Genomic DNA, 144,179 nt, shown 5'->3' on the forward strand with positions numbered 1-144,179 from the left:
CGTTTGCATAATATGTGGTCTATAAGTCTCTCTCCCCTATGCTCTTGTTTGTCTGCTTCTTTCGTTCCTCTCTTTATTACGTTCTTTTCGCGTTCCACCTTTGCGTCCAGATCGTTCTCCATCCCCATTCGTAACACCAACCAAAAGATTAATTGCTAATTCTTGCTACTGCAACCAGTTGCTACTAAACACGTACGGAGGCTTCGTAAAGGTCAAGGGACCGCCTTACGTATACGCGTTGAGTAAGAAATATACATGCGTTAATGAGATTCCTCTCGCGAACTGGCTTGATGATTAAAAGCATAATAGGGACAGACTATAAGGAATCATCTCGTTCATGCTATACAATCTGCTTGAAGAGTATACACTTAAAGAATAAACTATAATAAACTCCGTCTCCCTGTATTATAAGCGACGGAATCAAAACGTATATTTCTATACCTTTTTAAATCATTCCGATATGAGCACAAAATTACAGGAAGTTATTAAAAAAATACAGATGTTTTTGTTGTGTAGGTATAATTATTGTCTGCACAGCAAGTTAGAATTACAAATCAATAAAGTACAATAAAAAGTAGGTACAATATGGCTACTAATAGTATATAAAAACCGTCATTTTTTTCTAAGTATGTATAATATTATATAAATGTGGAAAACATAAACTGCAAGATTTTATTTAAAAAATACGCGTAATGACTACAAATTATAATATTACACAAGAGTACACTTCTCAAGTCATTAATACTTGCGTCTTTAAGCCTAATTAAATGATTTAATATCTAGTTACTTTTCAGTAGAATCTTTATATTCAAGATCATTTTACTTCGTAATCACGTCATTGTTTTTTGTAGTCGCCAATCGATTTGTTTTGCCATTTAATAGTCTATAATAAAATCTTAATTAGAGTGACTGTACCATTCATTAACTCTGCAAAAACTAGTTTAACGCAAGATACGATGCGCATCAACTATATAATTCCCCAGTCTAATAAAGTCTAACAAACGATTAAACGCTCCCTGACACAATCATCACGAGCACTGTAACGCGATATACATGTCCTCAAATTTGTAACTTTTATAAGTGGGTTATTAATCTTAATGCATAGTTATTCCCAGTATTTTATGCAATTATTGTGTGCTATGTCTTGAAAGTAACATATTCTTGTTTTTTATATAAGACTTAAATTATATATACTCTCTTTAACATCGCACGAATAAAAATATTTCTCAAGGTGTATGCGTTATCCTATACCCTTTCATTTGTGATTAACATAGAAAACCATAGCTAGCAATTTTGTTCCGTCACATTCTTCGAAGATGATTTTCATTTTTAGCATAACGAAGGGAGGAGAGTGGAGGTAAAGTGATTTGATTCATGGGGGGATAGAATAGATCGGTATGGTGTCTCTATATAGACACGAAGGTGGGAGGCAGAGGGAATCGTAGCGTGCAGGGCCGTGCTAAGGTAATATCCATAGGAACACCCCGTCAGAGGGAGAGACGTAGAGACGTGTAATCAATCACAAGGGACCCTGCTGCCATGCTCGTGGCCCTCATATCAGGCCGTAATACACAGTAAACATTTTTAACTTTGCCACGTTATTAATATTAGTTGCACGTCCCGTACGTCTTATAGCTTTTTTCTCGTATTATATACATATGTATATAATATTTTTTGTCACATATACGTTACGAGAAATTAACATAATATCGAGCATGATGTTAAAGTCTTGCTGAGTGTCGAGTTTAGCAAGAATTGTTTAAGTTCTCTCTCATGTATGGGCAAAATGCGATTGTAACATTAAAATGTCAGATGCAGTGTTAAGTACGAAGCAGTGTTCAAAATTATACCGTCGTTACGACCGCGAGTTTCATATGAATTGCAACCCGCAGTAAACATTTTTAACTATGCTAGGTTATTAATAGTGGCCGCCCTTCTCGCAGCTTGTTCTCTTTTTCGTATAAACATACAAAAAAGTGTATAAATTGTGAAATATCAACTAATACAGTTAACGAGCCTTCGGAGAAAATAGAATGTATGTCGCGCGGCATTATTTTATGATGGTATTACTAAATATTTAAAATTGCATCGTTATTGCGCTACTCACATTTACGGTAGAAGTCTGTAAATATTTTAATGTTTATGGTATTACGGATATCAGTTGCCATCTCTACATTGCGTTACATTTCGCAATTTTACTATGTCAGCGCAAACATTATAAAAATAAATATCGTATAGGATATTAGAATTGTTCATTTTCTTGATGATCCTCTACCAAAAACGTTAATTTAATATAACACTTTGTCATTTCACATTGATGCGAATATCATGGCGTCCCATTCTGTTCCCTATACGAACCAAATCTCGTTCCCTTCTGTGCGTAGCACGAATGAAATTCATCGTCAAGGAATGCGACTGGATTTATTTGTCTGCAGTAGCTTTGATATCCCCAGCAGGCAAAAGAGTATCGTGCATAAATTTTGTCTTGAACTGATCTTCCATTAATCATATCACATTTGCCACTATATATTTTGCCAGCACAACTCAATCATTCACTATTTTGGCTAATGTGCTTTAGTTAAACAAATATAAAAAGGATCATCAACATGTTAAAATAAATGAATCGTTTCATTTTCAATCAGAAAAGATGTTGTAAACGGTACAGTCCATAAGACAGTGTGTACAGTTATAGTATAAGAATATATGTAGATAATATATTAATGGTTAAAGTATAAAATATTTTTGTAAGAATGTTAACAATTAATAAAATTAAATTTTAATATTTATAGTAATACGACAAAAGAATGTTATATAAAATGTTTCCTTTTCTTAGATTATTTTTTGAAGAAAGCATACAGAATTTCATCATCTATCATTACATATACAGTAGAATATCATCTGATATTTCCCAAAAAAGTTTATAAAATAAATTGACGAATTTCTTTGTCCAAACAGTAAATTACAAACAGCAATTCTTCAATTTAAAAATATTCAAGATTATGGTATTAAAATTACATTTTAAATAGTTATCTATGTGTTATTCTTACACAATATAACATTTAATTTATTTGCATAACATGCCTTGGCAGATCGATGTATCATATAAAAATATAAATATTTCATTATTTAAATGTCATTAAAATATTATAGCAAAATATATGTTAAATGTACAATCGGATAGCAGTACAAATTTTCCACCGAGTAGAGCAGAAATAATTTCTAATTAACGGTTAAACTTTTATCTTTCAATAATACAAACCAAATAGAAAAAGAAAGTTAACGACATGATTTGAGTTACACAATATTCCAGTACTTTCGCTAAACGTTGATTAATGGATACGGAAGAAATGTAAGAAGATCGAGACACGAATATAAACGGATCAATCATGCGAGACCGATCCATTTAAACATCGCAGAAGAAGAGATTGTTCTTAACAAGAGGCAATAATGATCGTAGTATAAACAAGATTATTTCATGGAATTTTTACATCGTCAAAATATTTTTCGATATACTCGTTTCAATTGCTCATTAATACTTCAAAATTGCATAATTAATTATGACTATATATCTTGTAATTCAAATTAATTTTAATATTAGATATTCTAATTACGTTCATATTTTTGAAATCTTATTACTGTTTTAATTATAGATTAGATTTCATAAATGCAAAATATAATTTGCTGTAATTAATGTCAAGTGTTTTTTTAAATTTAATCATGTTTTAATTGCCTTTCTTTTAGAAAACTTATAATTTAATTATTTGAGATGCAGGGATTTTTAGCAAGAAATATGTGTGTGAGCAATGAAAATTTTCTTCGTGATGTTATGAGTATAATGTATATTTAAATCGCATATTTAAATTAATATCTATAGTAATTGAACCGGTCGCTTTCTAGAGAAATCGTTCTCCAAATGCTGTTGTGTCCCAGAGCTTGATACTTTTATAATTAGAAACACACGCAAATTGCAATTTAATTATATGCTATGTTTTCAGGTATTTCGTTAATTGCGGATGAGAACTACATCGTTTCCCTTTTACAGTTTACCCTACGACGGCTTCAATGGATTCAGATGCAAGATAATTCGATTCAGAAACTTTCAAAGTTTCTATCTCGATTTCACACTCGATCAAACCAGTTACCATTCTATGGTGCTTTTAGGGTTTCCGTGAGTCCAAAATTATTCCGTATAGCAAACATAAAGAGAGCAAAATTTTGAACGAATTTTATTTACGGATTTGAAATCTTTATTGTAACAATATTTCCACAGCGAGATTTTATTATTTAACAAAAATTGCAATAAAATGTGAACTTAAAATTATATTACCGAAAAAGATATTTATGGCTGTTTCTTATCGTGATATGATATAATACGCATGTAATATTTCCGTGCGACGGGAAACGTATTAGATATAAGAACATAAAAGAACTCGATCAATTTTCTTTTTGTTTTTTTCTAATCCGTTATAAAATTAGCATGATATCTCGATACACTACTATTTTTAAAAATCAAAATCTTCAAGGGAACGTAATGACAAGAATATATGCACAAAAATTTAAACATCAAACGAAGAGGGAGAAAGATATAAGATTGCCCATAAACCATGTTATCTGATCACATATCTGCGCACGTATGTATTTAGACACGCAACATTCCGCAAAATCGTAAAGCAGATTTCTGAAATATTCATTAGAGGTTCGTATAAAGCGAGAGTTACAATTGCTGAGATGCAATGCGTTTCTCACCTATAATACATCTATGAATAATAACTAATTCTACATTTTTTAACATTAATTTAGCGTTAGTAAAATATCGCGGATATAATGAAATTTATAAGATAAAATCGAAACTATTTATTTTTACATTTTAACGCAGCAAAATCTACCCAGGCGAAATCTGTTTCAATTTCATTTTAATATTAAACGTTATCGTTAATATTCTAATTTTTTTACATTATGCAACAATACATATATAATTTTTTTCAAACATGAACATTATTTATTTTCCAATTTCGCGCTTTGGCTATGAAATAACTTCATTACGCAAATATATATGAGATTTATTCAGTCAATATGGAGAACAATCTATCAACATTTATGAAAATAGGTTTTCGAATCTATATTGTAAAGTTCTATGAGATGTTAAAGGGTACTAATATCCATCATGTGGAATTGAGTTATATTTTAGCAGACAGTCATGCTTCAAAATGGTTCGTATAGTCATTAAGGTATCATCAATCTTGTGCTTTTCTTATGCGTACGACAATAAAGTCACTGTTAGAACAGGTGCTACATTTAGATATGCCAACATTATTAACTCAATTATAGAACAATAAAGTCCGATAATGCATATAAGAATTCATCCAGCATATCCAAAACAAAAATGAAATTATGCAGAATTGTGTCAAAGTGATATTACCAATTATTACGGCGAACAAAATAGTTTATTAAATTAATAATGAAAGATCTTTGATGTTTCTCAATCTTAACTAAATAATATTTTAAGAGATACCTTCTCGCTTATATAACCGCAAATAACGTAACCGTTCTTTCAGTTTGGAACTCGAAATCGCTTGAGCGTAAAAGAAACTTGCGTGTATCAGCACGACAACTATTTCACATCATTTTTATCGAGTATTTCGCGAAACACATCAGAATTGTGTGGTAAAAAAGCATTGAAAATTTACAAGAAATATTGCTTTCAGTAGCAGCAAAGTGACGCACACAATTTAAACATCGTTTGAAACAAAAGAAAAATATTCACGCCTAAAAATATTTGAAATACACGTACAAAATTTGTTTGAAAAGCTATTTCAATATCCCCCAAGTATTTTCCACATAGTTTACAGCGTAGCGCGATAGACAAATAAAAATTTATAATAGATATTTCTGAAATTCAATATATAAACTTGGTATCGTTTTGTTGAACATTCGAAATCGATCGACATAACTCGTAAGATTTTGGTAGCCTTGGCCTGTAAAAACTACCTGCGCATTTCGCAAGGTCAGTTTCGAGTCTTTTCAGCCTCGAACAACACTACCATATTTCGCGAAAGCATTTCTTCGCAATAAAGAAAATTTCCAATGTGCCTTCCACATGTGTAGGCACACGTGTTGCGGTTTTTCTTTCCAGAAACTAGAGCAATTTACGGCCTTTAAAATTCAACGCAATATTTGACCTAGTCGCATACGTCACTAACATTTCTTCGCAATGTAGCCCACGTCCGCTTGCACCAGATATTGTGTTACGTATTTTTAAGCAAAATTTATTGCTTTGCAAAAGATCCGTACAAAAGATAGCATATGGTGGTACCATGAAAAGAAGACTACAGCATGTACAAATCTTTACCATAAAATAACTTTACCATTTGGTAAAATCCGGCAATTGTATGTGTGACGAATCGTAAAATAATAGTGGAAGTATAACAGAATCTCCTGTAAATGAGGCTTTTCTAAGCCTCAACATTTCATAGATTTGCGGGTTGCATTTATTCATACAACATGTTTTGCTAATATATTGTTCTGTTAATATTACTTCCTTAAAAGCAATGTTCAATCGAATATAAAGCGGAAAGTTTCAAAGGAATAAATTCCGTTGAATTTTACAGGAAACACAACTAATATATTGTTCTACTTCGTACTTCAAAAAAAGTTCGTACTACGAAATCTATATTTTTGTCAATTTATTACAGTTATTTTATCATCATGCATTAGATTACTTACCGATTCCATAGCTCTTCTACATTTGCAACGTTACTAGCAACCTCACGATGGCGAACTGCATCCGATGGAAACAAACTGCAACAGCATACTCTAATTAAATAATAAAACCGACTTTGGCATCGTCAACCTTTTTGACAAATTTATAAGTAATTTTCAATTCCAATTCTTTCAAAATCATTGTATCATCCCAATATTTATTTCAGAAACAATCTACTCGTGACAATTCGAGGAATTTGTGTAATATTATATACTTTTATACTTATATATTTGTGCAATATTATACTTTTGTGAAACACAAGTTCTCACACAAGATCCAAGGTTTTAAAATCAAGTTTATGGCAGAGTTTTATATTTCAAATTTAGTTAATAGTTTCTAAAAGTCATTAATATAATTTCTCCTTACCCACTATTTATATCGTCTTCATGGTGAACTAGGCAATCAAATAGACGAAATTTTCGTTTCTGGCCGACGCGAACAGGTATGACCGCGAATTATAAAACTGTTGTGTAGAAGATATTAACCCTAGCAATACACCAACCATGAAATCGGACTACTAGTCAAAATGAGAGCGTGACAACGTTGCTTGCGAAGAAAAAAATCAATTTGACAACCGGTCAACTTCTCGATCGTACCAGTAAGGTGGCAGCACCTCGCCGCGATTTCTCTCGTCAGTGGCAACGTCGATGGCCGTATTTTTTTTTCTTCGTTCACGTTGCTGGCAGATTAGGCTAATGCGATGGACCAGATGAGATATGGCCCAGCGAATGGGAGTACAGTACTCGCATGGCAGGGGCGTGACTGTACCCTGGAAACGGCCGTGCCCGGGGCCGCAATCGCGACGTAAACTAAGTGCTGGGTGGAGCCCCGTCTAGGCACTACCTACTCGATGGAACCATCATACTCTACCTCGAATGTCACGGGGGCAGTCTAATGGTTGCCGGTATCCTTGAAGAGGCGCCAGTTTCAAATAGTAGTTTAAGTTAACAAACGTACGATTGTATTTTTTAATTATGATATTGCTTTACGTTTGGCTCTTGTCCTCGATTGGATCATCATCGATGTGCGCCGTACCTGTCGCATTATCCCATTCAACGTCTGAGTGATTCATCGGTTTGTTAAAAAAATATAGTTAGAGGCTTTGCATCTTTTTTTACTAATATTTTTATTTTATGTACACATTCGCTCCAATAATTTTTTGGACGAAATAAAAATATGTATCTTTCGTTTATAATTATAATGTATATTTTACTGATAATAGAAGTGGTTATCTTCTGTTGCATTTTTAATACAAGCACTTTTTATATTAAATGTTATATCTTCATCAATTTTGAATTATCGTCCGTTCACTTAGTAAATCACAGATAGTGTCACTCTAGATCTTCATTTCATCATTCGTATTTAATTGATTCATATAATACGATGAAACAGCATCCACATATCCATGTATCCATAATAAATTATTGTGTAATTGAATCTGAAAAAATAAGAAAAAATATTTTATTATTACAAGAAATATAATTTCTAATTATAATATAAAAAGTAATTTGAAAAAAATATGTAAAGGTAGATAGACACAGATAAGGTAAATGCCTCCATGCAATAAATTACTGCAAAAAATATAATAATTAAAAAAATAAAAAAGAAAAAGCTGCATGTGCACAATGAATAACTCATAATAGTATTGACATAAGAGAGAAAAAAAGTATAAATAGAATCTTTTCAATTTGTTCGACGTGGTACCCGGCAATACCACTTACGTCACCCTGGTCGTGAAAGTTTATTGAATCTACGAGGTCGCGATATTTTTAACGGGGAACAATGAAGCGAACGTATTTGCGCCAATCTCGCGTACAATGCATTCCAATGACCTCGGGTGAGAAAGGGCAGCAAAAGATTTTAAAAAAACGTCCGTCCGTCGAACAAACACTTTTCAGTCTATCAGCCCTCACACGGTAGTTTTTCATGCCCCGCTTACTCGTTTCAACCCCTTGCTCATTCCCACGCCATTCGTCTGTCTACCGATATTCGTCGGTAGGGCCATATCTCCCGGCTACTTTTCAATTTCATTCGACGAGAGCGCACCGCTCCCGCCGTGTGTGCGTGTGTGCGTGTGCGCGCCTCTTTCTCGCCGTCCGTGTCCAATTCTGGACGACATAAATCCGATAAGTTTTTATTATTTAGCATATCTGTAGCCGGTGAGCAACGGCTACAGTCGTCACCTAGAATCCCGTTGAGAGGCCGCGGACGGTCGCTTGGTAGGAGCAACACAACTGGCAGAGAGCGGTAGGGGACCGAAGTCGGCGTGGTGGCGCAGCGGCGAAATTTCTGTCGCGAGACTACGTAGCACGGTTGGCGGTCCCAGGGGATGCCCCGTTGATGTCATCGGGACATCCGGCTAATTGCGAGGATGTTTTGTTAGTTTCTCGGAGTACGCGAGTCTCTCCCCTTACAAGGTTTTGCATTTAGCCTTTCTATACATCGGCGACGTGGACCCAGACCCAAACTTCCTAAAACACCTGGAAATGCGCCCCACTCGAAATAAATTCGCATTAATTCAGCAAATGTCAGCTTGTATCTTATTACTAAAGCAGAAAAATAATATAAATCTAGCCAGACCGCATATATCTATCTATAAAATCCTAGATAGTCACACATTCCGCAATCAGCATTATTTAATATGCAAGAATGTTCATTCATATAAGATAACAGTATTATATTAATCAAGACTCAACGACGTTAAAGGATATGTAAAATGCTTTCAGATATTCAAATATATTTTACATAATTGATATTTTTACAAAACCATCGTACGATTTACGAGTCGTACGATTTACTAATTTACATAATGCAATTATTACTGTTGTATCACGTTAAGAAAGTATCGCGAGCAGGTGTTTTTCGAATAGTTATAAAATCTTTTACAAATATGCAATATTGATAAAAAATAAATGACTAATTTAATATAGCAAATTATAAAGTTTTTGATGAATATATCGTCGAATATTAGAGAACATATATTGCTTGTGATGTTTTAAATGTGAACATTGATTGCGGAAGAGACGCCTACTTCGCTTGGCGGTTTGCAGAGCAGTAACGATGTTCGGGGATAGAGTGAGGTATCCTAGGGAGGAAAGAAAGGAGAGGGGGTAGTGATATTATTGATTTATGTCCCGTTATACGTTATGTATCCAACGGCGTCCTCCGCAGCATACAATGATCCAACTAAAGCACAATATTGTTCACACCTGAGAATTGACTACGATAGAATTTTTTTCAAATTTTCTCTTTTACAAAAATAATAAGCATACCCATTAACATGTTTTTTTTTTTTTTCGTATAATCCTAGGATTTGAAATGTAAAAACTAACTGAGAAGATTAATGATACGATTATGTTTTATCTACACTTTGTTGGAAATTTCTTTGTAGGATTATGATCTATCTATTAATATAAATATTATTGTTAAATAAAGTGTATTAAATAAATAATTTTAAAAATTCAAGAAATTATTTCATCCAAAATTGTTTAAAATCTCAATATTGTTAAAGTCAGTTTAAATCTAATGTGTCCACAATGCGAACGCTCGAACCTCCATAAACTCCCGGTAATTGTCTATATTATCGGACATCTCCATCGCACAAATCGAAACTGATCATCATCAACGGAAACAAACGCCGCGGAAGCAGTCAGGACAGGCGAGCAACTATCGCGTACGGGCATTTCCAGGGAAGTAGGCGTTCGTGATATCAATTATCTTCGATACGATTTACATTGTACGAAATGCAGCGTGTACGAGGATTGTGCTGTTGTGTGATGCGCGACGGAAATTGAGTGGGGATAGCCAAGCGGGGCGCGGTGAGGAGACAAAATCGTCGAAGGTGGCAATAGTGGGGGGTCAGCGAGCGGGAAGCGCCGAAAATTGATGCATTCTCTATGCAAAATAGCAGAAGCACGAGGCTAATAGTAGCCGGGCAGCACGCAACCAGAATTCCTCTATGGCAACCGCTTACCATTCTCTCTTCTCCCCTCTGTCAAGCTTCTACCTACATCACCACCTCCGTCACCTACGTCCTGGACAGAATCGAGAGCGGCATAGAAGCCGTTAACACTCTATTAACACTAACGACGCTCATACATAACAACGGTGCCGCGGGGATAGAATTTATGGTCTATTAATGGGGGTTACTTTATGCGTTATGTAGTTGTAGTCGTCATGCCGACAGGTAGTATGACGTAAATTTTACGAGGCCCCGCGCGGAGCGTCCGTGTATGCAATAAGTTACACGTGAGACCCGTTATTAATGTGTTTACACTAGATATTCGTGGATTCGGTCGGCGCCACTTTTCCTGTTAACCGCCGGAACAATTCCCCCCGGGTTGGACCAAGTGAATTAAAATCCGACCGTTAAACGCCCATAAGTATAATGAAGCATGCGAGCAGCCAAAGAGTTAGCACGCACCAAGTATATAAAGACATAAATTTAGACCATGGACTTAGGGATAGCGGGCTTCTCAGATTAGAAGCCACAGAGTCTTATCTCCTTCTTCTTCCGTCTTCCCAAATCCGCGCGATTCTATATTAATTTACATGAGTCAAAAGTATTCATTATCTAGACGTTATGTTTCTACAACTTTAAGATATGATTATTTAATGGAAATTGATTAATAAAATTTTTGATTTTTTTTTTTCATATTAAGTTTATTATAAAATTTAATCTGTATAATATTCTTTGTTAACTGTATATTTTTCCCGAATATTTTGTATTATAGAAATACCCTTTTAAGTTAATATGTTTCAACTTACTATTGGCATCATTCAATCTAATTCAAGTACGTAATAATTAAATTTTTTAAAAGATAAAACTGACTTTCAGAAAATAAATCTTTTTTTCTTTGACACGTATTCTTCAGATAGTAAAACACATTTCATGTAATATGTTATTGCACTAAATTTGAAAAGCAAAGGAAAAAGAAGGGGGGAGGGAGAGAGAGAGAGAGAGAGAGAGAGAGAGAGAGAGAGAGAGAGAAAACAGGTGTACTTGTAATCTCTCGCGAAATGCGAGTAAACAAGAAAGTTAACGGGCTCACCGCTCGTCGAGTGCAGCGTAGTCGAGTGCCAAAGTTCATCGTGAGATCCTGCCCTCCTCACGGGCTAAAGGAGACGCGGCAAGGCCGGTAAAGTGATAAAGCGGCCATAAATTCTAACCGCCATCCTCCCACCGGCTCCTCTATCTTGCCGGGTCTCTACTCCGCCGACTCTTCGCTCTCTCCCATCCTCGGCTATCTCGCTCCCTCCCTTCGTTCTGCCTACGGATTCCCTCCTCGCCTCGAATGCATTTGCAACGTGGATGCACCTGCAACAACCGAATTGGCAAAGGTCATCGTGCGCTTCGTTGCTTTAAATCGTAAATACGCAATCCACTATACAGATATACTCACTTGACGATGAATTCTTCTGTTTCTCTATCTCACGTGACCCGGATTCGTTACCCAGTTCCGGAAGTGCGATAGCATTACGAGACTTCCGCCGATTATACTCACCTTTCGTCGCGTCAACAGATGCGGTAGATAGCTTCGCGTTAATTCATTGATCTCTTTATAGCAAGATTTAAATTGACGAATATATGAATATGTATTAATGTACTTGCTCGATTTATGTTTAACGTCGCTAATTATACATATACAACATTAACAGAATATCGCAAATTGATGTAAAAAATACACTTCGATCAATTATTGGTTGATTAATAAAGTGCGTAATGCAAATTAATATTAAATTAGATATTGCTTAGATTTTTTTGAAGTAAGAAACGTTCAGATTCGCTTGCTACGTAAATCATTTAAACATATATTTTAAAAATTAATATAAAATTCTTTTATATTAATTTTTTAAAATATTTTTATCAATTTTAATCATCTATTCTGATTACACTTATAAAGTGATTATTTACCCTAAACATTTTACCCTGATATTGCAATCAAAATCATTATGCATGTCGCGCAATGTAATTACAATATAACAGATACATGAATCTTTGCGCAAACTTGGACAAATGAAAAGATGTTTCTAATCCTTGCGGTATTAAAAATAAAAAAATAAAAAACCAAGCGTGAATAATCGGAAGGCGGCAAGATAAACCCCGCGATATCTGAAATTGAATCTGCTATTGACACTTGAGGCATGCCGGACTGCACGTGGACACGTGGAACGAAGACGTCTGTCCGTCGTGGAAGAATGGTTGCAGCTGCACTCGGTCGAGATGTCGAAATCCAATATCGCAAATCCGAGCATACCTACCGTCTAGGCGAGCTAGGCAGCGGTGTGTTCGTTGCAGCGCAGGGGCGAACAGACAGAAATCCCAATAAATCATCCCGTCACGAGCCGTGAGCCAAGGCGGGGCCTCTTGCTTCGTATTAGCCAATAATAATCCTCTCCGAGGTGGAGGCCATCTTGGATTATACAATGGTTCCTTCCGCTGCAATTCGTATAAACGCAACCTCCGGGTATGCTGGACTACTCTCTCGAAAGGAAGCCAGTGGCGTACTAATCGCGATATCCCCGCACGAGTATAGAAATCATGATTTCACGCTGAGAATCTGCGAATCCAACCGGGAATCTCGTCTACTCCGCCGATTGACCACCGCGAAAAGTAGATTCTCAAATCTGCATAGCGTCGTGATACGATGTAATGATAAGAGGGACACGACACACATCCGTTTTTTTTTTATACATACCACATCCTATTTCATATTCAACCACAATTTATTTCTCGTTTTCAAACACAGCTATTATAATTAATATAATAATAATTATTATTATTATTAATATGGACAGACTCTTATATAATATAATACAATACGGTTTAGACTCGTCGACATGATAGCATGTAATACTATTATCCATTGTCGTCGTCTTCATCATTATACATAATACATACTTCACTCGCGTAAGATATCGTTTACCATTGCAATCATCATCAACATCGTCACTGTCGTACTTTTTATGTATACATATAGTTTACATAATGCGAGACACTACAAAATAACTATATACGTTTGTTGTAGCTGTAATAATTATCGTATATTTATATTTAAATATATATATTTATATATATAATTTATATGTATATATATATTTATATATATAGATTCATTTATTTATATTTTTTTTCTTCGATTTATCGTTCGATTTAAAGTAGTGTTGCCCACGTTTATTTTCGGCTGCTAGGCACACCTGTACTTAAATATTTCTTCCGCACAATCGTTGGAACGAATGCATTGTACCCGGTCTTTTGTAAATAGGCAATGTGTATATACTGTATGTTGAATTTGTATTTATGTACGTGTGTATGTGTATACGTGTGCGTATATAATACGTAGAATATATGATACATGTACACTTTGTGTTTTCGGTCGGGGCAATGCGTAACCATGGTGACTCAAGTGTGTAGCTGAGAGATAGCAAACTTAATCGCAGATCGTACGTCATGTTTCAGGAAAACATGTTAACGCGAATTTTTATGGTACAAGCGACGTTCTACTTAAATAAATCGCGGCTTGTTTCCTAAACCGTTGCCTCACATGTAGCATATCCAGTACTCGCTCCTCGCACTTATATAGATCGATTCCTAGTGACCTTGGCACGGTTGTATTTCGTAAAAATCGCATAAACTTTCCATATGGACATTAAACGTTATTGTACAGAGATATCAAGATCTACTCAAATAGCCAAGCCTCTGTCGTTAAAAATCTAGCAGAATCTGCTGATATTGTCAGTAGATTGGCAGAAACCAAGCAGAATCTACTGTTTTCTAGCTATTTAAATTCTGACGTAATCGGTATTGAAAAATCTTTAAAATAAAATTCTATTCTTTTTAATCTTTATTTTAAAGAAATAACTTTATTCCTTTAATATTAGTAGGTAATATTAAAAGGTTCTGTTTGATTTCTTCTGCCTGATTATATGAACAAGGTCTATAATATTTTGATTATGGGATTCTCATAAGTCTAAAGCGTACGTCAAAAATTGTAATACTGCTTTTTTTCGATTCAAATGATTTTAAAATATTTGAGAACCAAGTTATTAACAATAACAGTAAAATAAAAATCTTCAAACAAAATTTTGATAAAGAGAATTCTTTTATAATCAAAATTCTCATAGAGTGCGACACACTGGAGAAACCGGAGGTTCATCAGCGGACGACAACGTGGCGGTTTTCGAAATATTGTCATCCTCTTACTCTAGTTATATTTCCGTCGAGTCGTTGAGTAATCAAGTTACCCGGGGAACTCAACCATGTGAATATCGTTACTATATCGTATCAATAAATAGTGATTAATTAGACCTCTGCTACCGTTACTTTGTAAGGTTTTTAATCTAATAAACAGGTACCTACTTTACCTACGCGGTATCGTATACAGGGGTCGCGGCTCGCGATTCGATACCGCGACGTCAGACGTCGCCTTTCACATTGCCCTGCCGATAATTTAAAAAAAGGAAAACTTTCATCCATATATACTTTTCACATGACTATAATTATATACAAATGCATCTTGTTTGTCTCCGTGTCCACCGGGACATCAGAATGAAAGTTATACATAGAGCAATTTCGGCAATTTTTTATTGCTTGTATTTGGATGTCAACTCGATTTGTACAAACGAAAAAAGTTTCACAAGTTCCGAAGTCGCTCCAAATTGAATTTCAATCTACGAAATTCTTTTGGAATAATTAATTAATTGAGAATATTAATAACGCACAGTTAAATAATTATTTCTATTGATAAATAATTATACCGGTCTTCTTGTTTTAGCGACTATTGTATACAATATTCTTGTCTCGTGTTACGGAGTCTATCAGTCTTCAAATGGCGGAACCTATGTATAATCGATGAGACCGCATGTATCTCACGAAACGTTTGAAATAGCAAAAAATCGGAAATTTTTTTATGTATAGTTATGGCAATCTCCTCTAACTGCATTACATAAACAATACATTTATAATGACTTAATCTTTTTTTCACATTTATGTCGAAGTATGATTTAGGAATTAAATGAAGCGAGTACAGTAAATGTATCAGGCAATTTAGTGCAGTACAAAATTTATAAAAAAGATGAACCCATTCCAATGTGTATTAATATTTTCCAAGTGATACCGAAATTTTATCTGTATCTTTGTCTCACATGTTATGGAAACAATATTAACTAAATATTTCACAACAATGTTCGATGGATGATGATGGAGCGAGGGACTTGCTTATTTATACATTTTACGTATATTTGGATAGAAATACGATATACCTGAAAGGTATACGAAACTAATGACACACTTTCCTGCGATAGGAAGTCAGGAACTCTTCGGCGCATACACGTATGAGACGTTTTGTTTAATTTGCTTAATCAATTTGCGCGTAATAAAAAAATGGATCAGATTAGAAAATAGCAATTTGCAAAAGGATAAGAGAGTGAAATATGAATACGCGGAAAAATGTTTTTGCGATTTCTTGTGCTTTAAACGTCGTTTCGTATCTACACGTACAATCCGATAAAAATGATTGGATATGCGAGAGTACAACATCAGCATAAGGATTTCGTATTCTCTACCGATCCACGTCATTTCGTAGAGATACTCAAGGAAGTGTTAGAATAATGGTACATATACAAATATCTCTACAACTTTATCTAGTACATTATAAAAAATATTTATTGTATAATCAATTAAACAAACAGAAAGATCCACTTTGCGGTATATATAACATGTATCAATAAATATTACCGGACTAAACAATATTACGGTCTGAAAGTTACTCGTTCATTGACAAGCGTTACTTCTTATATTTGTTTGTTTTCGTTTGTTCTACTTATCTGGTAGCGTTTCTTTTTTTTTGCGGATAGCCTAGTTAGAAAGATCGGACTTATGTACATTTTTTTTTGCAAGTGCCGCCGCTCTCTCGCGTATCGTGGACAATAATAAATAAAATTTTCATTGCGCGTTTCTCCCGTGGTGTACGCTTAATGGCGGATACGGTTCTTTTATTTAGACGAAAATCCAATTAAAAATTTACGACTCCACCGCCACCTCCGCTCACTGCGCGACCGACACATACCCGTTTACTTAACGCTATTTCTTTATTTTTACGAATTAGATTTTAGATGTTACTCTTATCGAATACGGACTATCTTAGTGACATACTTCGTACGTACACACTGTTGCATTTACGTTCAGTTTTTTTTTACGTTCTACTTTTGCATACACTCACGGTACTTGGTTTAATTTACGTATATCTTGTAATTTAATGCGCATATATACGAGTAAAGATAAAATATATATTTTGCATTTTATTCCTCCCAGTTAATACTATGAATTTCCCTTCTCGCGTTATATATAATATATGTATATACTTTTAATCTATAAGTAATAGGTTCGCTATATCCAATAGATACAAAAGTTCATTTTTTTCTTTAATTGCGTACGTTTTCGCGGCGATCGCTCACCACAATTACTTTTACAGCACCGAAATCCATCATATCTTTCTTTAAACGCATTTTTATTTAAACATTTTATTGCACTATTCAACTTTTGTACACATTACAATCGAATTAAATGTTTGCAAATAATCTTCGATTTGATAGATCGGTACTGTCGAATTTAATATACAATTTCGACGAATATTAATATCCAATCATAAGAATCTCATCTCTAGTTTATTATCATTCCCTCTTTAGCAACTTAGAAAGAAAATTAGATCGGTCTCCCGAAATTGGATACATGAAATTTTTTTGGTCATAGTATCATAACAATTGATATCAAAGAATAAGAAACTCTTCCCTACCAGAAATGATAAGAAGTCTTGTGTCTCGTGAATCGCACTCCCTTCTCTACCATTAAAAAATGTTCTTTGATTAATATAGTTAGAACTACATGCAATTTGATCGCAATAAAATATGTGAAAATCCATATAATATCGTGCAAAATTGCATATCGTATGTCTACATAAAATTACATAAATCATTCATCAATAATACAACTGTACAACTGTTGTACTTCAGAAGCTAAAAAAACGTAAAATTTGGTACAATTTATGGTTAAAAAAAAACTCAAAAATAACTTCTATATATCCAAATTACATAAAACCGAATAAACCGAGGAACGAAAATGTAAAAGATGAATTCTCTCATGAGACTCATGATTAGCTATAGATTACACGGGCGTTTAAAAAACACGCGCAATAGCGAGCGACCGCCGCGGATTTTCCGCTTCACACAGTTCGTTGCTCCTCAAGGACAAAGAGTTTTACATAAATAAATTTCTCGAGAAGGAAAGGCTGGTCACACATTGCTCGATCGATTAACGAGCGCAAGCTGGACCATACGTTACGTATATCGATTACACGATTTTTATGCCACTCTCTTCGCCTCTTTCTCCTATTTTTTTTTAGTAAAGAGATGGTAAGGAGCCGAATTCTGCAGTGAGTTAGAAGATTAAACCACCTCTATAGGCATTTTTTCGATCGCTGTTCATAATTAGCACGCGGTTATTAATATCGTTTATTACGTATATCATTAATTATGGTGTATACAAGATATACACTAAATAATTATGTCGAATCTAAGTTTACAACACAGCACAAGAATTCACCGCGGCGGAATATATGGGCTCGCCTGGCTACAACGTAGCCAGGCTTTCCTGGATCTCCCAATACGGCATAATCGAATCAATTCATCGAACCAGATCAGACGATCGAGTTGACGAGTGCTCTGATACCGCTTGCCACACTTAACACGCTTGTTCCAATACAAATGTAACAAATTGGATTCTTGCTGATCACACCGACATATTTATCATATATAGAGATATTTACATTATATTTCGTAACATGAAAACTAAATAGAAATAATTCTCATATATATATAAATAGTAAAAAAAAAAATTCACAAAAGAAGCACAATAACTTAATTAAGAAAACTAAAATAAAGATTATTTGAATTCGTTTCATATTATACCAAAAAAATTAAAAAAACAATATATTTATTTGGAATGATACTTGTAATACAATTAAATTATCGTACACAAATAATAAAAAATCTTCTTTTGGTTAAGATAGCACTGAGCCACTATTAAGGTGCCAAGCGGTTTCATGCCGAAAGCATCCTATTCCGAAAATACGCTATGTATTATAACACTTGGTAACTTGGCGTCATGTCGCGCGGAGCAAGAGCAAATTTTCGATAGCTACTAATGCAAATAAACTTTCGTTCCTTGAGTTATCTTCTTTTAATATTTACAGAAAGAAAGAAGAATTTGCAACGCTATTACGAGTATAACTATTGCATTTGCTCTTTAAAAAAAAAATTCTAAAGAAAATAATTTATTCGAGATCACATTACATGTCCGACATTGTAAAAGACGTTAAGCTATATACATTTATTTAATATCAAATTTCATTAAATATTATCAAATATCTTAATATCAAATAGTTGTTTTTTGAAATAATTTGAACTATTTCAAGTATAAACTAAAAGTGTTTTTTGATCCAAATAATAGGTAATAATATAAAGTACATTTTTCTAAATTATCGAAAATAATGTCAAAAATTTTGATTAATTTGAACGTCCTTTTCCAAGCGGGCACGCTTTTCAGCTAGGAAAGAACTGCTTATATACATTATATATTCGTTTTGAGCAATATGCGTGTTAGGAACAAATTTTTCCAACTATCGGTCATTAAACGGATAAGCTACAGTTTTTATGCATTATCAACTGCACAAAAATGTAAGCTTATTTATCCGTTGGAGTTCAAAACTTATTGTTCTTATTAAATGCACGATGATTCAACGAGAAACAAAGTAATGTAACCGATAATTGCATATTATTAGCAATCTTTATAAGACTAACCTTGCGATGACGCTGATGAAGAAATGCCAAGTCCATTTGACTCTGCTCCGCCGAAGGGCGCTGTTTTTTTTTTTTTTTCATATTCACTTTATCATTCAGCACTAGTCTGTCCCATTCACGGTCGCCTTTTCCGCATACAATATTTCAAAAACAACGCCATGACTTTTTATATTTATACATCCAAATTCACTGATCTTCCATGGAATTAGTTTTGCACACACTTGTATCACTGTTCTCAGGAAAAGACGTAAACTTCGCGATTTTCCTCTTCCGCTTCTGCACTTGCTCCTTGTGTCCACCTGCTGTATCCCGCCGTTACTCTCGAATCCTTTCTCGAATTTTATGAAAACACATTCTCAAAGATCACACTTGGCACGAATCATAAATATCCTCGTTAGAGCCACCGCTCGACGGTATTAAAGAAAAAAAAAATCTATCTAAACAATCCTCTAAGGACACTAAACCGCATATCTATCGCTAAATACAGATCGCGATGGACACCTTTCGTACGGCTATATTCTATTAATCGTCCTATAATTCTACTTTACGATGTAAGAGAATAAATAATAAAATGCTCTCCTAAGATTTCAACACGATCTTTTTTTCTATCATACTCGCATTCAGATTCGCGCATATCATTCTTTCTCAGCAGATTTAACTCTCGTAATACTCTAACATTCGAAACCACGTCTTTAACATGCGTTGGTACCAATCGGTCATCGGTCACTCGCTCCCACGATTTCACATTAAACTACATACATTTTCATCCATATATATATGTATATATACATGTATATATGTATGTATGTATGTGTATGTGTATATATATATATATATATATAGTGTATACATATGTAAGTGTGTGTATACATATATATATATATATAGACTTTAGTATACAATAATCGATTAAACGTAATAGAGGTTAACGCGGTTCTGATTAGCATGTGATCCAGTTTTTATTTACTCTTTTCGATCAATAATCTCGATCCACCTTATTCACGCGCATTCACGCAAATCCTCTGCTGACTCGTTTGTGCGTCTTTACTTTTCGTTTTGTTCTCTTCTTTTTGTTTTCACGTCTCTAGATTTATCGTGAGTTCCCTTCTTATCGTCTAATCGTCATCGAGCGCTCTTACGGGTCCTTTTACAACTTCCTCGTCTTCATCATTATCTGCTTCGTTTTTGGTACAAGCAACATGATTAACACGACAAAATAAGCGTCATTGCTTAGAGGGATCATTTGGAGGTCATCGATGGGGATTGGAGATTGGGTGGGGAGGAGGTAGTGCTGGAAACAAGGTATTAACGACCCTGAGAGAGGTGGAAAGGAAGTTCCACTCCTCGGAGCTCTTTTAACCCTGCGGCGACGTCTGCGGCGAGATTTCAGTGTCGCCATCGCCTGAGCCTGGCTCACCTTTCGTCTTGTTCTCTTTCTTCCACTTCATCCGTCTGTTTTGAAACCAGATCTTTATCTGCCGTTCCGTCAGACATAGCGCGTGTGCGATCTCGATGCGTCGCCGCCTAGTAAGATATCGGTTGAAGTGAAATTCTTTCTCCAATTCTAACGTTTGGTATCGTGTATAGGTCTGCCGACCCCGTTTCCTTTCTGAAACAGAAAAAGTGAAAATTTCTAATTAGTAATTAATATTAATTGTTACATGTTCTAAAATTATTATGTTACATCTAAATACATGCATAAGAAGAAAAGTCGAATTGTACACGATATGTTTCAAGTAGTAATGCATTATGCTTTGACGCGGTTGCGCTTGCATATAGACAAAGCACAGCCACAACACGGACAATCATCTTATCTTTAAATTACAAACGACCCGTTAACTAACACATTTAATAAGTCCTACAGCCTGTGATCGGCCGATAGAGGTTTCTGTAAACCTTAACGAAATGAAAATGCCGCCGCGATAATACATTAAAAAAAAAAAAAAAAAAAAACTCGGGATCGTAAATGCAGTTCCGCATATGATAGATATCTTAGCGATATCCGCGATATGATCTGCGGTCGGTGCGCAGTACACGAATCCCGAACAAGAATATTAATTATGGTTGCCAAGAGAGAGCGAGAGAGGTGGGAAAGACGGACGAAGATACTAAGGAGACAGAGCGAGTTGACTCTGTGTGAGAAGTCTCGCAACTTTACAAGGTATAAACCTCAAAGGGTTTGGTTCGGTTAACCCGCCATACGAGTGTGAGAGAGCAAAACGAGAATACTTCAGAATGGTATGAGGGAGGGAAGAAGGAAGAAGAGAGGCGTAGGGATGAGAACTGGAAAGTAAGAAGGGGAGAGGTGAAGAAGGAGAAGAAGAACAAGAAGAAGAAAACTCCTTGGCGAGCATTCGAGGCAAACGCCGCCCGTCGCGCTGTCGGCCGATGAAGATGGATGGCGGTTCTGCTCCGGAGAGAGAGACAGAGAGATCGCGTAGGTTCCTGAACCGTTCAAGTAGACGAAGAGGACGAGATACGGTGGAAGAGAAAAAACGCGCATTAGAGAAAGAGAGGGACCGAGAGGGGAGGATAGAGAAAGTTGGGAACATGCCCTCTTATTCCTTCCCTTGGGCTACGCTCTCAAATTAACAATATACCAATCTCTAGCGCTCTCTTATAAGCTTTAACGATTTAGGTAACTTCCTTGGCTCCCTTTCTTTCCGTTGTTTCAAGAAAATAGCCATTTACTATTCTACCAAAAATATAATAAATATTATGAAAAAGTAATTATATCCTTGATATATAAATAGATATGACTATGATAATAAAGTTTTCATAAATGATGCTTTTATGGAATCATGTATACTACTACGTACTAACATGTACTACGTGACCAAAATATTATTATAATTGACCGTCAAGCGTATACTGTCAACTGTTCTACGAAAGCTGCATCCTATTAATATTCATTTGTCACACCGTTAATGAAGATCATGTTCTAGATCTAAAGCTAGATCATCAAAGCGTCGGAGAAATACGTGGAATATGTTTAACTGCATCAACACTCAGGAAATTTTGATTTACCTATGAATTATTAATGTAATTTTATTTATAGTATTTTATTTTTTAAATAAGCAAATCGTATTCGGAATCAAAGTTTATATGTGACTGAAATTTTAAATAATTAGTCATCGTATCAAAATCTTTAGCGTAGCAACCGAAATCACGTACATCATTTTTAAGATGCTAAAAAAAAAACCGACACACACACACACACATTTTTTTTCTTAAAACTTATATATTTATCTGAAATACGTCTACCGCTTTAAATAAAGATAATCCTGATGCGGCGTAATAATCAGGTTTGTTTCAAAAGGTCACTTCGCCCATAAATCCTCTCATGCCACTAGATGTTGCAGAGCAAAGAAATGAATTATTAAACGCTGCATCGAGACGAGTCTGTATTATTTATGAGCTAAAACCTATAATGTTTCCGAGCCAATCGATTTGATTATTGAAGACTAAAATCTCGATTAGACGTATCCGGATATAAGAATTAGACAGACAATGATACGTGAGTTGAGTAGGGTTAATTAAAAAGATAGCAATATTTTGTATTTTCACTTCTCAGACGTAATGTACTAATAATTATATGTTTTTATAGAATGTCATAGAAAGAGTTAAATTAATATTGTACGTGTTAACTATAATATTATACATGTTAACATTTAAACAAATATTAACGGTTAAAATGTTAAATTAAAACTAGTTTCAATTAAAATGTTAAGAACTAATTTGTATTCTCGGAAACGAAAGTTATATTTTTTTACATTTGTGTATAACTTATTATAATGTTATTGTAATTTTAATGATATTTCTAAGCTACCGCGTGACGTACACATAGAAGTACGCGTATGCGCGTATGGAGAGAAGTCCTGTAATAAGAAAGTCATACCGATGGCCTAAGTTTGCGCCAAACCGGCGTACCAATGCTGCCACAGCTTTCGCGGACGGAGGTGACTTTAAACGCGGAGCAATAAATTAACGGCGTTGGGTTACGCAAGGATCAAATGTCCCCTGGAGTATGCCCGGGAGATTTATGGGTCTGCCTTCACTGGCGCAGCATGAAGGAACGAAACAGAACAGAACGTACACAACCGTGCGGCTTATTATAGGCTAGTTGCTCCGCATCTCCGCTTCCCCTCCTGCCTGGACTAGTCTTTCAGGCCCGCCGCAGGATACACGCAGGACTTTTCAGATTAACAGCTAGCCGGATGTTGTAACCCGCTAATAAGGTGCGGCCACCACTCGGTGCCCAATTAAGCTAAGCTTTACGTGGGCACTATAAGGCCAGGCCTTGAAATGCTCTTCGATTAGATATCCTAGATGTACCATTAATTTTATCATTCGCTTGCGGTATCAACTTTGAATTATATTTATACCGTTGATGGACATCAATACTAATTGCGCTAAATTGTTCGAATCGCTGCCAAATATTTTCTTCAATAAATTCCCAAATGCAATAAAGGCACTTAAATCCAACTTGTTATATGACAACTTTTAACAACAAATACAATTAAAAATTTTATTTCTAAAAATGTTACAGATTTGAATACAGTCCTCTCGAAAAGTATTCTTCGAAATAATTTCTATACAAAAATAAGCAGAGAAATAAATAGTAGTAATAAAAAATGATAAGAAATTGTTCTAATTTTGAAAAATTCACATATCTTAGATGAAACAATTTTTATTTTTTTATTAGCAATCTTTATAAGTTTGCAAACATATCCTTATAAAATGGATTTCTAAGTATTTTATTTTATAGTGTCTTTCAAAATGCAATTATTTATTTAGTAAAACTATAATTTCAACGTGAAAATAGAGCAATCTAATAAATGTTTTTATATAGTTAAACTATAAATTGTAAGAGTGGCTGAATTCCATAGAAGTTGTCAGAGAAAGAAGAAAGTATTTAAGTTTAACATTCATAGAGAGAATTTAGAAACTTCCAAAGAGACCAGAGTATCCTATATTAGGTAGTTTTTCCTCCTTGCTTTCGCTTTCCTTTTTTTGATCTTCCGGACAGACGAGCAGACAGACGGACAAGAAGATGGAGTCTGAAAGAGCCCCGAGGTAGAAGGTCGAGATAATGAGCTGCGAGAACGACTTGCCGCGACATATGCATCTTTACGGATATCACTCGGAGCATTAAAAATTACTTTTTCTTGCACCTGCTACTTTAGACAGTATATAATTGTTCTACAAAAACCTTAAAATTGAATCGTGATAAATAGAAATTTTTATTTCACGCAAGAATTTTATTTTATGCTTGAATTGATATTATTATAAATGTTAGGTAAAGAAATAAATCAAATCGCTATAAAATAGAGACAATTTTGTCTTTCGAACGTTGAATTTTAGCCAAATATCAAATAGAAAATCAAACCACGACCTCCATATCGTTCACAATTGCCTTCATGGCGGAGCTCCAAAAGAAAGCGGTCCCCAGGATTTCTGTGGATTCATTCATCATCATCATCCGTCCCTTCTATCTCTTCCTACCGCCACTATATCTCTCTTTCTCTTTCTATTTCTCTAACATATGTACACATGTGAGTGCATACATATACACGCACGTATCCACTCTTCTTTCACCTTTTTTAGCTCCTCCTTTCCTGCCCCTTTTGAACTCCATCGCTTTTCGAATATCTCACGAAGCCGCCATCATTATGGCCACCAATCTGTTGAGCGGCTAGTTGGATTATAATAAAATGCATATCGGATTTGGAATGCTGATCTTTCTGTTCTATCTGCTGATTCCTCGAATAACAACTCTAAATTTTAAATATATCTGACGCATCGAATACCGTTTTACCTTGAAACATTTTATAAAATTTTATTGTGTGATTCTGAACTTGTAACGTATCTGTAGTAAGTACATAAAATATTTTTATATGCTAGTTTTATATGCTTTTTCATGCGTATCTCATTTAATATTAATACATACACAATACTTTTTTTCTGAGAAAATAGAGAAGTATATAACAGGAAAAAGCGATACGTGCGTTTTACAGTATTACAATCTGTTCGTTTAATTGAATTGTTTTATTTTCTTTTGTCTTTTATATTTCGTATCGCGACAATTTATTTGCAGCATATACGTTCTGAACTTCTCAGGATACACATTACATAAGGAATGTAATATACGAGTGTGCACGCACGTATGCAATAACGGAAGCTTTGTAACTGTATCACGCCATGCTTATTTGTCGATTGAGAATATATGAGGGGGGAAGGAGTCGAGATGTCATAAATCTTTTCACACGGAGGGTCGCAATTATCTCATGCATTAAAAGCACGATGGCCGGTCTCCTTTTCTCGGATCAACACTTGAGATCGGAATGCCAAATGTTGCAATACGGCAAACACGTTGTGTTATCCAATATGAAAGATTATGTCGAGATTTTTTCGAATCCCATCAAACAGAAAACACTTTTCTTTGTTTTTACATATAAGAACTACTTAACATTTATTGAACCATATAATAATAATAAAATTTGCTTTGCACAATGATTTTGCGATAAAATCCTGATATAAAGACATCCTATTAAAAAACCGTGGAAAACTGAATAATTCATTTTATGCTATGTATATTCTATTTATAACTCTTATAACCTTTAGCATTAACTAAGGAATCTATGCGTACTTGCATGTCTTTACTTCATAGTGCAACTAACTATGTTGGAATTTCTCGTTTGTGTAACGCGTCCTACAAAAGATATCAAGAAATCTCAACAATTCCACTAAACAAATGCTTCAACGGTACCTAGCCATAAAATAGAACTAGATATACATAATTCACGAAAGTCTGGTTCTAGCATATTTAATTCAAATTGCATAGCACGATACGTAAGCAAAATACGTATAGAGTAATAAAATTTGAGAGTTTGAGCTAAGAAATTCTTTTGAACTTGTATGAATTTTAAAGGGTCACAAAATATAAAAATACAGATAAATGCAAAGTAAAAAAATCTTCCAAGTCGTAAAAATAATATAATACATTTCAAATAGAAATAAAATCAAATAAAATTATCAAAATAATTGATTAATTATAATTTTTTAAAAATAATACTTATTTCTCTATTAAAATCTTTTATTTTCTTATTAAAATGCGGTCTAAACCGATTTGTACGCATTTTTTATATGAAAAGATGTTACATATAATTCTTATAACAAAAATGGGCAAAATTATAACGTTTATAAGGGCAATTGAGATGCGCGAATAAGACGAAACATTCTTAAATGTGCCGACATCTGTGAGCACATTCAGGGACTTGAGCCATTTTCTTCGTTTAACAGACAGTAAACTACAAGCCCTGGCGTCGTCATAAGCGTAGTGTTTATCGGCCAATCCCGGAGCAGATACTTGGAATCTGCTTCTGAACTTAACCGAAAGATGGTATGAGTAATCGTTAATAGAAAAAAATATGTATAATCATGATTTAAAAATTTAATATTTCTTCTTTTAATGATTTTTAATATGTATTAGAATTGTAAAAATAATTTGAGATTTTTGTGCGTTTCAAAAACGCTTATCAAAAAATGTTGCAATTTTATATTCATAATATGTATTACAATTATATTGTAAAACAGAAGTAAAAAAGCACAATTATAAGAACGTAAAAACGAAGAAAGGTAATAGAAATATTTTAAAATATAATATCAATCATTCACGTTTAATATATACTCCGTTAATATTTTAATTAAAACGATTTTCTCAATACGCTTAAAAAATGTGTAGAGAAAAATCATCACTTATGAAAAAGAAAATATATAAGAATATTGCATTTTAAATATTTAAATGTATAGACATACCTTCGTCAGTTTTTTCTGCTGTTTTTTAAACATAATTTTATCAATATTGCTTCGTCAAAAAATTAATCGTATTTCTTATATTGTCCACTGATCAATCCACACTCGAAGAAAGATATGGAGAGAAACTACTTCTAAGAGAAACGACGAGCGACTGAAGAGTAAGAAAAGTGAGGCGGTAAGAGTGGTTCGCCAAAATTTTTTGTTTCAGACAGATACCTTGCAGAATTAGGTAATATAGGGATACCGTTCTTTTATCGAGGGTCGAACTGAGTCAATAAAGAAATGGAGAAGCAAACTGGTTCGCTTAACAGGATCCCATAACTTATTCAATTGTGCGCGATCACGATTTTTCTACCTAAATGACGGTCAAACCTTATTGTTACTCTTTTATGACTGTGCCACACAATACCATAAATATGCATACCATTCGAAAAGTGTTGAATACATGAGAAATGAGAGAAGATTTGTCAAACGCACAATCCTCCAAGAGTATTATTTAATTGTGCAGATATTAAAGCACTGAATAGACATAAGTATTTTTTAAACTAATTATATATTTAAAAAGAGATTAACTTCGTTTAACTTTGTCCGTGTATATATAAAAGAATGCAAAAAGACAAATTACAATATTACAAATTATGTTAATAAAAACAAATATATCGTTAAGATTTCGAGCGATAGCCTGATATGAAAAAAGAACAAGAGACAACGCTTATTGTGACCTGATAAACGAGCGGTGAAACTAACAGACAGGCTAACAGGTCAACGCAATAAATAACTCCGGTCGCGACGTATCTAGAGACATTGTGCCAATCCTGAGTCGACTACCGTACAGATTTGGTTTAGTTTTGTGCTCCGGTGCATAAATACAAAAGTTGGCTACTTGCTACCTGAGAAATTTACTAGAAACTTAACTTTCTACAAGAATTTTGGTCACGTCAGATAGAATGTTGATTTTATTCTAGAAAGCGATCTTTTTTACTACATTTTTATTCCATAATTTATAAGAAAAAGTGTTATGTGTAAAATAATTTTTAAATAAATTTTAATATGTTATACTGAATCTCTAAATTTATAGATATTATGTATGTAATTCTCAGAGAATTGAAGTTTTAAATTAATTTGCATTTAATTTACATAAAATTTTAATATAAAATTTTAATATATTAAACATGTTTATATATAATAAAATATTTTATCTTTTCTTAGTAGATCATTGCATATATTAATTGCTCATTCATAAACATTAGTTGTGATAATAATTTCAAGTTTGAGAAAAAAAGCTCATAATTGTATAAATTTTAAAAATGTATAAACTGCACTTACCAAACTGACTCCTCATCCAAGGATACAATGGGCTCGGTAAGTTCGCAGACGACGCACTTTGAGACGCGCCTTGCTGCTGTTGACTGAGCGATGATGCAACAACGCCTTGATGCTGCTGAGCTTGTTGCTGCTGTTGCGGATGCATTCCAGCTTGTCCCTGTTGCGGTGCAGCAGTTTGAGACTGTTGCTGCTGGTACATCATATGTTGTTGCTGTGTCTGCAGATGCTGATGCTGCGATTGTTGTGGATGCTGTGACTGCTGCGTCTGCATATGCGGATGCTGGCTGTGCATTTGGTGGTGCATCTGCGATTCGACGAGAGGCGGGCTATCCGGTCCGTCGAGAACGCTGCCTTGATGATCGACAGCAGCCGCCTGAAGTTTGCAACTGGCATAGACGATGGGGGTGGACGGATGTCCATTGGGGGTTGACGTGTGTCCCATGTGACCCATATTCCCGGTGCTCGGAGATGTCGACCTATAACCGGCCATGCCGTCCATACTTCCGTGTTCCTGCTGATGCTGATAGTAGGCCGCGTTCCGCATGTCGATCCGGTTGTACGGGGGAAACCTCGGATAAGGCATATCTTGCTGACCTCCTGTGGTTCCATAATGATGGGCGGATACTCCTTGACGTAACAAACTCGGGTCACAGGGATCGCCGGCTTGCTGGGACTGTTGCTGGACCGATTGCGTTTGCTGAGGTACCTGTACGGCCGCACCATAGTGCTGCTGATGCTGATGCGGGTGTTCCACCCCGCCATTTCGCAGGTCCGGGATATACGAATTCGCGAAGTACGAACTCATGCTACTGTCCCACCTGTCCTACCTGCTTATGTCACTTCTCTACGTTGCTGACTGACTTTCCTTTGGTTATCTTCAATTGATCTATTATTCTTCTCTCTAGCCCTTTATCTTCGTAAATTAATTTTGTTTTGTACTCTTCCTGTGCGGACACACTGGCACACGTCTTTACATAGATACAGATTTATCACTTCGGAATTGCATTTCTTCACGAATCTTTATTTTTTCTCACTCGACCCTTGTCATCTCACGCACTCTTGAGCAGCACAAGCACACACACATACATATATATATATATATATATGTATATATATATTTATCAAATTACCATCATTTTGGATCACATGTACATCATTTGACTTTTTATCACACTGAGCTCACTACCGAAAGAGGATAAAATTATAAACTGGAGCACTACAGAACCTTTTTAATTAGCAAGTGGAGAAAGGGGAGAGTATACCACGTATACACAAGGTGGTAACGGAAGATAGTAATCAAAGTCCTTCGTCTTCCCCGGTGTGACACCTTCGTTCAAAGCGCCAAGCCACTCCAGACCCGTTTCGTTCCTCTGTCCACCCTATAATCGAAATTACGCCGCACCTGTAACACAAAAAGAACCAACATGTTACATTGCGTTATACGTACAATATTACAAGTTACATTAACGTCTAACTCATATGTATCATAAATATCAAGCATAACGTATACTTTAGTATGAATAAAAGTTATGCCAAATTATACTAAATTTACGGTATAAAAATATTAATAACTTATTAAATAATAAAATAGCATTGGGGTGATAATTTGCAACTGCTAGGAATTTTGCAAACAGCAAGAAAACTAAATCAAATAAATACCATTATTTTTACCAAGAGTGTACGGTATTTTACAAGATTTTAAACATATAGCGTTGCAGAGACACAACCGAAACTTTGCATGATCCTTGTCAAGCGAACTGAATGAACTGAGCAGAGTTTAGCTCGTGAATGACAGAAGGCGAGTTACACATGTGCTCGTCACGGTGACGGCCATCGCACAGACGCCAAACTTATTACAGCGTTCAGTGTGGGCGGGCTAAGCGATCGTTAAATTTGGAAAAATTTCCATCCATTAGACCGCATGGCCACTTCCCACTAAAACCTTTCTCCCTCGTGTCAATCTCTTTTTCGGAAGTTTTCCAAAGATTCCGATGCACATAATACATAAATCTAATAGGACGTATGCAAATCAGTCATATCTAGTTCAATGTGCACGTCAATTTCAAATAAAATGATTAAATACAAAAGAGATATTTTTAAGAAACAAATAAAAATAGCAATTGATTTGATTAGTTTATCTAACTTATTTTCTTATATAAATATCTTTATTTTAATAAATCATAACACAACTAAATTTTGAAAAATTTGTTTTTTTATAGCTTCATATAATTCCATAATCATAAATAAATTTAACTTAATTTATTATTGCTTTTATACATACTACAAGTTATCTCAGTGCAGTTATTAAAAAAATTGTATTATAATCATTATTTAAAAATTGCATAAGTTATATTATTAACCTTATTTAATAATAAAACATAAAAGAAAATAATGAAAAAATAAATACAAACATTAGATTAAATACATTCCGCAAAAATGAAAATATTTAAAAAACTATCTAAATAATATTAAATTAATAATATCAAAATTCAACGATCACTAAATATAGTGATTAATAATGTATGATTAATTCTTTTTCTTCTACCTATGCATAATATAAAATAAATTTAGAAAATTAAATTAAAAATAATTTAAATAAAATTTAAAAAAACAGACCCGCATTAATTTTTTACATTCCGCAAAAATCAAAATAAAATTAATATTTTTAACAGTATGTAAGTAATATTTTCCCTTATTTTAATTTAAAGAGACATTATCTGCATATAACAGAAGTATCATTGTTAAATTGTTGTATAAAATTATTATATGAAACAATAATGCATTGCTTTCTTATCGACTGAAATGCGAAGGGTTTTTGCCTTTTACAAGACACATGTTGATCTGCCGATTCAAGATCAAAACCTTCTATACCGACCATTTCCGATATCCTAAAGTCATACAAATATATTATAAATCACTTCTATTTTCACAATTTTCTAATTCTTTAGTTTCTTATATTTCTTTTTTAAATTTCAATATTGGCTAAATAAAAATAAGGATAATTAATTAAAGTTTCTAGCTAAAAATAGTTTCTATAAAACATTATTGTGTTGCATATCATTCTCTTAAAGTCGAAAACTTCGTTATAATTCTTTAAATATAAAGCAAGATAAAATTTAAATTACACTGTTAAACGGTTAATAAAAAAAAACACAGTCCTTTAAAACCAATAATACATTTGGCTTTTACATTGCAAAAAATTTATCTCGTCGCATAGGAATAAATGAAAATATACATGTGAATGTACATATGGTATTGTTGCGGGTGGCATGGCAGTGTGGGTGGTGCTAAACACGGAGTTAGGAACGGGTTCGAATGTGCAACGGGCAGCATAGCAGGGTGAAGAGTGTGAGAGAGGGTGAGAGAGGTGCGGCCCTTGGGAGTTTGCTGTACATGAGAACGGGTCGGACGCGGGACGATCGCGATTAACATTCCGGCCGCTAGCTTGCTGTTCGCGCGGCGCTTTCATTAATTCCAGCGTATTGATTCCACGGATTGATGAATGGCCGCCGATAGCGATTCCACGCGTTCGCCACCCCCCTTCCCCAGCACCTCTCCTTCCTCGTCTCTCGCGTATAAATTCAACCTCTCGCAGGATTTGAACTCAATTCCCGCCCCGTAAATTCCCCTTTATGTATCCTCCTCTGAAGTGCAAGTATCTGAATCCTATTGACGTGGACGGCGTATTTTTCGCAGCTTTGCATCCTCTTTCCCCTCGCATCTCTTTAATTTAATAGTAGCGAAGTGTGCAGAATCAGTTATCGTTACGGTTGAATTCTCAGACTGTTCTACGAATCTCAAAATTTTGAAAAGTCTTTTAAAATTATTCTAATAGCACAATACTGGTAAATTCATGGGCGCAATATTGCACCAATGTATTCCCAATATAAATACATTGGAAATACATTGGTGCAATATTGCGCCAATAAATTTGCCAATTTTGTACTACTAGGGTAGAATAATAAACAAAGAAAATAAATATTGCCATTTGTATAACAGTAACAATGTCATTTACGTGTGTACAACCGTTCTTCCTTCTAATAAGGTACAACATGTTAATTATGCCAAATCCAAAATACATATATCAGATAAGTATTTTAGGCCTCATTTAGTGGTGACATCAACGGAAAGATCATAAACTAACTGATTGTTTAAACGTCTAAGAAGTACATAATATTGTCGGCAGATGGCGATAGTGATAGTACGGAAGAAGAGGAAAAAACGGGGTGGAGCATGTCTGACAGCTGGGTGGGTTCGGGGCCAAGGTGATTGAAAACAGGGTGGAGCGTCATGTGACGCCATGGTTGGATATGGAAGTGACGTCATATAACTACGATGGCCTCTAGTTAGCAAAATGGCCTCTGGATAGGAGTTTCTTTGTCCCACAGTCTCTTATCTATAACTATCTTGATGTAATCAAGAGAAGACGGTTGAGGTGTCAATTGTGTTCCATCAGCCGTCCCAGAAGAAGCAAGTTTATTCATCATGTTCATATCTTTTCGATTCCAAGAAGTAGAAAGGATGAATAATGAAATAGAGATAATAAATATAATTGAATAAATTATACCAAATAAATTAATCAAATAAAAATATAATCAAAAAATGACAAAATTTGATACTTATTGTCATTTTCATTATAAGGCAATATAAGAAAGACGACAAAAAAAGGTTGAGCGACCCATTTATATGTATATATGTATCACCAGTTGATGTAGATAAAACGGCCGGATAAAATAAACGACGTCGTTGGTGGTAGCCGTAAAGATTGAGCCATAAATGGCACTTGGATTTGACAGTTATGGAACTCGTAGCTCGTGTCGGTCGTCCGCACCTCGTAAAGTAGTCGTAAACTAAACGCGCTGTAAACTAAACGTATTCCTGATGCCACGTACAGCAGCGGAGTTATATTAAAAAGTTACGAGCTTCTGACCTTGTACTATGTAACACTTAGCGCATATAAGATGGCAGCTCTTCTCACATTCTTTTCAAACGTTCATGTTTACCACTTAAAAATGATGGTACCTATATTACGATACTTTAAGATTTGAGAAAATAAATAAAAAAAATAGATGCATATTTAATAAGTATATATAAAATTAGAGGTGTAACGTGGCAATCAACAAGTAATATATAATTAACAATAGCCACTGTTGTATCAAGCGAAGCGGTAGCGGTGCGACGCCAAGTATACATATAAAAGCATCCTTAAGATCAATTTCCATTTAAGCTATAGTATCACGATTATTTTTTAGTCCACGAGTAATATGTTAATACGGTGATTGACTACTTTCATAATGTGGCCCACACACTACAAGCAATTACATAAAATGGGCGCGAAGAGAACGCAGTAATAGCTATCATTATATACAACATATAATTTGGAACAAGAGAGAAAAGGAGCTATAACGCGCAAAGAAACAAGACAACTTATGTAAGATTATTAAATAAAAACCGATGCATATTCATGGGATATCATGATTTCGGGGTACTTTGTTATGTAAAATGATCCATCCTACAGAAACAGGATGACAATATTTTTTTAACTGTATATTACACCATAATCGAATTTATTATATGCATTCGATATTGCTGTCATATGATTTATTTGCCTCGGCGGAAGTTCTCGGACATTAAACCTGTCTGGGGCTAGCAACCATTGTACAATGAATTTACATTTTAACGCGTTATTATACATATATCATAATTTTTAATAATGCTGAGAATTACGCGTATAACAATGATAAAAGAACGATTTAATTAGATCGGTTAGCGTTTCGTTTCGTATTGTTCTAAAATACAATATTAATGTGCTATTAATTATGTTAAATGCAGATAAAGAATCCGCAGACGTCTCGCACACAAATCGCATATTAAAACTGAATTTTGTAAATCGTCTAGTAACGTCATTCTTTTTTCTGATTAATAAATAATAAATATGATATTTGTGACGTGAAAATTAAAAAATATTGAAAAGTATAGTACGTCAGATAACATACACAATGCGTGAAGACTGGAAGAAATATGAGGACGAAGCGACCACGCTAGATTTAGCAAGAAACGCGATCACGGTGGAACACCTCGGAGATACCGTTACGCACATTAAAGGATGCCCGGTTGGCGGGAGGTCGAGGCGGCATTAAAAGGTGTTCGCGATCAAGGATTCTGGCACACGTATGCACACATATACACTCAGGCGACATCGGTATCCTGATTCTTAGCGTTAGCCGTGCGCGACGCGTATGCGTGCCTTCGCTTCCGTGATCGTGTACGTAAGGACGGCGCAACGATAAACACATGGGCCACGCGCGCCGTGCGTGTGTATGTACATATACGTTGTGTAGGTATGCGAGCGGATCAGTCGAATGCTAACACGCATGTGCGATTAGCATAATCGAGTCGGGCTGCAGGGAACCAGTTTGCAAGGCCACTGAAAAGCCGGCCGGTCGGCCGACCGCCCGGCCGATCGTTTATGCCGTTCTCTGTCTCTATATACCGGCGAGCGCGCGATCCATCCGTAACACCGATAACGTCAGCTGAACGCGAGAGCGATGGTGACGATGCATCGTTCACTACGAATTCCAGCTGCGCGGGTATTACGTGAGCTTCCTCTCAAATTACGAGACTTCGATAAGAACCCGACCTCATATAACTGCCATTTAATACTACATAACGGCTATCTCTGTGTATATGTATAAATAAGTGTAATTTAAATGTTACTATCGCGAAGTTCTGATGAGTGATAGAAGAGATCGTAATAAAATAATGTTATTTAATAAAGGTTTTTAAAATTAGATATACGTGTATTTCTAAATAAAATATAAAATTATGTGATAATGCAGTTCAATCCGTTAAAATAATTGGTGATTTAATTATCATGAATATGAAATAAAGAAATTTTAATGAAAGATCAATCATCTTGATAAAAATTGATGCGTTATTTTATAATATTGTATATCATTACATAATATATCAACTACACAATTCGTTACAATCGATTTGAATTTTTAACTTCAAATGCGAATAAAAATTAATTATTAACTTTCTAATGTGAAAATGTGCAAGAAGAAAATAAGAAAAACAGGTATTAAAAACTTAAAAATATGTTTCTTTTTTAAAAGTCCATCTATTTCGAATTGAAGACAAGTCTATTGAATGAAGGGACTATTTTAAGTCCACAACCATTTACGCAGCCATTAGTTGTCAACGATAATAGCAAGTGACCACAAACATAGATATGAGAAACACGTGTTCGTGTGACGATTTGTCTATTCAAGTCATATAGAAAGCGGAAAAAAATTATATAGAAGCGTTCTTCACATTTTCAACAGTCAAAAGATCGTATTTTTGTATTCATATAAGGCTGACAAAACAGAAATACATTCACGAACAAAAAACGAATCTTCCAGTTTAAAAGATTAACATTAGCATGACGTGTTAAAAGTGCCGTTTAAAAACACATTGATAATTTTGACTAACACGTTACAAAGCATTCACTGGTATACATATACATATGTCGCGTATATTAGATCGCTTTGAAAATACTTTAAAGTTTGAGGTAACTTCATTTACATTAATCGCGCATTATTTGAAGTACAGATATAATACGGCGTGCATGTGTACCGCAATATTCCGCAGTATAAATATTTTCATTTTGTTGAAATTTTAATTTCCATATAAATATGCTAGTGTCGTTCACGTGATGTTGCATTAATTATATCCATATTGCGAAGTTACGCATATACATACATGTGAAGACGAACACAAGCGAATGATTTAAGAATGCAAGAGACGATAAACGAGCTTCGATAACTTGGTTTCCGTGTTTAACATATAGTGCTGTTTTAATTACATGAAATTTATTAACCTATTAAAAGCAATTACTACCTAGCACATTCTGTAATCTAAAAAGATCAGAATCATATCCATTGAATAATTGCAAATGCTTGTAAGTTATATGAGAAAAAAATTATTACATATAAATATTAGACAAATTCTTCGTAAACATGTATTTAGCTATAATTATTATAGTTTTAACTCTATTTAACTCTATTTTACTTGCTAATAAATCAGATCAAAACTAATCATCATAAAAGAAACTTTAAATACTTTATATTTTAATAAGCTATTAATTTTAAATGACTGAATATCAAAACAATTAACATTTCCCTTATAGAATTATAATCACTGGAATTCGTCGAAGAAGTCATAAATAAAAGAGGCTCAGAAAAATCTGCAATATGTATCATATTAAACAATTAATAACAAAACTGACTACCTGCTTGTTCTTTGTGTCTTCATTTGTTAATTAATAATAAGACAAAAAATGATGTAAAAAGCAATAAATCGTTGTTAAACGTTGGAACGCGTGAAACGCTACTAATAAAATAAATCACTTTTTGCAACTTTGCATAGCTCTTTCCCCGTGGGATACTCGATACCCTCTACGGTCTTCTTCTAGTCTCCAAGGGTTCCAATTCACCTGAGCAATTTTTGCCGATAGGTGTCGTAAATACCGAGGAAGTTCCATTATAGAATTTCGCAACTTTCACTTTTAGTATACATACGATTTATGTCCGTTTACTGGAATTCGGAAGGGTCAGCTTTCTCTTTTGAATCAAGGTCCGGTAAACTCGTCTAAAAGGGACAATGGTCAGTTGCGTAAAAATTGCGTTGAAAATGAACGAGAAGTCCTCTACTTTTGAAATAACATCCGCTATGCGAGGCAGAATCTCTGATATTATCTCCGTTTTGGAGACGCAGACATGTCAGAAGATCACGCGCATAATTTCGGACCGGGAAAAATTAATTATTCACGAAGTCGTTTTGCGCTTTTTAATATAAACTTGAAATGAGATCGTTAACGGTTCTACGATTCGCCAAATGAGAAGAGATTGTTACTCTAGTGTGTCATTTTAGAGCCTGCAAATGTTCCTGAGGTGCGCCGAGGCAGAAGTCGAGGGTTAATCACTCCAGATTTCACTTAATTAACGGTAAGTCTAACGCAGGTTGAATTATCTCGTAACCAGATGCTATCGCAAAGTGGTAAAAGTTCTTTAAAAGAACTTCGTGTAAAAGTTTCGCCAGGCGAAATGTACTCGTAGACAATCATGTGTCCATATGACGGAACTAAATTAAATTTCTAAGTAAAATGTTACGCGCATAATCTTGCATTTAACATAAAAGATATTTAGCTTAAATTAATTTTACGTATTATAAATTTATTTTAAAATTATTGTGTGCTATGATTTTAATACTGAATTACTGCAATATCTATATATAGCTATATTTCTGTCTAAATATCTATATATACAACTTTCGAGTTTTTAAAACAACTAAGGAAGGCTATATCTATAATTTAAAAAATTAGGTATTACTTATTCAAAATTCATAATTTTCTACTTGTTTTAAAAAGTCAACAAATTAATCACTCTGAATATAATAATGAATATATACTATTTCTTTAGCGTCATAAGACAACATATATAATCGATCGTTGTACTTTATTTTATAATATAGACTATTTTCATTTATCGCGACATTATACTTTCCCCTGATTTAAATTAGATAATCAAGATTCATGATGCAAACTAGTTACTTTCCGGAGGGACAACAGGGAAAAGTAGACGCACGGATAATTTATAATTTACGCGTATGTGGGTGACCGATGAGACGAGAGCTGCACGTGACTACATAACACCAAGGGAACCCTTTGTTATAACACGGCTTTAAAGTTTACTATATTATATTATATAATAAGATAATGTAACAAAGAGTTCGCATAAATACGTACGCAGAAAAATCTAATGACTTTCAGAATCATTAACTGTAATCCTCGACAACAAAAAATTATCCATAGGAAACAGAAGCACACATACACACGTATACACGTATACATGCAAACTGGGTGTGTCTTTATGCACAATAGCGACAGCGAACTCGAAATTACGAAGCCGAGCCTTTATTTCGTCGCAAGCGCGAGGGGGTATCTATAAGGCCGCCGAGACACAGCGGAGAGTACAAAGTTTTGACGTCACCCTATAAATCAACCAACACACTCGCACGTTCAAGACGTTGGCGCGAACACATCCTGGGTTGAAGTTTTGTTCGCCGTATGTCTCCTCTGCTCTCAACACAGATAACTTGTACATGGCGCATCAGAAATTTCGGCAACGCCTTGTACGTCCTTTAAATCTCATTCACACCAAAAACTATTAGAGCGTCGTTTAAAGTGCCTATTGTTGAACAACCGGCAATTATTAAGGGATTACGAGCCGTACGGCGACACACCTTGCACTCGGCGTAATATTAATCGAAGCGAAATATGCGTAGAAAGTGAGAACGAAAGCGACATTATAAATTTTAATAAATATTTAATCGATTTTTTTTCTTCTCGCGTATAATAAATTGACTGTTTTCCTTGAGGCAATTTATGATGCTATTAAAGAATTGCGAGAGGGACGTTGGGTTAAGATGACACACGTAGATATGCGAACTTAGAGCACATGAGATGATGAGCGCAGAAATAAACTATATGGCACGTATATAGCTGAAACGTCAGCATGTCAAAATAAACAGCGGCACGGGAGTTGACCGGAGTCTACTGAAAAATTTTGGCATCGTCGGCCACGACACCCGACGCTGTCGGCACAACTTTGAAATTATCTCGATGTAATTTATATTACGGCTGCGAGCCGAGAAAATACGCGACGTATTTTCGAATTAAAATCGTCGGGCGTGACAACGAATTGGAATTAATGAACTTTGAGACAGGAGAGGAATTAGCTGAAACGACTTTTATTTAATTCTGTGAGTCATTTGAGCCGAAATTCATTAATTTGTAAAATTCACATCCGCAATACACATATGAAAAATTTTGAAGAAGTATTAGCATCTTTAAATTAGAAAATAACAACGATGAATACTTCAAAGATATCTCTGCGATAATGAGGTAATGATTTCTCACATAAATACAGTAAAGAAATGCAATAAGGAAAGCGATAAGAGGTAATAAGAGCTGCAAAACCATTCGGTACAGATTATATTTGTTAAGTCTGTAGACTGTAACGCTATAGTTACTGCAGTATTTTATAGATATGGCGAGATGATAATTATAATCATTACAAGCAAAAGTTTAAGCTTTCGTGTATCTGTTTTCGACCTTGTACACGCACATTTCTCGCGATAAGATAAAAATAGAAGTGCATAAATATTATACAATTAGGAAGTAAGAAACCGACTCTTATCACAAATCTTGATCATGCGTAGATATTATGCGCATCCGCATAGAAAGCATAATCAGTTTCATAATCTGTTTCGGAATTGCACCGTAGATCTTCATAAGCGTATAATTACTGATGATAATGGCCGGCTATTAGTACGTGCTCGCGATTATCATATGTAGAAGATTAGAACTACCGTATTTATTAACGTACTAATAAATTCGATAACTCTATCATGCAATTCATGAAATCGGAAACGTATGCGTTACTGTTCTTAAATGATCTATATAAATATTAACACGATTTTTGAAAAAGACACTGTTTGCTTGTTTGAAAGACATCAGAGTAGTATAAAAATAGAGATTTCTACGTGAGAATCACTATCTATATGAATAGACGCCTCGCAACTTGTGAGTAAAAACTCGCTTGTTGGAAGAAACTGTTGTGGAGAACGCCTTGAAAGGCGGAAATTGCAGCTGCTCTTACCTCACACGGTCGATGTCTCGAACGCAAAAATCAAACGGCAGGCAAAGAAAAACAAGCAAAGGGACAGAAAGAGAAAAAGAAGGGCATCGGGTGGGGCGCCCGTTCTAAGAGGGTGAGATCGAGGATTTGGCCGGAGGTGTAGAGGGGCCGGCAGCACGGACATGGTATTGGATGCTGTCGGGGGACGAGGGGGGACCCGCGGTAGGGGTAGTTTGACAAGTTGACAAGAGCACAAAGGCCGTGGCAGACACCCTCGAGCGAACGGCAAGAAAGGTAGGGGCAAACGCGCGGAGAGTGGGCAGGACAGAGCGATGGGTGGTAGGGCGCGTCGCGACGCTCAGCGACGGAGGATTGCCGGATGGCGGGGTGCCTGAAAGCCCGGTAGATCCGACGCCGCGAACAAAGGGTGGCTCACCCCACTGGAGCTCCGGAGTTTGGGAACGAGATCGCCTATACCGATTTACTCTCGGAGTCGCGAAGATGCGCACGCGATATATGTGCGCTGAATGCGTGTGTGGGCGAGAGTTCGGGGGTCTACTACTCGACCGATCCAGTAGATACGCCGCGGGCCTAATATCGAAAGTTAAGGGCGAAGCTAAAGCTCGTGCTTAATTAAATCGGAAGACCGTGGAAGATAATCGCTGCTCCCTGAGCGGCGAAGGTCAATATATGTCGTGCCGGGCAATTTGATTTTCGCACGGCAATTGAAAATAAGCGTTAAATGTGCACAACCGATCTTGCAATTAAATGGATCAAATTACCAATATCTAACGTCAATAAATAATTTATAAATTATTTATAGACTGACGAAAATAGAAATTCTTTCCAGATTATTTGTGACTTACGTACCTTTAAGTGTTTGTACTCACAATTTTTGTGACATTTAAAAAATATCTCTTTCGGAAATAACATGCAACCTACAGACTTATCTCCTATCTCTGACGCGATTGCATAGAAAATACCATCCTCGCCTCGAACTTTGAAAAAGAAACGGGAAGCGAAAAGAATACGGTTCGCGCCCGTGAAAGCGCTGACAATTTTTCACAATGGAATGCTGTACGGCGTGCCGATAACCGTTCAAAGGGTAATAAATATCTTCGCTAACCACCTTCTATAAGGCAGCCTCCGCAAAAGCGTTCCATTCATACCGCAGTATAACGTTAGCGTGGGCACCGTCTCTTCCCGTTTCCATACCCCCTTCATCATCGCGCCACGGCCCACATTGATACACATATCGACTCCCTTATGGTTTACGAGCCGCCGCTGTGATTTATCACGCTTGAAAATACCACACGGCGTCATTAGAAACATCATTCGTATCGCGTAACGTCTATCATTTTGCACCCGAAGTAATTCAATGATCCACACGTCGCCCCCTTCGACCCTTCCGTCCCGAGCATAGTTAATTTGTGCTATTGATGCGTTATACGTTTTTTGCAGAAGCTTCCAGGGAAGAACAAAGTTCAAAACACGAAAGAAAAATTGGTTGGATTTTGAAAGATATGCTAGAGCAATGTTATTTAAAAATAATTATTTTAAGATATATAATATTAACTCTCGCATTATATTTCATATCAATTAAAGATTATTAAAACTAATAAATAAATAAAAGTTTATATTTATGCAAAATTATATTTTAGTTTAGACATCATCAGCTTTCGGAATTTGTTTTTATACCTTATAACGTGACTGCATTTATTTCATCTTAATCGATAAAAAATTTTAGGATTGCAAAAAAATATTGATTTGAGCGTTTAGGCTACAATACTAACGATATTTTTACATTAAAAGCAATGCTATATGTATATTAAAATTATAGAATATTTGATAAACGATTCATTGTAAGCAAAAATAGCAAGAACGAGATAGTACAACCATTTTAAACCGTATGATGCTAACGCGTCCGTCCGTATAGGATTACCCCTTTTGCTTTCTGCTCTTCTTCACGCTTGTACCAAGCTTCTCTTTTACACTACATGTCGCTAACCTCATACCTGGCGCAGCCAGTAAATCAGAAACGCAGCGAAGCGTCTTTCGTTCCCGTCGCGTCGCGGTGCCGCGAATCATCCCTCTATACTATAGGGTTTTATACTCGCTATCTGAAAAGGTAGACAAGATAAATATATGGAACTTATTTTAGAAAAGGAAATAACATCCTGACACATTTTCTAAACGCGATCAAAATAGAAACTACCTAAATTAAATACGGCTTCACATTTTATTCATTTGACATAGATGTGAATTGAATAACCATAAATAAAGAAGCTAATAAATAAGAGAATATTTTTCCTAAAAATAAAAAAATAAAAAACAAATATAATAAATTAAATTATATCTGTGACTTTTTAATAAATATTAATTTAATAAATATTAAGACAAATAAAAACACAAATTTTAAAAATTCTAGTCTTATAAATAAACAATCGTAATTTGCATATTACGATTTATAGGCACTTGAGAAAACTTGATATAGAAAAGAAAATAATCCGGTTACCTAATTCCTCGTAATCGTGTATGAACCTCTCTTACTACAATGGAAGATGATCATCTACGATAAGATTAATCCTTTGTCGGTGACCCTCGTCAAAGCGAAGGATTCGTGGCTCATTAAATATTCCTAGGGTCCTGATACCGTATCGAAATGTGTCTCATATTGCTGTATGTAATTGTACATCAGTTATAATATTATAATAGCCATTTATAGCGAAAAACTTGAAATTATTCGATCGACGATTTTTGCTTATAATGCAATCGAGACCACCTAGCTTCATGTTTTATCATTTGATCGCCATCGTGTTCCCTGATAGAACGATGAAAGGATCGCGTGCGTGACGAAACGAAAAACCGGAAAGCCAGACCAGGTCGACTATTATACGAGATGACTCTCTTATCTCTTCAGGTAACCGAGTGACCTGTCATGCTCTTCCTACCAAGTTACCTGCGCGCTCTCTCCCGCCTTCACTAACAAAATCGGTTTCCGGATCTGAGAGCATCCAGAGTTTAAGATTTTAATCCGTGATAATACGGGGGCATCGCGTTTAGTGGGACATTTATTTTCACGTTCCAAATGTTGGAAGTTAACTCCCCTAATAAGAACTGCATAAGGCGACTATGTGTGACAGCTTCTTTGAGAGAAGATTCGAAGGTTGAATAATTGCAAATTGGAGTGCCAGGAGTGGCTCCATTGAGCACTACATTGATCGATAAACTACTCGTAACAGTCCGTCCTTCAATTGTTGAAGAATGATCAGAGTAGAGCGTTATTAAACTTTCAAGTAGTCGCGGTCAAGTGGACTTTTGTAGCTTCGGAGATCTTTCACAAACAACTCACTATAACGCATGAAGCAAACATACCTTTCTCCACATGATCCGTCTTCGCATCGACTTCCCGCGGCTACGATCGTCGATTCACGCGTCTGCGACTTACGCACACCATCGCCTCCCGACGCATACTCCCGCACGTGCAGCAAGCCTCTTCCCGCGCCAGCTATCAGCTAATTAACATTACTGGCAGCAGGAATAACAAGCAGACCGGCAATTACCAGCACCGGACGCGATCGTCGCGGCCGGAGCGTTCTTATCAGTCCCAGGTCGTTGTCAACCGCGAAAAACCGACAGGCGGCTGTCGGCAGACTGTGCAAACGGTGCCAATTACGTGTACACAGGTGTCAATTTGTCGGTGTCTTTCGTCACGCTTTCGTATCGCGAGTAACGCAACACGAGGAATCTCTGGGTAAGAATCGCCGAGCGAATTTCGCGCCAGCATTTAGGTGATTCGCATCGCGATGCAGACGCGTGACGACGGTAATTAGTCCTAGTGCACACGCTGATATAACGGACCGGCCGACTACGCGGCGTGTTCTGGAACGGCGTGGTTGCCGACCGAAATCCAGGAAGTATATACGAGCTTCTAATAAAACGCTTATCCGCCACGATCTTCGCGCGATGCTAATTTAAAGCGAGCAATCGTGAACTGAACGCGATCGATCTAACGATTCGTAATAATTCTCAGACTTGTACGCAGCTTGCTGGATGAGAAGAAACATTCTTGTTTAAGTGATCCTCTGCGAAATCATCAATTAACATCCATCTCTTTATTCCCATATGCAGTGCATATAATCAAAAAGTTGTATCTTTGAAAATATAAAATTCCTCGTGCGGTTGTAATTCTCGAAAATTTCCTGAACACTTCAACTGTAGATCGCTTCGCATCCGTGACACAATTTTTTTTCCATACACAAATTTAATGTATATACACCGATTTCACTGTATTCGACGTTACGCGTTCACTGGTATTCGATTCGTGAAACACGTTTGACTTCACACTTATACGCTCCTCGGCGGAACAATCGTATCGTTCAAATTTCGCGCGTCCTCTTTCGTTTCTCTTCCACGTGAAAATATTGTTCGTGTTGCGTAATCAACAAAATCAACGATGGATCTTTGGTAAACGTATATATACGCAAAAAAGAAAGATGTGGCATCCGTATCCGATTGCACTTTTTTTTCGATCCGATAACGATTGCGATTCCCGATGAACTTTCACCGCGTTGACTCACAAAGACTTTTCGCGTTCTCGTTCGCTGCGACAGATGACAGTGAAACGCACACCTCGAATGCTCGCGTACGCACGACGTGGCCCGCACGAGTCGGCGTGTGTCAGGGCCTTCGACTCCGCAGAAGCACAGACAGAAACGAAAGACTACACAACGTGACTAACGCGGCACGGAGAAGCGAACAGCAGACGTGAACTATGCGTGTGCGTGTTCACGTGCACGCGTGCCGGGGGAAGGGGAGATGAGAATGGAGGAACCGTCAGAGAAGGCAAGAGAGAGAGAGAAAGAGATAAAGAGAGAGAAAGAAAAAAAAGAGGGACAGAACGGCGACGGAACGCCGGGATATCCACCACGCGTTAACCAATTCCGCGAGCATCGCGCGTGCGTGTGCGCGCGTGTACGAGCGGACGTGAATGTGTGCAGAGAAGCGTATCCTCCCGTCGAGCGTGGAACGGACGAGAGCGTCGAGCTGTCAGCGCACCCCACCCCAAAAGCCCCTTTGAAACCAACCCCACCCATCGTGACGAAACCCCCGCCTTCCCTCTCCGTGTCACAGGCTCTTTCCCTTGACTAGTCGTTCCTCCATCCCTCTTCGAACAATCCCCCCCCCCCCCGACTGTGACAACATCGAGGAACTATGTGCCTTGCACGAAAGCGAAAGTAACACGAGCTCATATCGACGAGCGAATGGAAATTACCTTAAGGAATATCGCTATAAATAAAATCGGATTGATAAACTGTATCATTTCGCTTCTTCATTACTCTTGCTAGAATTGAATATTTATCTTGAACGTGGAAGAATCATAATTCTTATTCACCAACAGCTCGAAAATCATTCTCTCTGCGGCGTTCTTTCCGGTCTTCTACTTCAATTTCAGTTTTGCCCATTCCTTTTCCGACCCCACCTTCGCATCGAAGCGTGAACACTCACCGTAGCAACCGTAACAAGAAAATTCTCTATAGCAATACAAAATTGTTGCTTCCAATTAAAATCAAATGTCGCAAAGAACTTTATTAAATCATAAAAAATATTTAAAAAAATTTTTTGAAATATTGTATTTGGCATTGCGCTTTATTCTTATTTTTTTAATTTTATTTACCTTATCATTGACTAAGTCCCTGTACTTTGGAACACAAGAATGTCAGTCGGCGACCGAAGGGCCTGCTCGACAGGACAGCTATGAACAGGTATCATATAACGCGTGTGTATGCCGGTGAATGAAAATGTATACAAATATATATGGACCAACACGTTCGACCCGAGGGTTTGTCGTTGACGACCAATGAACAGTCCGCCATTGTCTAAGGCTGACATCCAGAGGCTGACATTTTGGTGAGCGAGGAGCTAGAAATGTGACTTCACTAACATGGCCGTCACTTTTGACCTTATGTGCGAGATGTCTAGATTTTATAAAATCGAATTGTTTATCCCTTATGTCAATATATTCAATTGTAATTAATCTTGATGCAAAATCGTCCATATTAGAAGATACATATACAAAATAAAAAATAATAAAATCAATTATGTGCAATAATTAAGAATTGAAAAAAATATTCAACTGAATAATGTTTTAAATAACCCTCATTTTTCATAATATTATTAAAAAATATTCGAAAGTTCAATATTTCAATACAGTTAATTTTGATATTTCTAATATAGATAGTTTATAAAAATATATTTATGCAGTATCAAAGAGGCAAGCGTTCAGCCATCTTCACCATATTAAAAAGATAATTATATCATTTAAAATTTAAATGTAACAAAGTAAAATACCGCGTTTCTTTCATAATTCATTTGTAACATTCATTAATAGAAATCTTTTGAATCGTTCCCAGATTTGTCCGAGATCCTACGAGGGTGGAAATTTTTTTCGAAGAAAATGGAGTTGGCCTGCGTCCGAGCAAGCGGCGAAGTGATGACTTTATCCAATCGACTCCATTTCTCATCCGCATTCGTTCTCTACCCGCAGGCTGACCCGCAGTCCCAACCAGGGAAGAGAAGGAACCGGGTGAGGGAGAGAAGCGCCCATGACTTATGATCGCCATTACGGTACCGATAATTATATGCTGCTCCGCAGCCGCTCCCTCCTGTACGTTGTATAAGAGGAACGAGAGGTATCGTAGATGATATCCTGCCGACGAATTTCGAACAGCCGACCTCTAACGTAACCGCACGCACATCAACCATACGTTCCTCCTGATTCGTTGATCGACCCGATCGATACGCGTTCCGGTATTTCAGAAGAATTGGAAAATAATTGCCCCTTGATCGAGGGTCGATCGTTAATATGTGCAATCTCTTTGCCGCACGCTGGTGAGTCTCCAGAGAAACTCTAAGAAGCTTCAGTGTTTTATATATTTTTGTAATCAAATTTTTAACGATAATTAATACTGATAATTAAATAAATTGAAGAAGAAGAATTGAACAATTTTGTTTTTGTAAACCGTAAAAATTTCGTAGATTGATATGTTGGAAATAAATAATAAATTAAAACAAAATTTTTATTTTATATATTAATACAATGTATCATTGTAGCAAATTAAGAAGAATAATGAAGAATTTTTTAATGTGATAAAAAGTGATCTGAACTGATCGGTCTGAATAACTGAGCGAGAAATTTAAGAAAGAGATTTATAATTACACATGAACACAAAATTACCAGAAGCACCCTCGATTGTTGGAAATGGCGGTCGTATATATTGAGAAAAGACCTTGATAGTATCCTTACGACTCCCCACGGTCCACTTATTACGCTGATTCTCTTATGGAGCACAATCATCTAATGTAAGTACTTCGATCATTACCGAATCTAATTGACTCAATTAATAATAGATAGAATACACAGGAGATTTTAGATGTCCTACAAAAAACTTGACTAAAAAGCATTTTGTTAATAGTTTTATACCTAATTTTTATGAAAACATGACTGAAAATCACCATCGACCTTTTCAAATAATTATCAAAAAATGTTACAAAACGTATATAACTTTTTTTATTACATTTCTCATAAGAGAAATAATAGTTCCAGTTATGGCTTAGTTATTTATAGCAATTTTACTTACACAATTATACCGAATACATTCGCAGTAAGATATTTAATAATAAATCTTATCAAGCAAAATTATATTTAAAAAAAATGCAATAATTTTTTTATGCGGACCGCGTCTCGTTTAAGCAACATAATTGTCAAATCATATTTCGGTCGCCAATTGAGATCGCGTAACTTATTGAGACATCGGTGTGTTTAATGCGCCGTTACGTCACGCTTCGTGACTTTTGTAGTAACAAATCGGGACGGCATTGTGCATGAGTTTCCACCACGGTACTACAGCCCACATGCGTGCGAATGCCATTAGCATAACCAACAAGCTCAACACGGCGCCCCGCGCAGGATCCAGACGCGCTGAACAGAGAACGTTGTTAGCTACATGTGTAAAGTTCGGGAGGGAGAAGAGAGAGATGCGTGAGGAAACAGCAACGCGTGAATTCATGAGAACACACCAGGTGTATTCTACCAGTTCTTGATCTTTTGAGCCACGTGCTCTGACGTATTCTTAACCCGGGAGTACTCGCACTTTCGCCGTATTTCTTCATTTCTCATTTATATTTTTCAATCTGTTGACATTCTCGCATTTTTCTTCCGCACACATTTTCCTCGATTCTTCTTTAATGCAATAGAAGAAGCGCTTATTCCCGTTTATGAACGTGGTAATCAGTTTACATAATAATTGTACCAAATAACAAAATATTTAATGTTATAAAATGTCATTTTTAATTATTATTCAGACGATTTATATATCTAAACTTCCATGATTTAATAAAGTTATTTAATGTTTGTTTTTTATTTAATGCAATAAGTATATACGTAAAAAAACACGTTCAATTCAAAATTATTTATATTAGAGCAATAATTTCTAAAGTTATTCGAAGTCACGTTAGCACTATTGATTTAAGTCACTTATCATAATTTTCATTCACACTACTTACGTAAAATAAAACTGATTACGAATCTATCTTAGTAACTAACAGCAAATATATCATCAATATTTCCATTGTTCTGCGATGGCGAACAACACGAATAACTGAGTTCGAGAACTAATTGAGTTTTCCTGAAATATAGAGAGATACCACTTCCTAACATAGACAGTTTCTTCATTCCAGACGGTGCTATTATGTAACGGGAGCGCACATCCCCTTTATTGTTTACGAGCGTGAGCTTCTTAAATTTGTGTTATTTTCGTCCGATGTCGCAAGATGAATGGCGTGCGGGTTTTCTGGCAACAACGGCGTATCCGAGAAGAAACTAGAGTAGAGAAATCGAGAAAGGAGATGAAGCGACGGAAGCAAGGATATGAGGGGAGACTTTATCCTCCGCGCCGCGTCCCCCCCCCCTCTCCGCCACCAACCCGTCTTTCGAGAAAAAGTTAGAAGTTGTTCTTGAAGAACGTCGTTCGAGACGATGAGCGGCATGTCGCTACCATCTCGCCCCCGTATATCGCCCCCTCGCTCCCCCTTTGTTCCCACTGCCTCTACTCTTTTTTATCCGCGCGTTCCACGCGACGCCTTCGGGGCGCCGTGTCTTGTTATCCGCGTGATATATGGTGCACTAATTGCACTACGGAGAATAGCGACCGAGTTGCGACGAAATCGATCACATAACTATTCGCGCACACTTGCTTACAGCGATCAGAATTTGCCGGAAAATTGTTTCATAAATCGCGTTAATGTAGACGTTTATAATAATAGGTCGTTGAATAACTCACGACTTAGTTTTTTTCAAATTTATATCTAAGATCGAATTCGTTAAAAAAAAAATGATTTTTTGGTTTAAAATGTTGCCTTCTATAAATTGCCTGGAAGGTTGACATCCTCCGCCGCTATGGTTTTGGTTTTGCGTCCGGCAACGAGATCCCTCTCTCTCTCTGTTGGCCCTACTTCCTTAGTCCGTCCGTCGGCATTCGTGATTTATCGCAACGGAAAATAGGAGAAATAACAAGGGATGTTGGCTGCGCGTTATACGCCTCGCTCTCTATCTCAGAATAAAAATGTACTTTGGACCCGCAAACTCACTATAACCGGGCGATTTTTGAACATAGAATTAAACATTTGCTTCAGAAAGTTGAAAATTCAGTTGAAAATATTTTTAATATAATAACAAAAATTTTTAATAAAAATGTTATGGTTTAATCTATCTAAGAATAATATTAATCTAATAATATTTTTACATAAAATTATTCCGTAAAAAAACAACTATTCTTTTGCAAAACATTCGCATGATATAAAGTAAATATAAATTCTATCTTTAACTCAAACAAAATGTTAAATTATTATTTTATATTAATTTAGAAAATAATATATATATTCACCACTACATAATCTAAATTTTATACATAACATAACTATATGTAAGTTTTTTATTAGCCATTTCTACTACGTCTGACTATAAGGTATCAATCCAACATTTCTTACTAATTGTTTCATTAATCGTTAATTAATAACGAGTGAATTTATAAGATCTGCGTATCTTATTCTCACCGATTTTGGAATGCAATAGCACGGAAATGAAATGGGTAGAGAAGCGAGGTCAAGGGATACGTGAAAGCTTGTTCTTTCGTCGTATTAACTTCGTCCTTTATATTCCCGCTTGTCCAAAGGAAATCGGGGAAACTTTGCGTCATTGTCGACCGAAAAAAGAAAGTTAAAATCTCATGAGACCATTGTTGGTTGCGTCAACGTTGCGAGCTATTCCTCTTTTCCTTTTCCTTTTTCTTAGCCGAGGCATCGTACATAATATCAAAATTTATGACTTATTGTTAGACTGGTATTCGTACCGGTTCGTCTGAGCTTTTTCTTTTCCGCGCTTCTTGTCTCGCCTTTTTCCTTTTGCAATTTATTTTTTTTTGTATATCCTTCTACGAATCTTCCTACACTGAGAAAAAAAGTGTAAAATCAAATGAATATTTCTTGATTCAACTATACTTGGCGGTGACAGGCTGTCAAACAAATATTTGTTAATTCAACAAAATACTTTTTAATTCACAAAAATATCATGTTAAAATTATTGATGTATGTTTAATTCAAAAACACGTATAATTGAACCAAAGAAAAATTGTCAATAAAACGCATTTAATTATTTCAACAACTTTTTTTCTCAGTGTATGTATATTTCGCATCATTTTAAACGATCTTTAAAAAATTACACATTATTTTTTTATCCCGATATTAATTTTTTGTTATTCGACTAGCTAATTTATTTGCAGGAATATAGAAATTTATTTACGTCTTAAGCGACTGATCAACACATTGTACGGAAGTTATCCGAATATAAGTGGTTCGTCTCACCCGACCGCTCGTCGATGTCCCGATATCGAAAGTTAAACTGTGCTTATTAATAACAGGCTCATGAGAACGGCCACACATGCGGAGTAGTTTGCGTGCTGTGGTAATCAGTATAATGATCAGCGGCCGAATTGACGTATCGCCAGGATAATATATATGACGGCATATGGCGGCAGATGCATTGCGCAGCGTGACGTGTTCTAACGCGTCATTGATAGCCCTCCGCTCCTCTTCCCCGTCCCCTTCTCCTGCCCCCTCCCTCTTCCTCCTGTCACTCTGCCACCCTCCATCAAATTTTCCTATCACCCCAGACTACTCCCTTCATTTCCTGCCTCGACGATCTCCCCCCTGCCTGCCCCTGTACTGGCTGCCTCTTCCTCCTCCTTTGAGCCGCGAACGGAAGGGACGTAATACGAGTGAGGGGGACCACGGCCAACCAGCGTCGTTGCTTTTAGGGATAAGAATTCTATCGGCGTCGTATCCCAAGCCCTTTTTTTACGCCAATGTCGTTTCCCGGCGGAAAATAAAATTGTGAGAAAAATGTCGCAATGTCGGCAGTTGAAACTCATTAATGTATACATTTGTAGTTGATGTTATTTTTTTCTTAGGCCGATTGGAAATAAAAGTCCATAAAATTTGCATAAAAAATTAAATATTTATGCAGCTTCCAATGAAACAGATATAAGTGTTTCTTATACGTGTTAAATAAATTCTTAAAATCAATAGTTTTAATGTAGAAAAATCGGCAAGTTTAAATGAGTGTGTACATGTGAGCACTTAAAAAGTAAAGTGAAGCTATAGTAAATTATAACATATCAACGTAATAGTGTTAAAAAGTTATCATGGAAGCCGCCCTCTTTAGACCGATTAGAAGATGAAAGAAAAATATTCTAGACTTTTTTTTGAGAAATTTCTCACGTACTACATCTTGAAAGTATTTGAACGGCACGTCGATAAAATTTGTTGAGGTACTAGAAGAAAAACGGAATTGAGGCGCATTGTAAAACGCCAGGACTAAATGGTTAAAGAACGACCGGCAGCCGGGCCGCTATAAGAAGCCGGATAAACTGCAGTTAATATCGGAATCTGTGTTTTTTGCATCGGCCGCACAAGCCGCCTTGAAATCTACTGCATCATCAATTACAATTAAGAGCGGTTAGCGAATTATCAAACGTTTCAAGCATGCGGTGCAGATATATTCCACGCTTTATGCGCGACTTGATAAGAGCTTTCACAGAAAACGTAATTTCGCATCATTAATCTTGTTAAAAAATCTAATCTCCGACTATTATCGAACAATCTTGTTTACAAATTGCTTTTTACTTAATGTATAAAAATCAGTTCTTACAAAAAAGTATTTTTAGTTCCGACAAGAGCATTTTCGCTTTAGTGAATGTTATACGAATAATTACGTATTTCATAATATTGAATATAAATGAGAGAGACGAGATGTCTCTTCTTCTCTTTTTTTATAAATCATAATTCCAAAATCAAAATCAGTTACTTATCAACATATATCTACGTAACATGTTCTAAAGATATATTATATTTTTTCCTCTATTTATCTAATACAAAATAAAATAATGAGACATGACAAGAGAGCCAAGGTTTCATGAAAAAATTGCAATAGATATTACTTTGCCGATCGTCCATATACTCTATCAATAGTCACGTAAATTTTGATGAGTACGCGGAAAGTGAATAACGAATTGTGGCAGGATCATTGATCGACTGTTATAGGTTTTGTAATGTGATGGTCGAAGCATTCTACACACTATGATTCGACGTTAATTAAAATATCACCGTTATTTCTCGCATGTTTTACGATTTATCATAATTCTGTCACTTGCTAAATACATATTTCAAAGGAAATTAATGCTTCTCAATAGTAATAAGTCAGATCGTTTGTATCCAAACATTCTTGATTTTATATTATCAAGTTATACCAAACTGTTATGTCTCAAAAGTTAATATCACATCTATAGGTATGTGTCCTAATAGAACACGATTATAAATTAAATCCTCTACCTATTTAATTTCCATTTAAATTCAATGCATATTAGAAGTTATATTTCAATAAAATCGTTAACCTGCGACGAAGCATATGATCGTTAATATTTAACAACGATTCGAGATGTGGTTAAAGCCATTTGACTATCCGCTCACCTCCGTCGCTTCTTTTTCCGTCGCCTCCGTCGGCGAGGTCGCCTTTTAGTTTCCCCCCTGTTCAAGGGGGTAGTTGTTCTCCCCTGTAGTTTCAGGGCCGTTGCTGCTATGCTAAACTCGACTTCTTCCCCTGCCTCGCTTCTTCCCTGCACCGGGGGCCTTGTCTCCGCCCCGGCGCTGGGCCCCGTCGTGGCTGGTACTTCCCTTCACACACCACCTTCTCGGTAGTCTTTGTCCACGAAGACCGAACGGATTCGCCAACAGTCACCGAGCCAGGTACAACGGGAAACTGCGTGGGATCAGAAAAATCCAACACCGTCGACGAACCATGTGTCCTTCGAGCAGACTCACTGTCTATTGGATAGAGTAACCATGTGAGTCCATTCACCATCACCCTTTCCTCACTTTGCCTTCGCGATACCTTTGCACACAATCCTACGAGCTTGGAGGAGTCGCACAAAAATACTCGCTTACGATACTTGGTACTCTGACTTGTGATCCGAACGATACTGCTTCAAGTCCTTGCGTATTCGGATTGTCTTGAGAAGATATTGCTAAATCGCAATAGTTTATTAGCTGACAGAGCTGCTTGCTGATGAATAACAATAAAAAATAAGCGAGCAACCGACTTAGCGCAACATAAGGCGGATCAAGTTATTCGAAATTATTCTCATCTACGTTGCTCCTTTAGTCGGGTGAAATTGCTGACAAAAGCTTGAGTTACTGGTTAGATTTCTTCAAGATATAACGAGAGTAATGCTCGATGAAGTGCACTACATTCAAATGAGCTGCAATTTAATATTCACTATAAGATTTACAACGTTCAAGATCTACAATGCAAAACGTAGTCTTGGAACGTTTCTTTAATATTCGTTTTCCAAATGAAATTTCTTCAGCTTCTTATTATTTAACCATATAACGTAAAAATCAATGATGAAGCAGCATGAATGTTAATAAACGAGAATGTCCGTATCTGCGAGGACCTCACTCGATATCACACTTCCCTCTAGTCATTCGATGGTCTCGTTAATATATCACTTCGGCCTGTGCCAAAGCACAATGATCCCGGAAGTTTTCTCAGAGTACCAAGAAAATAAATATCGACCCTTCAGGATTTGTTAACTAGTACTTGATCGTCGTGTCGAATCGGAGCTCCGTTGTCTCGCCGCCGTAGGTCCTTCGGACTCGTTGTCGCACTTCAAGATGTACCGCACGTGTGTCGCGTCGCACGAAAGACCGTAATTTCGGACGATATCATTCGTCACCGGGCGTACTCCGAGCGCAGCATCTCGTCCGCGATTGACCTTCCTTATCGGGGCTTGATGCGTGTCGGCCAGCGTCGGGACGGTTCTCAGCTCGCCGATACCCATGGAAAACCGCGGATGGTGCCGCGGTGATGTATATCTTAAGCGAGAGATGCGACGACTCTGATCCGCGAATTCCGCCCGCTCGGTTTCGCAGCCTCCGACCGGCGGGACCGGAGCGCCGCGACGCGAAGCGCCCTGTGCACATGCGTTAAGCTTCACTCCCCCGATACACCCGTATTCCCCTTGGCCTACCTCCTGCTCTCGCTTCTCTTGACGCCCCCGTGATCCAGCATCGGTGGTGGTTGTGTACAGCACCACGAGAGTCCCTTCTCCCCTGCGTCCGTCTTCGGGACACGGGGAGCCTTGAGGGGCACCACGGGACACTCTCAGAGGCATCTACCATATATACAGTCACGCCGTTTCTCTCTGCGTCAACAAGGACAGTCGATTGCGTCTCATTGGCGTTCTTCTTGTTACGTTACACAATTCCAACTAGATAATTTCGATAATATCAAAGTTAATGCTGCATGAATTCAAAAGTCTCAAATGCCTCTGCATTTTTTACGTTTGGAACGAGTGACAAGTAATGTCCTAAATTAGAATTGTAACAGTAGACTTAAGATAAATTAATGGCAGTGACGATGACATTCAACGCGTATTAAAATTGGAACATAATATATTTCGTCTTCTATCTTCATATTATAGGATAATATACGATGGTTGTTTTCGTCAAAGTATTGAATCGTTTAATCATTTAATTTATTGTGCATGTATTCAGTTGAGGGAGAGCCAACTCGAGGAACTATATCTATCACAAATCTATTTCTTCGTTCAACTAATTTTAATCCCCAGAAATGCTCAAAATAGCATTGCTGACGCTAACGAAACTGCCGTGCTCGCGCGCATCGTATCCACGTGCCACTCATTCAAGCTTTCATCAACCGCAAGCGTACGCGATTCGAATTGAATGCCGAGCTTTCGAACCTCGGAACGTGCACGGCCTACCGCGCCGAAGGCCGCGGAGAAAATTGCAGAAAATCCCGAGTTCGTTCATGGTGTAGAAAACGGCTGACGGATTCGGCCGTCAATCTTTCAACGGTAGTCGTAATCCTATCAGACGGCTACCAGCATCAAATCGCGTAACTCGGATAGAACGCTAAAATATTTTTTCGGAAAGATGATGCATCGTATAAGCTTATGACAGCCAAACATACGCGAGTTTGATTATGCATATATAATTTGTTTATTAATATTAATACTTTTTTATTATTAAAATATACAAATCTTTGCACAATTTATTTACCATCTAAAATTAATACTCTGAAAATAATGTCGATTTTTTAAACGGACCATAAAAACCGATAAATAATACGAAAATAATTCATCGATAAAAACAATAAATTCGATTAAAATCTGATAGAAATCTAATTATTCAATTATGAGTTATTATTACGGAACATGGTAATTGATGATTGTTACGCAGTCTGAGCAGTTATTGCACGTTGCGGTAAAACATACGGAACATAAAGTGTGCAAACAAATAGTACGCTATAAATATGAATTGCATTTTGTTCCGTTCTGTCGAAATATCATTTATCAGTATATGTTATTGACAGCCGTATATTAATCATATTTATTAATAAGTTTTAAATCTTACATCATCATCACAATTGTGTAAGAATCAAATAGACAAGCTCTAATAGACTACAGCTGACAAAGAAATATTTTATTGATAGTCTGCAATACTGAAATTTATTATACCATTTGTGAATAATTATATGTCATGTTTTTTTTCAAAATTACATTTCCAAAAACTGTATATACTGTAAATACTGTATATAAAAAAAGAACGCGAATGTATGATGTATGTACGAAAGCGTATTTTCGGAACGCTGAGCTGCTGCTGCAAGTTTAACTCACTGCGAGAGATTTAAGGGACATCGAAAAAGCTAAATTTTCGGACAAGTGCGGTAATCGTCTTACGGATCGCAAGAAATTAACGAGACACTAAGTTGTAGGGAGTGCTGAGAGCGTAGGGAGGTAACATCGAGAAATCACAAACTAGGCAGCTACCAAGGCAGCAAAAGTTCGCACGTCGGTAGAAAAGGAAAAAAAAAGCAAGGAGAGAAATTTAAAGAACGGCAGCGAAGTAGATAAAGAGAGGGAAGGCATAAACCAACGGGCAGCGGCCGTGAAACAAAGCAGGAGTTGCCGGCCGTGTAATTGGACTTTTTGTTACTTGATATTCTTTTTAAAAGCAGCAAGTAAAGCAGGATTTTCTTGGTTATTAATCGAGATTCTGAGCTACTTATTGAACATCCGTTTATATTATATATACGACAAATTTGATTTAAAGACCAATATTTATCGTTAAGATTTACAATATTTTCAAATAAACAATGATTTCTCAATAAAGATTCTCTTAATGATATCGCCAATGACAAGAATAATATTCAGAATTTACGGCAAAGTTTGCTACATATTTCCAACGTTATAAGTCGGGATATATGATGAAGTCGCCATCAATAGCGGAGACGATATCGTCAGCAGTAAGAAGCAGCCAACCGTTTATTTGTCCAGTTAGCTCTCGATTGCAGACGCATTGGGGCTACTACCGTACCCTCGTCTTGGGCAGTCGCACACATGCAGACGCCCATACGCGGATACGCGGGCCCCTTCTCACAATCAGCAATCTCTCTTCCTCCTTCTACTTCTTTCATAAGCCACGCAGCTAGTTATACGATCTCACGATTGTAGATATACTCAGCATTCGTTTGCAAACGGTTCAGGGATGGTCGCGCGAGTGTGTGCTACCAGAACTACGTGACCCAGTTTGTTGATGAAGCGCGTAATGTCCGCGTGAAATAAACAGAGCTTCGTGATAATTGAAGAATTGAAGTTTCGATTGCCATCTCGTTATATCTTCCCACAATTTATTGTCCCCATCGATGAGTTTTTTTATGTCGCATTTTAGCGTTAAACAGAGTAGAATTCTTATTTCGCGTCAAAGTCTAACATAACTAAATACTTAAAAAACAAATAGCGGTATATAAATTCTAAAATTAAACTATATATTAACAATTGCTCACATATTTTACCGAAAATATGAAGATACCGTCATTAAGTAATGAAAAACATTGTGCTGATTTGTGAATAATTATTAATTATCATGGTGCAAGATATTATCGATATTATCTACAATAAAATTGCAGTTAATACAAAATAATTTATCACTAACGGAACATAAAAGAACATAAAATTGTTAGAGTTTTCATCGTTTTCAAGTAGTCTTGAATTAAAATTCCATGCAAGTATCTTTTTGGATCTGCAGTCTACGTGCCAACGCGGCGATATCGCTTTTCCGTTATCCGTGCAGAGTGAAGCTCGTCGACAGTCGCTTCTAAAATATTTTACGAGAATTGCGTTTTAAAATTACAAAATTTAAAACCGAATATATAGGCTAATATTATTTGAATATCATATCTAATATTATAACTAATTATTGTTGAGCATTAATTGTAAAATGTTTTAAAGATCAATATATATAAACAAGATTCTATCTCACTTTCGTTCAATATAAAAAATACACTACTGGTATAGAAGTTCTAACAATATTAGCGAAAAGAACATTTAACGGTTTTTGTTAGTTTTCTAAAAAAAAATTAACATAATCGCATAAAAATGATAAACAAAATAGTTGCAAATAAGAGCATACGTATGTGCAATGTGTATAAATACATTTTTTCACGCGTCACCGACATCTCGTGAGCATCGGGTAGATTATACTGACGCATAAGGGAGAATTCAGCCCTATGGTAGAGGAAACTCTCTGCGGGAGTAGCCCATGGAAGCGGAGCCAGAGAAGTTTCGCTTCGAGAGCGTGACGGGGGTGGAACGAAGGGTGGCGTGGAACGAACGGAACCGAGAAACGCTGGTGAAGGAGGACGCCGGGAGAGAGAAGCGGGCTGACGACTCGGGGGTGGGCTAAGGGGGTAGGCGAGGGGATGAGCCAGAGTTGGAGCGATGGCAGAGTATTGATTTAGTGGGTTTCACCGTCTCCTTCTATTTGTCTCTCTCGTTCTATATCTCCACGTCTCCGCTATCTACAGCTACGGAGAGCGCATCAGCTTATTGTTTCGGTGCTGCCGTTTCTTATAACTGGCAGAGCACGCTCTATTTTTGTGAAATGAATAATCTCATTAAAGGATGAATGCCCTGGATAACGACCATTATTTATCATATTTAACTATTTTCGTAATTTCCCTTGAGCCATATTATACTTACATTTACATAATTATTAATTATGCATATTAAAGAAAGATTAAAAGTTTTAATCGAGATCATGGCGTACGATCGACAGTATGTATATTAAATACTTGTTGCAATATTTTTATATATAGCAATTATGTGAAATCTATTTCGAAATATTTCGAAATAAGGTAATATAATAAATTATTAATAAATTAATGTCATCTCTTTCCCATGTTGAGTTTTAATTGATAAATTACATTCAACAGTGTCGCTGAAAGTTCAGTAGGTATATGTATAAATTCAGAAACAGTTATCGATTGAATAATCCGCGATCAAGCGAGATGGAACGTGAAACCGGTTTTGAAAACGAGTCAAGTTCAAGACATATAAATCGCGATGTGCCTCACGATACACGAAACGTCACATTTTCACGGCGGACAAGAAGCCGCCATGCCGCATTCAACTTGCCGCAAGGCAAGGTCATTTAAATGCGAAATTTCTTTGCCGTGCGACAAATGTTGACCCAAGCATTGATGAATATGTAAACCGTTTGTTCAGGTGAATGCTAAACTACAAGCAGGCGGCAGCATATCGATCGGTGTCGTTCTAGCGTTAACAAATATAATGTACACAATATGCAAATTAAATAGCGGAAAATCGATCGAACAACAGTGTTGTAGTTTAATTAAAAATCATTATTGCGATACACAATGAGTACTCTTTAGCTTTGGTATTTTATATTCAATGCAATTATATTATATATTTGATTTATTAACAAAAATGTACCTGCAGCTTCCGTACTTTCATTATGGATGATTTATGTATACGAATTGTGTTTTAGTTATAAGATGGATTAAGAAAAATATCATGTTGCAATCATATAATGATCTAATTAATGATAGTCGCAACACCCACATAACAGTTTAAGGCACACGAGGAGGGAAACCGAGATACTATCTCCATATAGTTAAGAGGTGTTTACAACTTCAGGCAGTGAATCTGTGGGTAAGTGGTGGAGAAGATGGCAGTAAATATTCCTTGGATGCTACTCCTCCCTACTCTTCTTCTCTATCCTTTTTCCACCGTCGATTTCCTTCTTCTTTCGCGCTCCACCGTGCCCCCCTTCGTCCCGGCCAACCGGAGCAGCATCATCCTCCGCATCGCGGAATTCCAATTTACCCTCCTCGTGCCTTCTTTCATCCTCGATCGTGGAGCACGGTTCAAAACGAAAACACCCAATTGATTGTGTCCCCAGCACCCTCGCATGCCATTTCTCTTTGAACGAATTACGAAAGATTTACCTTCCAAAAACGTTTTTAAACGATTAAAAAGTTAATCTTTTTATCTGTCTACAAGATAATAAAAGTTCATTGTAAACATGATTAAACATTGTTCTACTTTGTTTTAGATTTTCGATTAAATTAATAAATTTAATCAATATAATACAGATTACACTTTGAGTACGTATAGTATTTGAAGTTTACAATATTCGAGAAATAGATAATTAGGGTTCTAAAGCTTGAGATTTAATATATATTTGGCAGTTATATTTGGCATCATAACAAAAATGACTAAACCCCATTTTAGAAATTTATTTGTACAAATTCAATTGAGAGAATAATCTGATGCGGTCAAGGAATTATATTTTTGGCAACTTGTAACTGTGTATCTGACCTTCTCGGACAGGAACAAATATCAAAATGAAGGTTGCTTCGCTAGATCTGATGAATTTTGCCCTTTATTTCAAAAGTTATTCTCAGAAGAATTGGCGAATCTCTAGATAAATTTCAAAACAGAAAATTGGTTTCATGTCGCAGAAAAGTAATTAAAAAGTTTTTTCTCAAAATTCACACATAATACAAATTAGATAATTTAAATACAAATATCCAACAATAAGCGCGTATTTGCAACATTTTTATAATTATTTTTTTACTTATAACAATTTATAATAAAATGTTGAAATTTTGAAGAGTTTGAAAGTATGCAAAATATACGAAAATAACGCGGTCATGCGTACGTTTCACCGTATTACTTACGTTTCACAAGATTGTATTATAATTGTCGAAAGTTTATAACGGACACCAGTCATACAAATTGTAAATATTAATGAATCTAAAACATTTTGCAAAATTAAATTTGAAAAATTCACATACGTAGAGAACTTTGGAAAAGTGTTATTAGCAACAGAAAATATTCTAAATAATATCAATTGAAGGGTTCGGTGTAAAATCCGGTTAGCTTCATTTTTTAAAAATTTATTACAGTATGAATAAAAAACTGTTTTACTAAGTATGTCATGAAATGTTTTACAAAAATCGTTAAAATATGTAAAAATCGCTTTATTCGGAGCTGTCAGAACTGTTCGTTTCTTACACCAAAAGACGCGGAATGTTTGGTTAAATCCACTCGAAACGTCGTTTTCACCAAAAAATAGAGCTAAAATGGAGTTTTTGCACTAAATCCTTGAATTATTCTAAAATAAATATACATAACAAATAATATAGATAGAAATTATTCAAGCATATAAAAGATAATAGAGAAAAAAAAATGATACGATATATCTCTGATGGAAATTGAAAAAGAAAACGGAGAGAGAGGAATAGAGGGAGGTATCGCAGAGGGATGAGAAAAAAGCGTTGCTGTCTGCAGCCTCGGCCGATATGGAGGAGGGAAAAGGATGGGACTACCGCGTAGACTGGAAATGAAAGAGCTCAGCCCCGAACGGGCGATAATTCATTCCTGAACCGAACGAGGCAGCTGAATCCGGCGTTGCACACGTGCACGATTTCGTGGAATGGGCGGCGCTTTACGTGAAAACTCGCGACTAGTGATATCAATGGCTATGGAATCCACGCTAGATTTGCAAAATAAAAAAACAGTATTTTTTTTTTTAAGAAAATCCATATCGCAAATTGTATTTAGAGCGCAATGTGTGTCAGTATGTGTGGGTGTGTCTGTATACATAACTTTAGGATATTCCGAATTTTAGACAAACATATACATGTATAAGATAATAACCGTTTTTATTATAATATAATTTTTTCTTGAAAAATTTTTATTAAGCAATTTCGACGCGTACGCGCGCGCGTCGAATGTAATAATGTTAAAAACAAATAAATCCCTTTGTTACTCGTCACAATTATTAACATTTTCGTTCATTAACAAGGTCTTAAAGTTTGTTATAAAAAATCAAATGTATATTAATCTTAGCAAAGAGAAGTATTACCAAGTTTCTAAATTTTTCCCATTCGTTCCACGGGAAGAATCAGTCCCGCCTTTATGAAACGATTGTGGAGTGAAAGCGAAACTCGCTTGTGTGTGTTTGTGTGTGTGCCGGATTTGTTTTTCCGACTGTCAGTGAAACTTAAGGGAATACCTTCACGGTCTCGACCCTTGTATAGTCAACTTTCACTGCCATAAATATATAACTGCATAAATATATAAAAGCATTGTCGTTCTTAGCTATGTTACGCAAAAGAATCAGTATGCATAATATGGGTTAGGTCCTTCAAACAGGAAGGATCTATATCCTTCCTTTTTCATGTTCAACCAATCTCACTAAATTCAGCCTAAATCTAGAAAGACTAAAACAAAATTCTAGACAAGATTCAATTCTCTTGTATAATATTTTTAAAAAAATTACTTGCAAAAAAATAACAAAAATTATATAAGAATCGTTTAATCTTACATTTATAATATATATTTAAAAGATAGTATAGCGTTCTTAAAAGACATTGCATTATTACGCGGATGAAGTTTTTTTAAAAATTAATTGTAGATAGATTCGTTAATTTTTGGTGTGGAGTGTACTCTTGAAGAGACACCCCTTCGAAGGCTAAAGGGAGGAAAGGGAGTTTTGGCTCTAAGCATAGCCAGCGAAAGGGCGGGCAGTCAGCGTGAAACGGAAAGCAAGATTTAGATGTCATCCTCATGACGGGCTTTTCTTCTACTCCTCCCGCATGATACCAGTCCCTCTCTCTGTAAGACAACCAAATGCTTCTACGCCTGACCTTCGAAAACCTCTCGTCAAATGACTTATTTAAGAAAGATATTTAAGGAAGGCACCTACTCATCATGGAAAGTATAGCATCCTGATGAAGTTATTATCATTTTCCGAGGAAATCTATCATGATGGAAAATTCTAAACATAGGAGTCCTAAATAACGTACAATTCGACATAATAAGTTCTGTTTAGACCTAAAATAAATTCTAAAAAATATATCTTTATAGTATAATTATGCATGTAGTCAAACAGCGTCTTTAGACAGAAAATTCTTTTTCTTAAAACATATTATATATACTAGTGAAAAATTTTACAATCGTACGAACAAAATTGTACAATATTATCTCTCTATAAAATTAATATTTTGTTTTCTAAAACAATGGTTGTATTTAACGGCTACATAGAACATTATAATTTTCTCAGCCGTGAAAAAATTTTAATGTGTTTTCAAGGATGTCTTTCCAGAAAGGAAACCCTAAATTTTCTACAAGTGGGATTAGCTTATCCAATCAGACGCAACATTGGAAGGGCGGGTTTAATTAAAATCTTCTTGGAGCCAGGCTATACTAATGTAAGTCCACGACGGGGAGATGCCAAAAGATATAAGAATAGAACATGAAGAGGTTTCCCTACGACTAGAATTTCTATGTGGCTTGCCAAATTAACGAAAAGCAATATAATGTTATAATAACGAAAATTTATGTCTTATCCTAATTAATTATTATAATATTCATAAATAAAGTTAATAGACATATATGACTTCATTTATGACAATTCAATCATTAGTATTAAAGATTAAAAATATGTAAAATTGCTAATTTCAAAATAAAGAAGATTAATACTTAATTTACAGTAATCTTCAAATTATAAACGTATTTTTCATAGGTCACAGCAGTGAAAAATAAACAAATTTGCATGTCATTTGTTATTTAAATAGTGATTGATGCTTTTGACTTTCATATTTTTGACTTTTAATGAGGGAAACAACATTGACATATTTAAATGAAGCAATGACGCACTTAACACATATTTATAATACATGGTCAGTTTGTATATATCAAATGTGATTTTATTATATATTTACTATTTTATTATTAATCATTATTAAACCAAATAATTAAAAGTCATAAACAAAATCAATTACATCGGTAATATATGTAAAACAAATCTTATAATTTCAAATAAAAAAATAAAAGTAACATTTAAATGTCAGAGCGAATGTCGCTCCGACATTTGAATGTTATATTTTTACTTCTTAATTTTTTTATCTACATATTTAAAACTCGCGATAAAATGTATCTTCTTTAATTTCTCTAATTCTTTAAAAATAAGTTTCCAAAATTAAAAAGATGCATCTCAAATTTTTTCTTCAAACTCTGAATATTTTCTTATGCATAATTTTATAGAATATATTATAACTTTCATAATATAAAACTAGCATTGTGTGTATACGCGCGTGCGCGTACATTTAGATACATATAAATTTGGTTTTCTTTTTTATCCAAACTATTTAATCTATTTCTAAAAATTGTATTTCTGAATGATAAAGGAATTTTCAAAAATCTGTTCACAAATGGAATTTAGTAATATTCATCTTCAAGGTTAAGTGCTGCCAGTCAGCCAATACGAAATCTTCATAAGTGGAGCTATAAATTTATCATGGTCTGAACACCAAGCCTATATTTACTCTATTATACAGGCTCGTTTTTATAAGCCGTTTACGTTTAACGGCAAATAATCGTTTAGATGCCGCGCCATGATACGGGTCATAAATTTGCCAGCACCCATGGCGTTCGAGCTGTGTTATGATGGTGCGGGATATGCGCAGGTCAGTACCACCTTCATTTTGAACGGGGTGCAGAAGGTGGCAGCACCACGAAAACAGCTGCCACGCGCGGGTAGCGGGTAGCCTTGAGATAGAATTATACCGCCATCTGCTGCACTTTGCTGGAAGGTCGAGTACCTTTGGGTTCCAGCAAAATTGGGTAGAGGGCTTTGCTTCATTTGGCGGGAAAATCAATAATCTTCGAATTTTTTAGATTAAATGATGGAAAATTGCAAAGATAACGGGACACTGGATTTATATCAATTTTGCAACATGACAAACATATTTTTAATATAATTATAGCAAAAAATCTAACAATAAGGATAAAAAAACATTGCATACTCTCTAAATTTTCTGCAGTGAATCTCACTCCAAAAGATTGAAAATACTCCCACTCGGCCACTTGAGTGGCAGTATTTTCACTCTTTTGGAGTGAGATTCACTCCAAAAGAGTGAAAAGTCACTCCAGAAGATCTCAAAAGTATAACGGAAAATTGCTACTTTATAAAACAAACATAATTCTGATGCAATTACGTATATGTAACGTGATGTATGTAATTTATAATGTGATTAACTTCGTATATGATATGTTAATAGAGGAACAATACATACAAAAATGCTAATGCATTATCGTTTATTACTTATATCTTCTGTATGTTCTAAACAATAATGAATAAACGAGCAATCAATGTTATAACATGAATATAAAAAATCACTGCTAATTTATAAAATTATTTACAATATTTAAATTTTCTATTACAAGTACTATATTAAATAAACTTATGTTTTTTACGCTTTTTAAAATCTTTTTTGAAGAGCAACTATGTGTTTTCTTTACAATTGATTCATTATTCTGCGCATAAAAGTATTAAAATACCCTTAAAATAAATAGTTTACAAGATATTTTATATTTTATATCAAAATGTGTGTCAGAATAAAATATCTCATAAATTATTAACTTTTAATAACTTCACTTTAATACTTTTATATGCAGAATAACTAAAGGAATGATATTATCTAAAAAAAATCGTACAATTCTATTTAAGAAAAGAGCGATGATCTTTACGTAAAATTTTTTTTTCAAAAATAGATTTTATATTATTATTTATCCTGTTTCAGACAATATAATTCTCGCTTAGAACATTTTTTTCTAAAATGTTTTCTTTTAAACATATTCAAGTGTCTCAATTAAAATGTACCATCCTGTATATTTATAATTTCACTAATAAAAGACTCGATCGGAAATTAAGGAGTATGTACAATACATAAATATCCAAAGCGGGCGATCTTGTCGCCTTCATCGCGATTGTACGGCTGACTGGCGCGTGGCACTGCTTATCAATTACTCAGATCAACCTGCTGTTTGGTCTGTGCGTCCATGTCTACCGTTCCTGTAATACCAATCAACTTTATAGTGCCCGCTAACACCGATTCTTTCGCCTCGTGCGCGATCGTTTGGGTGGTCGGCAGACGGAGCCAGAGAGGTGCCAAGGTCTATTATTAGCGACGGGGTAGGGTAAGGAACACGTGACGGCACGTTGCCATGAATTCTTACTAAGAAACCTCGGGCCGTAAGACGATCGCGGATCGGTCAAATATTGAGCTGATCCACCGAGTAACTGTTCCACAAGCAGGTGTATAATAGATTGTTTTGTAAGAAGTTGCAGGTTCAGCAACGTATTTTCTGATAAGTTCGACATCGACTTTTTTAATATAAATATCTAAAGAATTATGACTGACTTTATTAAACATTAGATAATTAGATTTTAGCAAATAGATAATAAAATCTTTACTTAATGACATCACAGATTAATAGAATTTAATTACAAAATAAAGTACAGAAAAAGAAAATTATGCAAAAATAAAAAAATTAAACATTATATCCAATTAAAAAATTAAATCTTTCCCATACATCGTTAATTATAGTATCAAAATATAAATAAAAAATGCTGCATATCACGTCACTATTTATAAGTAAAATTTTTTCAAAGAGAGGCAAAAGCGTGCAACTAACGAAAACATTTACTGGGCGTTCCAGTATTCGCATTTGGTTGACTATAAAATGAGATGATAAATGGCAGACTAGGCCTGAGCATGCGAGTTTGGTTGGACAGGTAGTAATACTCTTCGTAAAGGCTGTAACTCATACCCCATCGAACCTCGAGGAAATTGTGATATGACGATCAAGAGCAATAATCTGGAGTAAAACGTTGAGAAAAAAATTAAGGTGAAAGGCAGAGATCGACGACGACCAATTAGCCTACATAACCATTTTACGAGTATATCCGTCCCAGTCGTGGAAAAGTAAGATTTAATCACGCTACGCGAAGGATGTATGTCTGTTTTCTCACGCATAGCGAACTTCCTCCCGAAACGAGCAGCCAGTCTATTACTCACGTGCGCGATGATAAACCCGTGCAATTGTCTTAATTAGTTTGTTAAAATGCGTTAGATCATCCACTCACGCAAACTGCGCTAATCGCGATAACGCAGGTTAATTTACTTTCCGCTAATATTATTATTTAATGCCATTACTTTTATAATAATTTTATCTATTATTTAGGTAATGCATATGTCGCGTTATACTAAAGTGTAAAATTTTTAATTTAATTTTTTAAATCTATATATCAACTTTAAAATTCACTCCTTTATATATAGTATATGATAATTAACTGTGTTAAATATCAGCCACTGAAGAAAATTATGAATTTTGTTTAACGGACGAGGCAGGAAACTGCGTAGAACACGACCGGTTTTCTGGTTCCACGCAGCCGAGATCCCTGGAACATTCGAGCACCACGCAGTAGTTCGCGCAATCACGTTGCGCAGTAGATCGCAGAATAGATAAACACGACACCGGCGCGGCGCTCGTGCTGCGGTTTTAACATCCAGCACGAAGAAATACAGAAACTACGCTAAGCCGTTTCGCGCATCGTTCCTAGATCCACATCTCCTTGGCGAGAGGATAGCTTATCTCGAGCTATGCATCGAAGCGTTACGCTGCGACAAGAGCCTACGTCTTGAATGTTCATTCCATGCCTCATAAAAAGAATCGCGTTAAAATGGAGATTATTACGATATTATCTCGCTATCTGTCTTCTAACAAACCGAGATACATGCAGATATATTAGAAATGACATTTTTTAATAGACCGGTTCGCATAAATTAAGAAACGACGGACCGACCAGATAAAGCAGTATCAATTTCTTCATTTCACATGAGATAAAAGCAGAGAGATTTATGTAAAGAGTGTTAAAAAAATCAAGAGTTAGAAAGCATATAATATTCACGCTTGACATTATTCGATAACTCCACTCACACAATTTATGTTACGTCCAATTTTTCGATTTTGGTCAACTAATTATTAAGTATTTTGTTACGGAATACTATATCTTATAAATTGTAAAAAAATACTATATCTTATAAATTCTAAAAACTTTTATTTGCATAGTATTACATTTCACGTTCACTTAATTTTAATGTGGGTAATTAATGTCTGTCATATTGAAAAGGAAAACATAATTTAAATCCTATATGTATTTACACATAGTACTTACATACAGCATTTCACATATAGCTTAGGCAACTCTATATGTTCTTTATCCTAAATTCCATAATAATGAATAAGGATGAGACTAAAACAACTAAAACACCACTAAACAATTTCTGATCGACCTACAGGAAGCAGAATGGAATAAAGAATGGATAGAAAAAAAGAACCAAAGACATGTGACGTATGTGCCTATTTCAGCTAATAATCCCGTTATGCCCGGTTCGACTTTGCCTCGCGGCAGATAATGGACGCGCCAGAAACCGAACCTGGGACTAAATCAGCACGTTGGGGGCGTAAAAGGGGGACGAAAGGGGGACTGAAAGGCCGCCTCATCATCCGTCAACTGTCAAACGTCTAACCAATCCTGTACGGTACGGCAGAACCAAGAACCAAGCAACCACCCACGGGGCCTCAAGGGTAAATTACACCTAGCCTTCTATCCAATCTCGCCTCTTCCTTCTTCTCTCTTTCTCTCTGCTTTCCTTTTACTCTACCTATAAGCATCCGGGAATTCTTTTGTTCTCTCTACTATTTTCAATTTATATGAGAAAAATGTAAATCGTAAATCAACACAATTACGTAAAATTATTTACTTATTATTTATAATTTATATTTTGGCGGATTTATATTTTGTAGGTAAAAAAAGAGGAAAAGGAAGAAAAAGAGGAAGAGAGAGAATAGTAGAAAAAATCATAATTAGACTAAAGAATTTCTTACTATTAAAATAAGTGAAAATACTGTTAGATATGCACATTAATTTAGATAAAAGTCAATTTAAACAAAAATTTACTACTTTTATGAAGAAATTATTCGAAATATTTGCAAAATCTCATAGACATTAGAGATTTTTACTAATTTTAAGAAAACCATTTACAGTATTTCGCAAATTAAAAAAATTACTTTTTATAAGGTTTTTTAAAAGAAACAGCTTAATATTTAATTTATTTAAAAAAATTTGTGATGTTCAAAATTAATTAGCAATATTTTTTTTAATTAACAGTACCATGTGTATATGTGAAATAAGGGTATTCAATCTTATTCTAAACACTGACATAATTTGTCAATGCTTTATTTATACATCCAATATATTATACTCACAAGCTTTTTATTAAAATAATATGTTTTAAATAAACGATTATTATATGTAGACGAAATGGAAACAAGTACAACATATAAAACCTAAAATAAAAATTGTGTTAACTTACCAATTATTTGACTCTTCTCTTTTTAAGCAGCAGTTGTTGTTTTGAAACATTCACATTTCAAGTTCAACATGATTTTTAAGTCAAAGTGTTTTAATTAACATCTCAGACGTGTTTAATTTTGTATTGTAATGGAGTGATAAAAATAACTTGGTCGGTTAAAAAAATGCTAATGTATGAAACAAGAAGGAAATAGATAAGTAAAACGTGAATGGTCAAGAAAACGTTCATATTGTGATTTATACGATTGCCAATAACATACTGCTATTAATTATATTTATATGCAAAGCGATAATTTCTCCGATGCGATACACAAAACCAGTTTAAGCCATAGAGTGACCAGTGATTACAAATATCTTTCGCACGTGTCGATTTCTGCACCGGAATATATTGACAGAATAAACGAAGAATTATTGATAGAATTGTTATAAAATGCTTCGTACGATATTGTGTGCACCATCAATGTCGCCTGAATTATATGTCCCAGAAGTTGTAACACAGATCTTATGGAAAAATCTATTGTAAAAAAATTCATATATTACGACTCGTAAAGAATTCTATAACACAGGAACCAGATAATATCGCAAAGCAGATATATTAATTTTCACAAAACAAAAGTTGAACGTCCACGGACGGAAGCGTAAGGCCACAATTGTTCGAAACCACTATGGAGCAGAAGTTTGACGCGCGATAGTAATGACATCCGGTATCCACACCTGTTCCTTTCTTGAAATTGCCAACGAAAAAAAACGTAACACCAATTGTAGTATACCCTAATTGTAGTAATACCCTTTTTTGGAAATTGTAACGAAACGGATATTATTACAGAGGAACAGACCGATTGAGTAAGTTAACGGATCGAGACGCGCAGAAACACTGCCAGGATTATGAAGTGCGATGTTGATGGCAAGCAGCGCCGCTGAAGGAGGAAGGAGCGCGCGCGGAAAACACATCACGCGCACCTATACGACCTGCCGGATGCCGCAAGACACACAAGCGTTCACTACTTATCGCCACATATCGTCGAGCATCGAAGTTAGGATACGCCTCGAAATATTTTTTAATGATAAGAAATACTGACCATTCATTTTCAAGAAAGCTATTATATAAAATTTACAAAATATTTTATTCCAAAAAATCTAAGTTTCATAATTCTTTTTTATTTTCGTACAATTTTATATTAATTTGTTCTGTAAAAATTAATCTTCATAAATAAATATTTTATAAAAAAACCATCTTTCATAAAATTTTCATAAATACAGACAATTTTGCATTAAAAAATTCCGCGCGCGCGCGAATATGTTTAGTATTCTCTCTATTTCTATATTACTTATTATGTTCTCCAAAAATTTTTTGTTATAAGTAAATTTAATAAAAATTAACATCTCTAATAAAACGGACAATAATAATGTAATAATAATATAATAATAATGTGCAATTATAATAATATAAAAGAGTATATTATTCCTACATAAATATATTAAAGAACGCAATAAGTAAAATAAATAAACACGAATATGTTGCAAATAATTATTTTACTTTCTGATATTTGAGTGGAAATAAACTTTCCTGCCTATTACAATACCTCGATGCCGAATTGCGGCGCGTTTTTAGCAGTTCCGTAATTCTCATCGTAGACTATATATATCCGCAATTACTTTGATGGCGAGGAAAGCTTTTAACGTAGCCCACCATGACTGCCGACGAACGAATCAAACATAGCTTACTAACATGTACGAAGCTACTAGCCATGTTGAGGAGGGAAGCCGAAGTAATACCTGGGACGTGGACGTAACGTAATGTATCGCCGCAGGAACAAGCGTGTTACAATGGTAACGCGTTCTGTCACGGTACGTGATATACTACATGATAATGTAGACTAGAAACGCCCATGCGTATAGTCGTGAGGTCCGAAAATACGTAATCAGCGATTTCTCCCCCTATTTCTTCATATAGAAAAAAAGATGATATTATGAAAAAATTTATTTTATTTTTAATATCCTATTATTTCCAATTTATTAATTCAATAAATATGTGTGTAACAATTTAATTTAGAAAATTTAATAATCTGTATAATATAAAAATTTTTATTAAAATATTTAAAAATGTTTAAATAATTTACTGATAATATAAATCCTATGTAAGACACAGTAAATGATTTTAAAAATGACATAATACGACAAATAATCAAAATATATATAAAATTTCAAATATATTATAGTTATTATTATGAAAAATATAAGAATTAGTAACTCTAAATTAATCTAACAGATTAAAGAACATATATTTAATCAAAAATGTTATTCAAATTAAACTCATGTTCAATTACCGCAAATCAGGCTCTATATATTTTACTTTGCAGTCACACGTAACGTGTTCCTACAAGGAATTAAAATCATTTAACGTTCTCAATCTTTTTACAAAATTACGTTATGTACAAAATTGATTCTTTCACCATGTATCGATAAATAAATTTCGATTATAGTTCTTAGATTTCAGAAGTTATCCAGAAATTCGTAGAAACAAATTACATTTAAATTCTCATCAAGGTTCGACGTTAAGTCGCGCGGAGCCAGAACAGAATCGATGTTTATGGATTTCCATCCACATGTGCAGGTAGAAATCGCCACGTGAAATCGTGTAGTTGATAGTAGCAATTACAAATCGCGTGATTTGTGGTCGTAACTCGTCGCGACGGCGGCGTCGTGACGCTCCCAGGTTACCTGCAGGTGGCCGGCACGAAGTTACCTTCGCCTTCAGCACGGCACTGCTTTTTGAATGATGGAATATTACGTCGGGTTTTACATCCCTTCGCGAAATTAGTGATGTGTTCGTTCAAAACGGCAAACTCCATCAGAAACTGGCAATTTGAAATATTTCAAATTGCCAGATTCTAAATTGGATACGAAAAGTATTATGTTTGAATCGATTTTAAATTTCATAATATTCTATTGTATTGGCAAACTTATCTTTAATCTTACGGCAAACACTAACTTTTAATTGTGAAATAGATACTATATAAGTATTATAGATTTTCAAAATTTGAAAATTTTTTCGGATTAATTTGGATTAAGCCACGTAACGTGCGGTGTTAAAAAAAAAGTAGTTTCGTAATATTTCGTCAGTAATTTAAAAATACGATTAGTGACGCGACGTTTTCCACAATTCAACCGGCAGGAGTCTACACGGCGGATTTAGAAAGTCACGAATGGACTGCGACCGTCGCCGACACTCAATTTATTCGCTGCCGCCGAACTGGTTCGGCCGCTAATTGAAAAGCGGACAAATTAACACAGTAAATGGATCGCTGTAATTTATAATACCGCGTTCGCAACAATAGATAAATGAATGCAATACGAATGTCGGGGACATAAGGTACGGATTATTAACGATGACGGATAAAGAGAATTGATTGATCGGAATTTGTGATAAATTTGACGTATCTTTATCTTCTTAATGCAACGAGAAAGTTAAAACAAATTTTTTTATTTTTAAAAACTTCAAAAAAAAGATCTCGATTTAAATTACGCTCAAACTTTCATTTTATCTTAATTTAACGTTATCTATTACATCAATTAGAAATTATGTCAAGATTATCATTATATACATATACATGCTTGCAGAGTGCGAATTATTATCGCGGTGTATTACTTTACTTTCAATATCTCAGAAATATTTATAGAAGTTAAATCATATGTTAAAAGTGTTATATATTAAAAGCTATCATTATGTAATGGATCACATGTAGTAGACTGTTGTAGACGTCTACTAAAGTGCAGAATAAAGTGCAGAAATTTGAGCAATTTGAAGTTGTTGACGTATAGTATGAGAAAAGTGACTCGACTGCACAGTTCGAAGAAATCATCCCTAAGTTCTGAGAATATGATAGAGCCAATGCGAGCTATGTAACAAATACAAACGATTATTATCGAGCCCCATTTGAAGGGGAGACAGTAATTATAATGATTATATTGAAGTTGGGTGGTACGCGGCCGTCGAGGAATAAATTACAGGTTTGCTGTGTGCGGTCGACATAGCACCATAGGTTCGTTCGATAGATGCGTATCACAGTGTTTCATGCGACAGAGAGCGCCACTGCAACTGCCGGTTTCCGCAATTTCTTATCGCCGCTAATATGGCCGTCATACAAGTTTCGAAACCCGATCCTTAAAAAATTAAAAAAAAATCATGCGTTTGTATCGCGATGAAAGGTGACACTGTGTAAATTATGGACAGTATTAAGATTTTATTGAAGCAATCTTAAAGAAATTAGGTACTATTTTATCTGGATCATAAAATAATTCATTGAATAGTCGTAGCAAATTAATAATTTCAGTAAATCAGTACTCTTGTAGAAATCAATTATTCAATTTAAACCTATAAATTATGGACGTTTTTAAATACGAATTATATAAAACTTAAACAAAAACGACGACGTTTTACGAAAATTGGTTTATTAATATAATTAGTTAATTAATTTGAAAATTAATTTGACTTTACGAAACATATGTGCATTTCTTGCATAACGTTATTATAAAATTGTGATAATCATCCCAATCATATCCCACAATTATTTTAAAAGAAAAATTCATTATAGTATTATCCATGTAATAACGATTCTTGCGTATGCTACTTTCATCCATCATCAATAAATTCTTCATTAAAAAGAAGATAATAATCTTCATATCTTTATTTATTAAAAAGTTATTATTTTCGTTACAAAGTATTTCTGTGTAGCTTTTTCTACAGTGTACATAACCATATCTTATTTTTCATGATTTTTATCATTATGATATTTTAATGTGTGCACATTTCTTTTATTCTCATATTTTCCCTATTTAGATTTCAGTATAGCATATGGCATAGATGTTTTTTGACCTTCTCTTTTTCTATGTTTATTCTGGATGCTTCCGCATTCTTTCACTTTTATCTATTCTCAATTTTCCTTTTTTTTCTTTTTCGCAAAACGCTATACAATCCACTTCTTCATTCTCAATCTTTTTACTCTTATCTTCTTTCGTCCATATCCTTCTTCACACTTTCCTTGTGACACCATCTTTCTCCTCAACTCCTTTCCTTCTTTGCGAGGCGCACCGAGTACAACGATACATGCGATTTTCTCCTTCTTGTCCTCCTTCTTATTCCTCTCTTCTCACTGCAGTGAAGATTGTCGCGCGATTAGTGTAGGCTCCGATGTCATGTGTGGAAGATGCATTGCCCTCGTGCCTTGGACCGCATTATATGTAACCGTGGTATATGCATATCTACTGTGGCTTATACGGGCACCGTTTGTATACTGTAACGCTGTAAGTGTATAATCGCCGATCGCATTTGCTTGCACTTTGCGTTAAGCCACGGCACCTTGCATGTCACCAAGCATCAATGATGTGACGTATCCCATGTAAATGATATCCCGTGTAAACGAAGTGATATGTTGTAGCGACACGTGACATATGATTTCGAGCGATAAACGTCACAATTGTCATTACCGTAGTTGTCCATGCCAAGTATCACGTTTGATCTATTAAAATAATTGTTCTCATACTCATAGTACTTTCAAATTGCAAGGTTTGCTGCATCAAGATATAATAATTTTTAATAATTACGGTATATTCTTAGAATGAAATATACCCATTGATTATTTTATCGTAGATGTTGCAACGCGTAACGGAATAACTTAGAAAATAAAATGTGCATGTTACCGAAGAAGATATTTATATGGTAAAACGATGACATATATTATATAACAATAAAACTATCGGCTCTAAAATTTGCAATTTTGAACATTTTAAATTTTACTTTTTAAAGAGCATATTTAATTCAGAAAACTCAAAACATTTCGACAGCTGCGTCCAGAACCAAGCCTGTCTCTTCCTCCAGTCGGTCCATTCAGTTCAAATTTCCCTGGCATGCCGAATCAATTCGATTAACAGATGAGACAGAACATTTACAAATTCTGTCCCATAAAAAGTGAGTTAAAAAATTATTATACACTGTTGAGTTCTTAATATAATTTCTATATGTTATTTAATCAAATTTACCATCTGTATGTCAATTGTTTAAAAAATTGCATAATGTATATTTTATATTTCTTATTTTCTCTTTTTGATTGTAGAATGTAAAATTCCAAATAAAAGTATCAATATAGAACTGCAGGATAATGCACTAGTTTCGTGGACCCGACCATCTGATGATTCACTGTTGCTCGTTACTCATGCAGCTTTTTACTTTAATCATATTAATGAAGCATTTAATCTTGCCGCGTGTTTTACATGCCGCCGGGTGTGTGGGCCTATCCTGATTCTGTTGTTGACGAGGATTTCTCAGCACTGCTTTTGTGGGTATCTTTCTAAACCTTCAGTTGTATTCACTGTGTCTCTTTCTTATTCTCTTTTTTTTTTCATCTTTTCTGGTCCATTATTAACTGATTGTTTTATTTTCCATCCTCCAGCAGTGTTCGCTAATAGGTCTCCTTTAGACCTCTTTTAGACCTTCATTTACACCTTTACTGCGACTTGTACGCGCAGATCATTAACTGCTCGGATGTCATTACAATGATATATTGTAATATAATGTAATACAAGTACTTATGTGCGTGAAATTATTAGCTATATGGAAAATAAGCGAATTTTTATGACTGATTCTTTCATACCTATCATGTCATTACTGTGTTCTCGGTGCTTGCATTCTCCGATAAAATTAAGATTTTTAGAATAAAAATATATTTTTGACGTTCAACTTCATTAAAATGATCGACTAATTATAAATAAATATAGTAAGTAATAAGTAATCATTTTTTAACTTTCATATTTTTTGCGTCTTTTAATACATTATTTATTTGACATCTCGAACCATATTTTGGTAAATTTATTTCGAGATAAGTTTAATTTTTGTATAAATATATAATTTTAGTTTTAGTCTTAATATTATAACCTTAAGATTAAAAAGATTTGAATCTTTTTAAAATGTTTATTGTTATACACGAGTTCGGTTTATGAAACTCATAAAGAGAATACTCTCATTTCGCATAAATAAAAAAAAACTGATAAAAAAATTTAATATAAAACTCAATGTAAAAAACACTTCAAAACGCGCGAAATATACAATGTGAAATATGAAAATTGATAGATAAATAATAAGAATCGTTCATCACATGCCGACAAACTACACTGAACCCGCTCAGTTTTCGAGATATGTATCTCCTGATTTATCATCTGACAGTTCTAGAAATGATCTTGCGTATCGATTGCCCCATATCGATCGGGCATTGCAAAATTATAACAGAATATAAGAAAATGTAGAGACCTAACATTGTATTTACTGTATGCGCATATGCACAATAGAATTTAAATAATATAAATAAATGTTCCCCGAAAAAGCAGAAAGTAATATAATAAAACGTACAATTATATTAATTCTACTCTTATTATTTCATTCGCAAACCATAAAAATTTAACAAAGTTATGATGAATAAGTTGCTTACATTATACCAAGCAAGCTGCAAGGGCATGCTCCACAAGGCTCGAGGCGTTGCAACGTCACTTACCTGAAACAATAAATTACATGCTGTTAGATATGGATTGAACGCATGCATATACATGTATAGGTATATGTATATTCTGTTAATGTTACTACATTGCTTAATTTTGTATGTTTCTATATATCTTATATATCCATGTTATGTACAAACATGATTATTCATAGCCCGTTATTTTATAACAACTAGATATAAATGCAAATTTTTTTTCCATTAAATTATACAAAAAAATATAAATATAAAACCATATCGAGACCATAAAAGTTTAAACTAAAAGAAATTTTAAAAAACGTCAATACGGTCTAAAGCTGATCTGCTGCTTTAATAATATTTTTATCTAAACCTTACAATTTCCAGTTAAGATAAACTGCGCGCCGAATATTTTTCGGTCTTTAAACACAAATCTAAACTGAATCCGGATAGACTAACTAATATCACAATTAGACTGATAAGCAATTTAATAATTTTTTATGCCAATGAGCATTTTACTAAATTCTGAAATTGTAAGATTCACATAAAAATATTATTATTAAGCACCAAGATCCGCTTCAGACTACACTGGCATTTCTAAAAATTCTTTAGTTTAAAAAAAATATATGTTTTACATAAATGTTTTGTACATATTAATATCATTGTACAATTCATGTATAAAATTCATTTATTTAAATTTGGCAGCTGCTTCGATAAAATGACATTATATAGGTACATATATTTTCTACGTATTACTTATTGACCGTAATTTTTAATTATAATTATTACTTAATAATTGTAATTAAATATTACAGTTAGTAAATAAAAAGTAGAAAATACTATATAAAATTTTAATTTAATATAGATAATGAAAAAATCGTCAAAATCATTTACCCGCTGAATCGAAATATGTTAATCCAAATATGCACGCGATAAGATCACGGCATAATAATGACAACGGTATCTGAAGCACGATCCAACATGTTTACATTTTTATTGGCTGATACTCAGCATCCGCGCGCACATTTATTGGTTTCAACCGACACGTGGTGTCATCCACCGAACACTTCGCTACCCCCAAATGCCCACAGGATAACGCGCACAGTTAGACACCATTCAAATCTGTCTGAATATTTCTCAAATTTCAATTCACGTTCACTAATTCAAAATTTTTGGCCCGCAGTTTCATTTTGATCGATAATTGTGAGTAATGACACGAATTTGTGACGTAACGTAATCGGCGTGACCCGCAGAATAATTTCAGGCGGAAGATGTGTACAAAAGAGGCAGAGGGAGTGAAAAAGAAAAAAAGGAGCGGCACGAGACAGAGTGGAGACACCACATAAACCTTTCGGGCCGCAAGCCACCACATAAATATAATAGAGAAGGTAAGGCCTCGTGATGGTCGGCCGGCATTGCCCGCCGAACCGTCACGGACTCAGCACGTCGTACAAGAAGGGGGGGATTTTCGCGGGGTGGGGTGAGATGGGTGGACGTGTCAGAGACAAAGTGGTGGCCGCGCGGGGTCGAAGGGGGCATCGGTGGCCGACTCCTCTCTCTACGCCGCGCAATACACGGCGGCATGAAACACGGGGAAACGGCACGAATGATCGATGGGATTCTGCGCCGTTGCGGGCATGGCATAGGTACATACCCCCACCGTTCTCACCACTCACACACAAGAAAAGCAGTGGGGAACCTCGAACCCCTTCTTGGACATTGACGGGTGTACCACGCCGCCTGGTGGGCACGATGCACGTGGTTCCCGTGAGAAGTTTTAAGCATATTCTCATAGATGGCGCACTGTACGTTTGGCGCCAGCAGCGCCATCCTACAGCGAATTGGTGAACATTGTTTATAAAAAAAATCAATTTGATTGGAAAGATAATAAGTCGGTAAAAAAGAAAAATATTACATATCTATGGCATAAATTGTATGATACAATAGAATGAAATAATAAGAATATTAATGAAATAATTAATATAATTAATACATGCATAATAAATGGAGTACTTAAAAAAATTAATAAACAAATAAAAATATGTATACATATATACATATACGTATTTATTATTGCTATACTCTCCTACTTGTTAAAAAAAAAACAATTTTATTATCTTAGAATTTTTACCTTAGAAAATTAAATAATAACTTTTACATACAATTTTTAAAAATTTGGGACATTTCGAATTGAAAACCAATAAAAAAATATTGAAAACATTATTCCACTTAGAAAAAATATTTTGATATTTTTGAAAGGGATAAAAAGTGTTTCTATTTATATAAATTGGCTAACAATATATTATTGCTTTGTAAAAAGCTTGGCTATATATTTCATAAATTTTTTGTAAAATTTAAGTAACTCATACTGATTTATAAATATTAATATGTTTGCGCAGTGCATTTGTTATTTGTTGATGCATGTCACAGCACATCTTAATTGTCGCATTGTCAAATCATTCACGATCGGCCACTGTGCATGCGTGGAGTAATGCAACTACCTCCCGGTTAGAGCTGATCGGCTTAGGTGATTTGTTGAAACCTCAAGGTGAAACTTAGTTACGCGACACCTCATGCGCACGTGCCTATAAACTGAGAACGCGTGAAGCATTTGTGAAATGCAGCCATCAGACCACCCATACCCTGGAGCCCCTTCTACACGCCCATTGACGTGAGTATTGTTTTCATGATCACGCGCACAGATAAAAATTATTGAATGAAAGAAAATGGCTCGTTCAACAAGAAAAAGCATACGATGATATTTATACAACAAATAAGCATCTAATTTAATTTTATTCGTTAGAAATTAATAATGTGCTGTGATGGAAGAAATATAGCTCTACAGAAAAGTTAGTCTCTCAAGCTATATAGTAGCCAATTTTGTACGCTTCAAAATATTGTAAAAAAAATTAATATTGAAAGTAATGTGATTAATATCGTTATTTATGTGTTGAATAGTCGACAATATTCTTCAACAGAAAAAATAAAAAAAATCAGATGTCGTGGTGTTTTAGGGAACATAAGTATCATATAATTAGTCGCATTCAGTTTCACAGCGGGTATCGCGCCTCCAAGGGTATTGTACTTTATATCACGAAAGTAGCGCGAAGCACGGTAAAGCAATTGATCAATATAGCGCCAACAATCCCTTGTAGCTACCCCTCTGCAGCTTCCAAGCTCCGTCTACCCCTTCCTCCGCCTTCTTTCGTCCAAGTCCCAACGGCGCGGAGAGAACGCACCCCCATAACAAGTTTCTTACTCATCTTTTTCGTTCAATAACTCTCCATCCAAGATGGCCACCGCGGTCGTCCCTCATTGGCTGGGGGAAGGGTCGCAGGGGTCTGTACGGGGTTTGGGTGGTTGACCCGTAGTGGTGCGGTGCGGGGCGCAGGAGGGGGTTGGAAGCAGTGACGCTATCTATCTTCCGTTGCCTTGGCTCGGCGTAACATAAGGCAAGATAAATTGCGGGATCTCCCGGGTTCTTGAACCTTTCTGGCAAATTGCATAAGAATATCCACCCTCCACCCCACAGGATGCCTCTTCTCTGCTCCTCCCCCCCTGACTGCCCCCGCGGCTCCAATGGAATTGGAATTAACTCGAATAAATCACCTCCGCGCGGCTCTGTACGGATACGCAAAAGCTTCGGCCGTGTTTCCGCTCCACGAAGTTAAAATTTCTTTTAGTACAATACAATATTATTATTTAAATATTATAACATTTTTTTCCTTTTTTATACAATTGCAATAATATTTTGCTATTTTATTTTGATGAAAATTTTGTGATAATTATAAGCAATCGATAATTATTTTATTAATTAAGAAAGCATTATAATCCGTTTTAAAGAATACATTTTATTATTTTGATTAATTTTATCACCAATTTTTGTATAAAATTTTCTAATTAATATACTAAAATTTTTAATTGTATTCTTGATGTAATCCAAGAATCATTACATAATAAATATAAAAATACAATGAAGGCATCGTATAAATTCAAGATCAAAATACTAACTGTAAGAATTAGGAAGTTTACAAAACATTATGCCGACATTGGTATTTGTGAAAAATAAATGAAACAGGAAACATAAGTATAATGTACATATATGTATGTACGTATATATTCAAATCAGAAATTAATTATTTTGAGATCAAGTACTTGTATATCGTCACTCTTCTTGTATCTTAGAGCTATGTTTAATTAATTGATAGTTGATACATGTAGGTGATATGTAAAAAATTAAACATAAAATTAAAAAATTAATAATAAATCATTTATTTTTGATTATTAAATTTTTAAGTAATAAGGTGAATAAATATCTAAATTTGTTCGATCCAAAAATATGTCTTTAAATGTGAAGACATATATGACGCTAACTGTACGTATGCGCGCGCATATCATGGCCGATTGATCAGAAGAACATATTTGTTGCGTAAAATTGATGGAAGTAATTTAATTTATTCAGTATAATATATATTTAGATTTATCTCTAAAGTTCTATTTTTTAAATATCTCACGTAAAAGCTCTATTTTGTTAGTAAATAATACGTGACACGTAAAAGGTACTATATAATTCGTAAATTGCTTGGTGTACAAAGTTAGTTAAAACACTGATAAGAAACGTCAAGCACAAGCCGGCGCATAAACCAAATCCGCCTCTTCAGTCAATATCCTAATACGGTTATCATGACTATTATCTACTTCATTTGTCACAATTACGGGGCTCGTAACCCTTTTGCGCGCATGCTTGTTGCGATATCTCGATCGCATGCCATCAGCATGACAGTTCCCCTCTTACTCAGGCAGAGAACCGAAGAGGGGAAGTGGCTGGTTATCACTGCCTGCCGGCTGGCTGACTCTCTGTATCGCTTTCCGTATATATTGCGGCAGGTCAGTAAATCCGAAAACGAGCTTTACGATTTGTTTACTCCGTACTGGGTTATGGGACCCGGTTATATAGCCGTAGGTATGCGCGGGCTATGTGATCGCGGCCATAAACGCGTCTGTTATGCGCTCGTAAACCGTGAGAGCCCCACTCAACGTTCGGCGCTATAGCGGTGTTTCCCCTTCTGCGGTCGAGCCTCGTAAAACACTTGTTTTACGATTGCTGCCTATCGTTGACGATGCCTGCCACCGTTCGCGTAGTGAAAGTATTCATGCGTTATCTGAATAGTCATTCTATCCCGGTTCCTAATCCTTTCTCTTTTTGTTGCTCAATCGGTCTAAGGGACATCGACATACATACGGCCGACCTTGATGAGCAAGACTATATTAGGTCAACTTTTATTCCATGTGTTTATAACGTAATAAATTTTTGTATAAAAATTTAATCTCGTTGAAAAAGTAGGTTTATGTATTTTATTAATATTGTGTGAATTTTTATAAATATTTTTTCTTTATTAGAGATCCATTAAAAAGAAAATAAGAGAGAGTAAACAAAATGATGCTTTCGAGGGAGGATACTCGTTGCATGTGCCAACAGCTTTCTCTGACAAATAAAGTTGCATTTTACTAGAATTACTTCGTACTATCTTATAGTCTGTTTTAACTATCGTCTGGCACAGAATTCTCATTGATACATCAAGCCTACTAATTCATCTCGTATGTTCGGTACAAACATGCAAATCGCATGGTGGAGTAATGGTTTCGTGTCACGATCAGTGCGCCTCTAGCGGTCGACGTTTTATCGACGACTGCTCTATCGGCGATGACGTCACGCTTCTACGTCACGGGGTTGACGTCATCAGCGGTATAGAGAAGGAACGACGACAGAGTGGATGTGACGTAACTGGATCTAGAGAGAGAGAAAGAGACGGGTTGCGCCAGCCATGCTGCTGTAGGTAGGGGAAGGAAGAAAAGGGAGCCATTATAGAAGGGGCGCGACTAGGCTGAATCCTCCCCACCGGCCCGGTCGGCCCACCGAGGAAACAGCTGTCAGCTGCGTGGAGTTGCGGACCCGCAACTCTCACCCACCAACCCTCCTACATTCTATTCTGTGTGCATGTGTGCGTTGGTACATGTGTCCCGTGTCCCAACCTAAACTCATCCAGGCACAGAATCAGCCGGGCTGCCACCCACCCCTGATGTTAAAATATTCTGGTGGGCGAGCGAGCGAGCGCGCGAGCGCGCGTGGAACGGGAATAGCCCGGGAGAATTATGGCCGCCTCCGAGAATCAAATAACTCTTTAATCCGCGGGCGCGTGTACGTTGCTCACGCTTCTTTCTACCGTATGTCGTTCGTCTCACTTCCGCTCTCCTGCACACGTTATAATTTTCTCGTCGCTGTCATTGATTCGATTATCCACGTGCGTGATCGGTGACACATTAGCACTTATTTACGTCAAATTATTGTTTCGGATAGGATAGATTTTTGTTACTTATAGAAAAAAATTTATATTTGATTTTTATAGTAAGAAATTAATATTTTTATACCTAAGAATAATAAAATTCTATAATGTATAATAATCAATATATAAATAATATATAATAATCAAAATGTTGGCTGTATTAGACTTTATTTGTCGCTATATAATTCATCTATATACATATATTAAACTAATTTATTAAAATTAAAATGCAAAAAGAAATTTATAGAAATAGAAAAAAATTACTGTTAAAACAGATTCCATTATATATAATACGCTATAATTCAACTAATATTGAAAATCAATAATGTAGATATAATTTAACTATACAAAAATTATATTAAATAATATGTAGATAAAAATAAATATTTTATCCTAAATCAAATAATTTATTTGGATATATATAAAGAGTAACGAATGAGAAAGAAAGAGAGAAGGAGAGAGGAAGAGAATTACGATTCAATTTAAAGTTGTAAAGTTAACGAACACCACCATATTTGTTAGATAAGAATTTTGTTGAATGCATGTAATGATGCACTTGAGTGTAATTAAAATGCACGATGTATTTTTTTCTCGTTTATGTGGAAATCACGAGTAGCTACATTCCTCATGGCGTGTATACACGCAAATTAAATATCGGACAATCGTTTACGTGTAAGAACACACGCGTTTGTAAAGGGCGCCAGGAAGATATATCGTTCCGCTAATTTGTTCTTCGTGAGCAAATCCATTATTAGGCGGAACACGAACTTTTGCGACTAATTGTAAGTAACGTGTGCATGCTTGAGCGACTATTACAGAAACTTGTATCAAACATGCTTCCGTACACGTGAGAAAATTATATTATTCTGCCAAACAATTCAATTAAATGTGACACATAAATATATTTTTTTCATGGACAAAATTTTTTAAATAGTATATTCAAAGTGTATAGAAGATGTTTGAAAATATTTAATTAAGAAGCTTGAAGAATATACGAAAAATACGTAAGTAATTTCTCATATTCTTCTTTTATTGTTAATATGATGAAAAAAATTTTAATTAAAATATATTAAGTATAATTATGGAATTATTTAATGTTAAAAATAAAAAGATTTAAATAAAAATGTTTGCAACTTAATTCTGAATAGTTTTTGAATACAGTAAAATAGACCTACTTTTGAAATGCCGCTGCAGGCACAGTAAAAAAAAGAATAGCAATTCAGAATTTATTATATGGATATAAAGTAGGTACGTTGTAGGTACACGCTACACGTGTAGCACAAAAAAAATTTTATTATTGAAGGACAAATAGGTTTCCTACAATTAGAAGTTTCAAAAAAAAAAATTCTGAAAAGGACACCCTTCGGTTAGCGGTCTCTTGTCAATGCGAGATTTAAGACGGAAGCAGACCTTAACTTAAAAAAAACTCTAAAACCATAAATTCAATTCGGATTTTTTTCGGTCCTAGACATATGTAGAAATGGCAGGAAACCAACGTAAAAAGAATCAATGTTATATAACAACATTTTTCATGGTATTCAATTCTGAAATATTCGATTCTGAAAGACTGTACGCGTTTATATATTTTTTTTTCTACTGATTATATTTATTCCTTAATAATCTTATTGCTTATTCTAAACAATTTCAGAATTTAGTAGACTTCAAAAAAATCTTGTCTAAATTAAAATTTCGAAAGGAGTGCTCCGTGGTCTCTCCAAGGTCGGGCAAGTACGTAGTCATAAGTGAACGTGGACAACAGTCGGTCATCGATGGGGCTATAAATCGGCGGGTGACGTTTTTTGTCTGTACCACGGAGATACCGGACAGAAAAAGGCGAAGAAGAAAAAAAAGAGGCGTCGTGGCAAAAAACTCCAACGTTCAGCTTGTTATAAGCGGTCCCCGGTTAGGCGGACGCCAAGCTGTAGGATGACGTGGGACCTAAAGGACCGAAGAGGGGAAAGAGGGACTAGAGGGAGATCCACAAGGAACAATGCCTAAAGTCACCTGGAAGAATGTGGTCCGTCGGGCTACGAAAACGAACGGACTCACTCTGTCCCTTCGTAGAAGACCATCGATACTCTTTGCAGCTCTTTTCTACTATAGCGACAGATGTAAGAGAGAATTTAATACGTTACTTAGCGTTACAATTTGTTAGTTAAAAATCTGATTTAATTTCACGAAAATGGAAAAATTCAAGTTTTCGAAAGTTTTTCAAATAAGTGTTGGATATTACTAAAACATGATATTTCTTAAATAATTATACTCTTATATTGCGTATACATAAATTTATAATAATCATAATTAGAAAAATCAATAATACAAATATTATTGAAATAAATATTATAGATATTAATGCTTGAGATATTATTTTCCCTCTTTACATCCATTCTGAAAAATCAATTAAAACTTTCAATTAATGTCTACTAAGTTTTTCTAATCGCAACTGTATATATTTACAATAAATTCACGTTCAATCTTCATGCAATGTCGGCGAGCATAATACTTATGAAGCAATCAAAGAATATCTCACGTTACGATCAATAAGTCCTTTGCTAATGGCAGTGAATGAGAAACGAATCTAGAAGAAAAAAACTAAAATAACTGCCGGCTGCTACGGAGAGGCTTCCATTATCGATGTACATACATAGATGTAATCTGATGATTTATTGCTAAACTGCATTTATATCAAACATTATATGCATAAGCGGATTATAAAAATTAACTATAAATAAAAATATGCAATTTTTAAGATTTTGATGGCATTTTTAATGAATTTGAAAAGTATGCTTTAAAGATTACGCGAAAAAAATACATCGTAAATAATCAATGATTTTACAAGAAACTTTATTTAGATATTATATGCACGCATATTTTATATATATATATATTTTTTTTTTTACATGAATGTTAATGATTTCAAAAATTATACTATTTTCATGAGATATATTTATTTCCGAAATAAACTTCATCTCCGACGACAAACACTTTTGCTGGCGGACAAACAATTTATCACGATATGGCTTGCCAGCTGCAAAAAGAAATTGCTTTTCTTTCGATTTTTCGCGCGTTTTTCTTATAACGCAACTTCGCTGTGATGCCCGGCCCCACCCCTTCCTTGTCGCCGAGAAAGTTTCCGCCGGTTGCGCAGCCGGCGCCTATGAGCACTCGCAGATAGGAAAAAGCGAGCTGGGTGGCTGTAAGACGGAGAAGAAGGAGGTGGTGGAAGAACGCGAATAATAAAAATCGGCCTCATAACTCACACCATGTGCCTCAGCGTGGGGTGGAAGAAAAGCAGAAGAGAGTGGGAGGGCTGCCTGAGCTTCTTATCTCAACGCTGGGGTGACATTAGCGCTACTACAGCAATTCTCTCTATACTGCTCTTCAAGGCGCAACGTCTTCATTCACCACCCTTATCGATGTTTTAAAACAGGGATGAAATGTGAAGATTAATGGTTTACGTAACAGGAAGATTTATCTAAAGTATTGTGAAATGTCAAAAATATATGTGTACATATTATACATCGATAAAAATATATCAATTTTAATTAAGCGTTAACACAAAACTATGCTTTAATTTGTTTCTGTGCAAATATTTATTAACGAGTAAATCTGGAAGCTCGATATATAGACGAACAATTAAACAACCGCAATTCGCGAAACATCCGTTCGTATCGTACAACGGATTCTGTTGCTAGCTCGTACATGATGAAGTGAAATGGGCCGGCCGCTAATCGGCAATGGCCCGAAAGACTGGCGGACTATCGTAAACAACATCGCTATAATGTACCCACGTGCTTTCACACACCCTTCGTCGCTCTCTTCATACGCGAACAAGGTAATCAAACTGGGCTTTTACAGAGTATATAATAGATCTTTTTCTATTTAATATTGTTTGCAGTGCGTCGTACTAGATGTATGTGATATATTTTCACAAACACGGTATTATCAAATCATAATATTATGTATCCATAAACGCGCAACAGTATTAGTTATAGTACATCGATAGTATCGGAATACACGGTGCGGTTAATTTATAGCTTAATAAATTATCGATTTTATTAAGTGTATATACTTAATAAATGGAAAAAATAGATTTTAGTGCTCAAGAATCTATGAAGGAGGCATGATCAAGGACGTAAATGCGCATATAAATTTGAAATTAGGAATCGTTCGCGAGAATTATCCGATAGAAAAGTGGAGAGTTTGAAACACCTCCCGGTAAACTCTGCGCGCAATAGTACATACTCGTCCGTCACTGCCGGCGAACGTGCACAAGCGCGTATTTCTAACGCGCTTGTACAGAGCAGAGATGAGTGAGCTGGGGCGTGCGACAGTAGTAGTGGGACCGCGGGGGGTAGAGCGGGGACGGGAGGGACACAGACAGGGGATGAGACACACGCGGAGAGTTATGACGCCGCACAATTAGCAGTTCGTGTGAGAGAGATCGATCGCCGCCGAGAACATACATCAACGATGTAAACTCAGGACGCGTATCGTCTCTACGCGTACATCCCGCGAATCCCGCGTAACGGTATATGCGTAAATGTAGGTGCGCTGTTTCGCTATTTTCGTCGATTTAACCCCGGAACGCGGGCGCAGAGCGCCGCGCCGAGCCACGCCGAGCGCCGCGTCGCTCTGCCGGGGAATAATGCATTTTCGCTTTAGTTTAAATTGCAACCGACGGCAGCGCAGCACGAAAATTGGACGTTTGTTTAGCACGCGTCGCGTCGGCCTGCGCCAGACGAGAGACGCCGTAGTGTTTTGTCAATAGCGGGAGATTTAGTTTTGGATAACGCCCCGTGTGTGCGCGCCTCGACGCGACGCTAACGCCGACGGGGGGCACCACCGATAGTCGCACCGATTCGTCATGTTATCGCTACTTCCGTTTATGCTTCATTAATTTTAATTAATTTCAGTGTCGTTCGTTACCGCCGCGCGCCGCTCGCGCACTCCGGGCGTGATTAATTAAAGTCGGGGTATTATCAATGTTTTTAATTAATCCGTTGTAAATTGACTTCGTAAATTATGTTTGAAACCCACGAGCCGTTATCGGGATCTGAAGTTATGATTCGCTATTCAGCCCCTTTAGAAAACCGATATTTTCCATTTATGTCATGCGCCGCCGTTAAGCCGAATATTTACTTTTAAAAGATTTCAGCTGCGCAAGTGGTAGTTGACTTGAAACCAGTTTTATAAACGGCATATAGCTTTTCCGCTATTTACCGTTTACTTTTACGGCTGTTTGCTGATATTATTACTCGAGGTATAACTTCGACTTATTATTGACAAAACTGATTAACGTTTTTACATTGCGAACATTTATCTACAGGATACACAAAACCTGTTTATGCTACGCTAAGAGCTCGATTTACAAAAGAAAATAATCAGGTATAACAATTTACATTGTTATCAGTCTAGCATTTTCGCGTCGCAGCGACAATTTACAAAAATAAATATAAAAACGTTGCTAAATTACCTGCAGTTTTTCCGTCTGACAATAAAGCTCTCCATAGTGGCGTATAATTAGCTAAAATACGAAGACTGTCCGCATGCAGCCGCGTTGTCGTCAATCAGAGTAATTCACTTTCGCGCCACTTCAAGACGAAGTCATCTCTTCTCGCACCATGGACGGAAACTGTACGGCAGTATTTCTCGAGGGGCGCGTGCCACCGCGCTAAGTTACGAGGCGTTTATGAGCCATAAGCGATTCTACGGGCTAGATAGAGTTACTTAGAGGAGTTATTTCACTACTTTCAAGATGGAGAGAGTGGGACGGGCTAACTTTGATGCGTCTTGCAGCACCTTCGCTACGGATAGATCAGAAGGACCGCCTGCGACTGCCTGATTTACTATGGTGGACCGTACGTTCCTAGGGATCTGGTCTACCCTGCCTGCGGTACGACAGGATTTTGTGACGGGGGTAAAAGGGGGACGGGCTAGAGCAGAGGGATAGAAGATTGTGAGGTGGGGCTTGTGAAGAGCGGCTTTGGGGAGCTTCCTGCTCCAACATGTCATCAATGGGTGCATGCCCTTGTCTTTCTCGTTTTACTATCATTCCCTACTTAATTGCGGAGATTAAACGACGAAAGTCTTAATTAAGCATGTCATGTCTCACGTAGATTTCGCGTCAATCACATTTCATTAACTCCAAATAGAAATGCTTTTAAATTTTAGCACTAAACTTAATTTCATATTTAATTAAATTCATATTAATTATCGGAAGCGTAACAATAAATAAGATGGACATGTTTATTGCGCGGATAAATTTTCTTTAAAATGTAATAAAAACATTTCGTTTTTTATGCGAGTGATTATCGCTTGTTCTGGAAATTGCAACTTTTGAATAGAGTTTACGCATAAACTTTAATAAACAACGACCATACGCGCACAATCGTAAATACTTGTCTACATTTTCGTATGTGTAGCTGCATTTCACACTGCATTGCAATGCGTAAAACTTGAAATGCAACATTCCTACATTTATGCGCGGCATCTCTTGGATTTTTTCTCTTGGATTATTTGTTCGTATATTCTATTCGTGAGTATGTATCTGCAGTGCACGTTTAATTGAAGTCATAAATAAAATCCAACTTGTATTTCCTCATTAGAGATTCGTACATACGCATATGCCTATACTGCATATGTCTATAAGTACTGCGTTTTTAACCAATCAGATGGTATTTCAATCAGCACGCCTTCTAGATTATGATCATAATACGGCTAGAAAGCTTATGCAATACAATAGTCTCTAGGGTGCGACCCTAATGTTCAAAGGCATGCGAACGTCATATGGCATAATTTCCCTTTCTATTTTTTTTCTTTTTGATAGATTTTTTACGGGTCGGTGAATTCTTTTGGGAAAGAATTAATAGCATTTTTATGCTAGCGCTGTTTTCTTCATAGTGACACAATTTATGAGGTTTTTTTTAGTCAAAAGGGTACAAACATATGCGACGTTTGGTGACAGAATTTCTTAAAAAGTATTACAGAACATTAAATCGAAAATTTGAATCGGATGAATATTTATTCGCTTGAAAATTCAAGATATAAATATTACGTATTGGTCAAATGTCTAACATGATTCATAGAAATCAAACAAAATTTTTGATATTAATCAAGTGGCAGATATAAAATAGGGGGAAAAATATGCTATGTCAATGTCGTTTGTCAACCGAAGCTGAGGAGTCCAAAATATACCATAAAGAAGCATACACATTGTAATTAAACATTAATTGACTAGCAATTAAATTTAATTAAAATGTAATTCTTATGATTTCTTTACATCTTTTATCAAACTCATTGTCATATAATATAATATATAGTTTATATTTTAAAAGCACATTGACAAGAATTAAAATTTTAATTGTTTCTATCCTCATTCACGTTTACATCAGTGATTTGCTTTTGAGGGTTGCTATCACTAACGTTCGTGGGGGAGTCAAACATGCGGCAAAGAGGGGATGACAAACGACATCATCGGTTGGCACGGCGCTACGATGGCGAAATCCATAACTGTCATCACTTCTAAACTAGATCTGGGAGAATTCAGATTGCCTCCCCGTTTCGCGTCGACAGGTTAGGAAATTCGTGAAACGTGCTGAGTGATTGAAGAACGCGTTTCACGATGCAATTAATAACCAATCTTAACTCATGGACAAATAAACAAATGAATCAATAAGTCACCTTTTGCAAACGTAATAATTCTTTTTCATAATTAAAATATCACATTCACAAATCATGTGAGAGAGAAAAATTATATGGTTTTTATTTTAACATCTACTTATTTTTAATAATAATAAAAATATCTCTCTTTATATAGATACATAAAAAATTTTTTAATATTTTTAACTTTTATATACATATAATTAAAGTTTGTCACACAGGTAGATAAAGTTCTTAAAATCAGAAATATAAATTAATTCTGGATTCTTTTAACGATAAGCATAAGAACAAGTAAGAATTGGTCGGCCAAGAGGGTAATGGAACGCGACTGTCTGTACTTTCGAAAGAGTGAGGAGGGTATAGTCAAGTGCGACCGCAAGGCCACAACCGCAGTGTGGGAAGTGAAACGAGCCGAGTGGCGTGGCTTTTAATGGAGTGAGGGAAACAACATTAAGTTAAGAGCAAAGCAGGGTGTGAGAATTACACGGAAATAACTGTAGCTGCCAGTAGAAGCGGCGCGAAAGGGAGTGGAGAATACGATTCATAAACCAGCAATTATCCTGTTGCCCATCCACAAAACAGCGCGCGATCTTCAAGATGTCGCGCGATTATGTATTCGCCGAGTGTTGAAGCCAACAGTTAAAGATGCAAAACATCGCATTGTACTAATATTTCATTTGTATTTTAACCAATGAGACACGGAGAATAAAATTTATAGTGTCATAATTTATATTTTGTAAAATGTTCACATCTGTAAAAATTTAACCAACGATTTCATCCACATTAATCATGATAAAGTTTAAAAATTGTAAATATGAGAAGTTATACAAACATAAACGGATTTTTGTATTTACCAAAAATATATTTAATAATAAATTCTTTTCTTTCATTTTTATGTATTGAATTAATATATGTATTATTAACTTTTTTTGCAACAAAAATCTTATTATTATTTCATTTATAGAAGACATTGTATAACTAATAATAAATGGAACTTCTGAAGTATTGACAGAATAAGGGTTAGGAAGTTCTCGATGTATTACGTGGGGGATGCAATTTATCGAATGATAAATTTCAGGAAGATAGGATCGCGCGCGGTTAGATTAAACGACGATTCCTTCTCTTCTCCACTTCTCGTTTCCACCACTTATACCATCCACTGACTCAAAGTAGTGAAATTAAATATAGGGGTCGAATTGCAATCTACGGTGATATAAGCTTCGCCTCGTCTTTAACTTCTTCTTCTTCTCCTCCTTTTGTAAGAGAATGTGCCTTTACTATTGCTATCTCTTACTTAAAGCTACTCCTATTCTTATCCGCAACCGCAGACTTTTCTCTCCATCTTGACAAACACCTCCCTCTTGTATCTAAAAGCTACTAAGCTGGCGTCCCTCCGATTTAGATACTGATATTACCTACCTATAGCTTACCAACTACTCTCGTATGAGAGGGACGCACAAATTATTGATTTAAAACATCAATACGCTTTCTTTAAATTTATGAGAACTTATAAAGAATAGAAAAGTTTATATTATTATATATATATTAAATAGTTGATATTGAATATTTGAATATTTTAAAGAAAGATCTAGCAATAAGAAGTACAGATCAGATATTTATATGTATATCAGTTTAAATATTTCTTATCTATTCTTTCTGTTATGTAAAAAAAAATTAGAATAATTGCACGTTTAGACAGAATGCACAAATAAATTGCTGGAGAAAAGTTAAATAGAGATTTTTTTCAAATTTACTGGCTTTGCATAGGTTTAGAGTTTTATGTTTTTCTCAATGATGCGACTTTGTTTCTTTACGAGCCGAGCGAAACTTCGGGAATCCGCGAAGGTGATGGGACAGATAAGGCTAATTCCGGGTATTTCGCACCCCGCCGCGATACGTTGAAGCGCCGACCATGCCTCGGCAGAGACAAACCCCTTGCTACAGCAGCCCCTATCGAGGGAGTAAAGGGCGGTGGCGGAGAGGGTGGACGAGAGTGTGTGGGTGAGTGGAGAGCAGGGCAGAGCAGCAGCGTGCTGCCCGCACCAGGCGCCCCTTCGCATATTTCACCGGGAATTTACGAGCCTCGATACGACAGGGAAATTGCAAGAATGGCGGAGTAATCTATCTCTCCTTGCCTCTATGGGCTCTCTCTTCTTTTCCCAGGTTCCCTTTCCCGAGCGTCCTTCTTCTCACACACATATGTAGACACATAGATACTTATATGTGCATTCACACACGCTCAGAGAAAGAAAGAAACTTCTAGTTTTTCCATACAGATAAAAAGGAGTTTTGTCCTTCTGTCTCAAGTCGCCATTATCTCGTAATTGTATTATTGTGATAAGAAATCGGTCTGTTAGCTGTCACTATGAATTCTTGATAAATCCTAGCGATTTTCTTACTCGTGTATTTTGTGTACACAAGTGTGTGTGAGAGAGAGAGAAGAGAGGAAGCGAGATATCATTATATCCTTGATATAAAATAATGTACATTATTAGCAAGTTAATTAATTAAGAATGGATTACATAAATCATAAGATAGTCAAAACAATAGCGTTTCAACCCTCCTATTGCGCAATAATTACGCGAAAGATTGTCATGACCATTCATCCGACTTGTTTTATCGCCATTTTCCATCCACATCTTTCACCTCATAGGGGTGAATAATGGCCGATACGCATGTGCTGCAATTACGGGGCATATATCAGATTTATTCAGAAACACTCTTGATCTGACTCACAATTAAAAGGGAAATAAGACGTAAGACAATAATTTATAAACATTTGCAAGAATAAGCATTGAAATCCATAAATAGCTAATAACATTTACTCAAGCAAAACTTAGCCTGCTTTCAAAGTGCCTACATGACGCTTATCGGAACTTTAATTGAAATGTAGAATTATGATTCGCGGGAAGTTGTGCTACACTTGTCCACCCGCATTTCACAGTTATGTTCGCCGCGTTGTTTAAACTGCGAAAAGAGTCACGGCCGACATGTTGCTGGACACGATTATGTGTAATGTACCACGTTTTGTAGAGAGAAGGACACTCGTACTTCAACGAGTCAGCGCAGAGAGAGAGAGAGAGAGAGAGAGGAGGGGGAGGGGGGGGGGGGTGGAGGGGTGAAGGGAGAGAATGAGTGGAAGCACCATAGGTAACTGTACTTGCTATACATGGATAATACATATACACGGAGGAAGAGAACCCCCTGTGTCACGGCTCGGTGTGTGCACCTATATCCACATAACGTACTGTATCGTACCCGCGGCCGGCGGCCAGTTTAATTTAACACAGCAGCTGTAATCCCATCCATTACGCTCGCGGTAATATACGATCGCTCGAGATTCATAGTCCGTTTTTTCACTAATTAACAGACGGGACAAATCGCTCCACCGATCCGCGCCCTCCCCTCCCTCCTCTCACGGCCATCCCTCACGCCCCTCTGCCGTCACTCTCTTCCGCCTCGCGCCCGCGGACTCTTCATTCTCTTCTTGTCCATCGGCGAACGTATTGTTTCTTCACGCGCAAATTTACACACTGTTTCGCGTAAATTCGAGTATCTATGTTTCATTCGCGCTATTGGCTCGCAATCCGTTCCGCGATTGTCAGATATCAAATGCCTTGCTTTTTTGCGCCATTCCGGAATCATTACGCACCTGGCGCAAAAGACTCCCTAACGATGATACATTCGTTGCCGTATAGAATCGGCGCGTGATATACGTGTAATTCCCTCCCCCCCCCCCCCGTCGTTGTTGAAACGCTTTTTTTTAGAGCGAGTGTTAAACGGTAATTAAGAGAATCGATTGATCATTCCGCGCAAGCATCGTGGTGGCAGTACAACGTGTTCGAGATGCTTGGAGTAGTAATAACTCTCTCGTCAATACGGGACGAGCCTGCCGTGACACTTGCGCGTAAAAACACTTTAAAAAAGATAATTAACACACATTCGTCAGAGCGACTTTGGCCGATAAAATTGAATACAAACACGTGTAGACGAATCTCGAGGGATTGCTCCATTAAGTAAACAAAAAAATTATGAACATAAACATGAAATCTGTAGATAAAAAAATTAACTGCTTCAAGTATTAAAAATCGTATCTTCAATTTATCATAAAAAACGTTTTTTTAGATTTGAACATGTGTGTAGATCGATTAATGCATCTATCGAGCATGAGACGTTAAATATTATTTCTTTTAAAAGTAATGAATATTTTTAATAAAAATATATTACATTTTGCATTACACAATATTAATGTCAAAATATTAATAATATTGTAAGAGACAGTTAAAAAGCTTTCTACTTCATGGTTAATATAAAGTCAGGATACGCAGCATATGGTAGAGAAAAGAAAAACGTCGAATAAAGAAGACAGGTGAGTGTCATAGTAACGTACGCGTGAGAGGCGGGGGCTAAATGGAGAAGATGAAAATGCGAAAAGCAGAGAGGAACAGAGGAATGAGTTAAGAGAAGGGAGAGATGTGCTACGGTAGTTCTCGGTATAACACGAGACACTCTCTCGGACGTCGCGTCTGCGCACTCGTAGACAGGGTGAGCGGATTTAATTGGATGGACGCCATCTCGCGATGCTTAATTAACTAATTAATTTCACACGGTATAAAAACAAAGATACCGCTTGCTGGCCTTTAATGATCTCTGATGTTGCGTATAACTGTCATCCGTGGCTTATAAAATTTAACGTGTCAAAAAAAGTAGAAAAAAAGAAAATATAAAGACGTGTTTACAAATATAAATTTTTTTTTTATTCATTTACATTGTATCATTGCGATAAATTTCAATGTAAACAAATCAACGCGGTATACTTGATGTACAACATTCATCTGCTAAATGCGCCATTTATCAATGGCTTTGCATAAAATAAATCTCGAAATATGCGCATATGTAAGTTTGTCGCAGTTTTTACTATTCCATTTCTTGCAATTATCGTGAAATGCACTAATAACTTGTCCAATATTGTTTCATATAAATAAACCAATGAATCGGTAAAACAAAGAATGTTATTCCAACATCTAATACAATACTAAGGATGGCGTAAGGAACAAAAAGAAAATGGCCGAGGTAGACAAGATTTGCATTCCATATAAAGCATATGTGCATGCTGCATGGAATAAAGCTGCTTGATCAGCACCGACGAGAATACGTTATACCCGATCTCAGAGAAATGGTTAGAAAAACAGGATTAGAAAAACTCTACGAACATAAGGGTCGAATGCGTTCATAGGAGTAAACTTAAAATCCGATAGAAAAAACGCGTCTTTATCGTAAATCAATTATGCTGAATATGAATACATTGATGGAATTAAATAATTGCTAAAAAGATTTAATAGTATTTTTTAAAAAACGTAAAAAATGTATGTTTATACATATCATAATTTCTCCTTGAAAGTTTTTGTTCAAAGTATTTGTTAATAACAACAGAGAGATAATCTAGATCATAAAGTTGAAAGCCTCATCCTGTATGCTAAATATAATTAAACATAATAAAATTACATGCGCACGTTCCCGAAGTAAACCGCACATTTAAAATAGTCATAAAGAATAAGAACGCAGCAGTATGAATATGTAATAGCGGACCAGGACTCTTCGCGATGAAAAAGGTTTACAATCGATAAACAGCAAATGAGGGCGCACGTATACTTAACTTGAGTTATAGGAGTCATTTTCAGATAGATGCTCGAATATTCTCGGCTACGTAAGCATCTCTGAGGGGAAAGGAGGGGTCAACGGAAGGCGGGAGAAGGTAGCGACGGATAGTCGAAAAAAGAAAGCGAAGAAAGCGGCGTTGTAGGGAAACAAATCAACTCGTCCGTTGGCTCGTTCCGAGTTTTTAGTGGCGAGGCTCCAAATATTTGCTTTGGTCGTTCGAGCCTGATTCGTGCATGGGATATATATATGTATATATATATATATATATATGTATGTATATACATACTGACAACCGCGAGTTTAGCGGCATAGGCAGCCCTCGCCCGACTTCTCCTCTACCGATCTTACGGGTCCATGCAGTTTGAGCCAACAACCCACGCCACCCCGCCGTTAATATTGTTGCTTGTACGAATGCAACCCCTCGTCGTCCCCGGACACCACCCTCCCACCCTCTCTTCTGTCTGTTCGATACCCGGTCTAACCTCGCGAAGCTGCTGCCAAGAATAAGCAGAAAACTCGTTCATCATGCCCATTATTATATGAATGCCATAATATCGCTACTACATCGTTCTATCGTCGTTCCATCGTCACGACGATTCCCTAAACCACTTTAGTCCTCCTCTTTCTCTCTTTCTCTCTCTCTTTTTCTCTCTCGCTCTCTCTTTGCCTTCTTTCCTTTGTAGGCAATAAGCTTTTTCAGACTATACTTTTGGCTATTATCCTTGTCAGATTTCCCATTCATTCCTTTGTTCCAAGAATTGGCACATATTATCATGGCACATAACAGATTTGAACTAATAGTTCGATTACATTACATGAATCGTATGATCAAATCAGAAAATAGTGCAAATAGCACCTATACATTTATTTACGGCATTATTTTTATTACAACATATTTTTTGCAAATCTTGTATTTACTAATATTTTATACATATAATCACGCGTTGAAATTTCAAGGCATATGTTGACATAAAATCTTCGTGTTTTTTGTTATCTCTCTCATTTTAATAGGACGGTAAAGTTGTATGCGTAATGTTAAGTTAATTTAAACTTAATATTAAACTAGTGTATCTTATTAAATCCGCAGTATGCTCTCCTCAGCAGTTATCTAGGCAAACGGAGATGAATTATTAAAACATGTATGCAAAGTTATGGAAATATACTCGCGACGACACAGCGCAACGTCTCGCAATTACACTATTATAATGCAAGTTTTCACGAGGACTACCTGCATTGATACTAAACTTATTTTTAGACAATTTTAGTGCAATGGCTTTATCATGCAATTACTTCCTTTTCGCAAAATTCATAAATTTATTTTTAGTTAATGACCTGTAAAAATATTCAATGCTTAAGAACGTAATATTGTAAATAAATTGCTTTAGTATGCTAAAAAAATGTGATATATTTGAAAAAAATATGTTTAAAATGTGTAACTTTATCTTGCATAATTTCAAAAAAATTTATATAAAGCAAAAGATTCATAATAGATAGTAATCTTTATAACTACTTGTACATGGCAATATGTATTTTGCACAAACATGAATAATAATTTTGCTATTAGTTTTCTAATATATTTAAGATTCTAAGACTAAAATAAGACAAAAAGCAAAATCAAAATAAATTTCCGTTTAGATTAGCAAGATAGCGCAAGTAAACTTATTTAAAATTTTAATAGATTGAATAAAAAATTTCTCTGCAAGACTCTGCATAGAAAAATTGTGTTTACTTATTGTAAATTCAATTTTAAAAAATCTCGATCTCTATTCTTTCATTTGACACTAGATTATCATATGCCTAATTTAATTTATTTTTCGAAACGATAGAGATAAATAATATCGGTAACATTATAGAGAGAGGAAGCGAAACTCTCGACATACAAAGAGTCAATAAAAGTGAAGCGCGGCATCTTTCCCCAGAGGATACCTCGCAGGTTGACCGAGTATCGGTAACTGAAAGTTATCGTCTATAAAATACATATGATTTCATACATATAAATATCAGCGAACAAGTTGGATTTGTAACTGCAGACAGTCTGCGATATATAATGTTATAATGTCGCACAGTAATCGCGAATTGGCAAAACCATATGCGTAGAAGTATAGGGCAATTAAACGTACAATTACCTATCCGTAAACATTGTTAAAAGAGATAAATGTGAATGCTCTTTCGATAAATGCTCTTCATTTATATACGTTATGTCTGACGACGTGTTCCGGCATCATTCAAAAGCGGGGCGGTGATTTCGGCTCTGTTCTCACTGACGGCGACAGCGATATTTATTAACGCTTGGCATCCTGACAGCTACTTCTAGAACGGGCTGTTCGGATACCGAGCGTTTGTCTTTAACGAGTCAACTGATGAACGAGTCCGTTTTACGCCGAAATAGATTTGCGGCAACGAGGATTCCATTTCCAGAAGCAAAAAGGGAAAGACCTCATACCTCCCAGAGCTATCTCCGTAAATAGCTTTTAATAGTGCAAGAAATTCTATTAACAATTTATTAATATCATAAGAAAAAAAGATTATAAAGTATTACTTTCTAAATTTTCTAACAATGTCGTGAATCAAAGCAATATTTTCTATCGCTGAAATGCTATAAGAATTAATTGAAACAAGAATTTGTTCTCGCACGCCTTTTACAAAACTGATATCGCATGCGGTGTTTATCTGAATAGTAAAAGACTATAGGCACCGAGGAATTTGTAATTCTGGGTGAGACAATGTAATACGTCACGCTAAATAGCGTGTCCTATGCTGCGCGAATATCCTAGTGGTTGTGCACCCCGATATGCACAGTTTACTAATAATGCACATTCGAGTTAAGGAATGTGAGGTTTCAAGCCGCAAGAAGGCTCAAGAAGGCAGCTACACAGCCGCGGTAGCGGTAATCAATCAATGTTGTCCGTCAGACGGTAAAACAATACGATGTTACTACCATAATTGACGGAAATCTATCATCCGCAATTCACATGTTCTTCTACCGTGGCGCGCCTTATAAAGATCTCAATACTTGGAGAGAGAGCTAGTCTGTACGTCGACATATTAACTCATCGCAATATGCACTATATACATTACTTACTACGCTTTCCACTGAATAAGATATTTTCAAGTAAATAAACTGCATTAAAAAATTAAATATGTTTCATACGAAAAAATTTCATTTTACAAAGTTTATATTATACTTTCTTATTAATCATATTTAACTTGATTGTATTAGCATGTAAACGTCTATTATCATCGATAGCAGCAATAAATATCTTTGAGAAAATATTCAAAGAAAATAAATTTAATGAATTAAAAATATTATATTATATATTCTTTTTAATTCAAGAAGTTATATAATTATTAATATTTCCTTAAAGATTTATCCATAAACAATAGAAGGTTTACAAAGATGAAGGGATGAAAGGAGAAAGGTTACACGATAACGCAAACGTACTGACGGTGGAAGCGTGAGCGTGAAAGAGGGTGGGAGATTGGGGGTAAGCCCCAAATCCTTGAGCTTAACTAATTCCCGCATGAGTTATGAGCAAGCCACAGCTAATTCCAAATAAATATTCGGAATACAGATTATGTTAATCGCAGCGGATGCAAATTAGATGGTTAGCAGGAGATGTACGTATTGTCGATATTAGTGATATATAAGATCGTCCTTCCATTCTTAAGAAACTTGACGAATACATTTTTATATAGTTTTTTCATTTTAAGAGAAATTCTTAAAGATATTCGAAAGACTCCCATATATTTTCACATTATTGTATATTAAATCAATTTGGAATGATTTATCTCTCGTTTAGCATTTCTTTGAAATAAAAAGAAATGTTGATTAATAACATAGAGCAACGTAATTGGCGATCATAAAAAATTCTCTTTACACGGGGGATTTGCGCTTGAATCCAGCATTGTAAAGCTTGACAGTGAATTACTGGTAGAGTCTGGTAGGCACTGGTCGGGAATCTAAGTGGCAAGTAGGTAAGTAACTTTGAAGTTAGGGGGTTATACTCCCTTGTACGGGCCCAATACATGCGCGGAACACGTAAATGTACACGGAATTTGTAATGTTTGCTGTGTGTGCGTTTGCATGTACACGTAATGTGGAATATATCTACCTGTGGCCACAGTTTACCTCTGTGGTAAACTCTAGTAGGTGCCTACGGCAGCAACTCTACTCTAATGCAGAGTAATGTTGATTTATATCTGCATTAGTTTCATTTCACTCCCCCTCATTCCTCTAATATGGTCACCATTTGCCTATTTTCGCCATTATATTTTGTTACACTTTTATCAAATTAAATACCACACACACGTTTGTTCAAACATACTTATATAAATAATACAAACTCTTAAATACATATTTTTTTATGTTTTCCACAAATAAGTGAACAAAATATTTGAAAAAATACGCATGTATGTACAAGCATATACGCGTATCATTGTATAGTAGTTATATGGTCCAGTTTTACGGATGCATAAGCTTCACGGACAAAATTACCAGTTTTTCATGTCGTTTCTACATCAACATTTTTCATATTTACATAACAACGCCTGACATATAATACGCGATGTATTTAGTTGGTTGATAAATTGAGAATGTAGCCAAATTATTCCGGATTGTTTGCTCGTACGAATTTATATTACGCAGTATGAATGTTAATGTTTTAAACTATGCATCATGTGGATCTTAGAAGAATCAGTGGCTCTTCGAAGGACGAAGGAGAGTGAAGTAATCCTCGTTATGAAACCGGTACGCGTGTACCCGCCGTTCCCACACGTGCGCGCGATCTCCGACGTGAATACGCCAGAGTGCGTAATTTCTAAATATGTGATTCCCCCTTCCCTTTCACTCTATAAGTGGAAAAGATATGCATGTATATCTTATACATAAGTTAGCATTCCAAATATTCGCGATGTCAAGTCAAAAAATGTGAAACTGAAATGTGCGATTATAATCATGTAATATTTTAATTTCACAAGTTTCAAAAAAGTCCACTGTAAATAATTGAGCAAATGGTTTAAAGCAAAAGGAAATTTTACAGTATAATGAACCAAGAATATTTATTACTCTAGCTTGACACATAGTAATATTTTATAGTAGTTCTAGTCAATATTCGTTACCGTGTGTAGCTGCACGAAAAAGATTCATATATCATAGAGCGAGCTCTGCATCATTGCAATACCGGTGTCAGTATCAATCTTCTACAGCGTTCAAACAAACAAACCTACCTAAGTTTAAATAAATTTTAATGACATTTTCCTTCCATCAAATATTAAATTTACTAAGCTTAACTTCAGTTAATATTTTTTTATTGCTTTTTTCATATCTTTTCCTAAATGATGAAAAATAAACCTATACCAACGATAGCAAAATTTTATAGAAGTTCGTGCTTAATTTTTGAAAATGTTTTCTAAATTTCCTCGGTTATAACATGATAACAAAATATTGCTCGTTTTTAACTAACACATTGTGTAATCGATTATATTACGAAAATGATTACCTACGGCTATTATTAGAATCGAGTTAAAGTAGTAACTCAAGGAGGAGGCTAGAAAGATGGGCATCAGTACGGCGCATTGGCATTATACGCGAATGACACACATGCACGCCGTATAAGCATACGGTATATACAGGCAATGCAACTGCCGCCTATAGCAATCGCGCGACGCGGAACGGCGTGTCGGGTCTCTGTTAGCGGTGGGTTATGTTCACCTGCCTCGGCGGTCGGTCAGACCCCGACCGACGCGGCCCGTAACCGGCTCGGCAGCATGTCACCCTCTTGCGCGGGTGACTCTATGCCTGGCTCCTTTTACTTTGCAGTCTCGTCACGCCGTCCCTTCCATGCCTTCCCGCACTGTAGAAAAGCGGAGGTGCGCGCGAGCACGCAGCGCCTTAGGGCACGTTCACAGCGCCCGGTGGTTGTCATTTGCACCCCGTTCGCCATTCTTGCGCGTACTTCCGCGCCGCAATCGCCGAATGATAAGAGATCATTCTGCACGGGAGAATCCCAATCTCCGATCAATTATTCTCTCTTAAAAAACGGTCGAAATAAATCTAATGTAAGTAGCAGATTTTAATAAGCAAATTTTATCGTACGTAACGTGCACACGTTGATTGATACTTGAAGTATACGTTTAACCGATTCATCGATTAGTTATGCTAACTCCTCGTGAATAGATAGTTAACACGGCAATTTTAGCATGAATATATGGCGCTTATATATTAGAATCTATCTTAATAATTATCCAACTGGTTTTTTTTGTTTCAATTAACAGATTAGTTTTATAAATATATCATAAATCATTCGATTAAAACATGAGAGCGCTTCCAATAAATTCCATACCGATGTGATTCACAAGGTTACCATTTTACAGGATTTTAATCATGATATTCAACGCGCGCGTTCCTGTTCCACCGGTTTCAGAGAATTCTTACGCAAATGTCTGTGCTTCAAGTCGTGATAACATATATTGCGAAGTTGGCCGCTAGTGCGCGGCCTAGAAAACCTTTAGCTAGAATAGGCATTCAGAGTCTTTCGTCATCGATACTGATTTATGCGCATTGGGCCCATGATTTGCCTCTTGATCCGTTATATAATCGTGCGACAAACACGATCGGGAGTATACAATCGTAGCAAATGAATCTCTTGATAGAAAAGATATGTACGAAGAAAAGAAAAAAAAACACACACAACAAGAAATTAATAAGAAATTTAATAGAAACTAAAATTTACTTCGCGTTAAAAACTCGTGATAATTTTTGCGAATTTTTGCAAAAGTCGTCTTGTGCAACTTTATTCATGTCCAGTATATTAGTTTGCGCGTACGAACCAGTTACGGTAGACGAAATTCTGTAATGAATATTTCATTACTCGAGAGAGGAATGTATTAAAACGAAATATTAAAACCGGCGGCACGTGTTATTAATGTAGACAGAATGTATAGTATCACGGCTGGAAAAGTGTAAAAATCACACGCATCTTCTTTCTCATCCGCTAAACCTTGTTAAACACTTCAGTTCGTACATGCTTTTTACGTCAACTTGAAAGATCGTGAATAATCCTGCAAGCTTGCAAGCTTACAGGCAGGCAATTTACGTTAAAACATTACCCGACGTGTAAATCTCGTAACTTTTAGCGACGATTTTGCGTACGCTGCAGAAAACGATGGACAATGGGAAATTGACGCTGAAGGAACTACAAAACATATGTGAAAAACCAGAATAAATACCGTGCAGGAGTGTCATAAAGAGAAAGAAAAAAAGGGACGACAGCCCATTCCGTAGCATCAAGGAACGATGGCGAGACCCATGACCCCACCTCGTCGTCATGGCACGTCCAATGCACGGCCAACGGAGAAGTATTTTCGGCTAGGAGTAGGCCGTCCCCTCTCAACGTGCCGCGCGTCCAGGGAAAGACGAAAAGAAAAAAAAATCTCATAAGCGGGACTCTCGTGGAGAGTAGTCTCGGAGAGTAGAAAGGTGGGCATATAGCGAGCAGGTTCTCACGCGAGGCGAAAGAGACGGATGAGAGGGGAAAGATGGCGGCCGCTAAAGTCGCTAACCGGTTGGTCCGTCTTTCTAGATTCCCCTAAGTTCACGGCAGCGCCCCAGTACTGTAAATCCAGTTTGGCCCGAGTGTATCCGTTTTTTGCATTTTACGCCCGTTATCACGCAATCGCTGTTTTCGGATTACAAATAAATGCGTCAAGTTTATACGGAATTTTTAGAATTCCCTAACCGTTTTGGCGAAACTTTCGTTGCAATGTTGCATTACGTTAGATAATTCTTTTAAAATTTCACGATTAAAAAATGCTACTTATGCTATAAATGCTATATAAGTATAACTATTCATCATCTATCAACGGCTGTACCTGTGATTTGATCGGACAACCGTGATTACTCACACAATACAACGGAAATGTAACTCGTACATCTATTATACATACAATTTTGCGTACCGCATTATTTTTGCAAGAATTTTGCAATGCATTTTCGTTCGCGTTATATACTTTGCCGGCAGCGTAATAAATCTGTCAGCTGTAAACCGGTATCCCAAAATTTATTGACGTTATCACTTGAATGTAACGCTGAAATTGTGCTGTGTCTGCAAAACGGGATATACTCCGTGTCGACACAGCGACCTTTGGATTCACGAAATCTTCGTTGGTCGCACCATCGTGCTTTGCCTCCCCCACCCCCGACACACATACACATTCAACCGCCTTGTCCTGCGAGAGTTCTTAATCCTACAAATACCTTGTAAGCGCTGCATCGTCACTGGGCAAAGCCCAGTCTTGCAAAAGCTCTCCTTGCTTTGAGAGCGTAACGAAAATTTTGCAAGAATGAAAGCGCGAGAGATATAAATGCAACGAAAATGCGAATAGAGGAGGAAAAGGGAGAAGAAGAAAGGACGAAAGGGAGAAAGAGAGAAAGAGCAAGAAGAGATCAGTCTGTAAGCTTGAAATACTTACAGCGTTGCAGTAGTGGTCCCATTGTGCCATAACGACACAAATCCCCCCTCTGCCTTCCGGTACCCTCACCGTCCCTCTTTACAATCTCGATGTTCTGCACACTCCTATTCACACATACACATACAAACACCAGCGGCATCAAGAAACACTATCGTCGACACCATTGCTAAGGCCGACTGGCCGCAATCTCGAGCGCAAAACGTTCATTCGCACCATGGATTTACGTGGATTTCTTACGAAAAAGCGGTAGCGTGTTTTGATTGAAGAAACATATCGAGATCTATGATGATCAGGGAAACTAAAGCAAAGAACCTTGCCAAGCACCTATAATGCACTGAAAGGAATAGGTCAACACGAGGCTTCAGCACTGTGACCACTCCCCCTCGTTACCTCTCGCTAATCCACTGATCACACGATCGAGCTCGTTTTACACTTACACCGCTGTTCGTTTACTCCCACTTAGCCTTCTCGTTTACCTACATGCGTTTTTTTCTTTTTTTTAACGTCATTAATAAATATCATACATTCCTAATATTTTTTAAATTTTGTAAATTTTTTTCATAAATATTTTCTAAAGAAATTGAGAATTCAGAGTTCGTGCTTTCCATATTGATATATAAAAGATAGAATATATTCTTTAATTCCAAAATGCATTGCATTATACATAAAGGATTACTTGAAAATTGCATATACATAGATTTACTTCATAAATATATGTATATGAACGTGCAGAACAGAGATGCAACGAGATAAAATAGCTTTTAATTACTATTACTACATTAATATAATTATTGATCGGTGTATTCATGCATGATTTCATGTGAATTATCGGATGCTACTTTAATGTAATTGTGATTACGGTCAAATGATATTTTATTGTTTCCGACCTCATTCCTAGATACCTCATGTAATATTTCTATGCGAGTGCTTAGTCAGTTAGTCATCTCTTTTATTAAAATATACTTTTTATTCAAGAATCAATTTACGTGGCAATCACGAGAGAAAACAGATTTATATTAATATCGCAGATATTTTTGTCAGATCTCATTTCTTCAAAAGAATAATTAAGAGCGCAATTGCTTTGTAACAATATGAATTTTAAAGAAGAATGACAAAGAAGATGAAGATAAGGCAAAGTAAAATGAAGACAAGCCAAGTTTCAACTCTTAAACGCTTAATTAAGCCGCTTCGAAAGAATGAAATAGGGATATGTAAATGCGAATGACACGAACAAAGCAAGATAGTTACTGTGAAAAGAACGACATCGGTATATACACATATGCGTACACACATGCACGTGAGATACATATAGGCAGCAAACTGTATCCTTTACCTCTGAATCCACACATTTCGATTTATCGTTAACGGCTCTATCGCATACGTAGTCTTCAAACCAGTTTCTCCTTTTATCATGGTCACCGCAGGTAATACGCAATCGAGAAGCGGAGTAATTATTGTATCAGCGGTACCTGTTTGTAGAACGGTTTTCACAAACGTTCCCCTACACAATAAAAACTTGCTTCTTTGAAATTACATTTTCATAAAAATAATAACATAGTTGTAAAATCCTTGATTTATCGATTCATTGTTTACCTATCAATTTTCTGCCAATTTAAAATAAATATTTCTCTTAACACATATATTAAAAAATCAATAATTTTTAAGTAAATTATGTATGAAACTATTGGAAAGATATTTACAATGCAATGTATTTTGCCGGTTTAAAACAAGAAACTGTTACAACATACAGTTCAATATACCAATCTAAAAATTATGCATACCAGTACTTCATATGTATTGCATCCGCACAATCCATAATTCATGATTCTCATCGCATTGATGTATCACTGTGCGATCTAATAATTAGCAGACTGTTCCCAAGCAATTCTAGATGCAACAACACCGACATTGGATGATTACCAGTACAAGATTTAGGAAGTGCATTTAAATGCAATAAATCAATATATGTATACAGAATTATAGTTTATCTGTAATTTGCTCTTACAAATTTGATCCTTACAAATTTGTAGAGACAATCTGATGATTCTACACAATCTTTATTTAAAAAATAAATTTCTAATCATACAAAATTATATTATTAATAAAGTTGTAGAAAAAATTTATCTAACGATTAATTAATTTATATATAAATATAATCTTTATTTATATTGATATCTTATAATCATATTGATCATTCATTAATATTATATTTTTATATAAAGAGAAAGATATTTATCAAGTGATTTTGCAAGCGTCGCAAACCGAAGGAGTGAATAATTATACGGGTCTCAAGGCACAGGTGTTTCAGGCTTTTCATGTTAATCAGACACTGTGTGCTCCGTTCGTGCACACGCGCGAACGTGTGCACGTATATGAACATGTGTATAGTGATACATAGCAAAGGAATATGCAAAATAAGTTTCCACGTGCGCGCACACATATATGTATATATATATATATGTATATATATATATACGCGCAGTATTTCATGCATCAGAAGTACGATAAAAGTTATACGCTCGTTACGATGCTGTTCCTTTTCTTGTTTGAAGCAAGTGTTATCAATGAAAATAATTATAATTAGCCGCAGCCTGGCGCTATTTAATTCGAGTTTTAAAATAGATATTCCACATAAGTTTACGAGTCTAAATATGCTGGTACACTTATTGTTAGCGTACCATCATAATGGTGTTTCATCGTTAATTTTAAACAAAATTGTTTCTTTCATCCCCACAATTTGCATCTAATTAGAAAGATTAAATATTTGGAATTTGCTCTTATTATAAATACAAATCTATACATCAATCTCATGCGTATCACACATGTTATGTTGGTATATTAATATACTTTTACAGATTGTTATTCAAATATTACTTAACAGATCCGTACTGTTTAATATCAGTATTATAGACTAAACGGCGAGGCAATTCGTACGTTAAGGAGCAATCCGACAAGCTTGATGTATCTAGGAGTTGTTGGCGATACCTTAAGTATATTCCACGGTGTATCGCGTAATCTCTGTGTGCCATCGCGACAACCCAACTTAAACTAGGCACCGTGTAGTCGATGTCCGGTACGCCGTACGGACCTGTCTCTCTCCTTCTCTCTTTTGCCTGCTAAGAGAGTGACATCATCAGCCACCTATGTCCACCTCACACCGATTCAGCAGTCCGCGCACGTACTTTCGTCCAAAAGAAGCATTAAAATAAAAAAAAATATTGTCCGTCTGGAGTTGAACTTATAAATCAACGGCCACCAGCAACGACTAATGACACAATCATCATTCTACATGGTCATTGTTTTGCACCGCAAGTAAAGATTTCTTTATATCGCACTATTTGATTGAAGTCGAATTTATACATGTTAATTATTAATTTAATCGTCATTGTTATATTTTGTATCAGAAATCTAAATGTGTCTTATTATTAATAAATAAAGTATCTAATTAAAAGATTTTGCTCGTTATAATTAAGTTATACTTTTACTTTGATACAGTCATCTGTTTTAAACTTGTGATATAAGTTAGGCGCAATTTGTCATATATAGTATTTACCAATTACGAGATCATTACTCGAGATCGGCCGTGATCTTACAACCGTCATCTTACTACCGGAGCGCAAACTTGTTTATCTTCCAGGAATTGTCCCAATTAATCTTAATCGTCAAGGATGAGAGTGAGACAAGAACGAGAATAAGCGACATTAGTCAGTTATCATTCGTCATTCGACAAAGTTGAATCTAAATTGAACAGCGGAATAAAGTTTTGCGAAATAAATAAATCATGACGCTCGTTCTAGAAGTGAGCAGGAGATAATTAGTAATTTTCTAATATCAAACAGAAATAATCTTAAAACATGTATAAGATATAACATAATATATGTAATTTGTATACCCAACGTTTCTATTATGACATCTCACGTCAAGTCTGCAAAGTTTCGTAATAGTATAGTATCTTTGAAAGCATAGATATTAGAAACAATATAATATTTCTATTTGATTGATGTTTTTTTTTGTTATGTGCCAAATTATTAGTACAAATTTATGTCTATATTTCCTTCATCATGATAGCAACAAGCGCTCTATGATTAAAATCAGCAAAAAATCAAAAATATATATAATGAAAAACTTATCTCACTCTAATTAAATTCAAAAAAATACGTATTCAAATAAATTCAAATCTTTTTTTATTCTGAATAGATTTCTGATTTGAAATTTTACTCCAATAGTTATCAATTTTTGTAAAATATTCAAATATATCTTTTTATAATTAAAATCTATTATTCTCTTATAACGTAGATATGCGGCAAGAGAATAGCTCATCAAATAATATGAAATATTAAATTGCAAAATGAAATTTTAAAAATTTTAAATAAATACTTCTTATAATTTTAGTAACAATGACGGAAGCCAGAAATTCGCATCGACCAGGAGTCAGCGGCCTTCAAATGCGAAAAGAACGGGACGCGTTACCGTTAGATTCATTTCATTTGCGTGACGTTTTTTATGACTAGTCTAATTTACGGGACGGTCGTGGATAAGGTCATTTTCGTTAACACAGGTAGAAAAGGAATCATACAGGTGACGCAATAATTCTTTCGACCTTGCTCCAAAAACATTTTCGCACCCTCGCTAGTGATATATACCTTTGTATGCTTGTCACGCTCCTTTAATTGGTCAAGATGCCGTTATACTTGGAGAAAAATAAAGATTTCAATAATTTTTACAGTTAAAGTCATTCTACAATATAGTAAATTTTATTCTTTTTTAAAAAAATAGCGAAAATTTATAACGCAAGAAACTAAATGTTTTAAAAAATTACAAATACTTGATTCATCAATCTGAAGGATATAACTTATTTTTAATTATGATATTTAAAATTTATATATCTTTTGTACAGTTAGATGCTGTCATTATATGCTATATTTAGAACACATGTAAGTTTTTGAATTTATTCAAATGCAAGCCAAAATTTGTACTTTTGATGCGTTTCACAATACAAGTCACGTGCGTGCCGCTATCCGACGGTAACTACAGGCGCGTAGGTAATAATACGCAACTCTATATGAAAGTTTCTATTACATTTAATACATTAAAAAATTTACATTGATCTTTTGTTAATCTATTTTACGGCAATTAAAAAATTGATTTAGCTTTCATTAATATTTTATTAATATTTCATTAATATATTATCTTATTTATATGTTTTCGAATTAGATCACACAAACTCTGTACAAATCTTTAATTTTATCACTATACAAATAGAGTAAATATTTGCAATTTATATTATGTAATATAAAATATCTTTTTTTAATAATATACAGTAATGTAATTTAGCCACTATATAATATTTAATTAAAAATAAAGTGGAAAGCCAAAGAAATCTTGAGAAATCAGTACATTTTCTAGTATTTAATTAATAATAACTATATAGAAAGTCTTTCAGGTTGTCAAAATTATTAATAAAAATTTCTCAATCATCGAATTAATAAATGATTTTATAAAAATTAATATATAAGAGTCAATATAATATAATGTAACATGTAATAATGAGAAGAACTATTCTCCTTAACAAAGCCTATCAAGCAATATATAACATGATTATGATTTTACTATATCAAACTAGCTCATATATCAATTTCAGATATACTCTATTATCAAATAATGACAAGAATAGCGCGTTTTCATTCATGCACAAACAATTCTAATATTTCTTATTTCCGTTTATCTTTAAAGGCACTACATTTTAATAAAAAATGAAAGAAGCATTGACTTCTGCCCAACTACGAATTACAGATAAGATACTTGGCCATGCGCCGTTCTTTTTTCGAGAATGATTCAAGACCTAGCGGGCCCTTTTATCATCTAAGGTTTGTTAAGTTTCGGGCGACACTTATCTTCAGGCCGCGGGCACTCGGCCGGCACTTTGGGGGTTGCGAAACCGAGAAAGGGCGCAGATCGCGGACCACGAGTGGAGACACGACAAAAGGGGGGCTTCTTCGGTCGAAGAGGGAGGGTCGCTAAGGTGTCGCGGAGTTAGAAGAGGGATGGAAGACCCAGGGGCGGGCAAGAACGCAAGAGGGCAAGAGGCATCGGATGACATCGCGACGCCCGAGGCTCCCTGAGCAAGTTCTCGAAAGTGTCGGCTAAACTGATATGAGAAATGGTCGCTTCGTGCTGCCCGTAGGGGATGAAGCAGCCCGGCTATACTTATTCGTTATACGGTCGGGAAACGCTCAAGCACCTCGAGTATTCGTAAACCCCTTCATCCGATACAAGGACAAGCGATCCGCAACTCGTATTTCTGTTGATATCAAGAAGAAATCCGCCATCTAGTGAATTCCGACTATGTGTCAACGCTTATTTTAAATATTATTATCAAATATTAAATTAAAATACAATCAACGCGCGTTACTCGAACGTTTGCATCATAAATATTTTCTTTTGTAATATATACAGTTTAGGAATCGATTGAATCAAATAATATTTTCAATAACGAATATTTTTTATCGTTATACATAACTTTAAAATAAAAGATACAACCGACGAAAAGGGAAATATTTCAATCTTTCAATATATAATCTACAACTAAAAAATGTTTAAAAAGAAAATTTTTTATACCAATTCTATATGGCATTATAAACCTTGTGATGTTTCATCTATTTAAACTTTATTTTGACTGGACTGAACGACTAGAACTATACACGCTATATGCATTTCAAATTGGAATCATTTGAATCCACGAAAGCTTCAAAAATTAAAGCACGAAACAAACGAATAAATACCATTCGATAACGAGGACATACGAAAATTTGATCATTGCATAAATTGCATTCTTACATTATTTTTTATATTGACAAAATCCATTTTACGTCTTGTTGACGTCCGTAAGTTTCTCAGTGTTGCCGAGTGATTCAACATAAATGTTTAATATATCCTTAACTGAATTTCAGTTTGATAACTTTCTGTAACTTTCTAGGGTGTTGCATAGATAGGCTTGGTAAGAGGAAGATGACGCACGAGAAAGTCTAAAGGATTGCACACTGGTGGGGGTAAAGGAACGCTTATCACCGCCTGCAGCCGCGCCGACCGTCGGATCCTTATTTATGGTCTCCGTCAGGCGTCGGTGCGGTACACACTATACCTATTTTACCCTCAGGTTCCTCGATACTAAACTCACTTTATTTTCGGACAGATAGCTGCTCCCCTTGAAAAATCGAAAACGTCTACTAAGTACAGTCTATTAAATACAGCGAATTGATAGGAAAATCAAAATAATTTTTCCAAAACTGTATCTTAATTTGAATTCTAATCAAAATTGGACAATATAAATTTCTTTGAACGAATAGAAAGATCTTTTAAAATTTAATACTTTCTTAATGTGTATACGTCGATTTAAATAAAGTTCTTTAGATACATAGCGAAAAAACTGAAGTAGCAAATTTGATTCAATGGTTATTAATCATCAGGCATATGGGCGCATTCTAACAATATATTGTACACTTAAATAAATACCTCTTGAAACATTATCTTCCTCGAATAATTCCTTTTTACTATATTCCCGTATTTATCTTTCACAACTACGTATTATCAACATAAAGAAAAAGAGGCGTAATTATATTTCATATCTCATTAATGTGTATATTATAAATACACCATTTAAGATATATATTGTTAAGAATAGCAGTGTGTGTGTGTGTGTGTGCGTGAGTGTGTGTGTGTGTGTGTGTGTGTGTGCGTGTGTGTGTGTGTGTGTGTGTGCCTAAACATATATCTAACAAGGTTAACCTATTCAAATGACGTGACAAATTCTTTGCATATATGTAACGTTTATACGAACTGTCGACTGCCAAAATAAAGAAAATAAACTACGTTTATCGCATTAATCGAACAGATTTTAGACGTAGTTTCTCGTATACGAGAGTATAATATGTTCATTGTAAATTATCTGCCAGAATAATTAATACAAAAATATATCATACGTTACAAGAACGAGCATTCATATTGTAGAATAATCATTGGTACGTGTAAATATACAGCAAGTTTCTAGTATCGCGATACAATTTAAAATCAACAGAAAATAACCTAAAGGAGTATCAAGAAAGAGTCACCCCGTTATATAGCAGCTCTAACTGACTGACGGAGCATGTGCACTGCGTAAGATTTTGGCGGGAGGGCGATCTCTATAATACAGCTTTGACAGCTGTAACTTCTGACATGTTTACGTGTGTCCGCGTCTTTAACGAATCGCGCAAACGAGGCAACGCCTTATCTTCGTGTGTAATAGCGTTAAATGATTATACAATGACATACCTGTAGCGGCTGATGCAAGATCAACGATAGCGAAGTCGTCTTTGCGGAAGGGTAGTCCGCGCACGTTCCTTACAGCTCATGATAGCGCCTATTCAAGACAGCTTTCCCAAATTTGTTGCTCCATCCGATTTTTGAGAGGTTTACTCCGTAGTCTTAGCACGCCTTCTCTCGCCGTCTCCTCGCTCGAGCGTGCGTTTCAATGGGCGGGCGGAGTCGCTGAAATCGTCGCCAGAATACGATCCCGTTGTCGTATCGCAGGTTACGAAACCGAAGTCCTCGTCCGATAGGGATCGTCCGATTGTATCCGCGGCCGAGAACGAAGGACGGAGAGACGTCCTCGCACAGGATGAAAAACCGCGGGTGTCGCGGTGGGTTTCATCCACCTCCTCGCGCGGAGGTTTCGCGGAAACTTCGCCTACGAGACTCGCCGATTCTCCGAGATCTCGGGGACGCTCTTTCACCGGCCAAAGCAAACTTGTTGGATGGCAATACGTGAGTTAAATGTTCACCGCGGATGGTTTACGGCCCGATAGTCCCCACCTCACGCCGCCACGCGGCGCTGCCTCCGTTTTCTCTCTCTCTCTGCCTCTCCTCGTGCTATCGTCCCACTACCGCCGCGCCGGCTAGAAAGCCCTCTCTCCCTCTCGTACTGTCAATCTCTCCTTCTCTCTCCCTCCTGTCTCTCGTATTCGTGTCGTCTCTTCCGCGTGCACGGTGGTGCTCCATCGTTGTGTCCCGCTCCGTTCCACGAGCGCTCTGGCTCTCTTCACGTTTCTACCCACACCAGGGCTGTCCTGCGGCCAGCGCAAAGGCGGGGTATTCGGACCGTGGAAGCGAGAGCGTATTAGCGCGAGGGAGAGAATTGACTTTAGAGGGAGACGGTGACATTGCAAGATACACGAAATGAACGGAGATGAGAGATCACACACACGCCCGCGATTGACTCTCTACACGTATAAGAGGCGGATTTATATGCAAGGGCGTTGTTAATGGCGGGAGGGAGAACGGCGAAGGGTGTACGTTCGCTGCCTCTTTCCTGCTTCGTTCCGTCTCTATTCGGCGCTTTTCTTCTCTTTCTCCCCCTCTTCCTCTTTCTCTCTTTCGCTTACATTATGTGTTACGTTTCCGCCTTCCTCTCTTCTCTTCTCTCCTCCACTTTTAACATCGCTTTCCTTTCACGATATATAACCGTCCTTGTTTCTCGCGAACAATATTTTCATCCCTCTTTGATATTGCGCTCGCGCTCTTCAAGGATAAGTTCGATGTCTCTGTCGCGCGCGCGCGCGTCCTTCCCCTCTTTGCCTTCTCTCCTTTTGATCGTTCTCTCCCTTTCTCCCTCCCTCTCTCTCTCTCTCTCTCTCTCCTTCCATCACTCTCCCTCTTTTCCCCTCTCCCTCTCCTCGCCTAACTTTGTACACTCACAAGGATGGCCACGATGACGTAACGAAACACGTGACTATCGTTTAGCCAATGGCGAATAGTTAGTTTAAATCTCGCGGGCACCAAAAACCCCACCTAGTGCTTCATCTTCAGGACTGGTTATCATCGAATGTACATGCAGGATTGAGCCATTACCTGGTGCTTGGCGTTATAGGTATAATTATATAGCGTCGCGATACACATCGAGTAATGGTGATTTGTAGCCGCTCCTCCGCACATATACATACTCGATTCTCTCTGTAACCACGTGGTAGACACGCTACATACGGTACGTTGACTGTTGCTATAGATTTTCAGACGTGACGAAGTATCGACGCGTACACTCGACAATATCTTAATGTATTTTGTTGTCATCGCGTTCGCTTTCTTGACTATTTATGAGCTTTCTTTTATAACTTATAGCGATTTAGTTTCGATCGTACGTTGGAAGGACATATTAAAGAACATATTAAAAAAAAAAAATACAACGAATCTATTTCTCTTTCGAAATTATATTTGCATAGGCTGAAGAAAGCCGTGGCAAGAAATGCCATGAATCAGTAAACGTGATGTCTACTGAAACCTCATTCGACGCAGCTTGAATAATTTAGAAAAGTCAATTCACACGACGTCCCATTAATTTGAATTCGCGCGAGAATAAACTCTGCGCTGCGAAATTGCGTTTCGCCATGCGGCCAATTCCGCTTCTGGCGAAATTTAAATCGAGCCCACCTAAACTCGGCACCGAATTTAGAGTTGGAAGCGCCCGGTGGACCATGCGTGCGCTGCAGTCACCGCCAGCGCATACATCATCCGATATTTATTTGTCTCTCTTCCTGAAGAATTTAAAGCGTGTGGAAGCTCCTACTTTTTTCGTCCGGCCGCAGCAATGAACAGTTTTGGAGAAGATACCGTTATTATGGCGTATGACGCAACGAATGGTATCGCGCGCGACAAGTCCGATATATTGAACAATAAATAATGCCGAGACATAAAATCGATGAATTGGAACCCGGGGCTCCTTCGCTTCGTGTGTTTGTTTTTGCTAGACAACATTAAATCCGCCAACCCTACAAATACTCAAAACAATAAAACAGTATATTTGTAAAAAAAAAGAAATATAAACGTGATAGCTAAGATATATTTTCTCCTAGAGATTATATCACCTTCGTAAATAGTGAAGAATGTAGATATTTCGCGAGCAACTTTACACGATATCACGGATTTTGTGAACAGTATACTATTAAAAATTCAATACATCAGAATTTCGTATAAGCAATTTTCATAAATTTTTAAAAATAATTGTTGAATTATTGACAATAAAAATACTATATATACATTAATAGACGTCCAACATTAATTCTTTATAATATTTTTTTTAATAATGATAAGAATAATGATAAAGATAAACATAGCTGCAGATAAACGTGATTAATATAATAGACCAGGCAGCCACGTGACTGTAGAGACGTTTCTGAAAGTTAAGATGGAGTTAGGAAATCCGAGTACGCATTTGCCGTTTGACGGAATGTTATTGCGGCCATAATCGCAGGCGCCAACAGGTGCGAGCCCGGCACAAGCCTATACGTGAGTGTATGTGTAAGCATGCAATACTACGTCTGTGAGTCGGTATACCTATATTATCGCCATAGGGCAATAAAGACCCCCATCCCTATAATCTGTGGCGGAAACAATAACTAAACAGGCAAGCAAGCCAGCCAACCGGCACTGATCCAGTACCAGTCATTTATAATGCTAATGGTCACAGAACTGTCAATATTTTGACGTTTCACCTCTTTAAAAAACAATTTATTCATTTTTTCCATGTTTTTGGGTCATTAGTAGTTATCTCTATTAAATTTATGTGATACTTTAAGTTGTAAAATTTAATAAAAATGTGCAAATCATATACATGCGAGAATATGTCAAAATTTCCATAGTTAACATTAATTACGTTTAGAAAATGATATAAAACACATGTGCATGTTCACGTGAGTCTACATCTCATCACGCATGTCATTTACACATGTAAATCTATCTCCATTTATACATATGATGTTACATATTGTGCTTGTTTCCATATCACGCATGCGTTTACATTACTAATAACTCGTTCCTGAATAGACATTAGTCTAAAGATAATAATTTTAATATTACAATCTGTTTATATATTACAAAAAATACCAAACGTCACTTTGTCTAATTCTAAGTTTAATCGCGTTTATGTTTATACATTTCGTATTTGGAAAACATTTTGATTATACAGAAAAACACATATAGAATTGCAATATTCATATATATCTATATATATGTTTATATTTACGATGACATCTGTATATATCTATACATGCCATAGAAAAGTATATATTTATCGCACGAGAGATTTCCACTGCACATATCTTCTACCTCGATCTACTTTCTTATCACAGGGAAATTGTCCCGCCCGTCGTGGCAAGACGCCCGTTTCCTTAGAAAGAAAGAGAAAAAAAAGGGAGTTAAGGGGGGAAGTCTACTGGGGAAGAAACGGTGACGAGCGGAGGGAGGATGTTCACTCCTCTAAGGAACAGTCGTACATTACTGCTCGCGAAAAAAGACCATCCATAGGACGTTTAATTTCCAAAGCCCTTCCGCCAGCTCCATTCACCGCGTCCCTGAATCCACGAGCATTGCATGAATTCCGTCATTCAGAGCCCAACCCCTCTCTCACCACTCTCTGTACCTCTTCAGACTTACGATTGCGAGGCACGACGACGAAAAGCGCCGTCGTGTGCAATCTTCCCTATGATACCACCTCTGACCCTCCGGCGTATAGAATTACAGGGGTAAAAAAAAGGGTTCGTTCTGATACGGCGAACGCTTATGCTTCCCCAATGTGTAATTATAAAAACATGATGCAATCTTTTGATAACGTTTAACGCGTCCGTGAAATATGTGGAAAACTTCTACGTGTAAACATCATTATTTTGATTTCGTTTAAAAGCACTTTTGCCAAAATTGTGAAGATTAAAAATTTTTATTCCTTTCGAATATTTTATTTGCACAAATGCTCTGCCATGCTCCTGAAAATTTATTTCAATATCGCCAAGAATTGCCTCAACAATATAAATTGTTAAATAAATCGCTGAACAGAAAATTTTCTTTATCTGTATTTTCTTTAGTGTTTCAACGTGTTAATAACATAAAAGAAAACGACAATAATTTCTTTTGTATTTGCATCATGTAAGCGTATTAAATCAATACTTTGAAGCAACAGGAAGCAGTAATACTTTTTGATTTTACATGTAGGTATTAAGATAAAAGTTGAGATTTTTTATCATAATTATAAAACGTTTTACATAAAATATATGTAGAATTAATGTACATATATAGGAAGAATGACTACAACAGCATATTATGACACACCTTTCGCGTCACACAAAGCTCGGAGTTAAATATCAACCGATACTAAAACATATTTACTTTCCGCACCATTAAACGCAGCGATTTTTACCGCAAGCAATCATGTAAGTTTTGAAAATCGTCGGGTTAACCTAACGGCGCTATAAAATCTGGATTCTGGCGGCACGCGCACTCATCCCCATTGCCACCCGCTCTATGGAATATAACCCTCCACGAGTCTCTCCACACCACGATAACCTAGCGACACTTCTTCCGCTACGTATATCCTCATTTGTCCGCTGTGTTTTACAACTCGAGTCTCGCTTCACGACCGCTAAACGTGACGGATGTCTAGATTCGCATTCTCCTACAAATCATGAGCTCGCAATTTATGCGTATTACACGAGAAACTCGTTATTTGGAGAAATATATTGAATTACGAATCGCACTTATATAATCTCACTTGTTCATTCCAAGACCAAATCGATAGAAAGGTGGAATATTATACGTATATCAATTGCTTTAATTGTAATAAAAATACAGAATTATAACTGTATATATTTTATGATCTTGAGATATTTACACAAATTAATTATTTAAAAAAAATTTTATCAGTATGTCGTAACATATTTTTGTTTCACAAAAAGAATATTCTTCAAAAAGAAAGAGAGAAAGAATACACGCGTTATCTCGTCGCATGTTTTTCATAAAAAAATTTATACTAGTTTTAATATTTTCAGCAGTATAATAATATAGTTTAAAATTAAGAAAGAATACCTTATATTTACGATAACGATAACGATTTATCGATTACGATTTCGCAATGATTATGTACATAAGTCAATTTTATTAAAAAGAATTAAGCAAATTATTGTACCAACTTTTAAATAGAGGATGAGAAGAAATGCGGTTTTAAGTACTTTGGCTCGAGGCGACCGGGGAAAGGGGTGTTTCTCGAGACGTTACCGGAACTGCCTCTTGTTTACAATGGGAAACAAAGTTTACGCGGTCGGGATTAATCTTCGAGCAAGGCGTCCGTGGGGTCTCCAAACGGCGTCAGGATCAGCAAGATCCCTAATGAATCTAGGCAAAGGACCCTCGAGAGTCGGGATCTTGACTTTTGAGAGGGCGCAAGCCAACTTCGGCTCAGATGTTGGTCTCGTGGTAGCCAAGACTTGGTTCTGAGTTTCCAACGAGCCAAGGAATACCTCCCATGTTCCGGGAACTTTCGAATGCTCGCATCTACCTACGCAACTGCACGGAAAACTGCGGATTCTCTATCGTATTTGGAGATATATTTCCCATGCTTTATCAGTTCTTCTAACGGATGCCCCTAGCATTTATATATTTTTTTACTATATCCATCAATTCTTGTCTAACAGCTTTCTTCGTACTACTTAATTTTAAACGACTGATTTTTTTTTACTCTACAAATTTTACATTGTATATATATTAGATAATTAATTAGTAGATTAATAGTGGATACTCTTAGTTTTGCAAATGTAGATAATTGAAAATTATATACACACTGATCTCAGTTTAGAATGCTAATTGATAATGCTTTCGCGTACGCTTTATGGTCTGCATCCAACGTAATTATAGTTATACTTGTTGACCACGTCCATTTTCACCATGATGGTTACGAGCTGGTTGCATTATGGTTGACCAAACGATTTGATGTAGCAACCACAGATGCAACCGCAGACTAATGTTAATATCCATTTGGTTTTGTAGTAGTTAGTATTTGAGCAAATGGTCACAAGTTTTTTAAATACAGTGATTGTATTTTTTTTTCAAATATTATTTTAATTTAACAAAATATCAATAACGTTAATATACACTTTCCTCTCTAGCTTCTGATTTTAAATTAAAAAAGTAAATATAATACGTAGTATAAAGAATATAAGAGATGATAACAACAGTCTATAAATAAACAAGGTTATATCAAAGATGACAAAGAGCGCGTGTGACGATCAAACTCATGGGAGTTTCTCGCGCATAAATAAATGGTGGCGGAGCATGGAATTATCGGTTCTCCGTGCTGCCACCGCCAACACCGTAAGCAGATAGTGTATATTCCACGGCCCCGGTCGCGAGGGTCTTCATCTTTCCTTCGTCTCGCCGCCCACTCGTGAAGACGTGCCCAGGTAAGTAGAAGTAACGAGGGGAGCGAGGGTGGGTTAGAGACAGAGAAAGAGTACAAAGTTCCTTGGACACGCGGGCACAACGCATACGCAACCATGGTATCAGGTATAGCGCAGTGGCAAGCCAGCGTGTTGGCGATAAATCATGGGTTACCACATTGTAGCCCAGTAAATCATCGGACGCGGGGAACGCGAGAGCTTCCCAGCGTGAAATGAAACGAATTCATCTCTGTCATCCCCCACTACGTGCTTCCATCCACCTCTCTTTCCACTCCCTTTCCCACTCTCGCGCTCCCACTGTCGCTCTTTCTTCCGCTTCCTCCCTCTAACCCACCCTTCTCTGCACCTCATCTACTACCATCCCTCAATTCGTCCCCACCATGCCCCTCCTCGCGCGTCCGCGTGTTTTCTATCCTCCGCACGCAACTGGCTAGGGTAGATAGTTATATATAATATCGGTCCCACCCATCTACCCCCATTCACAGTCTTTTGGAGAGGATCGTCAGGAATCTTTCACACACAAATTTTTTTCGGCGACTGCGTGACTCGATTATCTTCTTAACCATCTTTAGATTATATTATTCTGGTAACTTCTCTTCGCTCGCGCGCCGTCTTAATATATGGTATTATCTTATAACATAAATAACACATTTAGCTCGCGCGTTAAGAAAATATATGTATGTCTTTGGAATTTAAATATTTCAATTATTGCACAAAATCTTATAATTAAAAAAATTGAGTAACATTAAAACTTTCAAACCACGATACCACACGTATATTTCATGTTACACATATTGTCGCTAAATATCCATTTCTCTCTATACATAAATTTCTCTTTTTATTTTTAATGATTCGCACACTATAAGCGAGCTCTATCTTCATAAGCTTTTCATTTCGGATTGCCTTTAAAGCAAATCTTGAAATTTCTTTCTCTCTCTCTCTCTCTCTCTCTCTCTCTCTCTCTCTCTCACTTTCTCTATGTGATGTTAAGTCGTGGCGTTGCGAGTAGGCGCCCCTTACCGAGGTTCACGTCGGCACCGCAATATTTATCGTAATTTGATACAAGCGGACGACGAACAAAAAATTGCTGCTAGCTGGCGGAGTGGGAGGTCAGAAAGATGAGGTAAGGGTGGGACGAGAGATGGTAGACCCATACATTGCGGGCAACTCAGACGCAGCCGCGCCTCGCCTTCCTCAGCCTCCCAACAGCTCCCCTATTGCCCGATACCGCTTATTTCTCCTACCGCCCCTACATTCCAACTTTTCACTTCCGTTTTCGCTTGTATTATAATCCTTCCTGATACGATCATCGATCATTGAATGTAAACAGCAGTGATTTACAATAGCGTAACTTTACAATAAATAGTTGTCGCTGTTTTGTAAAAAAGATAATAATCATTCTTAATATTTGAATGTCATATAAAATATTATGAACATGTAAATTATACAAATTAATAATTAAATAATTTATACATATATGTATAACGAATTTTTTAAACATATATTCCAGGTTTTATGTAAATAATGCATATATGGTACATGCAATTCACATACGAAATTATTTGTCTTCCTTAAATTTGATTAAAAATATGATATTGCTTTAAAAAAAGTTAATAAAATAAGTTAAAATTATTAATATAATATAGAAAAACTTGGGACAAGTATGGAAGAAAGAGAAAGAGAGGGGAGGGGAGGGAGAGAGAAAAGAGAGAAATAGAGAGAGAAATAAATAATAATAACAGCACAATCCTCTGCGGTCAGGTATGAAGAAACTCGTTTCTACCCGTCGAATAGGTCTTAATTAACATCAGGTAGATTCTGGAACGTATAGCTCCTATTTATCATTCCCAATTAAGCTATAATCTGATATGATAAATAATGCCGTTAACGTAGTAAAGAGGCAACAGGATTTGATTTATTTAACAGGATAACTTGATACTTACTTCGTACTTACATTATATAACAATCAAGAATCAATAAGTTCTTAGTGTATAAATATATTGTTTCTCTTATCTAGTTCAAAAAAAGTTCACGTTTTAATGCTACTTCTTCACGCTGTTCCTAAGTTTTCTTCTTCACTTCAAGCGCAATAAGACATCTCCGAGGAAAAACGACAAATTCATGCGCGAATAAGCATCGCGCTCGCAATAAACGCACGACTGCAATTAATCCGACGAAGGTCGTTGGTACGGCTAGCAGGAATGCAAGGAACTAGTGCACTAATTAGGAGTTACCTCCATTTGTTCTTTTATTTAATCAGTGCCGTGGGTGGTGAGCGTCAGTAGGGTGGATGCTGCAGAGTAGATGGCGAGCAAGAAGGGGCGAGAAAGAGAGGGGCAATGTTGGGGGAGGGAGGTTTCTCGCGTTGCGGTGGCAGACTATTACGGGACTCCCACATAAATTGGATTGTCGCTCGGTCCAAATGTATGTAGCGATAAATCCACCCGGCGAAAATAATGGCGACTCATTTTGTAAATGGCGTAAAACTTAAAATTGTGCCGTCTCCGACAGTGAGTTTTATGGACACGATGACAGCGTCGCTATTACGATTACTATCTAACTATTATTGATCGATATACATATAGACGTACGAATAAAGCGAATTAAAAGATATTTGTTATCAGTAAAATGACTTCATTAAATATAACGAAATTTTAACGTATTATTTGATATCAATAAATTATAAGCTAGTATTTAACAAATAAATATTTTAAATTATTTATTCTTTAAGAACAGATTCTAACAAAAAATTAAATAAAATCTTGCAATTACTAAAAATTTTAATTTTGTTTATCTAATACCAACATTTTGTAAGATTAAAAACTAGTCACACAAGATATGACGTAATATACGAAATTCATTCACTTCGTAAATTTATCAATCTGTCTACCTTTGACGCGCACAATGCTCGTATCCCATTGGCCATCCACAGTGACAAGAACCGAACCTGGGACTACCCTTATAGTCGACTTCATTGAACGCGGCGCTCGTTTATCTCCGAACGTGTATATCATCCCCTCTTCTCGCCTCACCAATGTGCCAACCCTGTTTTCGGTTTCGCCTTCTTTACCCCTTCCCTTTACCCTACCAGACTCGACGCACGTTCAATAGGTAGAAACTGTAAACCTAAATACTTCATCTTCATTTACCCATGTTCAACGTTTCTCATTCTTCTTGCTCGTGCCAAGAATTCTTACTTGTGATCTTGTACTTTATACTTATCATTTATTTATCTACTTATTTATAAAATGATACACGTACTTTTTCATATACATATATAGAAAAGTACGCGTATATCATTTTATAAATTTACTCTGCGAAAATAATGGCGACTTATTTTGTAAATGATATATATGTGCATGTGTGTGTGCGTGTGTGTGTGTGTGCGTGTGTGTGTGCGTGTGTGTGCGCGTGTTTATCTACTCGGATATTTATAATCTATATTTATTTGGCAAAAATAACTAATAAAAAAAAATATCAAGATCAATAAGACAATAAGATTCTTCGCGGATGTAAAAAGAAGATGAGTTCGCAATGTGCGTCAGGCAGATAGGGAATCTAATTTTCAAATACCGAGGGGTAGATCTGAAGGAATATCCCCCAGCGTATTATTTATAATATATACGCAGATGAAATTGGTGTCCAAACACGTTAGGCACGCGCTTTCAAGCGTCGCTTCCTTCCTTTTAGATACGAAGAAATTTTCATATGCGAAATGTCGGCAGGCAGACAATATTAAAGACAATATTCGTGCGCAATATAGCATGCGTAAGAATTGATAGTGTCTCTTAAAATAATGAAAAAAAAAATGTTATCAAATATTATCATACTACAAACGAATTTACGAATAAAGCATGTTTGACATGTATAATATTCTAAATTTTTTATTAAATTAGTTAATAATGTATTAACGTCATATAGATGTATGAAATTTTACAATTTAATTTAAAGCAATTTAAAATTCAAATTAAACAGGTAATAAGATTTACGTATATCTGGGCACGTAGAATAGCGAGATAAACTGATAGAAGGCCAATGATTGGAATAAAGCTATGCCAACCAGCGTTTTCCAGCAGATCTCGTTTCACGGCTCGATTCTGTCACGAAGCGAGCAAGGAGTTTCGGTACCACATTCTCGCGCCGCCGAAGGGATAACTAGAAAACTTCTTTTCCGCTCAACCGCCTTCTCATCCAACACACACCGGGACTAACTCAGAGACTACCCCCTTCTTAACAACACCCATGCCCTGCCCATCCGCGCCCCTGCCTTCTTTTTACCCTCCTTCTTTTTTATCCTTTGTAGCAGTTGTGCAGTCGTAGAGTATCTTCGCACTGCAGGGACGTGTTCACCCAAATGCGCTGTTAAAATTTTGGACACAATCTTACCATTTGTCTTGCGGGATCTGAGAATAAATCTTTGGCGGCTCAGGCGGGCCGAGAAAAACGCCTTGCCCTACGTTACTCACGTGAGCTGGTAAATATATATATATATATATATATACATATATATTACATATATATATGTATGTATGTATGTATATGTGTGGTATACATATAAATGCGTATATCTGTATAAACTCGCGCGTGTGCATGCGTATGTATGTGTACGTGTGCAACGGTACCCTCAGGGTTTCCACCTTCTTATTCTTCTTTTTCTTCATTTTGCCACCCTTACGGACACTGGCAGGCACGCCGAACAACCCCTGGAGTCTTACAGACCGATGTTCCATCAATAAATCATAATATTCGTATTAACATTCTTCGCACTTCTTTCGTGCCACGATGTTTTACCTCTACCTCACCCTGCCGTCATCAAAATGGATAACTTCTGTGACATATCGAAGCGGCAAAAAACTTCTCGATAGGACGAACGAAGAATTTGTATCACCTAAGTCCTAAACATATGTGATATGTAATTTCCAATAGTCGCGATAAATCTTGTCGTATTTATCTATGCAAGACTTGAGAAAAAATTATTTTCAAAACTTTCCTAATAAAAAATTTGATTTATAAATTAGCGATGACAATTAGCATGACAATTTTCATAAAAATTTCAACTATATATTCTTTCAAAGAGTTAAAAGATTGTTGACATGATATGTTAGAATTCAACGTGTAATTCAGCTTTCGCTAGCATCAATGCATATTGTCTGCATGAAACGGAAAATAAATGAATGACAATGATATCGTATATCATAAATCGATAGTGGGGCGTGGAGACAAGATGAGAAATGAAATTGACGCTTATATGTACATACGTGAATTCGTCTGTCACCTACAAAAATGCAATTATATTCCAGATATAGAAATATTACCAATATATTCACATTATTGTATTTTACAATATAAAGTTTAAAAAATTTACTACATAATGTTCAATTCTTTAAGAGTCTTTGAAATGTGTCTAAGCAAACTCCATGATATAAATACAATTTATAATAAAATGATTATTTACAAAATGTAATTTAGCGACAGTTGATTGACTTTTCTTTTTATAGATTTAGTTATTTAATTAAAAATAATGAATCTCTCAATAAAATACTCGATTCAGGAAACAAACATATACCTGCTTTTATTAAAATATTCAAACTAGCAATTATTATGTATGTATATTTAAACTGCTATCTTTTCTATCCGTAAAATGAGAACTGCACGCTATATTTGACAAAGGAATACCGAACGCGGATGCATACACATTTTAGAGTACTACTTCATATAACGATAACTCAGAAACGCAACGTCGTCGTTCGCCGTGTACGCTTTGCCCCATTCGTGAAGAGCTCCGGCGTAAAATATGTGTCTGGTGTCTTATTCTTCACCCGGTCGGTTTCTCTCGAAGGCAACAGGAGAATCGAGAAATGGAAGAAAATAAGACAAGGAGAGGATACGAAGCACGGGGGTGGTTTGAACGAGGATGGTCTTTCCACAACTCTTCCGAATCCTCATCATTGCTCCAGTGCTTTCCGCTGTGTCGTTGCTTACATTCACCATTTCCACGATTCTGCACAAACTTATTATTATTGTGGTCCCGCATGGATGGTCGCGAAATACGCTGTCTGTCACATTAGCGGTCCAGAGAAGGATATCATACCGGACACTTTTGATAGTCGCGAGACATTGTCATCGCCGTGCTGGCGACTGCCCGCTCACAGTATCATTCTATGGAGCGTGCAACGTTTATATCGGTACTTATAAAATGTCTTCTTTTCTTGTTACATTAAAATTTAAGGAGTCGTTTAATCTCTACTCTTCATACAATGTTGATTACTGCGCGTCGTCACATTAAAATATTTGCGGCAATGAAAAGACATTAGACGGCAGATATATGCTTCTAGAGGCCTATGACATGAGTCAGTTCTTCATGACGATGAAAGGGAGATTACTTCGCAGTGGTTGCTTTAGGAGAAGGGCGGAACGTGTTCTTGCATACATTTAAAATATTCTGGTTGAGAACCTCCTCTCATAAACCTCCTCACGGTTGTATGTACTTAATACCTGTGAAAGTGTGTAAAGGAGTAATGTATGCGGTGCTGGTAATGCACTTAGGGAGATAAGAGTTTCCCACTTATCCGGGGACATTACCGGATCTAAAAAATCAACAGAGGTTGCAGAAGAACCGAAATTTAGCGAGAAAAATATTATCACTGCAGGTAGGTTTACCGAAGGCAATAGCCTTGTAGAAACACGTACCATTTTCGCACATTGGTAATAATACGAGGAATGAAATAAATTCAAAATATTAACTGATATATAATCTTGAACTCAGTATGTGACGTAATATATGATGATTACCAATATCTTCACACACATCTCGTTTGTCACAAATTGCCACGATCAAATTAACGCAAAGTTAGTTTTACGTAATATCGTTCGTGATATCAAGACAGGGGGTTGAACCTTTCCCCTTAAAAGAAACGTGCATTAAATCACCGGTACTTCGTCCGTTGCTCTCCTCCTTTGTCCTTGGTCGATCGTAGAACCAGCAAGCCGTGGCAGGTTCTACTTATCTCGAGGAGGAAAAGGGAGCACCTTCCTCTTTTTTTTTTATCTAGTTACGAAAGATGCGAAGGCGCGTCGCAAACCGACCGAGGGAGACTTTCTGCCGGTGGTACAAGGAGGTAGAGGGATGCTCGGGAGAACGACGCGGGGGGTTGGGAGAGGGGGTTGAAAGCAAGGGTGTTATCTGGGTGGCGGAGGACCGGAGTACCAACATAAATATTAGGCTCCTCGTTAATGCCTCTGGTAGCTACTGGCGTTACGTTTCGCAGTAAGTAAATTATGCGATATGAAATTATTAGCACCATTAAAGAAATTTATACTTTTTCGGTGCTACTCCGCGCGACCTACCAACATCTACTCCAAGAACTCCAAAGGAGACGAAAGGAATGGTGACGATTTTTCCACTTTATCTGCCTGCCGGTGCTCGTTTCCTTGCCTTCTTGCCCGTTCTGGAATACCGCAACGATATCAGTCCGCCCATTCCACTTTTCGTTTTCCTCGTGCCTACCATTTCCCTTCCCCCTGTCTGATACACCGCTTAATGTTTTTGCCAGAGCCAATTCCCATTGTTATCCCTCGTATAAGCTACGGCGTTTTGATTGTCATGATATATACACGTATACTTTCATCGTTTACTTCATTATAAAACGTTAGTTTGAGAAACATATGCCATAATAATAATTTACAATTGTCATATAAACGCATCTATTAAGTATTTTTTTAAAAATCGCTAATTTTTTTATTTTATTAATATATAACTGTAGCTACTTCAATAAAATACGAATTTTACTTTTGATGGCAACTAATATTCTTCTTCGATACTTAATTTGTATTCAATTGCATTTGGCATTGAATCAGTGCTTAACGTTTTATGAACTTTGTACATTTTGAATAGGTACCTGTAGCGCGTTCCGCGTTTTTCTAAAAATTGTAAAATCCCATTATTTGAGTATCCTTGAATTTCTTGTGAAGAAATCGAACAAGCATGAAATATTCCGACGGGCCAATCGTGTTGCGCAACACAGGTATGAATTTTGAAGCGGACTGTAGGCTACATTCTTGTGCCGTGGGCAAATAAAACGAGCCGACGAAGACAACATTATTACGGAGCGCTGCCAGCCATTGCTCATGCCCTGCTTCCTTACGTATTTCCAGCCATATACATGTACAAGGGCGCGTGAACGCACACTCAACATATATTCGCGAACATATCCGCTTACCCACACAACGACATGGTACAAGCGCGAATGGTTGGATTGAATCCGTACTACGCCTCTGCGGTATCGATAATAATTGAGTCTGCTCCTTAAATGAAGTAGATTCGTTAATTAGAAAGAACTCTCTCTCGTGTTTACGTCACATACATCATGTAATACATCTTCACTGTATGTAACGCTGTACGTAACGGAAAATTATGATAACAGCGATACAATAATTTTAGATAAAAAAGTCCTTATCTTGTGCGATACATTAAAGAGATAATTTGAGTTAATTTTTTTTACTTGCACGTATATCAATAAGTATAACTATGAAAAATAAATAGGATATTTTACAATAATAATAATCCTAATTTAAAAGCAGCATAAAAAGAAATTATATTTGCATCATAATGATCGAGAAATTTAATCCTATATTTTAAGTTATAAAACAAATATTAAAGAAACTTCAAATATTTAAGTAAAAGCTAAAAACTATCGAACTAAAACTATTTGAAAAATATAGGAAAAGAATTATAAAATAAAAAAAATTTAATTTTCGATACTGTGTAAAAAAATGGTAATCAACTTAGTTGTCATTAGATTGTACAGATCTTAAAACCAAACTACTATGCTGAGATATACGACTACGCGTTCAGTAGGAAAGAGAATAAAGGACTAAAATGGTGAAGAGCGTTACAATGGAGTTGGCACGCTCTGTGGTCATAGAATCATGGCTGTCTATTCAATGAGCTCGAAAATAGCCTTCTTCTACAGATATCTCGTGGGATTTCACGAAATGGCATATTTTATGAAGGTGCACAACCTGCTGTACTTCTAATATCTCATGTCTGTGTTATCAAGCGCTAATTCTCTGCAATGTATTGCCATGCCTAATTTAAAACGGCGTAGATCGGTATCAATATTACGAGTATGTAACATTAGTAAAAATTTCATTAGGTTTTTCTGGAAATCTCATAGAACTTGAAGGTATATAATTTTTCGTAATATTGATTACTAATATAATATATTTAATATAAAACACTTTCTATTCATTATTTTGTTTCATAAACTTGTCATACAATTTAATTGTTTATGCTAAAACTCAATTGAAAATAAATGAAAAATATAAAATACAAATAAAAAACTTACGGACATATAAGCTAAAAATCGTGGACGATTGGTAGAAGCTGTGGAAGGTAGGAACATGGTGGTAAAAGGGTCGTCCAAGAGGTCACTGCCGAAGGAGTCGTAAGAGGGCGAGGAAAGCGGGTGGAGTAAGGAGGAAACACAGAAGGGGTAAAGGGGCAGGGGTGCTCAAGAGGAGTGAGCGGAGAAAGGGGCAAGAGGTTGCCCTCCATGAATCACGACACAGAGGCTGATTTAGAGGCCCAGAAGTTGCCGCTATAGGTACTAGCTGCCGCCCGTAACCTCCAGGTGAACTTGCTGCAGAGTGTATCCTAATGGATCTTATATGTGAAAATCTCGAATATTATTAATGATATTTTCAAATTTTTGTCACACATTGACCTTCTTTTATTAATAGTTGCCAACAAGATTTCTTACGTTATAAAAACCTTTATAACATAATGGTAAAGAACTAAGAAATTCGCAATTTAGTATCATGTTATAGGATAGTCATAGGATGTATTGCAAAATTTTTATCAATCTTTCAATCTATTTGTTTTTGTAAAGCATGTATATACGTATCGATTTTAGTGATTAACTACACGAATATATGTGTAGTATAGTATAGTGCAATATATTGCTCGATATGGAAGAAATCGAACAATACGTATAGTTGAATATATGTAATTATATAAGATAATTGGACAATATTGTCTTAGTGAAATAATCAGGATTAAGCGTGAATGCTATCGGGCTCAAGACCACGAAACGGACGAATAAATTAGAGCCAGTACCTGCCCATCGAAAGCATGGTACTGATAAATTTCCGTGCGCGTCCTCACAGACACGAACTGCATATATTTTACATTCTCAATTCGGGATGAACAGATTTATTGAGCTTCACAGCGTCCAATACCGTTCACCTCCCTTGACAATCTTTCTACTTCACCACGTATCTGTATGTATATAAATCTCAATTGTTTTTAGGGCTTTATCTGCCAGCAACATGGCGCGGATTATGTAATAGCAAAACCAAGAATTTTTTGTAAATTACCTGTGTCATAATTATAAAACAATCATATTAAGCAACCGAACGAACAAATAAAACAATAATCAAATTTCAAAACGTAATTAATTTCATACAACTATAAGAACTTCGCGATGATAAATGAATATATAAATTAAAACTGAGCACACAATTTGAAACGTGCGAAGCTCGATTATAGAAGACGCAAAAAAATAATGGATCCAAATATAAGTGGAATACACATATATGTAACAGAAGCGAAAAAAAAGAGTTAGGAGTGAGAGAGGTACAAGAGAGGGGAGTACAGCAGAATGAGTAAGTGCGAGGGCTCGTCGCTTCTCCATTTCAAGCCTAAGCGCGCCCATTCATCAGGATTTCGGCGCGCAGACGTGCTTTATTACTGCTCGGTCGAAATTGCTATCCTACGACTCCATTCCGGTCCGCGAGCTTGCATGCACCGTACCCTGGCAAGCCTCTTTCGGCATAGTCAGGATAATGCATTAGTGCCTTATATAAGATTCAGCCACGCGCAAGCGATCTATATTCTTAACCAGACTGGGCGTAAGTTAACTAAATTCGAATTACATCGGCAGTAATAGTATCGGTAGACACTAGTACGTCGAACAGATCTTTAATCGTAGTCTCGCACATCTTTAATCGCTATTATAATATAAATACTTTTTAATGATAAATCGTTGCGTGCGATAATCCATTAATTTTTTAAATCTGATAATCTATCAGATTTCTTTCTCGGCTGTTACGGTGCGAGAGTTTCAACAACCTGCTGGCATGCGTCGCGCAATTCACACGACGGTTGCGCGCGAACACGACAATCTTTCGCACACGCACACTCGTACATGCATATGCATCCTCGGCACGCGTGCATTGCATCCCCGACACATGTATACCCGAATACGAATGAAAAAGCTTAATGCGCCATTATTTACTTGATAGTGGACAAAGGGTACCAGGGGCACCAGCACGTGTTTACGCGTTTATAACAGACGTGACGTAGAGTGGTTATATTCTACGGGGGGGTGTGTGTATGTGCGTCGGGGGTGTGGATGCCGGCAGGGCCGCGACGGGCTCGCGTGGAGATGGCTGGAGGTGGTCGGAGGCGGCGGAGGCGCTGTTTTGTGATGCAGCACGCACATTACCAGACCGTAATGCGGCGTCGGGCTCACCGGTTCATATATTTTATTTAGCACTGACACACACGGGGCTGAAATTACGCGCAGTTATTAATGAAACTAAACTATTAATTTAAATTCCATTGTTCCATTATAAATAATTACCTGTTAATTACCGGCGAACCGGGCCAACCGTGTAATGTGATTGGGGGACAAACAAACGATTGGGCTAACAAATGTTCGTTACATCGTTAATGTTACCGTTCTACGGAATGTTTTCAGTGGATACGTTTTAATTCTAATGAAGCTTAGACGCGGCATCCTAATAATTCGATTGTTAAATTTATAATATTCTGCAGATTTGATGTCATTCATTGCATACTCTAATTTTTCAAAATTAAATCTCAAACGTGCGTCAAACCACGCTCATGAAATAGTGAACTTAATTACTGACTATTAATTGGCGCCCGCTCATGCTGAAGCTTAATGAGTAATTATATTTGCCTGCATTTTAAGCATTGTTTATTATGTCATTGTATTAGTAAAAGTATAATCCGGTTACATCGACTCGAATAAATTACATGAATTATATCTCTGTCCATTTATTACTGAATATTATCAATTGCGCTCGATTACCGATTCTTCAGCTATAATAATCAAATAATGAAATAACGATAAGCGGAGATTAAAGAGGAAGAGAGAGAGAGAGAGAGAGAGAGAGAGACCACCGTGCGGTACCTTTTGTTTCCGTTCCGTCATCGTGCATAGATAAATACGCGTGCGTGCTAACAAGTATGCCCGTGTCTCTCAGGGCTGATTCAATTAATCAAAGCTGAGTCGGCGGCCGGTGCTGATTGCTCTTGCGATGCACTTAGTCGCGTACACGTGATTACACGCTGTGAGATAGACAGATGAGACTACGTGCCTGTAGTTAATCTTGCATGTGTCAAACGGTACAAATGACACGAAGTGGAAGGTGAGGGAGCAGAAAGATGCGTGCGCCGCGGACTTTCGTGTATGTACACGGACGGCTCGCGTATCGATACAGCGGGCATCTTTGCGCGAGGTGACTTCTAACTGCGTGCTATGTGTGAAGAGTTCGTGACTGCCATACGCGCCGACATATAGGTAGATGCGCCACGTGCAGGAATGGCATTCCAACTTGGTGAGCGAATTGTAAAGGGTCTTTAACGGTCATAAGAGGCCCAAACAAAATAGCTGCGAGGTTCGATTCAATTATTGCTTCGTCGAAAAGCTCATAAAATGAACTTTATTGTGAGACAAGTGTTTCTTTCCGTAGTAATAATTTATAATTTTGCAAGAAGCGTTGGATCGTTATGTTATCTTTTCGACACCTCGCATCGGTGTGACACGCAGTAATTGAAATTGCAGATGGTAGCTGGTCGCACATAATAAGAAGGCGCCTTGATGCGAGCACGCGTTCGTAAACACGTATCGAGCCAGGAAATCACGATCACGAACACTTTAGTGTGCAGCTTGATGTATCGTGGCGCCGGTGATAATTTATTATTCGTCGCGAAGAAAACATTCAGATAACTGTCATTTCTTGTCTTTTCCGTCATTTTTTTTTTAATCCACTGCAGAAAACAATATACAAAGTAGAGTTTTTCTCGACGTTTCGAATCAGCCTGAAAATTATATCTTCAATTTCGGCAGTGGAGAAAAGTTACAAAAAAAATTATCATACGAACAAGATTTCATATTTCACGATGATCGAATTTCCCATCGTTTCCACATTTAATACATCCGTTCTCTTCGAATTTGGGAATAGCCGGTACGGAGGGAGGGGGGTGAGAGAGAAGCGAATCGAAGAGATGACGTAACGGAGACATAGTACTGCCAGAAAGAGGAAAGCGCGATAGAAGGCATCGGAGCGCACCGGCGCCCTGCTTCGGCTCCGTCGAGGCGCCGGCGTCACTTCCGCCCTTACTCCCTATTCTCCCTGTTCCCTCCGCCGTCTCGTCGCGCAACTGTTCCCGCCGGTTCCGTGGTTCCTATCTCGATTCAGGCTGCCGCTTGGAATCGCAGAGCCTTGAAAAAGGAGCAAAAGGAAATGTACACTGACTGCCGGCGTTGGTAGGCGTTGCCCTCACCCGAGTGCACTCGCCAGAATCCCGCGACTACGACCACTCCAGCCACCAATAAATAAATATGAGATGCATCGGCTAAACAGTTCCCGGGTTGTTGATCCTGCGAGACTTGTATAAATCAGCTTTATACTCTAGCATCCACGTCGTATGACCCGGGCACGCTCGTACGTGTATATAAAACTTTCGTATCGGCGCGATACGCATTTCTGCGCTCTTTGTGATTCCACGTATATACATTTCGTCAGTATCACATATCCAAGCTGCAAGTACAACTCGCTTGGTAATTGAATTGAAATATTGAGAAAGAGAGAGAGAGAGAGAGAGAGAAAACATGGCACGCTTCCAATTATCTCGCATCAGAACGGTGACATTAACACGTTCTTTTATATACATATATATGTCGACGATTGCCTTCATTTTCGCTAAACTTTTTCGCGCGATTTAAAATCTACCGTATTCCCCGGAACTCATTATTTGATGGCACTTCGTGCACGTGACGCGCACCATAATCTTCCCCATCCCCGTTTAAGCCATCGCCCACGCGCCATCTTTCCCCGAAAAAATAATAAGCGAGAGGGTTGGTCCTGTGATACACGACGTAGGAGACGGGAGACCAGGGCTGACAGGGATTCATAATTTCATGCGGGCTTATTGCAGTCAGTTATTTATCCTCTCTACTCATCGTGCATGCAGCTCTTGCCTAAGACTCGCGGTTCCGTTCCGCTTGCGGTTTTCGCCTTCTCTTCTCTTCTCTCCTCTCCTCTCTTGTTCCTTCCATCTTGTACCGTCATCACCATATCGCAGTTTCTTTAGGATGAGTCACGCTACGTCCAAAGCAACGTCGCGATTTAATTTGGTACGGATCGCGTCGGTCGCTCGTACGATTATCTGCACCACTACAAATCAATTATTCGATTTTGGTCATAGTGAGCACGTTTGAAACCGATAATTTATGAATAACTTGAAACGATAAGTCAAGGACTTATTTTCGTGGTTGTTGCATCATTAATAAAGATAATAAAAGAGAGCACTTCTACGTAATCCTCGTTTTCGACGTTCGTGGTTACAAAATTGTATCGGTTTAACTTTCCGACAAGACAAGTGTTGATTTACGATTCTCGCAGGTTATATATTTCACAGTTATCTGATTTAAAACTTTATATTAAACTTTCTCTGAAGGTTAAATCCCAACGGGATTAACAAGGACCGCTGGCATGGCGTCGAGTTTTTGGTTTCTCGGCCGGCATTCATATATTTTGATGGAAAATAGTCGCGTTGTTCCACACGAGTTAGGAAAAAGGATATTTGTGCAGACAGAGCAGAACTGTGAATATTTCCGGGCAGATTTTCCGGCCGGTATCCGGGCGGCGTTACGAATATTCGGCCAGTTCGGTGGCCAAATAGTCCCTCACTCGCCGCCTGCTCGCTTGAACACGGAGGATAATCCTCGTGGATTATTGCGCTATCACGTGGGTCCATACGTGCTCACGAGTAGGATGCCCTAGGACGTCGTATTTGTATGCCGTGGAATACACCTACGTGTTTGTATCGCACAGGTTCTCCATGGAAACCCTTGCTAGGGGCCGGGCCTGCTGCGATACCCTAATTCCTAAATCTGTCGCCATAAGTCCTCGTTACAATAAATAACCCGACCGGTGTGTCTGAGCTTGCGTCTCTTGCTTTCCCCTCTACCTTCTCCTACTCCTTCTGGACCATCTCCTGCTGCTTTCTCTGAACTAGCTTTAAACAAGCCTACTTGCCGCGCACATATGGTTCAATTATTTTATAAAAATATTCTCCAGCTACGTACAAAATTATTTACTAATTTACTAACCAAATCGTTTCGTAGATTATAATCTTTTCATGTTATTAATATTAGTTTATAATATTAATGTAAAAATAAATTCTCGCACTGCATTAGATATGCAATAGATTAATAGCGAGATAATACACAAGCAAAACTTCAAAGTAATAACTCTTGTTTTCTATTGTTAAAAATTTCTCCTTTAATATTGTAATAATTTAACTATTATCTGAGACATTACATTTTATACCATCGGTATCTTCTCGATATTCAGCTACCGTCTTATGCTTGTTCAACACATTGTCGCTCTGATTTACATTTCTTCTATCATGTCGCACTTATTGCATCTTATACTAAAAGCGGGTACACAAAAAGGTATGCTGGGGCGTGAAATAATACGATCGATAAATCCTAATAAATGTCTACCTGCCCTGTACAGACATATATAAATAAAACGACGGTGTTCTCTCTTTCTCTTTTTCGCGCGCGAAGAGCGTGATCAGGCGCATTCTGTCCATGTGTACGTGGTCACGTGCGTTGACACGCATGCGCTACATCCAACCATGCTATACAGCTTCATCATGGGCGCCACAATATACGATATATAGTAGCATGTACTGATTATAGTAACCCGACTTAAAATCTTTCATAAAAAAATCTTTGGTGCAAGATAAAAATAAAAATTTACAAAAGAATTATTGGGTAGTAATTATGTTATAATTATTATCAGAGCAATCTTAAATTATTATAATATAATAATTATATGTATATATATTTATAAGAAGCTAGCGTTCTCTATTGGAAAATAAAAATGTATTATATAATTTTAACAATTAAATACATAACACATAAATATTACTTTCAATTTGAGCGAATGGATCTAATATAAATTAGGTCATACTAATCAAAAAATTTAGAAGTAAATAAGTCATCATAAAAAACTTTAAAAATATCTTAATTATCTTGCTCATGTTGCAATTAATTTATCTCGCTATTGTACGTTACATTAATGGTTAAATTCAAATATTTACGTAAAAAACAAGCGCTATAAAAAAGCTCCTCTTGTGCAACTTTGTCATGAAATCGCCATAAGAGGTAACAGTAACATGAGCTCGGTTATAGTTGCTGCAATGTGAAGATGCGTCCAGAATAGGAAAGAAAGGAAAGAGAAGGAGACAAAGAAGAGTTAAAGTTAAAATCACGTGAGAGAGAGATGCATTTCGAGAGTGTATGAGAACGAGTCGTTAAGGGGCGGGAAAGATGGCGTAAGGGGGTACGAGGGGGTATGAGGGGGTCGTGAGAGGTGGCGGCGGCAGGGGGAGGTGGTACAACGGAGGATGAAGGTGGTGGGGGTGTGCATTGCGGATTTATTCCCGCCAACACATTCATCATGGCGGATTTAGCTGAACCCGTAACGCATTGCCGTGGATATATATCTGCTTCCATCCCTACCCTAACTTTCTCCCTCCTCCATCCTTTACCCCTCCACCACCTCATCACAATTCCGACCGAATCCTCGCCGGTATATCCTGTATTCTGACAAAACCTCTCTTTTTCAATGACTCCCTAACTCTTTCCGCAATACGTGAAGCGAAAGGATACTGGATCGTTTACGATGCTCCGAGTATTACGTTTCGCAATGGTATATTTTATCATCGCGATGTAATAACATAAATATAACTACCGATTTAATGAATAGCTTAATCTCCATCTAAACATCGTGAAATTCGAAGAAAATCTTATAAAAGTTCGTTCATAATTTATATCTCGCAATGATAAATTTAGATGGGAAATTATGCTAAAATGAGCTACATGTATGCGCAGTTTTTTTTTCCTTCCTGTTGACCATTCGCGGCAGAAACAGACCGTAAATAGCTCTTTAATAAATCTTTGGTGTGCTATCAGCAGCTGATCGCAATGCATCATGGCGCAGCGTTGACAGACCCCTCTAACTACTCTTCACCCTTCGTCCTCTGCTATCCCCTCTCTTCTGCTCCGCGTAGATACGATATTACGGGGATTGGTATAAATCTATGGCTCATCCATCTACATTTTATCCCCGGAGAACCAAGACACTCACGCAGAAACGCCCGTACAAGCGCACACATGAGCCGAAACGTGCACAAACACCGTCAAAATCTTCCTTCTTCTCCACTCCTCTCATATCCTGAGGGTCCCTATTCGCCCTTCTCCCTCGAGACGGTTCAAATCCGATCTCCAGCTCAACTCCACCTCCCCCTGCCCGGCTCCCTCGTTCCACCTGCTCTATCGAGATTCCAATAGCGGCCTTATCGAAGGCTTTGTACGATGAGGGATCGCAAGCTACCCGGGCACTTTCTGCGGTCCTCATGATATTTCACATTTATTATCATATTTCAGTTATTCGCAATCCATTCTTTATCGAGTCAAGATGTTATTAACAAAAATGCAAAAAAAAATGTAGAAAATTCTATACGCTTCATAAAGGTGCGAATTTCGTTAGCAAAAATTAAATGTGTTATAAACAATAAATCAGTGATCTAAATATATCATTGATTTGTAATAATTTATTGATTTTTATAAATAATATTATTTTTCATAGACACATTTCATCTTAATTATTTTCTTTTCGTATATGACTATACTAATGCATGTTCGAAGAAGAAAAATATACTTACTGTTTTTAACAGTATATAAATATATTAATATTACAATCTATAACGAGCATTAATTAATTAAATTAAATATTTTATTCAACTCCAGAAGCACTCTCTCTGGTACTGCCAACGGGTGATGATTCATAAATGATGAGAGTCCAGAATTCCTTGGCGCCATTCTGTAAATACGGAGGGCAGCGCGTTAGCTCAAAAAGACTTTCCCTGCATCGTTTGCACACACTGCAAGTTCGTCTCTCTATTTACTCATCGCATTGAATCGCAAATCAATACTACTCTACATTGGATGTTCAACAGAAACGTACTATTACTTAGATAGAGAACACCACCCTATAAGAACGAAAGAAGATATGGGCACACAAACTTCAACTCCTAAAGAGCTGACGGTTGCAAAAGTTAAAAACTAAACGCACGCATAGTGCATAGAAATGAAATCACGATGCAATCACTAAGACTTGACCGCATGCTCGATTAATACTGAGGTAATATCCTCGAAAAATCGACAGTTAAAAAAAGGTAGGAATGTTTTGAGATAGGAAAAACTTGCTTCGGCTTATTCTCCCTCCCTGTTGGTTTAACAAAATGCGATCGACGGCGGTACAACAGCTGCTCCGATGCGGCCCTTCCGGTGAGAACGGGGAGAAACTGAATGATTCTCCCTTCTCACCCTAGCGCCTGTCTTTTTCCCTATGCCAAATATGGCGGTTGTCTCTCGCGGAGATGGCTTTTGAATTTCGATTTAATTCACGTCGCAAACTGCGGCGCGACTTTGAAAGATTTATTACGGAACTTTTTAATTCTATATATTTTATGTAAAATATCGTTGCTACTAATCATTCTTAACTACATTCTTATTTTATGTTCGCGAAACGTTCTACCGACGATTTATGCCGTGACAAAAAGATTGCCGTTTCTTACTGCACAAATAAGTTATTCGCCGACGCAAAGGACTTCTTACAAAGTCGAGTCACTTCGTTGCGCGGAAACGTGGCACCGGTACACCTCCAAACAGTACGACGCAGTTTCTTAACTTCTGCTTTCGTCATCAAACTTTCATGAGGTGCCGAACGATACGTCGAGCAGGAAAAACTTGCCACGAAATTACCAAGGGGCCCCGTGTCAGAGCTCGCTCCGCTCTATGCCACAGCGTGGAGAAGAGGGTGGAAGTGGGGACGGGATGGATACTAAGCAAGAGACGGCAACGAAAGATAAAGAAAGAAGAGGTGTATCCCGACCCAAATTCAAGGGACGAGAAAACTTGGCTCGTCAATCAGCGGCCGGAACGAAGAAAGTTCCGGTGCGAGGACAAACGCTTGTCCTCTCTCGCTGTATATCTTTGATACCTTGTCCACGAGTGTACACGAGATGTTCGAAGCTTCGTTCTCTCTATTTGCGATAGTTTCAGACGCAGTATACAATCTCGTACATCTCTCATTACATTGCGCGCGACGAGAAAACGCTGAATCGTATCAGTCGAAAGGCTGGGGAGATTAACGGCGGAACTTTGGTGGCTAAAACAGTGATTAAGTGCCGCTAACCAAAATTCAATCCGGTATTAAATTCTCAATAAATTCGAGAAATACGGTCTGGTGAGACTGCAAATAATGAGTTTAAAGTATGGTGACATTCATTTATGTAGATAGAAAAAATGAATATGTTAAATTAAAAAAATAGTTTAAACGTAGAAAAATTATATAGAGAAACATAAAAAAAGATAAAACATGCACTGTGCTTTTGTTTGTTTTATACTTAATTAATTTATTGCTCCGTGAGAGATATCAATGGCACTGAATACATACATAAGAAAAAAATTACTATCATATGTACGTGTATATAAACAACACTGTCCCGTTAGCAGAGATAATTGCCATGAAAATATGGATGTAAACAGAATATTTGTGCATCGGATGAAAATTAATAAAAATATCTTTCTATGAATGCTACGAATGTTGTACGGGACATTGTTAGCCGATGGATGAATACACCGCCATCTTCAAGGGTTCTACCGCCGGAATACACCAAGATTCGGTTAAATCATTTTTCATGACGGACGAGCGACTTCCCCGAAGAGGCCGTAGCTCGCGTATAGCCGCGACGGCGACGGTCGTCGCCCGTATCTCACCATGGCCATCAGTATTTTCCAACTTGTCTCACGGATTCCCCTCCCGCATGCCCCCCCCCCCCTCACTGACGTAAGTAACAACATATATAAAAGTAAGTGACTCGACTCTCTCGCGGGGCGGTGATACAGGGTCCTCCTATCTGCGAAGTCTATCGGGCAGTAAACAGCGTGCGGCAGATAAGGCGGGAGATATATTATAGACTCCGTCCCGTCGCGTACGAACGTATACAGAACGAGGCCGTGATAGCTGGCTGGCTCTAGCCAAGCCCAAAGCCCTACGCTAGAGCGCGGGAGGCGCGCTCTATATATTTCGTTCTTTTTTCGCCCGAGCTTCGTTCTGGTAAAAACGCCGCCGGCGTCTGAATACTCGCGCGCGGAGGACGGAAGTCGGTTTGCAAGCCAAGCATGGGGCGGCGGCGCCGAGCAACCCCTTATTTTACTCCTTCCTAGTCGGTGGCCCAAGTAGCTGCCTACCTCTTCCCTCACCCCTCAGGATCGACTCGACTATCCCCGCGCTCGTCGCCCCGCACCCGGACCCGGTTCACCGTCCTCTACTTTAACTTCTTTCACTTCTCGATCTTTTTCTTCTCTGGCCAATGCTCGAATGCTCGATGCTGCGATACATCACGTGCACGCTGTTGCCAGTTGACTTTCTATCTCTCCCATCCCATTTTCCTTCAGCAGACACGGAAATCTAACTCCAAACTCACCAAACGAACATTTCTCCTTTCTCTTTTGGCAAACTGCCATCTATTCACAGATTGAAACTTCTTACTGTTAGGCTTCTACGATAAGAATTGAAAAAATTACGATCTCTGCAACTATCAATGTGATTTATTTCCCGGATGAATAAAATTCGTTATACCGTGTACATCTCGTGCGAAACTACCCCCTCCCCCCTCCGCTAAATATTGTTCCATGCGATTTCATTATAGTTTAGAGAATAGTCGCGCTTTTCGTCACAGTCGGCGCGCAGCAGTTGCATGAATAATTTTATACACGCGCGGAACGCGTTGGTAAGGGAGGAAAGGATTATGGTTTATTTCAACGTTATTTCAAAACGATGCCATGTCGGGGGCAAGTTATTATACCGCTGTCAGCCACCGCACTACCCTACCGTTGATCTGCATAACCATCATGGTCTCCCCTATAGGAACATTCTGGTAGAAGACCAGCCCTTTGCCGTGACTCCAGACCACTCAATAGAGACGCGGCTATCAGCCAACCGCAAAAGCGATTACAAATTAACGTGACGTTTCTTCGCGCTTTAATATGAACTCCCGCTATGCCTCCCATCCCTCTTACGCACAACCTTTCTTACTCCCCAGGGGGCGAATACAATTATCGTGCCTTTTGTTTCACAATTGCAGTTACTTCTCTGTTTCCTATACGGGAGGGTGAATGATGTACCATTTACTTTTATTTCTGCGCTCTTGCGTCGATTTTAAACTAGCATGACGATGCTTTATTTGACGTTTTGTATTAACCATTTTATAAGCCATTTTATAAGAGTTCTAATTCGTACAATTTTTCGAGAATTTACAATATATTTCTTTTTTAATAACAATAAAAGACAAACATTATCAAAATTGTTAACAAAAATTTTAATTTTTTTATATTAATATAAAAATGACGCTTTAAAACGCTTTAAAATAAATATTTCAAAGTAGCAAAAAATGAACATGTTTTCAATACCTATATGAGAATGTATGACACATATCATATTTAATAACGAAATAAATTATTATAATATATTGTGACAAATTCCTGAAAATTTTTTAAACAGTACATGCATTTTGAACAAGCTTATAGAAATAGCTAATCAACTGTATTGTTCAAGTTTAATTGTTCGAACAAAGCGATGTAGCAAACCTGTTCCCTTCTCTCTCGTGAAGGAAGAAAAAAAATATTTATGACGCGTAAAACAAGCCGACACAAAGTTATCTCCCACGTAGTGTTAGATTTACGAGATCCGTCCCCGATTTCAAAGCCATGTTAAAAATGGAACAACCTTGGCAGCATGGTCTATTCCCCTCTAATTTTAACGGTCAATGCAGTCCCGTTTTTGAGTAAAAAAAAAATTCTTAATGCGTGACGACCCAATCGCTGACATTGTCACGTTTCCGCAAACATTTTTGGTCGGCCTAAATCCCGTTAAGTCACAGTTATAATTCTAAGAAATAAAATGCGCATTTCTCTACAAACGTCAAGGCTCTTGTAGTGGAAAATCTTATGAGAAAACTGATAGTGTAACTAAAATCTTTTAATTCAAAGATCTTCTTCCGTTGTAAATAATCTCGAGGTTACAAGTCATACTTGATATATCGTACATATTTATGCAGTTTCCTTAATTTTACTTATTCAATGATAGCTATTATATATAAAAAAATGTTGGGATATTTACGTTCATAATGTTACACTAAAGAAAGTAATTTGCATTTAATTTTATTATACGATAAGTAAATGTAAAAACAGACACAAAAAATATTTTGATATAATAAAAATTTTTGGAACAAGTTGTATTAATATATAATACATTTAAAATTAAATTTAGAATAAATATAGATTATTTTGTTATAAAGAAACATGAACAAATAGAAATTTATAGCTTAATTTTTTATTATCAATATTGTTAATATTTAATTCGAAGTCACTTTTAGATATATTAATATTTTCGTTTCATATATTTATTAATATAACATATTAATTAATCTATTTTATGTACGTTTTTCTCATATATAATATATAATTTATTTTATATATTTATAGTATGTATACATTTTTTTAAAGAATGTTTAAGATTAAGAGTTTTATCTCTTGATTTAATTTTTTTCCACAGAGTCCGTTCCTCTAATTTCGTGCGTGAATCTAAAAACATCGAGACGTGTCGCTTCCAAGTATCACCCACCAAAATAAAATTGTCCCTCATATATTCACCACTGGGCGGTGTTTCCCATGTGAATACTGAAAGAAACTGACATCACCGAGGAAATGCTTTGATCCCATCATCTAGACACTTAATTAAGACGTCAAAGCTCCTTATTAAAATAATTTAAGATTTGTACATACAGCATTACTAGGAAATTTTACTTTGTGCGTAGTTTGTACGATATATCGAATACTGCGTGACAAAACTTTACGATAATTTAATATTATAAAGAAAAATATTTATTTATGCAAATTCGGTCTGTCAACGAAAAAATTAAAAGAGCAGATATTAATATCCTTAATAAAGTAAAAAAATTCGATATTTATATACAATACATGTATAACTAATAAGAATTAGAATTTATTATTTCCATACAATCACACAAATTAAACATAATCATGTATGAATACTCATATAAAAATAGTGAGCTGTTCCGTGTTATGCAGATGACAACGGGAAATTAAATTAACAACTAATTCATAAAGGATCAGGAACAGCCAATAGCAGGTGGACGTTGC

At 36.4% G+C, this 144,179-nt stretch overlaps 2 protein-coding genes and 1 long non-coding RNA gene across 8 annotated transcripts in view; all 3 read right to left on the bottom strand.

The window, feature by feature from the left end:
• The window catches only part of LOC105454748, a 52,304-nt gene extending 44,945 nt beyond the window's left edge, over positions 1–7,359 (bottom strand). The window contains exons 1-2 of the long non-coding RNA XR_975043.1: positions 7,127–7,359; positions 6,724–6,798 (exon numbers count right to left, since the gene is read on the bottom strand). This is a non-coding gene — a long non-coding RNA (uncharacterized LOC105454748). The remainder of the gene's footprint in view (positions 1–6,723; positions 6,799–7,126) is intronic.
• A 9,042-nt stretch (positions 7,360–16,401) lies between these two features.
• Positions 16,402–114,157, bottom strand: LOC105454749 (homeotic protein antennapedia). Of its 6 annotated transcripts, none has more exons than XM_011697607.1 (4): positions 113,621–114,157; positions 77,151–77,213; positions 28,760–30,161; positions 16,402–21,224 (listed from the first exon to the last, which is right to left on the bottom strand). In XM_011697607.1, exons 3-4 carry the CDS (start codon positions 29,562–29,564, stop codon positions 20,971–20,973), a joined length of 1,059 nt encoding a protein of 352 aa, XP_011695909.1. In that variant the 5' UTR covers positions 29,565–30,161; positions 77,151–77,213; positions 113,621–114,157; the 3' UTR covers positions 16,402–20,970. The 6 variants fall into 6 exon arrangements, with proteins under 6 accessions (XP_011695909.1, XP_011695907.1, XP_011695906.1 ...); XM_011697605.1 differs by lacking the exon at positions 113,621–114,157 and adding an exon at positions 78,069–78,561; XM_011697604.1 differs by lacking the exon at positions 77,151–77,213.
• Positions 114,158–138,707: 24,550 nt separating this feature from the next.
• Positions 138,708–144,179, bottom strand: part of LOC105454756 (homeotic protein ultrabithorax) — a 96,948-nt gene continuing 91,476 nt past the window's right edge. The window contains exon 4 of the mRNA XM_011697621.1: positions 138,708–138,771. The gene's annotated coding sequence lies outside the window, so the exon portion shown is untranslated. The remainder of the gene's footprint in view (positions 138,772–144,179) is intronic.

This window comes from Wasmannia auropunctata, unplaced genomic scaffold (assembly GCF_000956235.1).
Source record: "Wasmannia auropunctata unplaced genomic scaffold, wasmannia.A_1.0 LD335976.1, whole genome shotgun sequence".
In the NCBI taxonomy this organism is placed as follows: Eukaryota; Metazoa; Arthropoda; class Insecta; order Hymenoptera; family Formicidae; genus Wasmannia; species Wasmannia auropunctata.

What these genes read in the sequence shown, in the direction of transcription:
- LOC105454749 (XM_011697604.1), bottom strand. Translation starts at nt 29,564, where the DNA reads ATGAGTTCGTACTTCGCGAATTCGTATATCCCGGACCTGCGAAATGGC. An exon ending in TTGGATGAGGAGTCAGTTTG is followed by an intron (nt 21,225 to 28,759) that starts GTAAGTGCAGTT and finishes TTTCTGTTTCAG; the next exon opens with AAAGGAAACGGGGTCGGCAG.